The 121,896-nt window shown below is 42.6% G+C and overlaps 1 protein-coding gene across 3 annotated transcripts; it reads left to right on the forward strand.

Annotated features, from left to right (window-relative positions):
• The first annotated feature begins 7,351 nt into the window (after window positions 1-7,351).
• MLLT10 (MLLT10 histone lysine methyltransferase DOT1L cofactor) lies at window positions 7,352-121,257 on the forward strand. Of its 3 annotated transcripts, XM_049777753.1 has the most exons (23): window positions 7,352-7,401; window positions 7,572-7,731; window positions 14,402-14,481; window positions 31,045-31,099; window positions 45,655-45,764; window positions 49,602-49,705; window positions 51,837-51,930; window positions 54,435-54,530; window positions 60,758-60,853; window positions 66,250-66,502; window positions 70,483-71,052; window positions 77,653-77,697; window positions 78,520-78,552; window positions 93,405-93,583; window positions 106,476-106,593; window positions 108,335-108,395; window positions 111,151-111,305; window positions 113,195-113,383; window positions 114,474-114,562; window positions 114,678-115,030; window positions 115,900-115,996; window positions 117,092-117,301; window positions 119,604-121,257. In XM_049777753.1, the coding sequence occupies exons 2-23, from the start codon at window positions 7,572-7,574 to the stop codon at window positions 119,646-119,648; spliced, it is 3,192 nt and encodes a 1,063-aa protein (XP_049633710.1). In that variant the 5' UTR covers window positions 7,352-7,401; the 3' UTR covers window positions 119,649-121,257. The 3 variants fall into 3 exon arrangements, with proteins under 3 accessions (XP_049633710.1, XP_049633712.1, XP_049633711.1); XM_049777755.1 differs by lacking the exon at window positions 54,435-54,530; XM_049777754.1 differs by lacking the exons at window positions 77,653-77,697; window positions 78,520-78,552.
• The last annotated feature ends 639 nt before the right edge of the window (window positions 121,258-121,896 follow it).

Genomic DNA, 121,896 nt, shown 5'->3' on the forward strand with positions numbered 1-121,896 from the left:
AATGCATAATTATACATATAAACTATTATTCTTCCTTCTCATTTTATACATTATAAAATATATTAAATGTCACGCTTCTGAGATATAAGAAAAATTCTATATTAAAGCCAGGGATTTAGTACAATGAGTAAGGCATCTGCTGCTTGTGGTCAACTTACATTTGATTCCTAACACTGCTTATAGTCCCCTGAGCTCCACCAGGAGTAATCCCTAAGCTCAGAGCCAGGAATAAGCCTTAACTACCAATAGATAAGGCTACAAAATAAAAAAATTAGAAAACATTCTAGACTGAGCATATGTGTTAAAACAGAAACTTATTTACATGCTTTTGCTCATGTTTATAACTCACACACTTTTTTTTTTAAGGTTTTTGGGTCACATCTGTCCCCGGTCAGCCATGTGCAAGGCAAATGCCCTACTGCTGAGCTATTGCTGTAGCCCCTCTAACTCAAACTATAATGGAATATAATAATCTGTATTAAATTATTTGACTCATTTTGGAAACAGTTAAAATATACTTATACTAAAATTTGGGGATTGGAGAGATAATACAGTGGTATTATCAGGGATACTACAGTTGCGCTTGCACAGAGCCAACCTGGGTTCAATCTCCAGCATTTCATATGATCCCCTGAGCTTGCCAGAAGTGATTCCTGAGGTCAGAGCTTGGAATAACCCCTGAACATTGCCAGGTGTTGCCCAAAAAACAAAACTAAAAATATTGCAAATATTTTCTATATTTAAAAAATTTCAGTCTAAATTTTATTTTGTTTGGAACTAGCAGTTGCCTCACTTCCTCATTTTCTTTTATCAAGTGTCGTAGGACAAAGTAAGAATCCATACATTTTTACATATAAATTAATTTCAAGAACTAAGCTCCAATGCATTAAAAAGAAAATAAATGTATCTTTAGTATTTTAATTTACATAATATATTCATATATTTATAATATAAATATAACAAATATATATTTATACACAATATAAATTAATATAATACTTTAGTTTCTTTTTTTTTGTTTTTGTTTTTGTTTTTTGGGCCACACCCGGCGTTGCTCAGGGGTTACTCCTGGCTGTCTGCTCAGAAATAGCTCCTGGCAGGCACGGGGGACCATATGGGACACCGGGATTTGAACCAACCACCTTTGGTCCTGGATCGGCTGCTTGCAAGGCAAACGCCACTGTGCTATCTCTCCGGGCCCAATACTTTAGTTTCTTATGGCTTCACTGTAGTGTTTGGGGAGGGAAGTTTCACATTGATTTTAACACAAAGGTACTTTTATTTTATTTTTATTTATTTATTTTTTGGTTTTGGGTTACACCCAGCGGCGCTCAGGGGCTACTACTGGCTCTGTGCTCAGAAATGGCTCCTGGCATGCTTGGGGAACCATATGGAATGCTGGGGATTTGAACCACCGTTCATCCTGTACAAGGCAAATGCCCTACCACAGTTCTATCTCTCTGGACCTCAAAGGTATTCTTTATTAGAAATTTTTGTTTTATTTATTTATTTATTTATTTATTGATTGATTGATTGATTGTTTTTGGGCCACACCCGGCAGTGCTCAGGGGTTACTCCTGGCTGTCTGCTCAGAAATAGCTCCTGGCAGGCACGATGAACCATATGGGACACTGGGATTCGAACCAACCACCTTTGTTCCTGGATCGCTTGCCGCTGTGCTATTTCTCTGGGCCCTTGTTTTATTTTTGGACCACACCTGACCATGCTTAGGACTTACTCCTGGCCCTGCTTTCAGGGATTATTCCAGGCTGAACATAGAGGGACCATGTGATAGAGCATGGGGTACAGGTCATAGAACCCAGGTCAGCTGCATGCATTTGAATTTTAACTCTGGGCAAGAATTGCATATTAAGCTGGCCTCATTTATAACAGGGTAAAGTTGAAAAATTACAATTAAGTGCTTTTTTTGAAGCACATATACTAAAGTTGGGAAAATCAGAGATTAGAATAGCACTCACACAAGCATGACTCACAAAGTTTGCTGCCTTGAATATTTAAAAACAAACAAACATGGGACCCCAGAGATAGCACAGCAGTAGGGCTTTTGCATATCATGTGGCCAACCAGGGCGGACTCCGGTTCAATTTCTGGCATCCCATATGGTCCCCTGAACCTGCCAGGGGCAATTTCTGAGCGCAGAGCCAGGAGTAACCTCTGACCGCCACCGGGTGTGGCCCCTAAACCAAAAACTAACCAAACAAACAACCAATCTTAGCAGGTAAAGTAACAAACATTCTAGGCAGGTAATGTGGCTCAACATAGTACATTTGCCTTGTATGAGTGAGGCCCTGGGTTGAACCCCAGCATTACAAAAACAGAAATTAAAGGAAACAAAATACAAAGCAAGATAGTTTTTTAGTCAGAGAGCTACTATAGTTGGTAATGTGAATGGGTATTATGCAGGGAACTGGATTCACTTCCCAGCACTACATACTGCTCCTGAACTCCATCAGTGACCCCTACATACAGAGAGTATGCCCTGAGCATTGCCTGAGAATGCTGATTTCCAAAACAACAAAATCTGCCCCCAAAGAACAAAAAAATCCAGTTAGTTTTATTTAGTAAAAGGCAGTTTAAAAAAAATCTTTATTGAGTGGCTGGAGAGAGTACAGTGGGGCAGGGAATTTGCCTTGCATGCCAGCAGGTGGTCAGAATTCAATACCTAGCACCCTAGTACTACCAGGAGAGATTCCAGAGCACCTCTAAAACCCCTAAAAAATCAGTTCTATGGACTGACTTTCCAGTTCTGTGGCAAAGCAATTTTAGTTTTATAAATATCAATGATATTTTAACAGCATGATTATTATAAAATTAGAAATTTATTGCACCATACTCCGCTAATAATTTACATTTTATATCTTGCAGTTTACTTTTCTAAATGCATCAAGATAATTTTTGTTTGTTTTTGGGCCATACCCAGTGATGCTCAGGGGTACTCCTGGCTGGGGGAATCATATGGGAAGCCGGGGATTGAACCAAGGTCTGTCCTGAGTCAGTGGCATGCATGGCAAATGTCCTACCACTGTGCTATTACTTTGGCCCCTATATAAACTTTTTGTTTTTGGTCCACACCTAGCGATGATGCTCAGGGGTAACTCCTGGCTCTACATTTAGGAATCACTCCTGGAAGTGCTTAAAGGACTATATGTGATGCTCGGTATTGAGCCCATGTTGGCTTTGTACAAGGCAAATGCCCTACCTGCTGTGCTATTGCTCTGGCCCTCAATAGAGTTTTTTTGTTCTATTTCCTGATCTTTTTTTTTTTTTTTTTTTGGTTTTTGGGCCACACCGGCGTTACTCAGGGGTTACTCCTGGCTGTCTGCTCAGAAATAGCTCCTGGCAGGCACGGGGGACCATATGGGACGCCGGGATTCAAACCAACCACCTTAGGTCCTGGGTCAGCTGCTTGCAAGGCAAACGCCACTGTGTTATCTCTCTGGCCTCTATACACTTAATTTTTCATTTATTTATGTGATTTTTTTGGGGAGTCAGACTTGTTTGTGTTCTTATTCCTGGGTCAGGGCTCAGGGATCTTTCTTGAAGGGATTCACGGGACCTTATGGGAATACTAGAGATCAAACCTAGATCAGGCAAGCACCCTGTCTTCGTTGCTGTGTTTGCAGCCCTTTATTAACTCAGGGATTACTCCTGGCTTTGCACTCAGAGATCAGGCCTTTGCACTCAGGCCCTAGTGGGCCTGCGGACCATATTGGATGTCTAGGATCAAATTCAAGTTGGCCATATACAAGTATGCAAGTACCTGTTGTACTTACTATTGCTCTGGTCCTAAACATGGACATTTTCATCCTTTCATATTCTACAATCGCATTTTCTAGATCTCTTATTCTATTTTTTTTGGGCCACACCCAGTGACACTCAGAGTTTACTTTTGGCTATGTGCTCAGAAATCGTTCCTGGTTTGGGGGTCCATATGGACTCTGGGGGATGAAGCCGAGGTCAGTCCTAGGCTAGCGCCAGTGCCTGCAAGGCAGACGATTTACCACTCTGTGCCACCACTCCAGCCCCTATATTCTAATTCTTGATAGCTAACCTTGCAGAAGCATTAACTTCTCAGTTTAAGTGTACTTGTCATTGTACTCCTATTTCATGTTAACCACTTGTTTACCTTTTGGGCCACATCCCGTGGTACTCAGCGCTTATGCCTAGCAGTACTCAGTGGTCCATACCTTGCTGAGGACACCAATTTCCTCTATGAACAGCATGTACTTGAGCCCATTGAACTTCCTCTTGCCCACATGTCAAATTCTTCTTTTATTTACCTATTTATTTAAGTCTTTCTTTGGCCACAGCTGGAGATAACTCTAGCCTTATTCCTTGCTTTACACTCAGGTATCATTCCTGGTCATTCCTGGCAGGGTAGTATCATATGCACACTAGAGATCCAACCGGGACAAGTGTCCTTTCAACTGTCCTATTTATTATTATTTTTTTGGGGGGGGGTCACACCAGCGCTCAGGGGTTACTCCTGGCTCTACACTCAGAAATGGCTCCTGGCAGGCTCGGGGGACCATATGGGATGCTGGGATTTGAACCACCGACCTTCTGCATGCAAGGCAAACACCCTATCTTCCATGGTATCTCTTTGGCCCCCTATTTATTTTTTTTTTATTTTTTTTGAGACCATTGTGAGTTATAAGTCCTTCATAGTTGTATTTCAGGCATATAGTGACAGTGAATTAGGGCCATTCCCACCATCAGTGTTGACCTTCCTCCCCCAGAGTTCCCAGTATGCATCCCTTACCACCACCACCCTTTGCCCTGGGTCTACTAGTGTAACAGGTCTATTTTGTGTTTAGCTTGTTATAATTTGGGTCTTGGGTCTCTTGATTCTATTGTTGTTGACCATATTTTACCCATCCAATGCACCTGTGGCGCTCAGGGGATACTCCTTGCAGGCTCAGGAGACCGTATTCGACACTGGGGATCGAAGTCAGGTCCGTCCTGGATCAACCCATACAAAGAAATGCCCTATCGCTGTGCTATCACTCCAGCCCCTACATTTTATTATTATTATTATTATTATTATTATTATTATTTTTATTTTTAGTTTTGTTTTTGGGCCACACTCGGTGGTGCTCAGGGTTTACTCCTGGCTATCTGCTCAGAAATAGCTCCTGGCAGGCACGATGAACCATATGGGATACCGGGATTCGAACCAACCACCTTAAGTCCTGGATCGGCTGCTTGCAAGGCAACCGCCACTGTGCCATCTCTCCGGCCCCCATATTATTTTTGATGCAGTCAAACTTCATTTCTTGGACACATCTGGCAGCGTCTAAAAAAACACCTATCTGGGGCCAGAGCAACAGCAAAGCAGCAGGATATTTGCGTTGCCATGTGGCCCACCCGTGATGGACCCGGGTTTGATCCTCAACATCCCATCTGGTCCCAGAGTCTGCCATGTGATTTCTGAGCGAAAGAACCAGGAGTAACCCCTGAGCGCCTCTGGTGTGACCCCCCCAACATGCCTATCTATCATGAATACACAGGGAGGGGACAGATACAGTTCAACACTGTTTAGCCTTCATCTACTTAATCAATTCACATAGGCGTGACCCCATTTCTGAGTGCATTCAAACGTTAAAATTCCCAGAATATATATATTCGGAGTGCAGAAGTAGGTCAGAAATCCTTAATCACAATTGGGTTCTACAGATTGTTCGGTGTCTGGCCAGGTTCCCTCATCCTTCAGGAGAGCTGCATTTTTTCCAGATACATGATCTGACTCATTTCCCATTACGAACTCGGTTTTGCTACTTGGCCGCCCCGAAGTTTAGCTTTCGAGTTCCCAGAGCACTGCTCGAACGAACCCAGACTCTGGCTTGTGACCTTTCGCTTGGGCTGCACTTTCATTTGTCCCTAGGGCCTAGGCGGAGCACTTTGGGGGAAAGGTCTGGATGAAGTGGCTTTCCAGAGAGGCGGGCCCAGAGAATTCGCGCGGCCATCAGCAGGAAGCCCAAGCCATGCTTCGCAGCCCCTTCCAGGAAGCCGGCCCTGAGGCCCAGCCCTGGCTCCCCCTGAGGGCCTGCTTTTCAGGAAAAAAAAATAAAAAAAGAAAGAAAGAAACCGAAAAACTCCTCAGGTGGAGCTCAGGGAAAGAAGAGCTCCGAGGATCCCCTCAGGTACTGACAAAAACAAACAAAATCCCCCAAAAGGAAAAACTCAGGTGGAGCTCAGGGGCTGGAGAGACCCTGAGGATTCCCTCAGGTATTGACAAAAACAAACAAAATCCCTCCCAAACCCCCAAAACACAAAAACTCCTCAGGTGGAGCTCAGGGGCAGGGGAGCCTCGAGGAGAGGATCCCCTCAGATACTGACCAAAACAAAACAAAACAAAACAAAAAACAAACAACAACAAAGTCCCCCAAAACCCCAAAATACAAAAACTCCTCAGGTGGAGCTCAGGGGCTGGAGAGACCCTGTGGATTCCTTCAGGTACTGACAAAAATACCCCCGAAAAAACAACATAAAAGCTCCTCAGGTGGACCTCAGGGGTACTGACAAAACAAAACAAACCCCCCAAAATACAAAAACTTCTCAGGTGGAGCTCAGGGTAAGAAAGGCCCCGTGGATCCCCTTAGGTACTGACAAAAACAAAAACAAAAAAACAAAACCCCAAGGCCCCAAAAAACCAACACAAAAGTTTCTCAGGTGGAGCTCAGGGGGCTGGAGAGGCCCTGCAGAACCCCTCAGGTAGTGACCATAAAATCCCCCCAAACTCCCTAGGTGGAGCTCAGGACCAGCATGAATCCCCTTCACCCCTCAGGTACTGACAAAAAAAAAAAAGAAAAAACACCCGCCGCTTCCCGGGAAACCCGCGCGTCCCTCCCTCAGCGTCCTCGCTCGCTCACTCGCTCGCGCACGCGCACACGCAGCTCTTAGCGCGCGCCGCGCCGCGGCTTCCCATTGGCTCCTCCCACCGCGGCGATGCGATGACGGCTGGCAGCGAGGGGGCGTGGCCTGGCCCGCGTCGGCGTCGTCGTCGTCGGCGGCGCGCACGCCGACTTCCGTCTCCGCGTCTCTCTCTCCCGCGCGGGCGTGCGTGCGCGCACACGCCGAGGGACGCTCGGCGGAGTCGGAAGCGCGGTCCCCTGCGCCCGCCCTCCCTCCCTCCTTCCCTCCCGCCCTCCCTCCGTCAGGCTCGCTCGGGACCCCGGCGGGAGCCCCCTCCTCCCCTAGTGCGCCTGTGCGGCGGAGGCCTCGGCGAGGAGGAGGAGGAGGAGGATGAGCGGCGCGCTCCCGGGGCGCCTGCCTTAGCCGCCGGGTGGAGGTGGAGGTGGAGGTGGAGGTGGGGAGGGCCGAGGCGGCGGCGGCGGGGGGACTCCGGCAAGGACATGGCTCCTGACTCCCGGGAGGAACGTGAGTGCGAGTGAGCGGGCGGGCGGGCGGGCGGGCGATCGGGGGGCCCGGGGGGCTCGGGGCGCGCGTGTGCATGTGCGGGAGCCGCGGCCGGGCCTGGTGGCGATCGCTAATGGTGCATCCCTTCCCCGCCCCCCTCTGCCTCCCCCTCCCCTTCCCCCGCCCCCCAGATGGTCTCTAGCGACCGGCCCGTGTCACTGGAGGACGAGGTCTCCCATAGTATGAAGGAGATGATTGGAGGCTGTTGCGTTTGCTCAGACGAGAGAGGCTGGGCCGAGAACCCGCTGGTGTATTGCGACGGGCACGGCTGCAGCGTCGCGGTGCATCAAGGTAATGCAAAAAAAAAAAAAAAAGACAACCCACCACGACACCCCCCTTCTGGCCCGCGCACCCCAACCGTCGTCACCCCGACCCCGCGCGGGCCTTCTCCACCACCACCCGCCTTGGCGCAGCCCCGGCCACCGCCCCTCCCTCCCTCCCCACGCGCCCCAGCCTCGCTCCACCAGGACAGCAGGGCGCCCCTAAGCCCTGTCTGTCTACAAGCGGGGTGTTGGGGGGCTCTGCTGCTGCTGCTGCGCCTGTGGGAGAAAGTGCGTGTGGCCCAGGGCTGTCATGTGACCGATCTCTCAAGTGTCATTCGGCCGCCCCGCTGCTGCGAGCTGCTAGGGTGTTGCGGGGCAGGTTCCGGAGAGGAGAGCCTTTGGGGGACCCTCCCTCCTTCCCCACCCCCGAGGCTGGTGCCCCCCCAAGAGGGGCTTCTCCACGCCCCGTTGCAACCCCAGCTAGGCGCCTCTGGGATCCGAGATCGTGGGGATCCCCCGCCCCGTCCCCCCCACCCCGCCTGCTGGCGTCTGCCGCAGTGTCTGGAGACTTCCTGTGGCATGGAGTCGGGCTCGGGCATGCCATGCTGCTGCTCGCCTCGTCGGAAGATCTTCCGGGAGGCCCCGGCTGCACGGCCCCGAGCATGTGGATTGCTGGAGGGGGGAAGCCGGGCACGCGCCCTATTACTACTACTGCTGCTGCACCCCGAGTTTAAGGGCATGGAGCGCTGCTTGTGGGGCCCCAAGGGCCCAGGGCTGAAGGGGGCCCCCCCGTTGCAGCTTGCAACCTGGCGCATGCGGGAGTGGCTTAGCCTTGCTGCTGCTGGTTGCAGCATCAGGCCTGCAAGGATGGCTGGGAGCATCTTAGGCTATTGGGTTAGTGTTTTAAAAATTTTTTTAAATAAAAGAAAAAAAAAAGACCAAGACAGCCATGAGATAATTATTTGGCTCTGGAAGTTTCTATGGCTCTGTTTCATAGAGTAAGGAATTGAGGCGGAAACAGCCCACTTTTTTTTTCTTTCTTTCTGGTTGACATGGTCTTTCCCTTTTAATTATCTCAGACTCATTTGTTTGAGTTTGGCACTTATGGAACCAGGGGATAGTACATGTTTGGTGGGAAACCAACCAAGTCTCAAGTGAGGGAAAGAAGGTCTGAAGGGAAGGGGGTCAAGGTGTATTTTTTTATTTTTTTTTTTACCGGATGGGATTTCAGAGCCCATGGTTCCTGAATGTGATCTAGGATCCGGGAGATCTAGGAAATAGTGACTTGAACCCAAGGAGGCACTTAATCCAGTTTCTTTCAGATGTAGTTATAGCACTTTTTTCTTTAGGATTGAAAGCTTTGTTATCAGGGGCGGGAGCTGTGGTACAAGCTGTAAGGCGCTGTTCAAGCCTAGGACAGACTGTGGTTTGATCCCCAGGCATCCCATAGAGTCCCCCAAGCCAGGAATGATTTCTGAGCACATAACCCGGAGTAACCCCGGAGCCTCACCAGGTGTGGCCCAAAAATCAAGAAAAAAAAATAAAAGAAAACTTTGATTTAAAACAAGATACTGGGGGCCGGAGAGATAGTATGGAGGTAAGATAGCATGGAGGTAATGTGTTTGCCTTGCATACAGAAGGTTGGTGGTTCAAATCTTGGCATCCCATATGCTCCCACGAGCCTGCCGGGGGGGATTTCTGAGCATAGAGCCAGGAGTAGCCCCTAAGCACTGACAGGTGTTACCCCAAAACAGCAACAACAAAAAAACAAAACAAAACAAAAAAACCCACTAGATACTGGCATAGTGGGGGAGGGGAATCAATCCAGGCATCAAATTTGTGAATTACATGGTTTGAACTGAGAGACAAGACCCCTAGACCCAGGGTTATTATGTTTTACTTTTGGGCCACAACCAGTCATTTTCAGGGTATTCCTATCTCTGAACAGGAATCTCACTCCTGGTGGTGCTGGGGGACCACACATTGCCAGCTGTACAGTCCCCTGGTGCCCCAAATATTGTTTTCTTCTTTTTTTTTTTTTTTTGGGTTTAGGGCCACATCTCATGATCCTCTGTGATCCTCGTGATCCTCTGAGCTTGTTTGTCCTTGAGCTCAAAGATCACACCTGGTTGGCTGGAGGGACCATATCTGGGTGCCAGGGATTATACTCCAGTTGCTTATATGCAAAGGCAAGCACTTTTCCAGTTGTACCAGCTCTCTAGCTCCTCCTCTTCCAGAAATATTTAAGTGTTTGTTTTTTTTGCCACACCCATTGGTGCTCTGGAGTTAGCCCTAGCTTTGCATTCAGGAATCACTCCTGGGGACCAGAGCGGTGGTACAGCAATAGGGCTTTTGCTTTGCATGGAGCTGACCTAGGATGGACCTTCGTTTGATCTCCAGGTGTCCCATGTGGTCCCCCAAACCAGGAGTGATTTCTGAGCTCATAGCCGAGAGTAACCCCTGAGCCTCACTGGGTGTGGCCCAAAAAAACCAAAACCAAAACAAAATAAAAAAAGAAATCACTTCTGGCAGTGCTTGGGGTGGGGTGGAACCATATGAGATGCTGTTCTGGCCCTTTCAGAATACTTCTGATTAAAATATTTTCAGACAATGCTTTTTTGTTGTTGTTATTTTGGGGTAGTATTCAGCTCTGTTCAGGGCTTACTCCTGGCTCTGATCAGGACAGGGTTCTGGAGACCATGTGGGATGCCAAAAATTGAACCCTGGTCGGCCTTGTGCAAAACAAACACCTTGCCCACTGTGCTATTACTCTAGACCCCTGACACCACCGTTTCTTGATTGATAAAGAACACTTTATTTTGTTTTTACAAATATTTTTGGCCACATGTGATGCTCAGTGGTTGCTTCTGGCTCTGCCCTCAGGGATCACACCTAGCTGTTTACTGGTCCTTTATGGAACCTTTTTTTTTTTTTTTTTTTACAGATTTTAAAAAGATGAGAGCTAAATTTTGCATTTGGTGTTTTAAGATGTACTGATTTTGTATTTAAGTACCTTTTAGCTTTTAAGGTATTTTCAAGTTTGCTGTGAGTAAGCTCTTTGGGAGAGTAACAATTGAATTTATGAGTATTCGGTTTGGGGGGAAATTTTGAATTTCGAGTAAAGACTAATAAAAGTGTTATTAAAATTTTATCTTGTGGGCTGCTGGGATAGTACCTGTATGTAGTACATGTGTCTTGCATGCTGCCAACTCAGGTTTGATCCCCACCATCAAGTATGGTCCTGCAAGCACAAACAGTAGTAACCCTTAAGCATTGCTGGGTGTGCCCCCAATTTATGATATGTGTATACACATGTTGTTGAACATTTGCATGAATGAAAAACATTAATAGTGTTTACTTTTTTTTGTTTTTGGATTTTGGGCCACATCCTGTGATGCTCAGAGGTTACTCCTGACTATGCGCTCCTGTTTTGGGGGACCATATGGGACACCGAGTTTCTTCCTGGGTCAGCCACGTGCAAGGCAAATGCCCTACTGCTACACTATTGCTCCGGCTCCAATAGTGTTTACTTTTTTTTTTGGAGGGTGCCACACCCGTTTGATGCTCAGGGGTTACTCTTGGCTAAGCGCTCAGAAATTGCCCCTGGCTTGGGGGGACCATATGGGACGCCAGGGGATAGAACCGCGGTCTGTCCTATGCTAGCACTTGCAAGGCAGACACCTTACTTATCTCTAGCACCACCTCACAGGCCTCTATAGTGTTTACTTTTAAAATAATGATTTTATGAAGGTTTATTCACAAACTTCAGAATTTGTTCCCTTAAAGTTAAGGGGGTTTGGGAAAGAGCATGGGGATTAAGGTGCTTGTCTTGCATGCAGTAGACTCTGGTTCAGGCCATGGCATCATATAGTCTCTGAGAGTTCCCGAGCTTATTTGGAGTAGCCACCAGCACCTTTAAGTGGCTCCAGAAATTTTTTTTTTTGGTTTTTGGGCTACACCCGGTAACGCTCAAGGGTTACTTCTGGCTATGCGCTCAAAAGTTGTTCCTGGCTTGGGGGACCATATGGGACTCCAGGGGATCGAACTGTGGTCCGTCCAAGGCTAGTGCAGGCAAGGCAGGCACCTTACCTCTAGCGCCACCGCCCGGCCCCAGAAATTTTAAAGTTAGGAATCCGGAAGTTTGCTCATATGGAGCTGTAGGTGCCCTGCCCATGTTTGATATCCTCCATGATCTCTCGAGGATTAAGCAGGGTTTATCTCCTATCACTGCTGGGTGTGGCCTCAAAACTAGCAAACAAAACTATGTTGATGCTGTTTGGTGGTTTTTTGGTAGGCTTGATCAAGTTTTAATCATTCTTGTAGGTAACCTGGACCTTAGCAGTTGATGTTCATTTCTCCCGGACTCCCCCCAGTTCTAGGCATCCAACAGTCCTTCCGATCTCGAGACTTCCTCTTCTGGACTTTATTATTATTTATTTTATTTTTATTTATTTATTTTTGTGTGTGGGATATTTTGGGCCACACCTAGTGATGTTCATAGCTTATTTCTGGCTCGGTGCTCAGAGATCACTCCTGGTGGTTCCATTGCTTATACAATGCCCGTGCTTTCTGTTTTATACTCTCTGCCCACCCTGGCTTGGCTTTTATTAAAATGAAAGCATTTTGCTTTTCTGTTTTTTTTTCCTTTTCGTTTTGTATCCCCTTCTCAGGTTATTCCTAGTTCAATGCTCTGGGCCATTCTAAGTGATGCTGCTAGCAGGACCTTTGCTTTACCAGGGCCTTCTACATGTGCTCTCTCTCCAGTCCTTAATGCTCCTCCACTGTACATTTTTTTTTTTCTTGTTTTGTTTTTTTGGGCCACACCCGGCATTGCTTAGGGGTTACTCCTGGCTGTCTGCTCAGAAATAGCTCCTGGCAGGCACGGGGGACCACATGGGATACTGGGATTCGAACCAACCACCTTTGGTCCTGGATCGGCTGTTTGCAAGGCAAACGCCGCTGTGCTATCTCTCCGGGCCCTCCACTGTACATTTAATATTTTTTTTTGGTTTTGGAGCCACACCTGGCAATACTCAGGACTTACTCCTGTCTCTATGCTCAGTAATTATTCTATTATTTATTTATTTATTTATTTATTTATTTATTTATTGGCCACACCCGGTGCTTCGTAGGGGTTACTCCTGGCTCTGCACTCAGAAATTGCTCCTGGCTTGGGGAATTATATGGGATGCTGGGGATCGAGTTGAGTCGAGGTCCGTCCTGGATGGGCAGTGTGCAAAGCAAACACCCTATCACTGTGCTATTGCTCCGGCCCTCAGTAATTACTCTCTTTGTTTTTGTTTTGGGGTCATACCCACTCAGGGGTTCTTCTTGGCTCTGTGCTTAGGAATCGCCCCTGGCAGGCTTGGGGACCATATGCTGGAATTCGAATCACCGTCCTGCATGCAAGGGAAACGCACTACTGCCATGCTATCTCTCTGGCCCAGTAATTACTCTTAATGGTTCTTGGGAGACCATATTGGATGCCAGGGATTGAACCTGAGTCAGCTGCATGCCAGGCAAATGCCCTACCTGCTTAGCTGTTGCTCCAGTCCTGCCCCATGTTTTGGGAGTGGGGTGGGGGCATACCTGGTCATTCTCAGGGACTATTCCTTGCTCTATTTTTGGGAGTGATCTCTATTTGTTTTGGGGGGGATGCTGGTGGTGGGATTCAAAGCATCATGGGCCTCTTACAAAGCAAGTGCCTTAATTCCTGTATTAAGAGATTGATCATACTTTTTTTATTTTTTGGATGCGGGATACCTGGTGGCACTCAGGTTATTCTGGTTCTGTGCTCAGAAACTGCTTCTGGCAGGCATGGGGGCGGGAAAACCGTATGAGATGCCAGAGATCGAACTTGGGTCTGTCCTGGGATGGTCGCTGTGTTATCGCTCCATCTCCGATTAATCACACTTTCAATGGAATAAATCATACCTGTCAATAATATAAGTATAAAATGCTTAATATTTTCATTTTCATAAAACAGGTGGTTTATGTGTACACGTGGGAGGCAATTAGGTTGATGGGACTTTGGAAAGGTACTTAATTTTCTAAAAATTTGAAGAGATTTTGGGCCCGAAGAGATAGCACAGCAGTGTTTGCCTTGCAAGCAGCCTATCCAGGACCTAAGGTGGTTGGTTCGAATCCTGGTGTCCCCGTGCCTGCCAGGAGCGACTTCTTTTTTTTTTTTTTTTTTTTTTGGTTTTTGGGCCACACCCTGTGACGCTCAGGGGTTACTCCTGGCTATGCACTCAGAAGTTGCTCCTGGCTTCTTGGGGGACCATATGGGACGCCGGGGGATCGAACCGCGGTCCGTCCTAGGCTAGCGCAGGCAAGGCAGGCACCTTACCTCCAGCGCCACCGCCCGGCCCCTGCCAGGAGCGACTTCTAAGCATAGAGCCAGGAGTAACCCCTGAGCACGGCCGGGTGTGACCCAAAAAACAAAGCAAAACAAAACAAACAAACAAAAAAATTTGGAGAGATTTTGTTTCATTTGGGGAGTCATATTTAGCTGTGCTCAGGGCTTATTCCTGAATCTGTGCTCAGGGGTCACTCCTGGTGGTGCTGGGGGACCATATGTGGTCCTAGTGATCACGCCTGGGTTGCCTGTGTGCAAGGCAAGCACCTTACCCGCTGTACTCTCTAGCCCAATTAAAAAAAAATCTTTACACATTTTAAAACATTTTGTTTCCCAACAGCTTGCTATGGCATTGTTCAAGTACCCACTGGACCATGGTTTTGTAGGAAATGTGAATCTCAGGAGAGAGCAGCCAGAGTGGTAAGAACTGTTTATCAAAAATGTTAAAATAACTTCTGACTAGTAGGATACTGTGTATACATGTTACAGATTGACGATTATGAGTATTTTATTCCAATATTAAATTTAGTACACTAAAGTAAACTTATAAAGAGATTTTTTAACATCTGAAAAATATTGAACCAGATAAATATATGTCGGTGGAAACTTTGAATAAGATAAAACATAAAGTTGTATTTGGTCTTTCTAATTCTAATGAATTATTTGAATGTAAATGTGACTCATTATAGTTAGAATATAATGGCAGTAGGTCAGAAGAAAGTATTGACAGGTTTGCTAGATTCTGTTTTATGAATAGGAATAGGAGCTTAAAAAACTCATTCCTTTTACTTCCAGGCATAGTTTAACTTTCAGTGCTCATTGTTTTCAGATTTTCATTCCCTTTGGCACTGCAGTGTAAAAATCTTTGGTTGAATTTTTTTTTTATAAGTCTTGTAAACCTTCCATAGGAATGAGGAAAGTATATTTATTCTTTGTAGCCAAAAGCATTTTTTTGGTTGAATTTCTGGAACTAGTAGAGAAATAAGTTTAATCTTTATTAGTCGTCCAAAAGTATTATCATTTGTAGCCCATCTTTGTGGATATTGACTAGCGAATTTGGTAGAAGGTTGAAAAACAATGTTTTAACGTCATTCTCTACCTGCATTATAGCAGAAATGGAAGATTTTTCCCTAAGGGATGTTTGATCAGGATGGTAATAGTTGAGCTGCCTTTTTAGGACTGAGAAATTCAAATGCAATATTCTGTTGTGATGCTTTGTGCGAGAAATCACTCTAGCAGAAATACAGCTACTACTTTGGTGTTCGATAATGGGAATTTGCAAATTGAAGATGAAATCAATCGTATAAATTTTAGGTCTTAAGTTACATAATAGATCTAGTCATTTTTTTATTCTCCTTTTTCTTTTTTTACTTTTTGGTCCAATACCATTGGTGCACAGTGCTTGTTCCTTGCTGTACAGTCAGGTGGGGTGAGGGTATGGCATACGCAGGGTCAAACCTGGCTCTGCTGGGCACAAGGCAAGCACTCTACCTGATGTACAATTGGTCCAGTCCCCAAAAGGCCAGTGCCTGAAACTCCTGTGTACAATTTTTCTGGCCTTGTTTCACTTTAGCAATTTTTTTGGGGGCTTTTGGGTATTGGATCCAGAAATCCTAACAGGGAAATGTATGTATGTTTGCATTTATTTATTTTTTGGGGTTACTCTGAACAGTGCTTATTTTTGCCTCTGTGTTAGAGATCAAAATTGAGTTGGACATGAGCAAGACAAACTCTTTACTTTTGTACCTTCCTGTAGCTCTGAAGATGTATTTGTGATAATTTTGGAAGGGGATTGTTTATAAGTTTATTTTTTTGTTGGATTGTTTTTTGTTTTTTTTCGGCCACACCCGTGACACTCAGGGGTTACTCCTGGCTACGTGCTCAGAATTGCTCCTGGCTTGGACCATATGGGACACTGGGAGATTGAACCGTGGTCCCTCCAAGGCTAGCACACGCAAGGCAGATGCCTTACTGCTGTGTCACCGCTTCGGCCCCTGTTTTCGTTTTTAGTATTTGTAATGTCCATATCTAGCGTGTAACCTAGGTCTCTCATGAAGGGATAACTCCCTCTCTGGAAATCTTTTTTTTTTTTTTTTTATTTCTGTTTTTGAGTATCTCCCATGGTGCTCAGGGCTTACTCCCAGCTCTGTGCTCTGGGATCCTCCTGGTGGGACTCAGGAGACCATCAAGGTGGCTTAGGGATCAAACCCAGATCTCTTGTGTGCAAAACAAGTGCTTTACCTGCTAGACTATTGCTCTGGCCCCTGGTTAATGTTAATTGAAATATAATTGGGGGCCCAGAGAGATAGCACAGCGGTGTTTGCCTTGCAAGCAGCCGATCCAGGACCAAAGGTGGTTGGTTCGAATCCCGGTGTCCCATATGGTCCCCCGTGCCTACCAGGAGCTATTTCTGAGCAGACAGCCAGGAGTAACCCCTGAGCAACACAGGGTGTGGCCCAAAAACAAAACAAAACAAAAATATATATGTATATATATATAATTGGCATCTCATTGCATGTAAGGCTTATTGCACAATGATCTGTTATATTTGCATATAGATTTTGAAATTACTGCTATAATAACTTAACATCTGTCATCTTGAATTTTCTTTATTATTTGGCTTTAGGTTATACCTGGCCAACTTCTTTGTTTCCTCCTTGCTTTCTCAGTTCAGAGTTCATGGGGAAGTGGGAGAGGGAAGGATGGGAAAGGGATAAGATTTAAAAAAAATTTTTTTTTTTGTCTTTTGTTTTCTGGGTCACACCCGGCAGAACTCAGGGGTTCCTCCTGACTCTATGCTCAAGAATCACTCCTGGAGGGCTCGGGGGACCTTATGGGATGCCGGGATTTGAACCACCGACCTTCTGCATGCAAGGCAAACACCTTACCTCCATACTATCTTTCCCGCCTCCAAAAATAATTTTTTTTTTTTTTTTTTTTTTTTTTTTTGTGGTTTTTGGGTCACACCCGGCAGTGCTCAGGGGTTATTCCTGGCTCCAGGCTCAGAAATTGCTCCTGGCAGGCACGGGAGGACCATATATGGGACGCCGGGATTCGAACCGATGACCTCCTGCATGAGAGGCAAACGCCTTACCTCCATGCTATCTCTCCGGCCCCCAAAAATAATTTTTATTGGGCTGAAGCAATTGGGTGTTTGTCTTGTACATGCCAAACATGGATGGACCCAGTTCAATTCCCGGCATCCCGTATGCGTTCCTCCCTCCCCCACAGCCTTCCAGGAGCAATTTCTGAGTGTAGAGCAGGATTAACCCTGCCCCCCCCCCCCCCCCATTTTCTTTTTTGATAGGTATCTTTGAGTCACATCCAGTGGTACTGGCACTGCTCCTGGTTGTGTTTGGGAGTCTATAGATGCAGGTGGCATGGGGAACTCTGCTGTGTTATGGATTGCATTGGGGTCCAGCTTGGAGGCCAAGTGTCTTTTTTTTGTATGTTTGTTTTTGGGCCACACCCAGTGATGCTCAGGGGTTACTCCTGGCTATGTGCTCAGAAATTGCTCCTGGCTTAGGGGATCTATGAGACGCTGGGGAATTGAACGGTGGTCCGTCCTAGGCTAGTGCGGATAAGGCATCTAGCGCCACCACTCCGACCCCATCTTCTGCCTTCTTTTCCTCTCCCTTGCCCTTGTCTTTTCTTTTTTTTCCCCTCTCTTTGCTATTTGGGCCACACCTGGCAGTGCTTATGGATATTCCTGACTCTGTTTGGGGGTGCTTGGACTGAATCCTGATAGGCTTTGTATAAGACTTAAGTACCCTAGTGTCTCTTGACCACATCCAGTGGCCCTCAGTTATAATTAATAAATATAATTTTTGGTGTGAGTGAGCATACCTGCTTGTGATCAGGGCTGACTTCTGTGCTCAAGGATCACTCTTGGCAGTGCTTGGGGACCATACAGGGTACAGGTATTGAACTTCAGTTGGCTGACTATAAGGCATGTGCGTACGGTACCTGCTGTACTTTGTGCAGCTCATCCACCTAGGATTTCACGTGACTGAAAAATAGTATATGTGTTAGCTTCATCATGTATGCTGCTCACTTTATTTTCTTTTTTGGTTTTTAGATTATACCTAGTGTCTAGGGGCTGCTTCTGCCTCTGCTCAGGAGTTGACCCACCTGGCACTGCTCAAAGTGAACCTGGTCCTCCCACATACAATGGATGTGCTATTGTTCTTTCTTGTTTTCTTTCGGGGGGGGGGGGGGAGGGGGGATGGGGCCACCTACTTGTTTGTGCTCAAACTAATGGTTGTAGTGCCTGTCAGTAGTTGCGTACCTGGGTGTTTTCAGAATGCTTTGCTGTTGTGTGTGTGTGTGTGTGTGTGTGTGTGTGTGTGTGTGTACTTTAGCTATGGGGTTGCACATATCCTGGTTACAGTTTTTATTCTGGTTGCAGTGTTCACACATATTTGCTGGAGATTTTGAAGAACAGAATTGCCAGGTTTGCATTGATGGAAGCTCAGGGAGACAGACTTGCTAGGTCTCCATGCTTTTGAAATTGGGCCACACGCAGTGAGACTCAGGGCTTTATCCTAGCTTTGTACTTGGGAATCACAGCTGGCAGGGTTTAGGGTATGCTTGTGGGATGCCAGGTTAGTAGCATGTGCAAGGCAAGTTCCCTACCTACTTTACAATCATACTACCTACTTTACAATCATACTATTACTCTATTTCATCTTTTTTGTTGTTGTTGTTGATTTTTGGTCACACCCAGCAGCACTCAGGGGTTAATCCTGACTTTATGCTCAGAAATGGCTCCTGGCAGGCTTCAGGGACCATATGGGATGCCGGGATTCGAACCACTGTTCTTCTGCGTCTAAGGCAAACGCCTTACTGCTGTGCTATCTCTCTGGCTCCTCTATCCCATCTTTTAGCATTTTTTTTAAATTTTGGGTCCACACCTAATAATTCTCAGTAGGACCATATGGGATGTTGGGGATCAAACTTGGGTCATGCATGTGCAGTGTAAACACCCTACCTGTGGACCCTCTCCCAGTTTATTACTTATGTTTTGGTGGTACTAGGAATCCATCTCAGGGTCTTATGCATATCAATATGTGTTGTACTGCTGAGCTCTACCTCTGGCCCCTTAAGAATAAAGAAAATAAACATATACACATAATATAGGTTATTTATTATTATTATTTTTTTTGCTTTTTGGGTCACACCCAGTGACTCTCAGGGGTTACTCCTGGCTATGCACTCAGAGATTGCTCCTGGCTTGGGGGACCATATGGGATGCTGAGGATCGAACCGAAATTCCTCCTAGGTCAGCGTGTGTAAGGCAAACGACCTTGCACCACCGCTCCAGCCCCACATAATATAGTTTTTAAGACTAAGCCAAGACTAAGTTTTCTGAAATGTTTCAATCTGTCTCATTTTTTCGTAGTATCTTTATCATTATTCTTATATGTTTATTTTTTATTTTAGACCACACCTGATGGTTCTCTAGGCTTTCTCCTGATTCTACACAGGAATTACTCCTGGTGGGGCTGTGACCTTACGGGGTGCTGAGGATTGAACTCAGATGGATGTATGCAGCACAAATACCCTTCCTGCTGTACTATTGCTACAGCCTCTGATCATCATTATATTAAGATCATATTCTTTCCTTTATATATATATTAACATTTTGTTTTGTTTTTGGCCCATACCGGGCCTACACTCAGGGATCACTTCTGGCTATTCTTGGGCAACCATATAGGGTGCTGGGGATCGAGCTTGCCTCAGCTTCTTACAAGGCTAGTTTTCAGCCTTCTTTACTATTTCACTATCTTTCTCTCTCTGTAAACATTTTTTGTTTTTGTTTTTGGGCCACACCCGGCAGTGCACAGGGGTTATTCCTGGTTCTGAGCTCAAAGTCGCTCCTGGCAGACTCGGCGGACCATATGGGATGCTGTGACTCAAACCCAGGTCCATCCTGGGTCGGCCACTTGCAAGGTGAATGCCCTACCGCTGTGCTATCTCTCCGGCTCCCTCTATTAACATTTTAAATGATTACTTTAGGGCCAGGGAGATAGGTCATAGGACTGGTGCACATGAGCTCTGATTGTGATTTCCGAACAGCTTGCTTTCCTGTCCTCACCCCAGCCCTGGTGACTCCTTGTGTTGCTGGAGCCCCACCACCACATCCCCAGGCCTTTGCACTGCTGGTCAGGTGGACATTTAGTGTTGCCAAAAGTGCTTCTGAGCCCCTGAGCCTCTGAGTACTAACTACAAGGTTCTCTCAAATACTGTTAATTTTTGGGTCTGGGGCCCCACTTGGCAGTTCTTATGCTAGAGGCCACCTTCTTTTGAAGACCATAAGGTATTGGAACTTGAACCCTGGTTGGTGGGATGGAAGACAAGTGCCCCTCACCAACAGCAAAGACAGAAAGGAATTTTAGGACAGGGGAGATGTTCAAGGGCTGGTGATGTTCAAGGATCACTCCTAGGGCGTTCATGGGTTCATCTGGTGTGCCGGGGATGGGAATCTGTGTTGACAATATGCAAGGCAAGTGCCCAAACTGCTATACCACTACTCTATCCCGTAGGAATTGAAATAAGAATTAAAGAAGAATTCAAGTAATTAAAGAATTCAGAAGGCATTACATTTTTTATGACAGCTCTGTCAAGTCATTAAGGATCAGGCTTGTTTTGTTTTCCTCCTAAACACATGGTTTTTATTCTCGGGATTGGCCCAAGCACAGCATGGTACTGTGACTGCAGTTCTGTCATTGTGGAATGAAAGACCAAGGAGAACAGGGAGGGAGACTCCCCCCTCGGAGTTCTGAGCAGTGTTCAGGCGAGTGCGGACAATCGGAACGATTGGCCAGCCAGGCCAGGCAGTTCTGTGCAAGGGTGTGATTGCAGAACTGCTTGGGCCTTGATGTGCCGGGGGGCCTCCTGGATGGTGCTGGACAGTGCCCTGAAATGGTGGGGGTGGAGGAGTATGTGTTGCAGGTTTTTTTTTTTTTTTTTTTTTTTAGTTTTTGGGTCACACCCGACATTGCTCAGGGGTTACTCCTGGCTGTCTGCTCAGAAATAGCTCCTGGCAGGCACGGGGGACCATATGGGACACCGGGATTTGAACCAACCACCTTTGGTCCTGGATCAGCTGCTTGCAAGGCAAACACCGCTGTGCTGTCTCTCCGGGCCCATGTGTTGCGGTTTGAGTGGTTTCCATCCCCACCCCACCTCCCAGACCATCTCACTATTATTTTTCTGTTTTGTTTTTGGGCCATACCTGGTGGTGCTTAGGGGCCTGATACTTACTCTAAGGGGTTGCCACTGACTTGTGGTGCTGGAGATAAACTGGCATCAGCTTCATGCTGCGTTAGTGCCCTAATCTACATACCATCCAGCCCTCTGCAGGCTGTTTTACCTCTAAACTTGAACTAGAGCCTCTAGAGTTAAACATTTGCTAGCTTTTTTTTTTTTTTTTTTTTAATTTTTTTTAATTTTTGTTTTTTGGTCACACCCGTTTGAATTGTTTTCTCCTTTTTTTTTTTTTTTTGGTTTTTGGGCCACACCCGTTTGACGCTCAGGGGTTACTCCTGGCTATGAGCTCAGAAATCGCCCCTGGCTTGGAGGGACCATATGGGGCACCGGGGGATCGAACTGCGGTCCGGTCCATCCTATGCTAGCGCTTCCAAGGCAGACACCTTACCTCTAGTGCCACCTTCCCGGCCCCTAAATTTTTTTTAATTTTGCTTTGGGTTCTACCCTCTGTACTCAGAGCTTACTCCTGGCTCTGCTCAAGGATCACTTTTGGTGGGGTTGGGAGACCATATGGGATTCTGGGGATTGAACCCAGGTTGGCCATGTTTTAGGCAAGCAACTGCCCTACCTACTGTAATATATTGCTCTGGTCCTGAGCACAATGTATCACACATTTTTTTGTTAGCTTTTTCCCTTAAAGTATATTATTACTATTTTTCTCATTTCTGATTGTTTTTATTAATTTTCTTGTGTTTATTTTTAAATATTTTATTAAAACCTTACAGTGTTTTAGGGCCAACCCCACTACCAGTGTCAGCCTTCCACCAGTGTTGTCACAGTGCATCCCAGGTCACCATCCCTGCCCCAAGCCTTCCAGTATAACAGGCCCATTTTATTTTAATTTATTTTATTTTATTTTTAGCAGGCCCATTTTAAGTTTTCGTTGTTACAGTTTGGGTCTCATTATTTCATTGTTGTTGATGTTGACTTGAATATTTAGTTCTCTCCTTTTTTAACACTGTTTATTTTATTTTCTTTATTTTGTTTTTTTTTTTTTTTTGGGCCACACCCGGTGACGCTCAGGGGTTACTCCTGGCTATGCGCTCAGAAGTCACTCCTGGCTTGGGGTGGGGGAACCATATGGGACGCCAGGGGATCCGTCCTAGACTAGGGCTGGCAAGGCAGACACCTTACCTCTAGTGCCACCATGCCGGCCCCTGTTTATTTTTTGTTAATGGGTGCAGGGGCTCTCCCAGGCAGTCATCAGGAACCTGTACCTGGCCATTCCCTGTGGTACCTGGCAGATTGGGTGAGAGTGTCAGGGCCCTTAAGGCCAGAGCCAGGTGATGAGGTGGTACCGGGACCAGTCGGTGATGGGGTGTAACAGGGTCAGACCTGCTAGTGTTGGGAGGGGTATATGTTGGGATTGACTTTGGGACTTTGTCCAGCCAAAGCTGATTCCTGAATGAGCTCACAAACTAATTTTTGTTTTTCATTTCTCCTGGGACTAACATTTTCATTTTGCTTGTGTTCTCTAAGGCTAAATCTTTGGGTACTCTGTAGTTGTACATTTTTGTTTTTTGGGCCACACCCACCTGTGCTTAGTCCTGGTTCTGAACTGTTCGATTACTCCTGGCAGGGCTAGGGGGAACCATATATAGTGTCAGGGTCGATTGCAACCTCCCGTGGGGGACCCCCGACCCAAGGGGGTGTGGAAATGAAGGTTGCTAGTTATTCGTGGGTTTGCCGGAGCAGAACCGACCTGTGAAGAAAGACTTGAGAAGTTAGTAAGAGAAGCCCTCAAGATGACACATGCTGTTCAAAAGGAAAGTTTATTGTCCAGTGATCAGCTTTTAAGGGCTGAAATACGTCAGAGGGTGTTACAGGTTTTTCCACCAATTACAATTACCAGCATTCATTAGCATAAGCTGGGGCAGGTAATAGGGAGGGGCAAAGAGGTAGAGAGCACGTTTTACCTGAAAGCATAAGATTCAGAGTTCTATAAATTATACTTAGCAAGTATAAATAAAACATCAGTTGTAATCCTAATAACCTTTTGCTAACACAAAGGCAAGTTGCTCTATATTTTTCTTTCTGGCTGGATGTATTGGGGTGCTTGAATTACTTTAGTATTTGTCTATTTCCTTTGTTCTCAAGGCATGGGCGCCTTTGGTCACGTGGGTGACAAGATTAGGAATTACAGAGGTGTCCTATGTTCTAGGTTTCATCAGCTAGGCTCCCCACAGTCGATCTGGTTTTGAAATTATCTGCTATACTATCTATCCTATGGCCTCTTCACAGGATCTCTTAATTTAGTCATTTATAAACTAGATTTTCTCCATTCTCTTTGCCTTCCCTTTATTTCCGGTAGCTTGGATTCAAACCATGGCTTCTTGCACAAATATGAAGCTAAGTATCTGGCTTCATTTCTTCTTTTTGTTTTGTTTTTTTGTGTTTTTGGGCCACACCTGGTAGCGCTTAGGGTTTACTCCTGGCTCTGCGCATAGAAATCACTACTGGCTGGGGTCCCATATGGGATGTTGGGGATTGAACCAGCATCTGTCCTAGGTCAGCTACATGCAAGGCAAACACCCTACCATTGTGCTACCACTTTGGCCCTCTTTTATTTATTTATTTATTTATTTATTTATTTATTTATTTATTTATTTATTTATTAAAGGCCATATCTGATGGGCTTGGAGCCATATGTGGTGTTAAGGATCAAATCTAGGGTCAGTTGCATACAAGATATACGTGCTGTACCACCTCCCTGACCCTCATTTCTTGATTTTTAACTTTATAGGGGTTTCCCTAAATGATGTTGGGGGCATACAGGACTACCCAGGTTGTGCTCTGGGGCAACAATGTTCATTCGGAGGCCAGTCAACCACACCAGCTATACTGGGTGCAGGAGAGGATGCCAAGCTATTCTGGTGATTGAAAGTCTAAAAGACTTCGATATTTCTATGATGGATATTTTCCCTTTTTTTGTTTTTGTTTTTCTTTTTCTGTTTTTTCTTTTTTCCTTTTTGTTTTTGGGTCACACCTCGAGATGCTCAAGGGTTACTTCTAGCTCTGAGCTCAGAAATCGTCCCTGACAGGCTCAGGGACCATATGGGATGCCGTGAATGGAACCACTTTTGGTCCTAGGTTGTCTACGTGCAAGGCAAATGCTGTGCCACTGTCCTATGTCTCCAGCCCCTTTGCTTTTCTTTTAGATCCGACTGTCAAGCAGCTCAGAAGTAGATCTGGTCTTTAATTAACTTAGTGGCATTTATTTATTTATTTATTTTTTTAGGGCCACACCTGTTTGCTCAGGGGTTACTACTGGCTAAGAGCTCAGAAATCACCCCTGGCTTGGGGGGGACCATATGGGACGCCGGGGGATTGAACCGCGGTCCTTCCTTGGCTAGTGCTTGCAAGGCAGACATCTTACCTCTAGCGCCACCACGCCCGCCCCTTATTTGGTTTTTCTAATGCTTGTCTCTTTCTCCTGTGGGGTTGAGATTTCACGTCTGGTCTCTTGTTTCTGTGCTTGTTGATTATCATTCTCTCATACTGCAGACTCTTTACCTCATGAGGCTGGAACCATGACTGCAGGCACCTCTTGGCTCTCATCTTCTCAGTCTTTTCTGCCTGAAGAAGGGACTCTCTTGAAGAATCCAGGGAAGGAATCTGATTGGCTGTCTTGGACCATGCCCTCACCATTGCTGTGGCTGGAGTGGGGCGGGTTAGTGAATGGCCAACCCTCACTACAAATGCGTAGTTGGAGTCAGGGGTAAGAGCAGTTTCCTTAATGCAGGGGGTTTTCATCTTCTTGACTTTCAGTGTTTTCTTCACTATTTTTTATTGTGATAATACTGTTTCTTATAGGTTGTCTTTTTTAGAAAATAAACAAAAAAACTCCACCAAAATATTTATTTAAAATAACTTTATTTAAAATAATTTAAAAATAATAAAAAATATACAACAAATTCCTACTTAGTCACTCTTCAGATCATTACATTGAGCTCCTAAGTCAATAACTCAGGATTTTGTTCACTTTAGATGTCCAGTTTCAAAGTGTTCTTTACAGTTTTCATTCTGTTGAACTCCCACTTAACAGCATTTAAAACTGGATCATTCAGGCTTTTGTCTCCACCCATGACTTCTTCTTTCCCATTTACTTTTTCTTTCACTGTAACTATTCATTCATTGCTTCATTCCCTTTTTACATTACTTTTCCTTTCTCCTTTAACATTTGTTACTTCATTGCTTTCTTGACCTGGTTATTGAATTCTCTCACCCTACGTGACTTTCTGCCTTTGTATGGATGCTTCTTGGCATCTCTAAGCATTGCCAACTGCAGGAGTGTTTTCTAGCCTTCAGATCCTTATTTAAAATTGTCTTAGGGGGGACAGAGCAATAGCACAGGTAGGGCGTTTTATTTTGCATGTGATCAACCTGGGTTCATCTCCAGCATTCCATGTGGTCCCCTGAGCACAGAGCCAGAAGTGATCTCTGACTGCCCTTGGGTGTGGGCCTAACACCAACCAACCAAACCAAAAATTGCCTGGGTCTGGTGTGTGTGTGTGTGTGTGTGTGTGTGTGTGTGTGTGTGTGTGTGTGTGTTGGGTGTGGGCCTAACACCAACCAACCAAACCAAAAATTGCCTGGGTCTGGTGTGTATGTGTGTGTCTAACACGTGTGTGTGTGTGTGTGTGTGTGTGTGTGTGTGTGTGTGTGCCTAACACCAACCAACCAAACCAAAAATTGCCTGGGTCTGGTGTGGGTGTGTGTGGTGTGGTGTGTGTGTATGTGTGTGGTGTACCACTGGGTGTGGCCCCTGGGTCTGGTGTGTGTGTGTGTGTGTGTGTGTGTGTGTGTATGTATACCACTGGGTGTGGCCAAAAATTGTCTGGATCTGTGTGTGTCCCATCCATTCGTTCTTTCAGAGGTACTTGGGGCTTACTCTTGCCTTTGTGTTTCAAGTTTATCACCTATAAAGCAGATATGATATTTTCTGATTTCCTGTAATATTTCTGAACTGGAACTCCACATAAAAGTAGTGTTTTAAATTAACCAGTATAATTTCTGCAGTGACGGGCTTGATTCATTTCCTCCTCATCTCCTTCCAACAAAAACTAGTTTCTCATGTGGCCGGAACTGAACTTCATTGTGTGTTGTTCAAAGTTTATAAAATTACAGTTGTCCTAACAATGCAATTGCGCTCAGTTTTTCCCCATCTGTCTTCCTATCTTTCCTGGCCATACCCAACAGTGCTCTGTTTTTACTTATGTCTGATTCTATACTCAGGGATCATTCTTGGAGGCATCTGGGGGACCATATAAAGTGCCAGAATTGCATTGTATCGGGGTCAGCTGCATGCAAGGAAACACCTTACCTCCAGCTCCATTTTATTGAACTTGATTTGTTTCTGCCTTTGTAGTCAGTGATGTTTAATCCCCTAGTTCTGTTGTTTTCGGTCCACATCCAGTAGTGCTGAGCTTGAGGGATCGTATTGGAGGCCAGGGATCAAACCCAGGTGGACTGTGTGCAAGGCTGCTGCCCAGCCTCAGTACTGTGGCCCTGCTGCTATATAATACTAAGTCCTCTTGTTTCTGGTACTGATGGTTTGTGTGGGATTGTTTTCATCAGTTAGCTAAAAGTTGATCACTTTTTTTTTTTTTTTTTTTGGTTTTTCAAGTCACACCCATTTGATGCTCAGGGGTTACTCCTTGCTAAGCACTCAGAAATTGCCCCTGGCTTGGGGGGATCGAACTGCAGTCCTTCCTTGGCTTGCGCTTGCAAGGCAGAGACACCTTACCTCTAGCACCACCTCGTCTGTCCCAAAAGTTGATCACTTTTGTTAATCTTCCCAAAGTTCAGCTTTGGCTTTGTTCTCAGTTTTTTCTGTTCCTTTATTGGGGTTGTGTGTGTGGTGGTTAGGCTACAGTAGTACTGCTCAGGGGCTATTTCTGGAATCCTTGGCAGTGCTGGGTGATACCACACTGGGGTTGGTGGATTGGTGGCCTGTAAGGTAAGAGCCATGTCTGCTGTACTAGTCCAACCCCGCCAGAACACCCTTGTATTTGAACTGTCTGGAACTACATCCACATGACAAAACAACACGTGAGGCATGAGCAGATGATGCAATGACCATGTGCCTGACTTCAGCTGACAATAAAACATGGGACTGAGGGTTTTCACAGGGCAAGACAGGAGACTGAAGGGGCCGAGACTGAGGCAAGCGGGGGAAGGGGGTTGGTGCCTCTTAGAAGCTGGTTGGAAATGACTCCCCTTCCTTGACCCTTTTTCATCCTGAGACATGACTGACCTGTGTCTCATCTGTCTCCTCTGCTGCTGACTCAGCAAGAGTCTGAGGAGATGATGTCTCAGCTTCAACTTTTCCCCAATGATTAGAAAACATGAAACTGTTGTAATGAATGACTTTCTGTTTTCCGTAGGCTTTCTCTCAGCAAGAGTCTGATAGCTAATGTTTGGGGTCGCCAAAAATTACACTTAGTTACTGAAATGATGAAGTTAAGATCTGAAGCACAATTTATCACCTGTGAAAAGATGGAATGCACTTTTTCAGTAGAGTAAAAGTTAAACATTTAAAGTCAGACTATTGAACAGGAATGAGCTTTGGAGTATTTATAAAGCTGGAAAAACATAAAGGCAGTATTTTCCAGAGGGCAGTGAGATAGATGTTAAGAAGAGAAGGTGGTGGGAATTAATATAGGGCCACTTATGCAGGAAAAAAGGTTAGGAGGGCTGTGGAGTCTAAGGATACCTTCTGGAAGATAGAAAGGTTGTATGGAGGGCAGGGATACATCCTGGACTTACTTTTTCTATAGAGTCTCCAGTGTGCTCCTGACATTGCTCACTTTGGTGGTGCTCCCTGCTCCTCCCAGCACCTTGGTGCTGTGTGGGGCATCATACTCAGGGCCTCATAGCTGTGTGCAGGACATGCATTCAGTCTCCTGCAGCAAGTTTCCAGACTGGACTTGCTTGTTTGAAATAAACTATGTAATTTGGTGGAGGTTAGTTGGGGCACAGAGGTGCTCCTGATGTGAAATGGTAGTTACTTGAAGGAGGCTAATAGGAATAGAAGAAGAGAGGTCGTTTACTTTGGCTAATACCTAAGTGCTGGATTTTCCTCTGTATCTAGAAGAAATGTCCAATTTTATGATTGCTAAATTGAGGTTAAGGATTAAATAGTTAAATTATGTCTGGCATTCTGATCATTCTTTTGTAGATAAGTCATTTTATTTTGGCTTTGGGCCACACCCACCTGCACTCAGGAATTTCTCCTGGCAGGCTTGGAGAACCATATCAGATTCTGGGAATTGAACCTGGGTTAGCCACTTGCAAAGGAAATGTTCTACCGTTGTGCGATTGCTTTGGCCCCAAGTCATAACCCGGTGCTCAGGGGTTACTTCTGGCTCTGTGCTCAGAAATCGCTCCTGGCTGGTTTTGGGGGACCATCTGAGATTCTGGGGATCAATCCCCAGTTGGTCCCAGGTTGGCTGCATGCAAGACAAACACCCTACTTCTGTGCTATCACTCCGCCCCTAGCCAAGCCAATCTTTTTATGGAGCTTAGGCTGTGTATTAGGAAGCTTCAGGTCAGATTGAAAGGTGAGATAAGTATGACAGGGATCTGGGAGAGACTTGAAGGCTGTGTTCCTGTTCTGCAGAAGAGGTGGGTTTGCTTCTCACAACTGATGGTCCTGGGCATTGCCAGAGGATGCAGCCCTGAATGTACCTCAGGTTATGACACAAAAGCTGCAGCAGAAATGATAAGTCACTGACCTGTGACTTGTAGGTGTGTGTAGAATGAATAAGTTTGCCTGATGCTTTACATGAAATGAGAAGGCATCTTAAACCCAGCGGGAATAATTAAACCACTGCATGTGAAGGTTTCATAAAATAATCAGAAAGTTGCTGCCAAAGAGGTAAGAGGAAAATATCAGAAAAAAATGGAGGGGCCGGAGAGATAGCATGGAAGTAAAGCATTTGCCTTGCATGCAGAAGGTCGGTGGTTTGAATCCCGGCATCCCATATGGTCCCCTGAGCCTGCCAGGAGCGACTTCTGAGCATAGAGCCAGGAGGAACCTCTGAACGCTGCCGGGTGTGACCCAAAACCCAAACAAACAAACAAACAAACAAAAACAACAACAAAACACCAAAAAATGGAATACTGGAAGGCAAGAAATATAGCATCCTTTAAAAAAAATTATTTTTGGTTTGTGTATCACACTGGTGGTGCTCAGGGATCATTCCTGGCTCTGTGATCAGAGTTCAGGGGCCAGCCACATGTGAGGCAAATGCCTTAACCCTGTACTATCCAACTCCAAGAAACAAAGGATTAAAATTTTTTTTAAACAGATTTACCAAATTTCTTTTACTTCTGGCATTCAGTGTTCCAACACCAATCTTACCACCTGTGTGACCTTTATTTACTTCTCCAATGTCCCCAGACTTCCCCTCTCTCCTCCAAACCTGTCCTTAGCAGGTATTAATAAATTTACTTCACATTGTTTGTTGTAACAAAGTGGCATGTAATGAAATGATCAGAAATAGACGGTTGAGACTGAATTTGTATTAGGTGTTACATCTCACAATGGTGTTACTGAAGTCATTAAGGATTCACTGAGGTGCTGTTTGAGCCTTCTGTGCCATTATTTTCACTCACCGAGCTTGGTAGGTTTCTCTGCAACCCCATCAGAGTAGCTGTGTTTGGGACCAGAGAGAAGTTCAGTAGATCAAGTGCTGGCCTTGATTACAGCTGACCCTGGTGTGATCCTTGGCACCCCTTATGGTCCCTGTTGCCCACCAGGAGTAGTCCCTGAATGCAGAGCCAAGAGTAAGCCCTGAGTACTGCCGGGGATCAAACTTGGGTCCATCTCTGGTCCACCGCATGCAAGGCAAGCACCCTACCTCTGAACTATCGCTCCAGCCCCAGGAATGAAGGATTTTTATATTTATAGCATCAATTTTGTGTCCTTACTTACTCAATATATTGTTTTTTCTTTCCTACTCTTAATTTATCCTTTATGTTTATTCTATAAAACATTGAGAAAAAAGTGTATAAAAAGACTCAGAGGGGGGCATAAAAAAAAAAAGACTCAGAGGATCACATATCCACTTGAAAGTAAGATGGTGCTAATGAAACTTGACTCTTCATATTCTGTACTCTTATCAAAAGCAAAAAGAAATGGTAGTAACAATCTGTTTATTTCTGATTTTAAACCGAGTGTGTGTGAGTGGTTTGGAGGGAGATTTGCAGCAACTTTGCATACCATTATAAGTGAGTGAGAAGTGTAGACAGATAATGAGTAGTTTCTTCCTTTGCAGACAGGAAGCTGGCATGTGTGAGACCATCTCTTCACATTTAAATAAACATTCCAAATCCTTAAATTGGACTTCAGGAGAAAGCAGACTGACTACTAGTCATCTAGCTAATCTTAGACAAAAAGAAAAGGGAATATGGATCCACATACTGCACAGGGAGAATATTTTTGTTATTATAAACATGACATTAATGGAAATCATGGCAGTGATTTAAAGTTGAAGTAAAAATGTACTTTAAAGTTATCTGGTGTTCTGAGGAAGGCCATAGGAAGAACTATTGTTTTGTGAGGAAAAGTTTGAAATGTTCTTGCTGACAGCTTTAGAAATGCTGCTCTTCTATATCAGAAATTGACTTGAATTTACAGGGAAGGTATGATACTTTGGTAATCAGAAATATCTGTTTTCTTTCCTTTTTTTTTTTTTTTTAATATAGAGATGTGAACTGTGTCCTCATAAGGATGGAGCTTTAAAAAGAACAGATAATGGGGGTAAGTGCAGAGATTAATTTTTTTTAACTCAAAATGGGAATGAGTGGATATTTGAAAATAGTAGCAAATATTCTATCAAATGGTATCATCACTCATGTAATATTTTGGGGATAAAGAAAAAGAGCTTACTGTTTTGTTTTACCTTTTTGTTTGGGGGCCATATTGGTGGTGTTCAGTGTTTGCTCCTTGCTCTCTGTGCTCAGGAGTTACTCCTGGCAAGCTTGTAGGGTGAACCCCATGTGCCAAGGATCGAACCGAGGTTAGTCGTGTGCAAGGCAAACGCCCTACCTGTTGTACTATTGCTCTGGCCCTAAAGATGCAGGGTTTATTTTAGTGTGGTGGATGGCATAGAGGGCAGTTTTGGTAGAAGGGGCCAGCCATGAGGCTCTCTGGTCGCTAAAGCATCTTTAACCATGCTGGGTGTGAGTTCTGAGTTCCTAGTTGGTTGAAATAGTTTGACTTTGTTGCCAAGCTCAGGGATTGATTTCAAAACAAACATCTTTTTGGATGTTAAGGAGCATATCTGGAAGTTTTCTAGTGTTCTCTAGGCTCTTGGCTTAGTGGATGGGGTCATTTCTCTTCTTGCTCCAGGAACCCTGGGCTGTTACAGACTGACCTGAGGTGCTCTGAGGTCCTGTATTTCACTCTCCTGCAAAGCCAGAAGTGACTCATTCTTTAAATTGTGTCTTTGCCTGTGATATTGGTTGTTTTTAATTATTAGAGCTAAGTGTTTTATTTACTTACAATTTTTTCCCCCTCCTGCTACACCTGGCTGTGCTCAGGGTTTTACTTCTGGTTCTGAGCTCAGGAGTGACTCATCGTGGTGCTTCGGAACTATAGGGGTGCCAAGGTTGAACCTAAGTCAGCCCTTGACAAGGCAAATACCCTACATGCTGTGCAATCTCTCGGTCCACACCTGGTGATGCTCAGGGGTTACTCCTGGCTATGCGTTCAGAAATTTCTCCCATATGGGTCCGTCCTAGGTCAGCGCATGCAAGGCAAACACCCTACCGCTTGCGCCACTGCTCCGGTCCCCTTCCTATATATTTTTATACATTGGTAGTTAGATATTTTCTATAGAGATGTTCATGTTCATTTTATGCAGGCATGCATGCATATATATATATATATATATATATACGTGTATATATATATATTTGTTTTGTTTTGTTTTGTTTTGCTTTGGGGTCACATCTGGCAGTACTCAGAGATTACTTCTGGCTCTGTGCTCAGAAATTGATTGTTCTTGGCTGGCTCAGGGGACAATATGGAATGCCAGGGATCGAACTCGGGTCCATCCTGGGACAGCCACATGCAAGGCAAATGCCCTACTGCTCTATCACTCCAGCTCCAAAACTAATCTTATTTTGCTTTTATTTTAAAATTTTTTTTTTGTGAAACAAGGTAGTTTTTAAGTTGTTTCAGTCATTAAGTGTTCAGACACAAGTCCTACCACTAGTGTGGTTTTCTCTTTAGCAGTGTTTCAAATTTTTCACCGGCCACTATAGTCTGCCTCCTGTCGGCACAAACAAACTTACTTTCTATTTTTTTGTTACAACACAAGGTAAATAGAGTTATCAAAATTTAGATCAACAGTGGTCAGTTTGAGATAATTGTTCTCTCCATAGTGTTACCAAAGTCATTGTCTAAGGCTTTATTGGGCTGTAGTTGGTGCTAGTTGTGTTACTCTTTAGGCTCACTGAGCTGAGGAGATTTCTAAATAATTCCATCATATCCTGCTCAGTCCAGGATCTGTTTGTTTCAGGATCTGAAACAAATTTGGTGGCTTGGCAGTTCGGTAAGGTTAATATATTAACATAATATGCCTTAGAGGTAGGCCTTTTCTTTTCAAGAATGTCGGGTGTGGTGCTGGGCCCTTGTGATTCTATGGAAAGGGGAAATCTGTCCCCACCCATTCTGAGAATGTTACAGTTATCAGTCCAGGAGCAAGCTTTTATTGAATTAGAAATACAATTCATTTAGAAAATGAATGTTTTTAGACAAATGAGAGGCAAGAATGATGGGTAATGTGTTCTAGAGAGAAAATGGGGCAGAAAAGGAACAGACAAGCATGGGAGATAAGTATACAAGAAAGAATACGGGCTTGAGGAGCAAATTGCAAAATGAACTTTAGAAGTAGTTTATGCTTCCTTTAGGATGCAAATGATTTGGTAATTTTTCCCTCATCCTTCTTTTTTTATTTTGCCATGATTGGGGGTGGCTCTCACATCTATGATTGTTTTTCTCATAGACATAGTTGTGGTGCTTTGTGGGGGGTTATATGGTGCTCATACACTTAGTTGGGTGCTTGCTGGGGGTTCTACATGTGGCTACAGGACTCAAACATCCTTTGGTTGTGGTGTTCACTAAGGGTCATAACCCCCCTTAAAAAATGTGTACGGGGGCCGGAGAGATAGCATGGAGGTAAGGCGTTTGCCTTTCATGCAGGAGGTCATCGGTTTGAATCCCGGCGCCCCATATGGTCCCCTGTGCCTGCCAGGAGCAATTTCTGAGCCTGGAGCCAGGAATAACCTCTGAGCACTGCCGGGTGTGACCCAAAAACCACAAAAAAAAAATGTGTACGGGCCCGGAGAGATAGCACAGCGGCATTTGCCTTGCAAGCAGCCGATCCAGGACCAAAGGTGGTTGGTTCAAATCCTGGTGTCCCATATGGTCCCCCGTGCCTGCCAGGAGCTATTTCTGAGCAGACAGCCAGGAGTAACCCCTGAGCACCGCCGGGTGTGACCCAAAAACCAAAAAAAAAAAAAAAAAAAAAAAAAAAGTGTACACATGCTTGTGAATTTATGCATGTGTTTGACTGTAGGGATTGAACTGAACAACCTTATACTAATAGATCAAGCACTTTAGAGATTCAGGGCTCAAGGAATGCCTGGTGTACTCAGCATTCCTGCTTTGATATTCCCCTTTGCCCAGCACTACTAGGTGTAGTCGATGAGGACCTGGCATAACTGGTTACTGCTCTTCCAGGCAGTCCCAGTTCTGATGTCTGAGCAGCAGATCCCTGGATCTGAGCACACTCACCTGGCCAGTGTGAGCGCGATGAGTGTGTCTGGGGGTGGGCCCTGCACCCACTTGTAGAGGGAGACGAAATTTCTATATCCTGTCATAATGTTATATGTTATTACTATTTGGATGACTTGGCTTCAGAGAGCCTTTTCCTCTTTAATTACTTTGTCAAGGAGAATTCGTGAAGGACAGAATGATTCCTTTTTTCCTGACGCTGTAGCTTAAAACTATCTTTTAAGGGATATAGTAAGACTTTGTCTATTGTCTTTATTAAGTTCTTGGGAACCGACTTGAAATCATTTAATTTGAAAGGAAAGTGGCTCCGCAAAAAATTTTGTTCCATTTTCATTGGCCTTTTCTCATCAAAGTCACAATGGAATAATGCTGAGCAAAATTTGTTATTGAGAGTAGGAGAAATAGTATAGCAAGTGGGCACTTGCCTTGAATGTTGTTGCTCTGAGCTTGATCCCCAGCACCCCATATGGTCCCCTGAGCCCTTTGGTTCTCAGGGGCTCATGAGGTGCTCTCTTGACCCCAGTACTATTCTGCTGGCCTCCTCAGGTTTATTTTGAACAGAGAGATGACTTGATGAAACTAATGCTAAAATTTTTTTGTTTTGTTTTGTTTTGTTTTGTTTTGTTTTGTTTTGTTTTGTTTTTCGGTCATACCTGGCAGCGCTCAGGGGTTACTCCCGGCTCTGTGCTCAGAAATTGCTCCTGGCAGGCTCTGGGGACCATGTGGGATGTCGGGATTTGAACCATCGTCCTTCTCATGCAAGGCAAACGCCTTACCTTGATGCTATCTCTCCAGCCCCTAATGTTAATGTTAATTGTGTTTTGGTTTGCTTTTCATGGACCATCTCGGAGGAGCAGGGGAATGTGGGCCAGAGGTTACTCTTGGTGAAACTTGGCCCAGGTGTGAGTCTGGCTGATAGCCAGTGCTTGCTTGGGCCAGTGCATATTATTATATTACTCTTGGTGGGTTTAAGACCATATGAGGGGTTGGAGATAGAAGAGGTGGCCAGGGTGCTTGTCTCACTTGTGGAGTGACTCTTGAGTGCAGAGTAAGGAGTAAGCCCATAGCACTTCTGGGTGTGGCCCACCCCCCACCCCCCATCCTGCTTCCCAAAAGGAAATATATATATATTTGCTGTGGCACACAGCAACCCTGCTCAAGGGTTACTCCTGTTTCTGCACTCAGAAATTACTCTTTTTTTTTGTTTTGTTTTGGTTTTTGGGTCACACCCGGTGGTGCTCAGGGGTTACTCCTGGCTGTCTGCTCAGAAATAGCTCCTGGCAGGCGGGGGACCATATGGGACACCGGGATTCGAACCAACCACCTTTGGTCCTGGATCGGCTGCTTGCAAGGCAAACGCCGCTGTGCTATCTCTCCAGGCCAGAAATTACTCTTAAATATGAGGGACCATATGGGGTGCTGGAGCTAGGACCTGGTTGTATGAAGGCAAGGGGAACACCCTACCCACTGTGCTCTCTCTCTGGTCTTAAATAGGTGGGTTTTTTTTTTTGTTTGTTTTTGTTTTTGTTTTGGGGCCACACCTGGCAGTGCTCAGGGATTACTCCTGGCTCTGTGCTCAGAAGTTGCTCCTGTCAGGCTCGGGGGACCGTATAGGATCTGGAATTTGAACCACCATCTGTCCTGGATCAGCTGCATACAAGGCAAATACCCTACAGCTGTGCTATCCTTCTAGTCCCCGAAATAGGTGGTTTTTATCACTTATGATGTATAAAGATTGTTGGTGTTTAGTATTCACACAAAAATTTGCTTAAGTACTAGACCCTAAAAAAGTAAGGAATTTAGCCCTGTGGCTTTCCCGTCTCTCTCACAACTTGGCCTTCTATGGCTTTCATTTCCTGTTGTTTCTGAACCAAGTTGGGATCTCCCGAGGACGGGACTGAAGATAACATCCGCTCCTGGATGTACTTGGCTCTCAGAATTACTCAGCAGGTGCAGGCAAAAAAGTCACTTTTCCTCGTAGACTTGGCGCTCTGTTGTATGATCTTTAGGGATGCTCAAGGGTGCTTCGTTGCACTGGGGATTGAACCCTGCTTGGCTGCATGCTTGGCAATCAGTTATATGCTTAAATCAGACCCTTGTATGACACCTGGGAGTTTTGTCTGCCTTATGCTGATTTGAGGAATACCCACCATGTTTCTGCTCTGAAATAGTTTAGGGCTTTGCAAATAATACCAGCTTTGGGGCCGGAGAGATAGCATGGAGGTAAGGCGTTTGCCTTTCATGCAGGAGGTCATCGGTTCGAATCCCGGCGTCCCATATGGTCCCCCGTGCCTAGCAGGAGCAATTTCTGAGCCTGGAGCCAGAATAACCCTTGAGCACTGCTGGGTGTGACCCAAAAAACACACACAAAAAAATAAAAAAAATAATACCAGTTTTGCTCCTGAAACTTAAAAGATCGGGATTTGACACTAGGAAGGATGTGAAGGTGCCACCTTTAAGATCTCCAAATTCAGGGTTAGCATTTCTCAAGTAAAAATAAAAATGTATGTACTTGTGGATATATGTGGTGGTGGTGCAAGTGTTTCTTACCATTTTGTGGGGTCTTTTTGAATAATTCTGATGTTGGAAGCAGTACTTGGGAGGCCCAGAGGTCCTTGTACTCCATTCTCAGTCCCTTGAGCTGGAGGTTCAGTTCTACTTGGGTCACTTCAAGGCTTCAGCCCATCTTAGCTTTTTGTTGAATCAGTGTTTACTTGGTTGATGTAGACCTTTCAGAGTTTTGGCAGTATTGTTTTAATAGTTTCTGCTTGAGTTTTTGATATTTCCTTTTTTGTGGGGGGCACACCCAGTGATGCTCAGGAGTTACTCCTGGATATGCGCTCAGAAATTGCTCCTGGTTTGGGGGACCATATGGGACTCCGGGATTCGAACTACCATTGGTCCTGGGTCGGCCGTTCGCAAGCCAAACACCCTACTACTATGCTATCTCTCCAGACCCTTGATTTTTTTTTTAATGGTAATTTTGGAGCCTTACTTGGCATTGCTCAGTGGGCTACTCCTGGCAACTTTAAGGCATGCATTGAGGAGTTGTAATATAGTCTAGTGGTTGGAAAAGTAGTAAAAGATGGTCATGTTTACCTATTTGAAATTCTCTTTTTTTCCAGTTCCCCTCTCCCCTTTTTTGTCTTTGGACTATGCTCTCAGAAATTGCTCCTGGCTCGGGGGGCCATGTGGGATACCAGGAATTGAATCCAGGTCCATCCTGAGTCATTTGTGTGCAAGGCAAACACCCTACCGCTGTGCTAGCACTTGGCCCCTCCAGTTGTCCTTTATTAATTCTCACCAAGAGGTGAGATTTGATTCCCCACATTTTGAAAGTTAAACACTAATGTTTTATTTTAACTGTTAGATGATAAAAGTTTTTATTAAAAATAAATGGGGGACATTTGGGCCTCAATCAGTGGAATAAGGTTCTGTGCTTACAATGAACATTGTCAGTGCTCTGGGGACTGTATGTTGTGCCAGGGATTAGAACCCAAGTTCTGCTACAGAATCATGTGCATGGCAGGACCCTTATGAACCATTTACACTATCTTGCTGACCCCAGAAATTGAAAAAATTCTTTTGTTTCTTAATCGTATCACTGTGAATTACAATATTACAAAGATATTCACTACTGAATTTTTTATAATTATCTTTATTTAAACACTGTGATTACAAATATGATTATAGTTGTATGATTACAGTCATGTAAAGAACACCCCCCTTCATCAGTGCAACATTTCCACCACCATTTTCCCAGATCTCCCTCCCCACCCCCCACACTTGCACTCAAGACAGGCTTTCTACTTCCCTCATTCATTCACATTGTTATGATAGTTTTCAGTGTAGTCATCTCTCCAACTGCACTCATCACTGTGTGATGAGCTTCATGTCATGAGCTGCACCTACCAGCCCTCATCTCTCTTGTCTCTGAGATACTGTTAAAAATGTCTTTCATATTCTCCCCATTTTTTGATGGGGTTAGATGTTTTTTTCTTGTATAGTTCTGTCAGTACCTTGTAAATTTTGGATATTAGTCCTTTATCTGATGAGTATTGGGTGAATAATTTCTCCCACTCAGTGGGTGGCCTTTGTATTCTGGGCACTATCTCCTTTGAGATGCAGAAGCTTCTCAGCTTAATATAGTCCCATCTGTTTATCTTTGCTTCCACTTGTTTGGAGAGTGCTGTCTCCTCCTTAAAGATGTCTTTAGTCTCAATGTCCTGGAGTGTTTCACCTATATGTTGTTCTATATATCTTATAGTTTTAGATCTGATATCAAGGTCTTTAATCCATTTGGATTTTACCTTTGTACATGGTGTTAGCTGGGGGTCTGAGTTCGCTTTTTTGCAAGTGGCTAACCAGCTGTGTCAACACCACTTGTTGAATAGGCTTTCCTTGCTCCATTTAGGATTTCTTGCTCCTTTATCAAAAACTAGGTGGTTATATGTCTGAGGAACATTGAGTATTCAAGCCTATTCCACTGATCTGAGGGTCTGTCTTTATTCCAATACCATGCTGTTTTTATAACTATTGCTTTGTAATACAGCTTAAAATTGGTGAAAGTAATACCTCCCATATTCCTTTTCCCAAGGAGTGCTTTAGCTATTCGAGGTTGTTTATTGTTCCAAATGAATTTCAGAAGTGTTTGATCCACTTCTTTGAAGAATGTCATGGGTATCTAGAGGAATAGTGTTAAATCTGTACAATGCTTTTGGAAGTATTGCCATTTTAATGATGTTGATCCTGCCAATCCATGAGCAGGGTATGTGTTTCCATTTCCGCGTGTCCTCATTTATTTCTTGGAGCAGTGTTTTATAGTTTTCTTTGTATAGATCCTTTAGATCTTTAGTCAGGTTGACGCCAAGATATTCGAGTTTGTGTGGCACTAATTGTGTGGAACTAATGGGATTGTTCTCTCTTTTTTTTTTGGTTTTTCGGGCCACACCCATCTGATGCTCAGGGGTTACTCCTGGCTAAGGGCTCAGAAATTGCCCCTGGCTTGGGGGGACCATATGGGACGCCGGGGGATCGAACTGCAGTCACGATCTTTCCTTGGCTAGCGCTTGCAAGGCAGACACACCTTACCTCTAGCGCCACCTCGCCGGCCCTGGATTGTTCTCTTAATGCCCATTTCTTCCCTATCATTATTGGTGTATAAAAAGGCCATTGATTTTTGTGTGTTAATTTTGTAGCCTGCCACTTTGCTATATGTTTCTAGAAGCTTTTTGGTAGAGTCTTTAGGGTTTTCTAAGTAGAATATCATGTCATCTGCAAACAGTGAGAGCTTGACTTCTTCCTTTCCTATCTGACTTCCCTTGATATCTTTTTCTTGCCTAATCGCTATAGCAAGTACTTCCAGTACTATATTGAATAGGAGTGGTGAGAGAGGACAGCCTTGTCGTGTACCAGAATTTAGAGGGAAGGCTTTTTTTTTTTTTTTTTGGTTTTTGTGCCACACCCGGCGGTGCTCAGGGGTTACTCCTGGCTGTCTGCTCAGAAATAGCTCCTGGCAGGCACGGGGGACCATATGGGACACCGGGATTCGAACCAACCACCTTTGGTCCAGGATTGGCTGTTTGCAAGGCAAACGCCCGCTGTGCTATCTCTCCGGGCCTGAGGGAAGGCTTTTAGTTTTTCTCTATTGAGGATAATATTTGTCACTGGCTTGTGGTAGATGGCCTTAACTATATTGAGAAAAGTTCCTTTTATTCCAATCTTGCTGAGAGTTTTCTTTTTCTTTTTCTTTTTTCTTTTTTTTGGTTTTTGGGCCACACCCAGCGTTGCTCAGGGGTTACTCCTGCTGTCTGCTCAGAAATAGCTCCTGGCAGGCACAGGGGACATATGGGACACCAGGATTCGAACCAACCACCTTTGGTCCTGGATCGGCTGTTTGCAAGGCAAACACCACTGTGCTATCTCTCCGGGCCCTTGCTGAGAGTTTTCATCAAGAATGGGTGTTGAACCTTATCGAATGCTTTTTCTGCGTCTATTGATATGACCGTGTGATTTTTATTTTTCTTCTTTTTTTTTTTTGGTCACACCCAGCAGTGCTCAGGGGTTACTCCTGGCTGTCTGCTCAGAAATAGCTCCTGGCAGGCACGGGGGACCATATGGGACACCGGGATTTGAACCAACCACCTTTGGTCCTGGATCGGCTGCTTGCAAGGCAAACGCCGCTGTGCTATCTCTCCGGGCCCTTTTATTTTTCTTGTTGTTTATGTTGTGTATTATGTTGATAGATTTATGGATGTTAAACCATCTTTGCATTCCTGGGATGAAACCTACTTGATCAAAGTGAATGATCTCCTTGATGAGACACTGGATCCTGTTCGCCAGGATTTTGTTGAGGATCTTTGCATCTGTGTTCATCAGGGATATTGGTCTGTAATTTTCTTTTTTGGCAGCATCTCTATCTGGTTTTGGTATTGAGGTGATGTTGGCTTCATAAAAGCTATTTGGAAGTGTTCCTGTTTTTTCAACTTCATAAAAGAGCCTGGCCAGGATTGGTAGTAGTTCCTCTTGAAAGGTTTGAAAGAATTCATTCGTGAATCCATCAGGGCCTGGGCTTTTGTTTTTGGGCAAATTTTTGATTACGGTTTTAATTTCCTCAATAGTGATGGGGGTATTTAGATATGCTACATCTTCTTTATTCAACCATGGAAGGTTATATGAGTTCAGAAATTTATCCATTTCGTACAGGTTCTCATTTTTAGTGACGTAGAGTTTCTCAAAGTATTCTCTGAATACCCTTTGAATCTCTGCAGTATCTGTAGTGATCTCCCCCTTTTCATTTCTAATACGCGTTATCAAGTTTCTCTCTCTCTCTTTTGCTTTGTGAGTTTTGCCAATGGTCTATCAATCTTGTTTATTTTTTCAAAGAACCAACTTCTGCTTTCGTTGATCTTTCGGATTGTTTTTTGGGTTTCCATTTCATTGATTTCTGCTCTCAGCTTTGTTATTTCCTTCTGTCTCCCTTTTTTTAGTTTCTTTTGTTGATCATTTTCTAATTCTATAAGCTGTGTCATTAAGCTATTAAGTTATTCATGTATGCTCCTTCTTCCTTCCTGATGTGTGCTTGCAAAGCTATATATTTTCTTCTCAGTACCACTTTTGCTGTATCCCATAGGTTCTGATAGTTTGTGTTTTCATTGTCGTTTATTTTCAGGAATTTTTTGATTTCTTCTTTGATATCATCTCGGACCCACTTGTTGTTTAGTAGTAGACTGTTTAATTTCCAGGTGTTAAATTTTTTCTTATGTGTCCCTTTGTAGTTCACATTTAACTTCAGGGCCTTGTGGTCAGCAAAGGTAGCCTGCAAAATTTCTATCTTCTTGATTTTATGGAGGTATGTTTTATGTGCCAGCATGTGGTCTATCCTGGAGAATGACCTGTGTACATTGGAAAAGAATGTGTATCCAGGTTTCTGAGGATGGAGTGTCCTATATATATCTACTAGGCCTCTTTCTTCCATTTCTCTTTTCAGGTCTAGTATATTTTCGTTGGGTTTTTATTTGGTTGACCTATCAAGTGTTGATAAGCCTGTGTTGAGGTCTCCCACAATTATTGTGTTATTATTGATATCCTTTTTCAGATTTGTCAACAATTGTATTAAATACTTTGCTGGTCCCTCATTGGGTGCGTGTATGTTTAGGAGCGTGATTTCTTTCTACTGTACAAATCCCTTGATTAGTACATAATGCCCATCTTTGTCCCTTACAACTTTTCTGAGTATAAAGTTTGTGTCATCTGATATTAGTATGGCCACCCCTGCTTTTTTAAGGGTGTTGTTTGCTTGAATAATTTTCCTCCAGCCTTTGATTTTGAGTCTATGTTTATTCTGACTATTCAGGTGTGTTTCTTGTAGGCAGCATAAGGTTGGCTTCAGTTTTTGATCCATTTCGCCACTCTGTGCCTCTTTTTTTTTTTTTTTTTTTTTTTTTTTGTGGTTTTTGGGTCACACCCGGCAGTGCTCAGGGGTTATTCCTGGCTCCAGGCTCAGAAATTGCTCCTGGCAGGCACGGGAGGACCATATATGGGACGCCGGGATTCGAACCGATGACCTCCTGCATGAGAGGCAAACGCCTTACCTCCATGCTATCTCTCCGGCCCCCACTCTGTGCCTCTTAACAGGTGCATTTAGTCCATTGACATTGAGAGAAATAATTGTCATGGAATTTATTGCCATCTTTGTGTAGAAGTTTGGTGTGTTTTTTGTTCTGTCTTGTCTTTAGAATAGATCTTTCAGTTTTTAAGGCTGGTTTTGAGTCTGTAAAGTTTTTGAGCTGTTGTTTATCTGTGAAGCCATGCATACTTTCTTCAAACCTGAAAATGAGTTTTGCTGGGTGCAGTATTCTTGGCAAAGCATTTATTTCATTGAGTTTTGTCACTATATCCCACCACTGCCTTCTGGCCTTGAGTGTTTCTGGTGACAGGCCCGCTGTAAATTTCAAGGATGTTCCCTGGAATGTAATTTCCCTTTTTGATCTTGCTGCTTGCAGTATTGTATCTCTATATGTGGGATTCATCATTGTGACTAGGATGTGTCTTGGGTGTTTCTCCTGGGGTCTTTTTTACTGGTACTCTTCGGGCATGCAGGATTTGGTCACATGTTTTTTTTAGCTCTGGTAGTTTCTCTGTGATGATGTTCTTGACTGTTGATTCTTCCTGGAGATTTTCTTCTTTGGTCTCTGGGACTCCAATGATTCTAAAGTTGTTTCTGTTGAGCTTATCAAAGACTTCTATTTTCATCTGCTCATATTCTTTGAGTAATTTTTCCATTGTCTGATCATTTGCTTTAAGGCTTTTTTCCAATCTCTTCTGCTGTGTAAAGTTGTTATGCTTCGCATCTTCCAGTGCTCTAATTCTATCCTCAGCTGCTTTTAACCTGTTGGAAAGCTCATCCATTATGTTCTTCAATTCGTCTACTGAGTTTTTCAGACCTGTTTTTGACCCGATATTTCATTTTGGAGTTTTCTGATTTCTATCTTCATATTCTCTTGATTTTTATTAGTGTTCTGATCTATACTTTCTTTGAGTTCTGTGAGCATCCTCCATATTTCTTCTCTAAACTCCATTTCTGAAAGACTGCTTAGGTGGTTGGCTATTGTTGGATCATCAGAGTTTCCATCTTCATTGTCTATGGCTGATGTTGGTCTGCATAGTTTCGTCACCCACAATGCTGTGGGTTTTTCTACGTGTTGTGGTGGTATTTATTGGCTAGGTGGACTGCGACCCCTTATAGGTAGGCTAAGGGGGCCAGCAGAGTCAGCTTTATCCGCAACTTCGACCTGGAAAGACTCACCTCAGCCGAGGCAAGCTGTCAGGGGATGAATGCCAGAGAAGATCAAAGTCCCAGGTTGAAGCAAGCCGGGGGAAGCCCCAAAATGTCTGCCGAGCTTAAGGGGCCCAGCAGAGTCTGTCTTATCCACAACTCCGTCCCGGAAAGACCTCACTACTGAATTTTAAGCATACATTAAGCTTAAAATTTAATCAAAATGTAGCTTGTTCCAACATCAAGTACTTCATCAGTGTCCACTTTCCTTCACCAATGTCCCTGGTTTCCTTTCCATCCCCTGATCCCTCCATGGGCCTAGTGTTCCCTTCCCTGACTTATCTGTTCCCCTCTTCCCATACTGAAGACCAATTCTGTTTTAGTTTCAATTGCCTTTGGGCCTTTGATATTTCTCTACTAATTGTCTCAGTATTTCACATGTGAGGGAGACCTTTCTGTGTCTGTTTGCCTCTGGATAACTTCCCTGTACCTAATACTCTCCAGATCCATCCATGTTGCAGCCACTTGCTTGATTCTATCTTTGATTTCAGTTGAGTAGGATTTCGTTGTGTAGATGTAGCATAGTTTTTTTAGTTCATATAGATTCTTTATTCATTTGTCTGTTTTGGTTTCCAAAAGTTTGTTTTTAGTTTGTTTCCAGACTTTGCTGTTGTGGATGGTATAGCAGTGAATATAGTGCAGATGTCGTCTGCATTGTGCCTTTGGAGCCTTGGGGTATCTTCCCATGAGTGGAATTGCCAGACTGTAAGGAAGCTCAGTTCTTATTTTTTTGGAGGGATGTCCCTGTTGTCTTCCAAAAAGGTTGGACCACCTGACATTCCCATACCAATACTGATTGTGGTTCTTTACAGTGAGAATCTCTGTGGTGTATGGTGACCTTGTTGTTTGATTTGCAGTTCCCTAAAAAATAAGTAAGTCTTTTTTTTTTTTTTTTTTTGGCCACACCGGGTGATGCTCAGGGGTTACTCCTGGTTATGTGCTCAGAAATCGGTCCTGGCTTGGGGGATCATATGGGACGCTGGGGGATGGAACCCTGGTCTGTCCTAGCCTTGCACGTGCAAGGCAGATGACTTACCGCTTGTGCCATTGTTCCGGCCTCCTAATTTTATTTTTAAATGCAAGTTTTAATGGAAATATAACAGTAAAGCTGAATGTAATAAGTATTAGTGTTGATAGTAATACAAAAGTTTAAAATCTTTAAGAGTACAGCATCAACATTTTTATTTCAGTATTCACTTTTAAAACTTTTTGTATCATTTTGGGGTTTGGGACCAACCAGAATTGGTGGTGCTCAGAGTTTACTCCTGGCTCTGCACTGAGATGGTGCTCTGGGATTGAACTATAGGCATTTTACTCACTGTAATCTCTTGGCCTCAAATATTTTATTTATTTTTTTACAATTATTTTATCAGGTTATTTTTTTTTGTGGGGGAGAGGGTTCTGGTCACACCCAGTGGTGCTCAAAAGTCAGTCCCATCTTTATGCTTAGGAGACTATGTTGTGATGTCTGGGATTGAACTGGTTTTGGCCAGGTTCAAGGCAGGAGCTTGATCCTCTGTCTTATCTTAGAAGTAGGTTTTGTTGTTGATTTTTGGGCTATATCTGCCTGTACTCAGGGATTTCTCCTGGCTCTACATTCATGGGTCACTCTAGGAAGGGGGGAATCGTAGGGGGGATGGGGAGTTGAACACATGTTGGCAGCACACATGGCAAATTTCCTGCCTATTTTTCTGCCTTTTTGGGGATGTGTGTGTGTGTGTGTGTGTGTGTGTGTGTGTGTGTGCGCGCGCGCGCGCGCGTGTGCACACTTGGTAGTACTTAGGGTTTACTCTGATCTCAGAGGACCATGTGGGATGTTGGGGATTGAACCAGAATCGGCCTCATGCAAGGCCTTACCCCACTGTACTAACTTTCCAGGTCAAGCATAGTAATTTTTTTTTTTTTTGAAAGTTGAGGGCCAGAGTGATAGTACAGCAGGAAGGGTGCTTGACTTGCATGAGGCTGACCTAGGTTCTTTTCTCTGGTATCCCATTTGGTTATCCCTTAAGGAGACTGCAGGAGGATTCCTATATGCTGAGCCAGGAGTAAGTCCTGAGCATTGCTGGGTTTGCCCAAGACCCCAAAAAGTCATTAAAAAAATAGAAACATAATTATTTAAATTTAATAATTATTTAATGTATTATGGACAGGAAACTAACCTTGTTTTTGTTTCCAGGTTGGGCTCATGTGGTCTGTGCCCTGTATATTCCCGAGGTACAGTTTGCCAATGTTTCTACAATGGAGCCAATTGTCTTACAGTCTGTTCCACATGATCGCTATAATAAGGTACAGTGTCTAGTTTTTTCTTGCTCTCGGAATATTCATTTGTTGCTTTTTAAACTGGGAAGTGTGAAGAAATTTTTTTGGTATCTGTTTTTTATCATAGGCCTCTTTAAAATTCAAAAGGGGTTTAGAGCAATAGCACAGGGGTTTCCTTGTACGCAGCCCACCTCAGTTTGATAGTTCCTCCTCACCCCCCAGTGCTCAGGAGGGACACCTGAGCAGAAAGGCAGGAGCCCTGCGCATCACATAATGTGGCTCCAAACAGAAAGACAAAAAATATTGGAAGGGAGATAAGAAGATGGGCATATGCCCAACCTGGCTTTGATCCTTGGCACCACACTGTCTCCTGAACTTCACTGGATATTGTCTTGGTGATCCCTGAGCTTTGCTGGGTGGCTCAGGCTTTTCTGGTGCTCTAAATCTTTAAGCTGTATTTTCTGCCTGCCCACCACAGGTAGGGATCACTCCTGGTGGTAATTGGGGGAATGTATGGGATGCTGGGGATCGAACCTGGGTTTGCTGAGTGCAAGACAAGCAAGCACCTTATCTGCGTACTATCTCTTGTCCCCTGTAATGGAGGTTTTTATAATTTAATAGGACAAATTAGGTTCTAACATCTGAGAAAAACACTGTTGCTTGGTGATCTGTCCTCTGAGCCCATTGGGGTATTCAGCCCCTTGGTTTCCCTCTCATGCTTTCTTGTTAAGGTTGGAATCTGGAGTATTTAAGAGGAGGAAGAAGGGGAGGAGAATGGTTTTTGTTTTGTTTTAGGGCCACACGTTTAGGGTTTACTCCTGGCTCTATGCTCAGAAGTTACTCCTGACAGGCTCAGGAGACCATATGGGATGTTGGGGATCAAACCCGGTTTGGCTACTTGCAAGGCAAACCAAATACGCTATCCACTGTGCCTTTGCTCTGGCCCCCACTGGAATTCTTTTAAGTCCATTCCAAAACCTACTTAATATTTCTCATGATTGCTTGTTAACTCAGTTCAAGTGTACAACCCCTAAGCCCCTGGGAGTAGGATGATCTTCCAAGAGCCCATATTTGCTATCTTTCTCTGTTAATCCTTTAGCCTCAGTTTCTAACTCTGTGTGTGTGTGTGTGTGTGTGTGTGTGTGTGTCTGTCTGTCTGTCTGTCTGTCTGTCTGTCTGTCTGTCTGTCTGTCTGTGTACTGATGCATACGAGTACAGTTCATTGCTCAGGGATCACTCCTGGCTCTGCACTCAGGATTTGTTCCTGACAGGATTTAGGGGACCATATTGGTTGTTGGGGATTGAACTCCAGGTTGGCTGTATATAAGGCAGGCAGTCTCCTACCTGATGTACTATCATTTTGACCCCTGTCCTTTTCTTTTTAAATCTTTTAGGTGTTGGTCAAAAATGTAAATTCTTAAATTCATTCATAATTATTTGCTACTTAATTTGAACAGTTTATACTGCCTTTATTTGCTGTCTAAATTAGCTTTTTGATTTTTTTTTTGTTTTGTTTTATTTTTATTTTTTGGACCATACCCTGTGGTGCTCATGGCTTCCTTATGGCTTTGCACTCAAGAATCACTCCTGGTGGGGCTTAGGGGCCTATATGTAGGGTACAGAGATTGAACTGGGGCCAGTTCCGTGCAAGGAAAGTACCCAATCCACTGTACTTTCTCTCTGACACTGGAATTTTACTTTTTAGAGAGAATTAGCTTGGTTCCTCCCCCCCCCTCTTTTTGTGTGTGTGTGTGTGTGTGTGTGTGTGTGTGTGTGTGTGTGTGTGTGTGTGTGTGTGTGTGGGCAAGGGCTGCACTCTTCTATACCCACAGGTTACTCTGTTCAGAAATTAGTCAGGGCAGGCTCTGGGGAACTAGGGGATCCTGGGGATTGAAACTGAGTCAGCGGAGGTTGAGCCCAGGTTGACTGAAGGTAGTGCAATGTTCTATCTGCTGTATTAGTGCTCTGGCCCAAGGTGTCTTTTTTTTTTTTTTTTTTTTTTTTTTCCTTGAGGGGGCTTTAAATTAGTTTCCTAGACACTTTTCCCCTCTCTTTTCCTTATTTTGTAGTCAAAGGATTTGAACCCAGGGACGTATATTGGCAAGGCAATTCCTCTGAATTATTTCTTTTTTTTTCTTTTTTTTCCTTTTTTTTTTTTTGGTTTTTGGTTTTTGGTTTTTGGGCCACACCCGGCGTTGTTCAGGGGTTACTCCTGGCTGTCTGCTCAGAAATAGCTCCTGGCAGGCACTGGGGACCATATGGGACACTGGGATTCGAACCAGCCACCTTTGGTCCTGGATCGGCTGCTTGCAAGGCAAACGCCGTTGAGCTATCTCTCCGGGCCCTGAATTATTTCTTTACCCTAAGCCCCTACCTTTCCTTATTCCTTAAAATAATATGTGCACGCACACGTGTATCTGTGCCTTCTGTACTTAGACATCATTCCTAGTGATGTTCAGGAGAACTCATGTGGTGCTGCAGATCAAATCTAGGCTGACTGCATGCATGGCATGTGACCAAGCCCTTGTACTTTGTTGTGTATTGTTAAAGGCGTAATTTGGAACCAAAGTGCACAATGAAGGAAGTCTTTCTAGGTTTAAGGGCCTATATGGCCATATTAAAGTTAATTAAGTTGTTAGAGCAATACTTTAGAAGTTTTTCTTTCTTTAAAAAAACGTATCTCGGGCCCGGAGAGATAGCACAGCGGCGTTTGCCTCGCAAGCAGCCGATCCAGGACCAAAGGTGGTTGGTTCGAATCCCGGTGTCCCATATGGTCCCCCATGCCTGCCAGGAGCTATTTCTGAGCAAACAGCCAGGAGTAACCCCTGAGCAACGCCGGGTGTGGCCCAAAAACCAAACCCCCCCCCCCCAAAAAAAAACCACAACCGTATCTCAGGGCTGGAGAGATAGCATAAAGGTAGGGTGTTTGCCTTGCATGCAGAAGGACTGTGGTTCAAATTTCAGCATCCCCTATGGTCCCCCTTGCCTGCTAGGAGCAATTTCTGAGCGTAGAGCCAGGAGTAACCCCTGAGCGATGCTGGGTATGACCCAAAAACCAACCCCCCCCCAAAAAAAAAGGTATCTGAATGTATGTAGTTCGACATTAATATATTATTTATTATTTGTTTATTATTTTTTATTCCACTGGAAATTTTATTTACTTTATATTGATCCTTGTAAATTGTTATTCTAGTTTAATCTTTTCATGAAAAGATGATATTGTCAGCACTTTCCCCCAGTGGCAAATATTTCTTTGTTTATTTTGTGTTTTTGGATCACACCTGGCAGCTTGGGGGGACCATATGGGATGCTGGGATTTGAACCACCGTCCTTCTGCATGCAAGGCAAATAAATGCCCTACCTCTATGCTATCTCTCTAGCCCAGTGGCAGATAATTTTTATGTCAGAACTCTTAGAAGACCATATTTCTTTAGATATGTTTTTACTTCTAGTAGAAAACAAAGAATCCTTTTTCGTTGTTTTGGTTTTGGGCCACACCAGGCAGTGCTCAGGGCTTAATTCCTGGCTCTGAGCTCTGTCTGGCTCAGGACAGAATCTGGTCTGGTGGGTATGTCCTAATCTCTTCCTTAGTGTTTGTGAAGAGTCTTCTAGTCTTGAAGGGGTTTTGAGCTTCAGGAAGACAGTTCCTTTGGAATAAATGCCTTTGCATAGCTTTACTTCTATAGTCTTACTTACATTGGTATTTGTTGACATTGAGATTTTTGTGAAAAAGATGGTTTTGGCAAAATATGCTAGATAGGATGCCTGATCCTGATTTTTGAAGATGTAACATTATAAAATTCATACCCATAAATCATAGAAGGATTATCGTTTAGTTCTTGGTTTGTGTTTTTCCCCCCTCAGACTTGCTACATTTGTGATGAACAAGGAAGAGAAAGCAAAGCAGCCACTGGCGCTTGCATGACTTGTAATAAGCATGGATGCCGGCAGGCTTTCCACGTGACGTGGTGAGTGTTTCTGTCACTGCACAGACTGAAACCGGGAATTAGTTTAAGTTAAAGACTTTGTTAGAAAAAAAAGGCTTTGGGGGCTGGTGAGGTGGCGCTAGAGGTAAGGTGTCTGCCTTGCAAGTGATAGCCAAGGAAGGACCGTGGTTCATCCCCCAGCGTCCCATATGGTCCCCCCAAGTCAGGGGCGGTTTCTGAGCGCTTAGCCAGGAGTAACCCCTGAACATCAAGTGGGTGTGGCCGAAAAAAACAAAAAAAAAAAGAAAAGAAAGAAAAAAAGAAAAAAAAGACTTTGTTAGATACCCAAATATTATTTTCAGCAAGTTTTTGTGAGGCATTTTATTTAGAATTTCCTATTTAGATTCAGTAGAATTCTGTTAATTGGTTGTATTCACTAGATTTGGAATTTTCAGCAGGTGAGCCCTGGTTCCAGTGTGTTACTCATGTTCATTTTTTTTTTTTTTTGGTATCAGTTCCCTGCCCTTTGAATTGTTAGTGGGGAAAGAAAGAACTATAGTCATTGATGGGATCTGTTGGGTGTGTCCTGTCCAAGTAAAAGGTAATAATAGTTAGTGTGATTACAATGACGCTAGTACTCTCTTGTTTTTGGTGTTTCAAGGGAAGAAAAAGCGGCATCATGTCAGTGTTCTTTGGTTTTGGCTTTTTGGGCCACACCTAGCGGTGCTCAGAGCTCTCCACTCCGGAAGTAATCCTGGTGGGCTCAGTGGTTCATATAGAATTCAAACTGGGTCAGCTGTGTTCAAGGCTATACTTTTGCTCTGGCCCTTGTCAGTATTATGAGCTCTCTTTTTTGGGGTGTGTATGTGTGTGTGATCACACTTTATAGTACTCAGGGGCCACTACTGGTTGTGGTGTCAGGGATTAAACCAGGGTTTGCCCATGGATTGCAATTGCCTTATTTGGGCTACTCTTGGAGGAGGACCTCACTTCTGGGCTCTGTGCTTGGGGACTGTTCCCATGGTGCTGGGTGCTAAGGGAGCATTATGGTACTAGGGATCTCTGAACCTGGACTGATCGTAGGTGATGTATATTGTTAAAAATAGAAGTAATAGGGCTGGAGAGAAGTTACAGGGCTTCAGGTGCTTGTCTTGCATGAAACATGCAACATAGGATCCCTATAGTACTGTCTGGAGTGACCCCCAGACAGAAATAGACTAGCCCCAAGTCTTGCCAGCTGACTCCCTACCCCATATTTTGGATTGCATTTTTTTAAATTTTATTTTATTTTTGGTTTTTGGGTCACACCGGAAGCACTCAGGGGTTACTCCTGGCTCTACACTCAGAAATCACTCCTGGCAGGCCCGGGGGACCATATGGGACGCCAGAATTCGAACCAGCGACCTGCATGCAAGGCAAACGCCTTACCTCCACACTATCTCTCTGGCCCGAATTGCATTTTTATTATACGAGTTATGATTCTTTTTTTAAGCTCTTTTTTTTTTTGGTCTCCCTTCCCTCTCAGTGCCACAGTACTGTGTTGTATTATCTTGAACCATTTGTCGTTGCCAAATTGTTTTGGCAGGGAGTGAATGACATTTTTTTAGTAGACATAACAAATGCTATTTGTAATGCCATTTCAGTCCCTTAGAAGCATGTGTGGAAATCCTCTTTGTTATATTTACTTATAAGGTGATACAGATTAAAAAAATTAAGATGAAGTAATAGTTATTGGGAGTGATCTTAAAAGAAAGCATGTTTTGATATAGTAGAATGCCTTTGTATTAAAAGATGGAGGAAAAATAATAAATGTAACTCAAAAAAATTAGTTGATGATTGGGAGTGAAATATACTTCAACAGAGTAAAACTTTTATTTCTCCTTTGTCCCAGGGGAAAAAAAAATTATTGGTCCCATTCAGGGGCGCTTACTCCTGGAATGAACCCCGGGTTCATTCCTGGTGGGGCTCAGGGAACCTTATTGGTGCTGGGGATTGAACCCGGGTCGGTGATGTCCAAGGCAAATACCTACGTGACTGTATTATGGCTTCGGCCCTGTTGCAAGAAATTTTCATGCATATATACATGCTTGGAAGTGAATTTTACTTGGGTTATACATGTACACACATACCATATAATTTGAATTTTATTCATATACCTGGCTTTTGTTTTCAGTGCTCAATTTGCTGGACTACTTTGTGAAGAAGAAGGTAATGGTGCAGATAATGTCCAATACTGTGGCTACTGTAAATACCATTTTAGTAAGCTGGTAAGAATTTGTCTTGATTTAATATTTAAACAATAATTAATTTTGAAAATTGAGTTGACATTTCTCAAAAAAGGTATGATAGAACATCCTTCCCCCATGTTTCTTAAGATTGCTTAGCATGTCCTTTAATAAAGAAAATGAAGAGATCTGATAATGTAATTTTAAGGTTAAAATTCTCATATGTGTGACTTCTAAAATAGTCTAATTTAGAACATATATTAACATTTAAAGTACTTCTATACATTTTAAAAAGCAAATAGTAAAGAGCTGTAATTTTGTATTTTTAGTTAAATTGGTTTTTTACATTATGCATTTTCTATTTCTTTTTTTTTTTTTTTTTTTTTGTGGTTTTTGGGTCACACCCGGCAGTGCTCAGGGGTTATTTCTGGCTCCAGGCTCAGAAATTGCTCCTGGCAGGCACGGGGGACCATATGGGGTGCCGGGATTTGAACCGATGACCTCCTGCATGAAAGGCAAACGCCTTACCTCCATGCTATCTCTCCGGCCCCGCATTTTCTATTTCTTACGGCTTGTTTCTTTTCTTGATGTTACTATTTATTTTTGTTCACTAGAAGATAGCAAAACTGAAATAAGAACCTTTTTTCGTTTGTTTGTTTTGTGGCCATACCTGGCCATGTTCAGGGGGTTATTCTTGACTCTGCATTCAGGAATCTCTCCTGGCAGGCTCAGGGGACCATATGGGATGCTGGGGATCAAACCCCGGTCAGCTGTGTGTTCGGCAAGAAACACATCTACTCGCTGTTCTATCCCAGCCCCTGAAGTAAGAACTGTTTCCTGTTATTATTACTTCTTGGTTAAATTTTTTCGGGGGTGGGTGGGGACATCCAATGGTGCTCAGGGTTTACTCCTGACTGCACTCAAGGATCACTTCTGACAGCGCTTGGGGTACCATCTGTGATACCATGAAATGAACCTATGCCAGCCATCTATAGAGTGCAATTTCCCTCCCTGCCTGCTGTATTCTGGCCCCTGGCTACAAATTTTGAGAAATCTTTTTCCTCCCTTCCTGTATTTTTCCTTTGGGGAGATACGCTTGAGGCTTAGGTTCACAATGCTTGAATTTGGTGGTGAGCTGGGAGCTACTGGGGCTACATCTGCTAGTTCCCAGGGTGCCAAGTGTCTTGGGAGTCCCACCAACTCAGGGTATCATCACTCACGTATGACCGGGATGTGCTGTACAACATAAGTGACAACACCTCAAAGAAAATATATTCATATTTCAGTTTTGGGGTATATTATATTTGTCAATGTTTGCTATATAACAGAAAGCAAGGATTATTGAGTTAATATTTAATTTATTCTGTGTCTATGTTCCTTTAAAGGAGCAATAGTTCTTGAATGTCCTAAGTTTGTATTCTTATTTTTTGTATACTTGTATACTGAACGTTTAAGGCTTCTTAATATTCTTTTAGTTTTTGAATTTGTTTTAAAAGTGATAACTGTTTCCTTATATGATCCAGGACTATTTTTATTCATTCATCAAATTAAAAAAATGGCTAATAACATGAGAAGGCCTTTAAAAAAACATGAAATGAGCAGCTTATGTTTCTAATCTGCTTTCTGCATTTAAAATATTAGAGAGAAGAGAGGATTGTTGGAATTTTGGAGACAGTGAAGTGGAAAATTTGATTTCTTGATGTTAAAAGCATTTTGTAATCTTCATTTTCTAAATGATCTATGAAAGAATGAAACTGGGTTTTGAAGTTTGTATGGATAGTTTTCTTGTTGATAGTTACTGGTGGTCATCCTGTTTTCTAGTTAGGAAAAATGTTTATTCAACATCTGCATGAAAGTTGACCATTTTTAATTATATTTGTTTTGTTTAAACTAATTATGTCATCACCAAGTTTTAAACATCTTACCTCTTACAGTATTCTTCAGTATATCATTGCATATTTTAAAATAAATGCCTAATACTTTTAGTAATGCTTTGAAAAAATGCATGGGCCTGACATTTTCTTTAATTTTTTTCTTAACCTGGAGCTATGTTTTTTGAAAACTGTGCCTTAAAACGCAAATTATCAGATTAAAAGGCTTCTTGCTTTTCCCAGTGGCATAAAGTAACTATGGGTTTACTTTTCTTTTCTTCTAGTCTTGGTATCCTTCTTCAATAAAGCATTCTCAATTTTTGTCTTAAATTTTATTTTTCTTTAAAGTAGAAAATTAGCCTTGAAAACATAATTATTTTCTTTAGTGCGGTTTTATGCTAAAGTGACTTGTAAGCCACTGGTCATAGCAAAATTTAATCTACTTTCACATTTAAATAAATTTATAAAAATATGGCATTAATATCAAATTTAGGATTAGATGTTCCTTTATAACCAAAGACAACATATGAGTAGTGTTTACATCAGACTATATATAAAGTCGACTTTTCAAAAGCCTCATTTCAGCATCATTCACACATGACTTAGTTTAAGCCAAAAAGATTATTACAAGTTTTATATACATATACATATATGTATATATATTTTCTTTTGTAGAAAAAGAGCAAACGGGGATCTAATAGGTCATATGATCAAAGTTTAAGTGATTCCTCCTCTCACTCTCAGGATAAACATCATGAGAAAGAGAAAAAAGTAAGTGGATTTGTTGTTGCTAAGTATACGTAGTAAGCACATCTACTGAATAGAATTTTTTCCTTTTTTAGATAAAATTAATTTCTTGATACTTTAATGGACACATTGAAATATAGACCAATTTTGAGTAGCAGAAGAGTCTTGAGTCAAAGAGTAGGTATAAAATAATGCCATATTTGAATTTGATCATATCCATTTCACTGGAAAATTTTATGATTGAAAAGCATAACGGATTTCTTGAATTTGTTATTGTGGTCATCTTGTGAAATCTCTGGGTGACTGCCAATAATAGTTTGTTGCTGTCTGTTATGTAATTATTTCCCATCAACTAAAATTTCACCAATCATTCTCCTTTATTAAAGACTAGTCATAAAATTCTATACTTTCTTCTCTGGTATCCCTCTGTTCTGTCATCCCCAGAGATGCTGGTGATTTATTATTATTATTCTTTTTTGTTTGTTTTGTTTTTGAGTCACACCCTGCATTGCTCAGGGGTTACTCCTGGCTCCATGCTCAGAAGTCTCCTGGCAGGCACGGTGGACTATACGGATATAAGATTCAAACCACCTTCTGTTCGAATCAGCTGTGTGCAAGGCAAACGCCTTGCCACTGTCCTATCTCTCCGGCCCCTGTTATATTCTTTTATGTCTAAATGTAACACTGAAAAATCTTCTCTTTTTATTAAAACACTAAATGCTTGCCTAACACTAATCAGTTTTCTGACTTGCCTGATTTTTCTTATATTTTAGTCATATTAAAGGGTATGAATAATTTTTAATAAGCTAAGTATCTGTATCCTTAGTACAGCCATAGAATCATTCGTAAGTCATATTGCAAATATATGAAAAGGGGATGCATCTCTGGATTTTTTTTTTTTTTAAGATATACTGCAAAAGGTGTCTTTAATCAGAAAAAAAATGAGGGCTGGAGTGATAGAGGGGCGGATAGGGCCCTTGTCTTGCATGCAGCCGATTTAAGTTTGATCTGTGGCATTTCATATGGTGCCCTAGAGCACCAATAGGAGCAATTCCTGAATGCAGAGTATGGTGTGTGGCCCCAAAATTAATTAGCAAGGAGCGATTTCTGAGTGCATAGCCAGGAGAAACTCCTGAGTGTCACCTGGTGTGGCCGGGGAGAAAAAAAGTAGATAATTTAACATTTCACATTTAGGATTTAGTATTTGGGAAGGTGGTTGAAATGTACTGTTAAAAATAATAGAGCTTCGGGCCCGGAGAGATAGCACAGTGGCGTTTGCCTTGCAAGCAGCCAATCCAGGACCAAAGGTGGTTGGTTCGATTCCCGGTGTCCCATATGGTCCCCCGTGCCTGCCAGGAACTATTTCTGAGCAGACAGCCAGGAGTAACCCCTGAGCAATGCCGGGTGTGGCCCAAAAAATCCCAAAAAATAGAAATAAAAATAAAAATAGAGCTTCTAGTGAATTTATTAGAGCTTCTAGTGAATTTATTGTGTCTTATTTCAAGGTGAACATTTCAAAAGCTTAGATGTTTAGTTTTATTTTTACTTGAGTGAGATGATGGTCAATTTTTATATGTACCTTTAGAGCAATTGTGAGGTTTCTGTGTATTTGTGTGTAGTTAGTGTCAATATTGCACTTTTTTGGGGGGCGGGGGCTGCAGTTTTAGTCACACTCAGTGGTGCTCAAGGGTTACTCCTGGCTCTGCACTCAGAAATCGTTCCTGGCTTGGGGGACCATATGGTACACCGGGGGATCGAACTGAGATCCAGGGCCTTTTGCGTCAGCCGCATGCAAGGTAAACGCCCTATTGCTGTGCCATTGCTCTGGCCTCAGGATTTAGTATTTTTAAAATAATGTATACTTTTATCTTTTGACTTCAGACCATAATGGGGGGTGCTCAGGGCACACACTTGGCACTGTGCTTGGTAAGCTCCTTACCTGCTAGAGACTCTAGCTGCGTGCCCTGGTATGTATTTTAAAGGGAACCAAAATTACATATCTTATATGGCACATATAGGAAGAGTTCAATTCCATTCTGCAATTGTTTGAGGATTCCTAATGTTCATTATAAAATAGATTTTTCTTTTTTTTGAAAAAGGACAGTGTGTACTGGCAGAAGGTCTGCTAGTAGGCAGAGGAGACAGAACTGGTTAGGACGGGGCGAGGCACCTCTCAGCTGGCTGGTCTCTTGGTGAAGCTCCCACTTCACAATGGATCTGGCCCAAGACCGAGTTGTAGATCATTATTTAAGATTTTGGGTTTATTTTGTTGTGATGACTCATACTAATTCATTTGATTCCTAGACTCTTCCCTTTCTTAACTAGTGCATACTGTTTTAAAACCAAGTTTACTCTGAATGAAAGTGCTGTCTTCGGAGATGCTTTCAGTACTAACTAGTTATACCAGTTATACTAGTTATAAATCTGTTTGCTCCTTAATTCAGCGACAGGTAGTTACCTTTGCCCTCTTTTATTTTATTTTATTTTTTTTTGGTTTTTGGGCCACACCCGGTGACGCTCATTTTAAAGATCTATTATTTATTGTTGCTTAACAGAAAAGGAGCTGTTGCCAGTGAAAACATTCTTGGGGGGTAATAAATGAAGGTTGAGAGATACTTTACTTTTTTTTTTTTTTAATGGGCCATATTTGTCTTGGCTCAGGGGTTACTCCTGACTCTGTGTTCAGAAATTACTCCTGGCAAGCTCAGAGACCATATGGGACACCAGGGATTGAACCTGTGTGCAAGGCAAATGCCCTACCTGCTGTGCTATTGCTCTGGCCCCAAGAGATGTATTTTATTTCTCGTTTTAGGGTTGGCTATTTTTAGGATTTCTTTTTTTTATTTTTTTTTTATTTTTGGGCCACACCCGGTAATGCTCAGGGGTTACTCCTGGCTATGTGCTCAGAAGTAGCTCCTGGCTTGGGGGACCATATGGGACACTGGGGGATCGAACCGCGGTCCGTCCAAGGCTAGCGCAGGCAAGGCAGGCACCTTACCTTTAGCGCCACCGCCCGGCCCTATTTTTAGGATTTCTTAACTGTGGTAGCCAAGTGTGCTGCTCTGATGCCTCTCATACCAATGGAACATTGTGTTAATAATTTTTTTCTTAGCTGCTTTGTTTTGAGACCATACCTGATGATACCCCCAAAACAGACTAAGCACATGCCCCTGAATTCTCTGGTCTCCAACAAGTTAGTTACCTATATTTTCCATTTTTGGGCCACAGCTGGTGGTGTTTCAGGGGTAACTCCTGGGTCTGTGCTTATAATACACTCCTGGCAGCTCAGAGGACCATATACCAGAGATTGAACCAGGGTCATCTGTGTGCAAAGCAAATGCCCTACCTGCTGTGCTATTACTCTGGCCCCATATTTTAAATTATTTTTAATTTTTTGGTTTTGGGGCTGCACCCAAGCAATGCTCAGGGGTTATTCTTGGATCTACACTCAGGATACACTCCTGGTGGTGCTTAGGGGATCATATGGGATGCTGAGATTTGAGCTTGGGTTGGCTGTATGAAAGCAAGTGCATGCATGCTATGTTATCTCTTCAGCTCCTAGTTGTATTTTTTTTTTTTTTTTTTTTTGGTTTTTGGGCCATACCCGGCGGCGCTCAGGGGTTACTCCTGGCTGTCTGCTCAGAAATAGCTCCTGGCAGGCACGGGGGACCATATGGGACACCGGGATTCGAACCAACCACCTTTGGTCCTGGATCGGCTGCTTGCAAGGCAAACGCCACTGTGCTATATCTCCGGGCCCTCCTAGTTGTATTTTACTTCATTTTTTTTGGCCACACCTGGTATTGCTCAGAGCTTCATTCTGGCTCTACACTCAGGAAATATTCCAGGTAGACTTGGGGAACTTACGGGATTCCAGGGATCAAATAGGGACTGACTGCATGCAAACAAACTACTGTACAGCGGTGATTCTGCTTGGTTTTTGTTTATTTGTAAACTTGAAAGTAAAAGGAAGAGGCCGAGAGTTAGTTCAGTAGGCTTAGGATGTGCTGCTTCATATTTGGTTTTGGTTTTGTTCTGTTCTTAGCTCACTGTTGTCCCTGGGGGTTCTTGGAAGTGCCCCTTGAGTCATAGCAGGAATAGCCCCTGCACCCTCAGGGGAATGGCTCCCAAACAAAAAGTCTGTAAAGGTCTAGAGCTCCAGAGCTATAGCATAGTAGGAGTGTCTTTGCCTTGCACACATCCAAACCAGGCTTTTATTTTTCCATCTCCAGCATCTCACAATGGTCCTCTGAACACTGCTAGGGGTAATTCCTTAGCACAGAGCCAGGAATAACCTTTGAACATCTTTGGGTGTTACTCCAAATTTAAAATAAAAACACTGGGATTGGAGAGAGTGTGCAGTGGGCAAAGTACTTGTTTCGCCTGTGGCCAATCTAGGTTTAACCATATTTGGTCTCCTAAGGACTACTACTAGGTGTGATCACAGCATGGAGTTAGGTAAGCCCTGAGCAGGGCTGGGTATGGGTAATGTGCATGTGCTACTCCATGCCTCCATAGACTAGCCAAGAATGGAATGGGTAAAGAAAAATATATGGGACCTGAGAGATAGCACAGTGGCGTTTGCCTTGCAAGTAGCCGATCCAGGACCTAAGGTGGTTGGTTCGAATCCCGGCATCCCATATGGTCCCCATGCCTGCCAGGAGCTATTTCTGAGCAGATAGCCAGGAGTAACCCCTGAGAGTTGCCAGGTGTGGCCCAAAAACCAAAAAAAAAAAAAAAAAAAAAAAAAAAAAGAAAGAAAGAAAGAAAAATATGTATAATGGAGTTTGCACAACTTCTTCTGCAGGGTGCCTTATCTTGCAAGACTGAAACTGCAGGCGTTAAACAGTGACCCTCTCCTCCTTTCCTACCTGCCCAGGCCCTGGGAAACATTCTTGTGCTGCTCTTTCTAGTAATTTGACTGCTTGACTTTTGGGGGGGGGTGTTGGTTTTTGGGTCACACCCAGCAGCGCTGGCTCTGCGCTCAGAAATGACTCCTGGTAGGCTCCGGGGACCAAATAGGATGCCAGTATTCGAACCACTGTCTGTCCTGAATCAGCTGTGTGCAAGGCAAACGCCCTACTGCTGTGCTATCTCTCCAGCCTAAAGTTGGACTTCTGATGTTTCCATTTAGTTTTAACACTTCAGAGCAAAGTTGTGGTATCAGAACCTGGAATTACTTTTTTTTTTTGGTTTTGAAGTCACACTTGATGACACTCTGATTACTCCTGGCTCTGCACTTAGAAATTATTTCTGGCAGGCTCAGGGGACCATATGGGATGCCAGAGATTGAACCTCGCTCTTTCGCTTGTGAGGCAAATGCCCTGCTCTTTGTGCTACTCCAGCTCCAGAACTTTGAATTATTTCTGTCAGAGATAATGACTTATTCATTTTTCAGTAAATCTGGGAGAACATTTATTCTGAATTTCTGTTCCATCACTTCTAGGTTTGGGGACAGTAGAATTTAACGCTTGGTGAATGATAATCAGACACTTTTCTGCAAAAGTGTGGTGCAGGCTTTAAATTGCCATTTATAAAGTGTACATCAAACTATTTGGTATTTTAGCTTGCTACCTAGGAATGTAACAAACAATATTTTCGGTTGGTAACGGATAAAGGAGCTGAAGTCATTAATGTGACTTAGGGGCTGAAGAGAGTCCAGTGGATAGGGTGCTTGCCCTGCACAGGCTGACCTGGGTTTGTTCCCAGGTTTGTTCTCACCAACAGAGATCCCGAGCACAGAGCCAGGAGTGCAGTTGGGTGTGAGTACAATTGGGAGTGGGGCTGTCACCCCTCCATCTCCCCTGGGCTAGAGAGAAAATGTAGAGGTTTAGGTACCTGCCTTATGTACAGTACAGCCAACCCTGATTTCATCCCTGATGCCTTGAGCGGAGCTAGGAAATAATCCCCGTTACTGCCAGATGTGGTTCTACCTCTCTCTAAGAAACAAAACAACCGAATAACTTCTGCTAGCATTACTACTATTAAATTAATTACTTTGCTATTGGGATCACTCAGTGCTGGAGATGGGTTGGACTCAGCTCGCCGAGCTGTCTCTGCTCCTCCTAGTGTCTGTCCTCGTGTTAGCCTTGGATACACATCACATTGTCTGTGTATAGGGAATGGGCTCCCAGGTGTAAGTATTCATAAACATTTAAAATTACTGAATGTATAAAAAGATTTCCTCTTTACTGTTTGCATATCTGGACTAATTTAAGTTTCAATGGGGTTTTACTTGTATTCATGTTTAGAAATATAAAGAAAAGGACAAACACAAACAAAAACACAAGAAGCAGCCGGAACCAGCACCTGCCTTGGTTCCATCCTTGACCGTTACTACAGAAAAAGTAAGTTTGTTATTCATTATGTGCTAATTTTTGCCTGTAAGAAGGATTTCTACTCCCAGCTTCCTTGTGCTCTAACTTCTTTGTTTTCTTACCCTGTATTAAGCATTTTACAATTTTTGTTCCTTAGTCCTCTTCTGGCTACAGTTCTGAAGAATGTTCAGTAAGAACAATTTGGGGGCAATTGTTCTGAAATCTAAAATTGTGATTAGGATTTTACCCTGGGAGGCCTCCCTATGACTTTGTTGTGGTTGGGAAGCCAGAGTGTCTCAGAAGTGCTCTGAGGACCACTCCTGGCAATATTCAGCCTTGCTGAATGGACTTGGGAGACTGGTGCCAGTCCTGCCTCCTACATCCAAGGCACACACCCCATCCTTTTTAGTTATCTTCCTGGCCCCTCACTGCTAAATAGTTTGAGGTTATTGGCCATGTCTTTAACTTCGTGTTTGGGCATGTGCCTTGAATTCTAGGGTTCTGAGTTCATTCCAAGCACACTGCTTCTTCCTTGCTAAAAGATAATTATCATGTGGTTATCATAAAAATGAACAGCGGTTTGGAGGTGGTTGGAATAAAGGTAGGGGTAAGTACCATAGAAGATGAAGCCAGGCTAAGTCATCATAGGACTTAGTATTTATATTTGTTGATTTGTTTTGGGGCCACACCCAGCAGCCCTCAGGAGTTACTCCTGGCTCTGCTCTCAGAAATCACTCCTGGAAGGCTTGGGGGTGGGGGTGGGGATACTCTATGGAACGTCAAGGATTGAACCTGGCTGGCTGCATGCAAGGCAAACGCCCTACTGCTGTGCTCTTGCTCTGGCCCTATGTTTTTTATTGTTTGAATGAAATCTATTCCTGTGTTCTGAACTAAGAGATGTAAAACAGTATGATTGAGGCTTTGGATAGGCTTCTGACTGCTATGAAATAGCAAAGATAGGGTCAGAAATAAAAGTAGAGGTTTATTAGGTTGTTGGAATAACCAGAGATAGGTTTTAATAGTGTAGGAAGAGGGGAAAGTATAGATTTTGAATGCCTTAAAAGAAGGGCCCAATAAAAAATTGTTATGAAGACAGATAAGAGAGATGATCTAAGTGACTGTAAGATTCTGACCTGTAGATCTAAGAACTGGAGTTACTATTATCAGTAAAAACTGTGGGCATGATATGTTGAGGGAAAGATGCAGAATTAATTCCTTCCTCCTCTTTTTTTTTTTTTTTTTTTTTTTTTGGTTTTTGGGTCACACCCGGCAGTACTCAGGGGTTACTCCTGGCTCTACACTCAGAAATCTCTCCTTGCAGGCTCGGGGACCATATGGGATGCCAGGATTCGAACCGCCATTCTTGTGCATGCAAGGCAAACACTTACCTCCATGCTATCTCTCCTGCCCCTCCTTCCTCCTTCTAAAAATTAAGAAGGTTGATTGGACTAAATTGGTTTCTCTTTTTCCAAACCTAAAACCACATGGTTCTCTCCATCTCCCCCTTCCCTCCCTCTTCTCTTTTCTTCCCCCTTTCTTGTATTTTTTGGGCCACAACCTGTTATACTCAAGGGCTTACCCTGGCTCTGTACTCAGGAATTCTCTTGTGGATTTGGGGACCATATGGAGTCTGGGGATCGACCCATGTGCAAAGCAACCGTCCTCCTCACGGTTGCCCCTAGCCTCCTCTTCTCTCTAGAAGAATCTGCTGATAGTTCATTCTGAGTGCTAAGCCTATGACTGAGATATTCATTTTACTCATTCTCCTTTGTGACTGGCTGGTGACTCTTAGAAGCTGTCTTTGGCTCTTGTCCATGTCTCTTGTCACGGATCATTGGATCCTTTCCATCCTTGGAATCTCTTTGGCTTCTTCTGCAGTATTTCTTTTGTTTGTCTTCTTCTGTCAGGGCCAATCAAAATCCCAATAAGAGAGTGTTAGAAACAGGGAGAGGCAAAGTAGGGAGTCCATGGGCCTTACAGCCCAGCCCCTTAGGCCAGAGAGGGAGGGAGAGAGCCAAGGTTGGGACCAGGGCAAGGAGCCAGGGAAAGGACCAGAGAAAGGCAAACAGTAGGAGAGGCAGCAAAAGGCAGCAGGAGCAGGGAGTTCAATAAACAGTTTCTCCTACAATTTAGCAGCGACCATCCTGGCAGGGAGCCCAGGTCTGATTCTCACTACTGTGTATGGTCTCCCAAAGAACTCTAGGAATGATCCTGAGCATAGAGCTAGGAGTAAGCCCTGAACACTTCTGTGTGTTGCCCATCCGAAACTTGAAATGAAAACACTTAGTATTTACTTATTTTGATTAGCCACTGTTTGTACATATATTATTCTATTAACTGAGTCTTAAAATTGGACAACTTATTGAATTTAACCTGCTAGATTAAAGGGATGATTAAAAATTAAATTTAGGGGGCTGGAGTGATAGTACAGTAGGTAGGGAGCTTGCCTTGCCCACTGTGCAGACCCTGGTTTGATCCCCAGTATCCCATATGTCATCCTGACAGTCATCCCTGAACACTGCAGGGTGTGGTACAAATCTTTAAATATAAGTGTGTGTGGGGCCGGAGAGATAGCATGGAGGTAAGGCGTTTGCCCTTCATGCAGGAGGTCATCGGTTCGAATCCTGGCGCCCCATATGGTCCTCCGTGCCTACCAGGAGCAATATCTGAGCCTGGAGCCAGGAATAACCCCTGAGCACTGCCGGGTGTGACCCAAAAACCACACACACACACACACACACACACACACACACACACACACACACACACACACAAACACACACACACAATAAATATATATATATAAATAAAGTGTGTGTATAAATTTTAATTTAAGGTAGAGTTTCTTATTGGATTTTTGTTTTTGGATCACACCTGGCAGCATTCGACACACACACACACACACACACATATAATTTAAGGTAGAGTTTCTTATTGGATTTTTGTTTTTGTTTTTGGATTACACCTGGCGGCACTCAGGGGTTACTCCTGGCTCTACACTCAGAAATCGCTCCTGGCAGGCTTGGGGGACCATATGGGATGCCAGGATTCAACCACTGTCAGTCCTGGGTCGGCCACTTGCAAGGCAAATGCCCTGCAGCTGTGCTCTCTCCTGCCCTGAGTTCCTCGTTTTTTAAAGTAGGGGTTTATTCTACACAGTGTCAGAGTTCTGCTGTGGGGGAAGGAAGCTCACTGTACTTAGTCTGAGTGTGCTGAGGTGTAGGCCGGACACTTAGTGCTGCTGGGACTGCATAGTCCTGTCCTGCAGAATAAAAACCTCGATCTTGAGAATGTGAGACATGCCTCTACTCCTTTGAACTATTGTCTTGGACCGCAGTTACTAAAGAAAAATTGCATAGCTGTTTTGACTTATTTCTGATGACACTCAGGGATTACTTGTGGTGCTGGCCACCCCAGGCCTGTTTGTGTGTAAGGGAAGTTGTGTACCTGCTGTACAATCTCTCCCACCCCACTTTTTAAAAAATTTTAAGTGAAAATAAATTGTTTCTCCACTTAATTCTTAGCAGGAACGATTTATTTCTGTTTTATTTTTCTTTTAATTATTGCATTCTTTTTTGTTTTGTTTTTGGCCACACTGGGAGTGTTTGGGTTACTCCTGGCAGATTCTGGGGACCATTTGGGATGCCAGGGACCCGTATCCATCCCGGATCAGCTGTGTGCAAGGCAAATGCCCTACTGCTGCGCCATCACTCTGGCCCTTATTTCTGTTTTAAAGACTTAATTGTTCTGATTTGTAAAGCAGCCTTCCCCTGAATATAAATAGTTTTATTGCCCTGTTTTAGGTACTGTTAAATCTGGATTTGGTTCTGTAATGAATTTGCCATCTGTTCTCTAATGGTTGCTTTTCTGTGCTAATCACTAAACAAATTTATTTCATCTGGGAAGGTGTATGTTCTTGTTGAAAATATTGTTGTCTAAAAGACATGTGCTATCAATTAGAAATTGAGCTCCCATATGACCCAGCAATACTGCTCCTAAGAATATACCCTGGGGACCCAAAAACACATGCAGAAAAGCTGTCTGCATTTCTTTCTTCATCACAGCACTATTCTCGATAGCCAAAACCTGGAAACAACCCAAATGCCTGAAAACAGATGAGTGGCTAAAGAAATTGTGGTACATCTACACAATGGAATACTATATAGCTGTTAGGAAAACAAAAAAGTCATGAATTTGATGCATGGATGGATATAGGGAGTATTATGTTGAGTGAAATGAGTCAGAGAGAGAGAGAGAGGCATAGAATGATCACACTCATTTTGTGAGATATAAAAAATTTTAAAAAAGTATGTTATTAATGTCCAAAGACAAATAGAGATGAGGGCCAGGAGGACCCGTCCATGGTAAAAAGTTTGCCACAAAGAGCAGGGGAGTGCAGTTAGGATAGAGAAGAAACTACTAGTGCCTTGCGAATTGAAAATGATTGCTGTGGATAAGAACTGGGTGCTGAAAGGAGATAAAGTGATGTGCATGATACACCTTTAGTGATTTTGCAAACCATAATATGAGAGGGGGGGAGGGATGGAGAGAGGAAGGGAGGAGAGAGCAGGGAAGAGAGGAGAGAGAGGAGAAAAAAATGTTTGCCACAGAGGCAGGCAGTTGGGGAGGGCAGGAGGAAAACTGGGCACTGATATTGGGAAATGTGTACTGGTGAAAGGTGTTGGACATTGTAGGACTAAACTCAATCATGAACAGCCTTGTAACTGTATCTCATGGTGATTAAATTAAAAATTTTATAAAAAAAAAGTGGGGTGAAATTTATATAATATTAAGTGAGAAAGAAAAATGGTTATGTGAAAAATAAATATTAAAAAGACATCAATATTTTGTCAATGAATAAATTTTATGGACTAGTACTAGTTGGCTGCAATTTGAAACTCAACCGTACTAAAATGCAAATGCAGTCTTGTTCATTTTTTATTTATTTTGCTTTTGGATCACACCTGACTGTAAGAGGGTTCTTCAGGCTCTTTCTATACTCAGGGGTCACTCCTGGTGGTCCCTCTCTTCAGTCTTCATTCTTCAGCTCTGGAAAAAGAATGTATTTTAATTGACTTAAAATAATTTTTTCTGGGGCCGGAGAGATAGCAGGGAGGTAAAGCGTTTGTTTGCCTTGCATGCAGAAGGGCAGTGGTTCGAATCCCGGCATCCTATATGGTCCCCTGAGCCTGCCAGGAGCGATTTCTGAGTGTAGAGCCAGGAGTATCCCCTGAGTGCTGCCAGATGTGACCTAAAAACCAAGGGAAAAAAATTTTTTTTCCTATGGTTTTTTTGGTTGAACTGAGATTATCTTAGTTGAAAAATTGATGTCTATCTTAGGAGTCCAGTAATTATTGATAGAATTTCTTTCCCTGGTAGCTAAGCCCCTGTTCTTTTTTTCCTTCTTCCTTAATCAAACTATTAAGACTTACACGAGCACTAGCAACAACTCGATATCTGGAACTTTGAAACGCTTGGAAGATACTGCAGCACGATTCACAAATGCCAACTTCCAGGAAGTGTCTGCCCACACCGCTAGTGGAAAAGATGTTTCTGAGGCCAGAGGGTCAGACAGCAAAGGGAAGAAATCTTCAGCTCACAACTCAGGTCAGAGGGGGAGGAAGCCTGGAGGAAGAAACCCCGGAACGACTGTGTCGGCTGCTAGTCCTTTCCAGCAAGGTCCGTATGCATCGTGGGATCCGGCACTTTTTTTTACTATTAAAAAAAAAGTTTGTTCATATATAGCATGTGCTTTCAAACTTGAAATGCAATTTTAAGTTTCTATAGATGTGAGATACCATTGAAGATTGTAGAAGTAAATGGAAGAAGCCATGATTTCTTTTTCTGCTCTATGGAACCCTCATTTTAGAAATTGTTTTATTTCTTTCCCAATGAAACATTAAAGACAGTTATCAGTAGTAAATCAACAGATATTAGTGGATTTCTTTTTAGGGTTTTAGTTTTTAGTAATTAAATGTTGATCACTGGGCCCGGAGAAATAGCACAGCAGCGTTTGCCTTGCAAGCAGCCGATCCAGGACCAAAGGTGGTTGGTTCGAATCCCGGTGTCCCATATGGTCCCCCGTGTCTGCCAGGAGCTGTTTCTGAGCAGACAGCCAGGAGTAACCCCTGAGCACCGCTGGGTGTGCCCCCCCTAAAAAAAACAACCAAAAAAAAATGTTGATCACTAATACATTTATTATAAATCGGGAAGCCTACTGTAGGTTTTGCTCATACCACATAATTTCCAAAAGACTGCTATTATAATTTATTCTTTAACTGAAATTTGAAATTAATATGCTATCTTTTTTTTTTTTTTTTTTGGTTTTTGGGTCACACCCGGCAGTGCTCAGGGGTTATTCCTGGCTCCAGACTCAGAAATTGCTCCTGGCAGGCACGGGGGACCATATGGGACGCCGGGATTCGAACCGATGACCTCCTGCATGAAAGGCAAACACCTTACCTCCATGCTATCTCTCCGGCCCCTAATATGCTATCTTTTATATAGTAATCCTTAATCATGGAGAGCAGAATTCCACCAACTTTAGAATACATTAGTTTTCTTTTTACTTATTTTTGGGTTTTGGGCCACACTCAGCGACACTCATGAGTTACTTTGGCTCTACGCTCAGAAATCACTCCTGGCAGGCTCGGGGACCAGATGGGATGCTGGACAAATGCCCTATCCACTGTGCTATCGCTTCAGCCCCGAAAAATACATTAGGTTTCTATTTGTGTGTAATATTATTTTAAAATGTATAGTGTTTTTTTTTTGGGGGGGTGGGGAGGCACATTAGGTAGTGACTACCTAGGAATCTAGCAGGGCATCAGATCATACATGTCAGGGATCAAATCCAGGTTGGTCGTGTGCAAGGCAAGTGCCCTACTTGCCATGCTATTGCACTGGCTCCCTTTATGAAAGTTTTTTTTTTTTTTTTTTTTTTTGGGAGGGGGTCACATCCGGTGACGCTCAGGGGTTACTCCTGGCTATGCACTCAGAAATTGCTCTTGGCTTGAAGGACCGTATGGGACGCTGGAGGATTGAACCGTAATCCATCCTGGTTCAGCTGTGTGTAAGGCAAACGCCCTACTGTTTGCGTCACCACTCTGGCCCCTACAATTGATTTTATTATATTTTCTTAGATTATATGTGAGTTTTGAAGATATAAGATATATATTGAATGTTCTGAAATAATCACACTATAGTGAGCGTTCATCACCAGCTGTAAAAATAAAAATGTGTAGAAAAAAAAGGACAGATGGTGATAATCCAAATGAAAATAATAGCTACTTTTTAGCTGCTAATTAAGTGGAAAATTGCAGTTATCCTTAAGTGATTGATGTAATGTAAATGGCTTCTTCATTTATTTATTTTTTTTTTTTTTGTGGTTTTTGGGTCACACCTGGCAGTGCTCAGGGGTTATTCCTGACTCCAGGCTCAGAAATTGCTCCTGGCAGGCACAGGGGACCATATGGGACGCCGGGATTCGAACCGATGACCTCCTGCATGAAAGGCAAATGCCTTACCTCCATGCTATCTTTCCGGCCCCGGCTTCTTCATTTATATGTTTTACTTCATAGACAGCCTGAAAATGCACACTTAGGTATGGAGAACTCTGTAATATAGTAAAACACATTCTTTGAGTTAAAATTCAAACCTGCTAATGTTCTTTTTTCATAGGACATCTCAGAAGTCATTAACATTAAAGATTAAAATCTTTTTTTTTTTTTTTTTTTTTTTTTTTTTAAGCTTTTTGGGTCACACCCAGTGGTGCTCAGGGGTTACTCCTGGCTGTCTGCTCAGAAATAGCTCCTGGCAGGCACGGGGGACCATATGGGACACCGGGATTTGAACCAACCACCTTTGGTCCTGGATAGGCTGCTTGCAAGGCAAACACCGCTGTGCTATCTCTCCGGGCCCAAAGATTAAAATCTTAATATCTTTGTTTAAAATAAATTTTGTGTACGAATGAAGTTTATCTCAATATTTACATGGATATAAGGTGTGCAATAACTTATGAATGTGCTCAGTAATAAAATTTGACATCGCTTGAAATCGTTTTTCTATTTCAGTAAACACTTGAGTTTGAGTTTTCTTATTGGTTTTTGGGCCACACCCGGCTGTGCTCAGGAGTTACTGCTGGCTTTGTGCTCAGAAATCGATCCTAGCAGGCTCAGGACCATATGGTATACTGGGAATCAAACCCCGTTCTGTCCAGGGTTGGCTGTGTGCAAGACAAACGCCTTATTTCTGTGCTATTGCTCTGGCCCCTTTTGTTTTCATTTCTAAATGCATTAGCTAGAACATGATATAGTTTAGGTATTTTTTTTTTTTTTTTAATTTTGGTCCTCATGAGTCTTTATGGAATATTTATGCCCAGGGATCACTCTTTCTTTTTAAACGGTTTTCTCCACTTTATTTAAAGTTTAAAAGTTATTGTTGCTAGTTTACAGTTTTTCTTTAGCAATAAATATTGAGAAACGTTTATCGTCTACTGATTCCTCAATTATCATAATTGTTTTTGGTATATTTCTTTTTTACTTTTTATTTTAATAATTTTTATTCTGACCAAAGTGGTTTACAAATCTTTCGCAGTAATATTTTAGGCACATAGTGGCACAGGGATCACTCTTGATGGGGTTTGGGGATCATATCAGTTTAGTTTTATGAACTATAATACAAGTGTGGCTACATCTTGTTACCTCATTTGGCAAGCATGAAGAGGGTTTTTTGAAATAGGATGATGAGCCGAAACCGTTTTCAGTGGCAATGCATTAGTTTTCTAGTAGGTAAATAAGAATCTCAGTGTTGTATCTCATAATGAAATGTTGGACTAATGTTATGTGGAGAGAGCTAGACTGTTGTAAAACTCATTAATCACAGTTGCATTTCTTCTAATTTTACTTCCATAAATGCAGTAATAATGTCAGTGACTTCTCTCTTTTTATAAACTACTTCTTATGGGAATGGATTGAGAATGTAAGGTATAAATTATGTTATGTGATGAATTAAGTAAAAAGTAACATTTTCTTGAAGTTTCTCAGCATTTAGAACGATTTTTTTTCTTTTTCTTTTTTAATTTATTTTGGGCCATACCCAGCAGCGCTTAGGGGTTACTCCTGGCTCTCTGCTCAAAAATTGGTCCTGGCAGGCAAGGGAGACCATATGGGATGCCCGGATTTGAACCATCGTCAGTCCTGAGTCGGCCGCTTGCAAGGCAAATGTCCTACCATTGTGCTACTCTCCAGCCCAGCATTTAGAACTTAAATGACATTTGTTCTTTATTTTTGGGAAATTTATAAATTTGAACAGTGTTGGAAAAGGGAACTAGCCAGAGTCTAGCTGTAGTTTAAACAGTGTTCTTTTGAGACTTCCACTTTTTCAGTCCTTTCTAGTGTATGCATAATACTATTTGGGAGGCGAATTGAGGAATTCTGTCATGATATAAAGGCTAAGAAAGAGCAATATTTTATTGATTGTATAAATGATTGCTTACATAACTTTAACAATGAATTTTGTAGGTGAAGTTGATTTCAGTAACAATTTGCTAAACTATAATATGTTAATATAGTGCTGTGTGTCATTTTTGCTACTCACAGGGACTTTTGCATCCAATTTTTGCCTTCCCTACTTTTTCATTATTTTCTTCTTTGCCACAGGCAGTTTTTCTGGAACTCCAGGCAGTGTAAAGTCATCTTCCGGAAGTTCAGTTCAGTCGCCCCAGGATTTCTTGAGCTTTACAGACTCAGATCTGCGTAATGACACTTACACTCACTCCCAACAGTCATCGACAACCAAAGATGTACATAAAGGAGAGTCTGGAAGTCAGGAAGGAGGGGTGAACAGTTTCACTTCTTTAATTGGCCTCCCTTCCACCTCCACTGTTATTCCACAGCCTAAAAGCTTTGAAACTTCACCTGGAGATCTGGGTAATCCCAGCCTTCCTATAGCAGGATACAAGCGGGCCGCCCCTTCTGGCTTAGAAGAAGAAGCCATCAAGGAAAAGAAGCGGAAAGGGAATAAGCAGAGTAAGCATGGGCCTGGTAGGCCCAAAGGAAACAAGAGCCAAGAGAATGTGTCCCACCTCTCAGTCTCTTCTGCTTCACCCACCTCGTCTGTCGCCTCGGCGGCAGGAAGTGTGACTAGCTCGAGTCTTCAGAAGTCTCCCACGTTGCTCAGGAATGGAAGTTTACAGAGTCTTAGTGTTGGCTCCTCTCCAGTCGGTTCAGGTAGGTACATGCCAGTTGTTGTCTCCTTATTCACACCATTACTCTGGCAATTACTTTTGAGTTGCTTAAAGTGAGTATACTAAGCATCTTAATTTTTGAAAACATAGACCTTAAAAGCAGTTTGATGTTTGAGGGAAAAGAAGGGTGAGGCTAATCTGAAGTTATTAATTATTAAACTAATCTGGTTAGTTTTTCTTAACAATTTCTTTTTTCATTATTTGTATTTATTTGTATGCTCAGCAGCTTACTCCTGGCTCTGTGTTCAGGCATCACTCTTGTCCGTACTTGAAGGGGACCTTCTGAGGTACAAGGGTTGGCTGTGTGCAGTTACCCACTGAACTATATCTCAGACTCCCCAGTATTTTAAAAATCAGCACAGAAGCTGGATCTGTGGTTTAGTACAGTCACCCATTTGAGGTTCTGGGTTCAGTTTTTCTCACCACAAAACAAACACATTCTTTCCCTCAGTAATCCCTCCTATAAGCAACACGTGATATAACAATAAAAAATTTAAAAAGCCTGTTCTGTTTGCAGGCTGAGGTGGGGAAAAGTGCCATGGATGGACTCTGGGAACATGGGTGGAGGGAAATTGACATTGGTAGTGGGTTTGGTCCTCAAACACTGTATGTCTAAGATCCAATTATATCTTTGTAAATCTCAATGGTTTCAATAAAATATTGAACATCTGGAACATTTTTCAAGGAAAGAAAATTATATAAACTGCTAGCGTAACAGGTCCATTTTGTGTATAGCTAGAAATTATTTTACTTCACCATTAGGTGAAGAGAAACTTTTACACGGCGAAATTTTCATAAATATTATTTTGCAAACAAAAATAAGTTAAGAAACTTGAATTTTTGTAAAGACTTGTAGCCTTTTAAATTTAAAGTTTTTAAAAAATGACCCTAAAGATTGCATTTTTTGTTTGTTTGCTTTTTTGGGCCACACCTATTTGACGCTCAGGGGTTACTCCTGGCTATACACTCAGAAATCACCCTTGGCTTGGGGGGACCATATGGGATGCCTAGGGATCGAACCACGGTCCGTCCTAGGCTAGCACTTGCAAGGCAGACCTCTAGCGCTGCCACTCCAGCCCCAAGATTGTATTTTTAAAGCTGTAATTATGCTTAAACACTTTCTTGAAAATAATATATCTTGGTTTGTTTTTGGTCCTTTTTTTAGGTTTGCTAGGGGCTTCTAGTTTTCTGTTTGAGGGTCTTATCTGGCTGTTTTTAGAAGGATGAGGTGGTTGCATCGGGTCTGTGTTCAGAGTTATTAGTTTTCAGCTCAAGCCCCATTCAGATGTTTCATTTAATCACCTATTTATTTTGGGATTTGGTCATACTCAAGTGTTCTCAGGGTTTCCTTGCACATCTTTGCTCAGAAATCACTCCCAGCAGTGGTCAGGGGATGCCTGACTTATATGGGATGCCTGGGGTCCAAGCCAGGTTGACCTGTTACAAAACAAATACCCTTTTTGTTGTACTATTGCTTCGGGCATCTTAGTTATAGAATTTAATGGATATTTTTTTCCCTCTTCCCCCCACTTTTTTATGGACATTTTTTGATAAAGTCTAGAATTTTGCTTTTGTAGTTTTAGTCGTAGTTTAAGCCATGAGATTATGAATTTAACTTGTAAAATGATATTAAATTGATCTAAAAAGTTGATTTGGAATTACATTAAGAACTCATAAATTCCAGAAACAGAACATTTTATATCTATGTGTGTGTATGTGTGTGTGTGTGTGTGTATATATATATATATATATATATATATATATATATATATAGAGAGAGAGAGAGAGAGAGAGAGAGAGAGAGAGAGAGAGAGAGAGAGAGAGAGAGAGAGGAAGAAGGTGTGCATTGTTTTCAAAAATTGTTGAACTTATTCCCCTTTGAAATATGTTGGTTCGAGGCCAGGGATAGAAAGTAAAGCACTTACTTTTGTGTGTTAGCTTCTTTATGCACCCCTGATACTACATTTTCGTGCCTAAGCACTGCCAGTGGAACTTCATGAGCACAGAGCTAGGAGTAGACCCTGAGCCGGGTCCGGCCCAAAATTCTTCCTCCTCTCTCTATTTGTCTTTAATGACAAGTTGGTAATTTAGTAGCCATGCAGGTGACCTGATAGAAGTACCTTTTGACAAAAATGTAAATGATCACAATAACTACCACTATAACCCTTTGCCCCAGGAGCTTATGGACTTTGTTAATCTCTTCACTGCCTGTCATGACTAAGTGTTAAACATTCTTTTACATCTATATTTTTGTAGGAAGGAGAGAGGTTGGTATTACTTGGGGGGACCAGAGGAGTTGCTGGGGATTGAACTTGGGTTATCCACATGTAAATCAAGTGAGTGCCTTAACCCCCATACTATGTTTTTGTCCCCTAAACATTTTATAAATTATATTATTAGTAATCATTAAGGGTACATCTATATATAGTAGTGTTAGAGTTCTTGCCTTAGAAGTGTTTATAAATGGGTTGTAAGTGAAATTATTATTTTGTTTGGAAATCTTCTCATGTAGTATTGTTTGTAACTTTTGGACTATCTCTCCAGCCCATTTCTTTTATTTATTTATTTATTTATTATTTTATTATTATGTTTTGAGTTTTTGGGCCACACCTGGTGACGCCTCAGGGATTACTCCTGGCTATGTGCTCAGAAATCGCTCCTGGCTTGGGGGACCATATGGGATGCCGTTGGATCAAACCAAAGTCCTGGATCAGTCGTGTACAAGGCAAATGCCCTGTTACTGTGCTATCATACTAGTGTCCCCTTTTTATTTATTTTTATTTTTTTATTTTTTGTTTTTTGGGTCACACCCGGCAGCGCTCAGCAGTTCCTCCTAGCTCTACGCTCAGAAATCGCTCCTGGCAAGCTCAGGGGACCAAAGGGGATGCAAGGATTCGAACCACCGTCTTTCTGCATGTAAGGCAAATGCCTTACCTTCATGCTATCTCTCTGGCCCCCTCCTTTTTATTATTTTTAGTAGCACTGGTTCACATCATTTTTTAGTGGTATAGGGTTATAAAAGGCACTTAAGATAGTAATCTTTTTTTTTTTTTATTTATTTTTTTTTGGATTTTGGGTCACACCCGGCGGTGCTCAGGGGTGACTCCTGGCTGTCTGCTCAGAAATAGCTCCTGGCAGGCACGGGGGACCATATGGGACACCGGGATTCGAACCAACCACCTTAGGTTCTAGATCGGCTGCTTGCAAGGCAAGCACCGCTGTGCTATCTCTCCGGGCCCAGATAGTAATCTTAATTTAGGTTTTCTATTACTTTCTAGTTAGGGCTAGTGGTGAGTTTAAATTGTCATCCACTTTATAACCTGATTTTGAGTTAAAACCAAGTATTGCAAAAAAAAGTCTTCATTTGCATATAGAGTCTCAAATAAATAAATGTCTTCCAATGGTAATATCACTTCCATAGTAACCATACTGATTACCAAAGGTGTGCTTTCATATATACTTCTCACACAGAAAGGTATAGATGACATGCATATCTTTTAAGGCAAATTAAATTGAGAAAATTCTGAAAAATCTACAAAATATTACTAATAGCAGCTCTTTGACATCTGATATTAAAAAGTATGCTTCATTATATACATTTCGGCCATTTTGTGTCAAAATGAGATAGAACAGGAAAGATAAGATTCCCAGATGCAGAGTCCTGGATTAAGAAACCTTATTGAATGTGTCCCTGCTGCCCAGTTGCCTTCTCTGAGCTGATTTCCCAGCCTGATTTCCAGGGACAGTTCCCCGAATACCGTGCTAGCTCTAGCACGATTTGTGTGAGATTGGTTCTCACTAATATTTTTTCTTGTCTGTCTGTCCTGTTTTACCAAGAAAGCAACATTCTTTCTGTTGTAAAAGTTTTTGATGTGGGAACTCCCACCATCCTATTTTCCTTTTCAGCCAGAGCCGGAGGCAGTTGTTCTGCACTTTGCTGTCAGCAGATGTGCATATGCTTGGGACTGTCATAGATGGTCTCTCCTAAAGGGAATGATGCTGAACCTACTGGGCAGTATGTGAAATGGAAGAGGAGACTGGGTACTGCTAAGACAAGATGTCTGTCTGTCTGTCTGTCTGTCTGTCTGTCTGTCTGTCTGTCTGTCTGTCTGTCTGTCTGTCTGTCTGTCTGTCTGTCTGTCTGTCTTTCTTTCTTTCTTTCTTTCTTTCTTTCTTTCTTTCTTTCTTTCTTTCTTTCTTTCTTTCTTTCTTTCTTTCTTTCTTTCTTTCTTTCTTTCTTTCTTTCTTTCTTTCTTTCTTTCTTTCTTTCTTTCTTTCTTTCTCTCTCTTTCTTTCTTTCTTTCTTTCTTCCTTCCTTCCTTTCTTTCTTTCTTTCTCTCTTTCTCCCTTCCTTCCTTCCTTCCTTCCTTCCTTCCTTCCTTCCTTCCTTCCTTCCTTCCTTCCTTCCTTCCTTCCTTCCTTCCTTCCTTCCTTCCTTCCTTCCTTCCTTCCTTCCTTCCTCTCTCTCTCTCTCTCTCTCTCTCTCTCTCTCTTTCTTTCTTTCTTTCTTTCTTTCTTTCTTTCTTTCTTTCTTTCTTTCTTTCTTTCTTTCTTTCTTTCTTCCTTCCTTTCTTTCTTTCTCTCTCTTTCTCCCTTCCTTCCTTCCTTTCTTCCTTCCTTCCTTCCTTCCTTCCTTCCTTCCTTCCTTCCTTCCTTCCTTCCTTCCTTCCTTCCTTCCTTCCTTCCTTCCTTCCTTCCTTCCTTCCTTCCTTCCTTCCTTCCTTCCTTCCTCTTTCTTTCTTTCTTTCTTTCTTTCTTTCTTTCTTTCTTTCTTTCTTTCTTTCTTTCTTTCTTTCTTTCTTTCTTTCTTTCTTTCTTTCTTTCTTTCTTTCTTTCTTTCTTTCTTTCTTTCTTTCTTTCTTTCTTTCTTTCTCTCTCTCTTTCTTTCTCTCTCCCCCTTCCTTCCTTCCTTCCTTCCTTCCTTCCTTCCTTCCTTCCTTCCTTCCTTCCTTCCTTCCTTCCTCCCTCCCTCCCTCCCTCCTTCTTTCTTTTCTTTCTTCTCTCCCTTTCCTTTCCTTTCCTTTCCTTTCCTTTCCTTTCCTTTCCTTTCCTTTCCTTTCCTTTCCTTTCCTTTCCTTTCCTTTCCTTTCCTTTCCTTTCCTTTCCTTTTTCCTTTCCTTTTTCCTTTCCTTTTTCCTTTCCTTTCATTCGTTTTTGGGCCACACTGGTGATGCTCAGGGGTTACACCTAGTTATGTGCTTAGAAATATCTCCTGGCTTGGGGGACTCCAGGATTCAAATCACCATTCATCCTCGATTGGCTGCATGCAAGGCAAATGCCCTACCGCTGTGCTATCGCTCCAACCCCAAGATGCGTCTTTCTTAAGCAAGTATGGCTTTCTGGAGAAATTCCCTCGCATTATTTTGTGTTGGTGTTATTTTGATAATTGCTGCCCCCCCTTTTTTTTCCCCCTCATGAGTGACTTTTCTCACAAGTTAGAGTAGCAATATCTCAAATGTTTTTGTCCTTTAAAAAATACTGTCCTTGGGGGCTGGAATCATCACCACACCCGGTGACACTCCTGGCTTTGCGCTCAGAAATTGCCCTTGACTTGGAGGACCATAGTGTGTGTGTGTGTTTGTGTGTGTGTGTTTCAGTTTAGCACACTGCTCCTAGAGAATGTGTTATTATTTTATTAAGCCATTACTCTTTGTATTTTAAGAAAACATCGACCATCCGTGTTAGCCATAAGGAAATGCCAGTTTCTTTTCTTTTTAATTTTTTTGTTTTGCTTTTGAGTCACAACCAGTGGTATTCAGGGATTACTCCTGGCTCTGTTCTCAGGAATCACTCCTCAAGAGCTCAAGGGACCAACCATATGGGATTCCTGGGATCTTACCTAGATCACTGGTGTGCAAGGCAAGCCTCTTACCTGCTGCACTGTCACCCCGACCCTCCATTCCTCTTTGGGGATGGAGGGATATCTTTTATTTATTTGTTTGCTTGTTTGTTTATTTATTTATTTTGGCTTTTTGGGGCCACACCCAGTGATACTCAGGGATTACTCCTGGCTATGTGCTCAGAAATTTCTCCTGGCTTTGGGGACCATCTGTGATGCTGGGGATCAAACTCAGGTCCCTCCTGGGCAGCCACGTGCCAGGCAAATGCTCTACCTCTGTGCTATTGCTCCGGCCCCAAGATATCTATTTGGAATGTCTTAAAAAATGTAGTTTCCATTTTCTGAGCAACTTTTGGTCTATTTTCTTGTTATGTACATTCTCATACGTGCAAGGCAAATGTCCTATAGCTGTGCTATCTCTTCAGCCCCTATTCTTAGATTTTGTTATGCAGATTAATTCTTAAATTTATTTATTTATTTGTTTATTTATTTATTTATGCTCATCCTTTTCAAACATGTGATGATTCCATCATAGTTTCATTAATCTGCGAAGATTTTGGCATGTTTGTTCCTAGCACTCTGTACCATTCAATTACTGGTTTCTAGATTGGGTCCTGCAGTGGGTTTGCTTGAGTAGGCTTGATTTTCAGGTGAATGTTTGCCTGTTGTTCTGGCCTGTTTCTTTTTCTCCCTTTAAGTCACTGATAACTTCTTTGCTGTTTCCTTTTTCTTCCCTCCCAACAGAAATTTCCATGCAGTATCGGCATGATGGAGCTTGTCCAACAACTAGTAAGTCGTCCGACTGGGTTAATAACCCAGGCCTTTTGACTCCTAATCTGGTGTTTTTCTAGTATATTATGCCACCTCCAAGCCTCTAAATTTTAATTTTTTAAAATGCAGTTGATTCTTACCCAGGCATATCTTACTTAACATGCTGCTTTGCCTAGTGTTCAGGATCCTTACTGTGGTTAAAATGTGATCAAATTTTAATTACTTGATGGCTTTTTAAGGTGGTGCTTATTTCCATTGCGGAATTGTGACTTGTTTCTCAATGATATATTTTCTGAATTTGTTCTTACTAATAATGTAAAGTAAAATTTCATATATTTATTTATTGAGACTGCTTGCTGTCTTGACAATATGTTCTATATGTATATATATGTTGAGTCTGTTTAGTATATACTAAAGTTTAGGATATGGAAATACTTGGTTGAAATACATGATAAAGTGAGTTTTTTCTTTATATTACTGAAGGTGGATTTATACACCTATGTAAATTGTATCAGAGGTTCTTTTAGCCAGAAAGACATTTCTTTTTTTTTTTTCAGAAAGACATTTCATTGACATCTCTTTAAGAGTGATTTTGATGATTACTAAGGAAATTTATCAGAATTATTATAGTATGGCTAACATCATTTAAGTTTAATAAAAATATGTTAGCTAATGGTATACAGTAGAAATTCATTGAGCCAGACTTAGTTTTAATATTTCAAGGGCTAAGCATGCGATACTTATTGAAATTTGTTATACTGATTCAGTCTATGCGTATGTATTTCTTTTGTATGTTTGAGAATGATCTTAACCTGAAGTCCTCTTTTCCTTACTCAAAAGCTTTCTCAGAGTTGCTGAATGCAATACACAATGGTAAGTTTTATTAGACTCTTCTCTGGTGGTTCCTTTATCACAAAGGTTGCCTGTTGTAGACTCCCCATTGAATGCTTGCATGTGCTGTTGAGGAGATGAATTCCAGCTCTGCAGTGAGGCAATTGTTTAGCACCTTAGTAAAAAACTGGTGGTTTGCTGCCAAGAGGAGAACAGGTCAATAGTTCATTAGTTGGCTTTTATTGTCGTGCTGTATGGTAAAATGATAAGAGTGTTGTTTTAACATTACGAACGTCTTTTCTCTTGTGTTTTTTTTGCAAATATTTCTCGTGCTTTTGGAAGTGTAGTAATTGGTACAACATCAGGAATCTGCTGCTTCTACTTTGAATGTGAACTAAAACAATCTTCTTTTTACTAATGTTTAGTCTACTTTTATTATTTTAATCCTATGGTTCGAGAGTCAATAAAGGTAGCTTTTCATATATGCAGTTTGGAAATAATTTTATTTATTTTGGGCATACCCAACAATGCTCAGGAGTTGATCCTGGTTCTGCACTCAGAAATCGCCCCTGGCCCCAGCTCAAGGGACTATGTAGGATTCGGGGAATCAAACCCAGGTCCATTTTGGGTCTGCCACTTGCAGAGTTTTAGAGTGGAGTTGTTACTTTTGTAGAGTTTGGGTTTTGAAATCAGGATATAAATGAAGATGCTGTAATTTTTCATCTTAACAGTGCTTTAATAAGGATGGTCATTTTTATTTTTGATTTTGGGCCACACCCTGTGACGCTCAGGGGTTACTTCTGGCTATGTGCTCAGAAATCACCCCTGGCTTGGGGGACCATATGGGACGCTGGGGGATTGAGCCGTGGTCTGTCCTAGGCTAGCTCTGTCAAGGCAGATTTACCGCTCCGCGCCACTGCTCCGGCCCCAAGAATGGTTATTTTTTTTTTGAAAAACGAGTTCAGTTTTTAAGAATCTTCCATAATCCTTTGAGGTTTTCTTTTTCTCTTATTTGTTTGTTTGTTTGTTTTGGTTCACACCTGATGAAGTGATGATGTTAAGGGATTACTCAAGTTACTTCTGACTCTGTGGTTTGGTGCTTCTGGTGATGCTCAGAGGGTATTATGGGATGCCAGAGATAAAGCTTTAAGGCCTTTACCCTCTGTACTATTTTTCTTGGCCCAGATACTTAAAAATTTGAAATCTGATTGTCATCTTTGATTTTCTTTTTCAGTTATTAACTTACCTTAAGACTGTTCACATGGTGTTAAGATCTAACACCTCTTTGTTTTTGAAGTGTTGCATGCTTTGCTAATGTAGATTAATTTGTGTTTGATTACTGTGTGGTTTATGATGTCAGATATTTATAAATCTATAGTAGCAAGTATAGCAGCAAGTATGCTGGTATGACAAGCATGTATAGATACATAATATTGGTCAATATGGAAAATCTTATCAGCAATTATTTTATTAATCAGTACGTTTAATTATGACCATTTTCTATGCAGTTTAGAACTAGAGAGTCTTATATAATAAATGCTCCATATACTAAAGAAATTTTAATATCTAGTGGAAAGGGGATTAGAAGTTTTCTTGAAAATAAACGAAACATGTTTGTTTGTTTTTTTTTTGGCTGAGAAATATAAAAACTGGAGAAGCCTACCATCTTTCATCTTTTTCAGTGTATGTGGGACAATTTAAATTTTCTAAAATTCTGGGGCCGGGTAGGTGGCGCTGGAGGTAAGGTGTCTGCCTTGCAAGCGCTAGCCAAGGAAGGACCGCGGTTCGATCCCCCGGCGTCCCATATGGTCCCCCCAAGCCAGGGGCGATTTCTGAGCACATAGCCAGGAGTCACCCCTGAGCGTCAAACGGGTGTGGCCCAAAAACCAAAAAAAAAAAAAATTTCTAAAATTCTTAGTATATTAGAATTTGGCAGTATACTACAAGTCTGAGAAAAGTATATGTTTAAATAAAGAGAAGGTCTGGATAGAGAGTACAGCGGTAGTAATGCATTTGACTTGCATGTGGCTGACCCAGGTTTGATCCCCATATGGTTATCCAAGTTGGTTGGGAGTAATGCCTAAGTGCAGAACTGGCAGTAATCCTGAGCACTGCTGGGTGTGCAACCTGCCAAGTAAAACCCCATGGAAAGAATCTAAAAATCAATAATGTGAATCATTAAAAAAAAAAGCCACTGACCTTTTGTTATTAACTGAATATGCGCTTGGAGTGTACTAATTGATGAGTCAGTTGTCATGGTTTTTAATGGATATATGAAATTAATATCGCGGGATTAATAAAACAGATATATTAACATTTTCAGGTGTGCGTGTGTGTGAGTGTGTGTATGTGTGCGCGCGCGCACGTGCATGTGTTTGTGCCAGTGTGTGCCACACCTGGCGGTGCTCAGGGGTTACTTCTGGCTCTGCGCTCAGAAATCAGCTTTTCAGTTTTAAGTTCTCATTGGTAGACTCTGTGTGTTAAGCCCTGCATTCAGTTCCTGGCATTATAAAAAAAAAAAAAAAACTGGTGTAGTGAGACTTTTTATCCTCTTAGTCACTAATACCAAGAAGCAAAAATAAGTATGTTCCTTGCATTTTTATTTTAAGGGCAAGAAATGGATCAGGCAAGAATGAATTATGGAGGGAAGTATCTTAGATTTGGCTAGAAAATTCTATGTCCAAACTTTTTTTTTTTTTTTTTTGGTTTTTGGGTTACACCCGGCTGTGCTCAGGGGTTACTCCTGGCTGTCTGCTCAGAAATAGCTCCTGGCAGGCATGGGGGACCATATGGGACACCGGGATTCTAATCGACCACCTTTGGTCTTGGATTGGCTGCCTGCAAGGCAAATGCCGCTGTGCTGTCTCTCCGGTGCCCAAACTTTTTTTTGTTTTGTTTTGTTTTTGTTTTTTGGGCCACACCCATTTGACGCTCAGGGGTTACTCCTGGCTATGCGCTCAGAAATCGTCCCGGCTTGGGGGGACCATATGGGATGCCGGGGGATCGAACCAAGGTCCGTCCTATGCTAGCGCTTGCAAGGCAGACACCTTACCTCTAGCGCCACCTTCCCGGCCCCCAAACTTTCTTTTGGTATGTTAGCTTTTTAAAAGATCATGGAGAATAAGTACTCTCATATAACCATTTAAAAATGTGTAAGTTTAGTTGTGTTAAGTATAGTCAATGCCATACTACCAGTCTTAGTTTTTCTCTTTCAGAATCGAAACTGTAGTGATTAAACATGTTTTCCATTCTATTTTGTGCATCACACCCCCTGATACCCAACTTTCTACTATTCATTTATTTTCTTTTTCTTATTTTGCACCATACCTGGCTGTGGTCAGGGGTTATCTGCACTCAGAAATAGCTCCTGGCGATTCAGAAGACTAGGGATCAAACTCTGCTCCATTCCAGTTTGGCTGTGTGGAGGGCAAATGCCCTGCTGCTGTGCTATCACTCCAGGCTCTCTATTGTCCTTTTTGTTGATTAGCCTAGATAGTTCTGCAGAAGAGTTGTGTAGAATTTATTTTTCATGCTGGCTTATATCATTTAGCATGTGCTCAAAGTTCATTCCCACTGTGTCCATGTAATTGTGGGAATTATAATGAAATGTTAAAAATTATTTTGAGATCTTTATTATTTATTATCAGTACATTTTTTGGGTTTTTGGGGGCCACACCTGGCAGTGCTTAGGAGTTACTCATGGCTCTATGCTCAGAAGTTACTTCTGGCTTGGGGGTCCATATGGGAACCTGGGGATCGAATTCGGGTCCATTTAGGTCGGCCACATGCAAAGCAAAAGCTCTACCACTGTGCTATCACTCCGGCCCCATCAGTATATATTTGTATATCTGTTAGTGTGGGGAGTACACCAATGGTGCATATTCTTTAGTCAGCATCTGAGGGGTCATTTCGGCGTCATGGAATGCTGGGGATTTAGCCAGAGCACATGCTCCAGCCCTTTTAGTTCTCTCACCGTTGTTATATACCTGCATATCCAGCTCATATAGACATATCATGGGTAACAATGGGTTGCTAGGGAAAGTGTAAGAAGGCCCACCTTTTTGTTTGTTTGTTTGTTTGTTTGTTTGTTTGTTTGTGTCTGTTCTCAGGAATCACTGCTGACTAGCTCAGGGGACCATATGTAATGCTGGGGATTGAACCTGAGCCAGCTGCATTCAAGGCAAATATTCTACTTGCTTTACTATTGCTCTGGCCTTCTGAAGAAGTCTAGCTTTTTAAAGCATATGTTAACTGCTTTCATTTTTTAAAGTATGAATATATTTATAAAATATTTTTTTTAAGTATGGAATTTTTTTATTTTGGGTGTTTGGGTCACACTTGGTGGCGCTAGGGGTTACTCCTGGCTCTGTGCTCAGAAGTCACTCGTGGCAGGCACAGGGGACCATATGGATGCCGGGATTCAATCCTGGGTCCGTCCTGTGTTGACTGCGTACCAGGCAAATGCCTTACTGCTGTGCTATCGCTTTGCCCTAGTATGGAATTTTTTGTTTGTTTGTTTTTGGGTCACACCCGCATAGGTGTTACTACTGACTCTGCACTCAGAAATCGCTCCTGGCAGGCTTGAGGGACCATATAGGATTTCTGGGATTTGAACCACAGTCCTTCTGCATGCAAGGCAAACGCCCTACCTACATGCTATCTCTCCGGCCCAGTATGGAATATTTTTAAAGTACATTGTGTAGATGTACCATCATTTTGTTTACACGTGATTGGCTTTTGAATTTGTCAGTAAGCTGCTTTGAACTTGGGTCTGAATATTTGTTCGAAATCCTATTTTAGGCTGAAATACATTTGCTGATATTAAAATAATGTTTTTCAATATATTTTGATTCATCAAGTAGAATTTGAGTTGTTACAAATTTGGAAGGAAAAAATAACTTGAATCATTTTGTTGTTGTTGTTTTTTCGGCCATACCTGGTAACGCTCAGGGGTTACTCCTGGTTATGTGCACAGAAATTGCTCCTGGCTTGGGGGGACCATATGGGACACGGGATGGTTTGTCCTAGGCTAGTGTGTGCAAGGCAGATGCCTTACCGCTTGCACCACTGCTCTGGCCTCCAAATCATCTAATTTTTGTATATTTATTTGATTGGTATGGTTGCTGCAGTAAATTATCATAGAATTGAAACCTTGCAAATGTATTTGCCTTAGAATTGTGTGAGTCCTAAGTCTCACTTGGACAACCTGGGTTAAAATCAGAGGATTGTCAGGCTTGGCTCGTTCCTTCCTAGGGGCTTTTCTGCTTCCCTGTCTTGAATGTTCCACTTCGCCACACTCCAATCCAGCAATAGCTTTGGGCAGTGCCCCTCTTAAGTGTCTGTCCCTGTACTCAAAGATCCTGAGGACTCTCAGGGTTAGATTGACTCCCTTAAATCATCCAGAATAATTTACCATTTCCGGGTCCTTAATGTGTGAACATTTGTGTTGTGCCTGCCTTTTACCATGCAAAGTAACATTGACAGGTGTTGTGTACATTGAGGCTTGGCCACCATTGATAAATGGAGTCTTTTGTTTGTTTTTGGTTTTGGGGTCATACATGGCGATGTTCAGGGGTTACTCCTGGCTCTACTCTCAGAAATCGCCCCTGGCAGGCTCTGGGGACCATATGGGATGCCGGGATTCGAACCACCATTCGTCCTGAACTGGCTGTATGCAAGGCAAATGCCCTACCGCTGTGCTATCTCTCTGGCCCATCTAGTGTCTTAATATATTTATTTAATTACAGTTCCCCTTTCTTCTTATTAAATGTATAAACTTGTCGCTAGTTAAGGACCAAATTTTATTCAAAGTTCTATTTCATCATTGAGGCCTATCATTTAGTAGTCTCTGGAGATTGGTGAGTGAGTTCAGTGGCTGCAGGGTCCTGAATAAGTTTCACATAGCGTATGGTAATATATTGATTCCTACTGGGAATTAGACTTTGCATTAGGCACTTTTGTTCCCTATCAGAGTTGTGACTTGTTCTTGGCTGTTGTAATAAAGTTGCTTCATTTGTCTTGGCAATTCTCACTTTTAATAAAATTTTGAAATAGTAGATTAAAGAAGCTAAAGAGCTTAGATCTGTTTTCACAGCAGTATATTGCTAATTGATTTTTGTGCCCCATTTACTATGCTTTTAAATTCCCTTTAATTACGGTGCTTATAGTTTACCATGACCATGTTCATTACACAAATCTCATTTGATGGGGGAAACAAAGTCCTCCAATTATTCATAGAGATCTGCTGTAGGATTGAGGACAAATATAATGCTAAGTGTATACATTTTCCTCCAAAAATGGGGATGCTACTTATTTTTGTCAGAATAGTTTGTAGAAAGTGAGATCTTTTTAGTTGCCTCTTCCTTTTCATTTTAGGAATGCACAGGGAAACTAGGGATTAAGAACAGAAGATGAGTAATTCTCAGAATTAATACTTCCATAGTCTATTGATCATTTGTGATTCTCTGTAGTAATTAGATAGTACTGAAGGGAGATGTTGCTGTGAATAGTGTGGATATTTGTGAACCATCAATCTAGATAATTCTGGTCTCATTAAAAAAAATCCAATTGAGACTGGAGTGATAGTACAGTGTTTGGGCACTTGCCTTGCACATGGCCAACTCCCTGAGCACAAAGTGGGTATAAGCCCTGAACACTGCCAGGTTTGCCCCCAAAACAAACCAAACCCCCACAATTGAGCTGTTTATTTTCTTCCCTTGCTAATCAACCATTGATTAGTTGGTATATTGTTGTCATCAATAAATTGTTGCACTTTAAGATACAGATAGAATTGTGTTTTCCCTTTCCTTTGTTTTGTTTTGGGGCTATGCTGGGCAGTATTAAGGGCCAGTGACTCTGAGGTCAGGGTCACTCTAGGTGCTTTGGGGGAGCCATGCACCTCTAGGAATCAAAGCTGCTCTCCTGCATGTATAGCATACTCCAGGTGGGTGAATTGTCTCTACACCAAACATAACTATTTGTTGCCATGTTTATGCCTATGTAGAAAGGATTTACTGTACTGCATTGCAAGGCAGTGCAGTGTAAGGCCTACATGTGTTCATATATGTTCATACATGCATTGAGAGACCATAATGACTGTGCAAGTCAAAGCATCCAATGACATTGTCTCTTAGATCACTCTAGGAGTCCAGAAAATAGCCTTCAAATACTCCTAAGTGATAAACACAGAGGATAATAACATTTGGATGGTGAATCAGCCACTGGGGAGAAGAAGTAATTTTCAGTATGCATATTAACTACTTCACCACAAATTGAATTTATAGGCTTCTTATTGAAATGGAAAGAGACAGAACCTGAAATTTCTATTCAGTGGATGAATCAGCATGAATAGAGATGATTTTTTAAGAATTAGTTTTCAATTAAGTGATGCCAATAATAATCTAGTTAAGTGTTTTGTCTTCTTAATTTTAGTGAAAAATTTATACTGACTTTATTTTCCCATTTTAATTTTATTTTTGGGCTTTGGGTTACACCTAATGGTGCTCAGAGCTTAGTCCTGGCTGACTTCATACCTGAAGCCGTGTTAGCCATGTGCAAGGCATGTGCCCACCTGTTGTAGTATCACTCTGGCCCCTTCTCTTTGTTTTGTTTTGTTTTGTTTCTGGGCCAAACTCAGCTGTGCTTAAGGGTTACTCCTGGCTGGGGCTGGGGATTTAGGAGACCATAGGATATGCTGGGGATTAAACCCAGAGTGGCAGCATGCAAGGCAACTACTACCCACTCTACTATTGCTCCAGTCTCTGTATTAACCTCTTAGCATTTCAGGTTTGGTTTTTTTTTTTTTTTTTGTGCCACACCCAGTGGCGCTCGGGTTATTCCTGACTATGCGCTCAAAAATCGCTCCTGCTTGGGGGACCATATGGGACGCCAGAGATAGAACCCAGGTCTGTCCTGGGTCAGGCACGTGCAAAGCAAACACCCTACTGCTGCGCCACCACTACAGCCCCAGGTTTGGTATTTTTAAACTTTAAATCCTACTGATTTTCTCATCTCAACAGTCTCTAATTTCTTAAGTCCCTGATCTTTAATGATAGGTTTTAGAAACCGATTATTACAAATGGAAAATTATGGAGAGGGAAGGAGGGAGAGAGGATAGGGAGAGACCTGCCTGATGTGCAGTAGATTGTACCTCGGTTTCCCAGGCTGCAGATGGTTTCCTGAGCACCATCGAAGACATGTCTGAACACAGCTAGGAGCAATCCCTGAGGACTGTGAGTACTGGCCTCAAAACCTACTACTTCCTTCACTCTATCTTAGGTTAAACATGATGACAAATATACATTATTACCAAAGCCTGTACTCAAACTTGAGCATGTGCAGAAGGGGGTTAATTTTGAATTAAACCTAATGTAGCTTAGTGAACTTCTCATATGGAAAAGTCACAAAAATATCTGAATTATTCTACATAATCTTCACTAAGATTATGTAGTTAATAATAATAACATTTGGATGGCATACATCATAATCATTCGTAATGTGTAATTACATTATTTGTTTTAGTTGGCCATCTTCTCCCCTACTAAACCTTCCTTTTAAATTCCTTAAGCTTAAAAAAAAAACTCAGGAAGAAAAAGTTCTTATAAGTACACATCATGATGTTTGTCATCTAGGTAGGTTATTGAAGGTCTAGGCTCAGTGAGAGACAAGAGACAATGCAGTAGGCTTGGGTTGACTTTCCAGGACCACATAGGTCCTGATGCACTGCCAGAAGAAGCCCCTTAGCACTGCTGGGCCCCTGAGCACCCCTCCCCTAGGACTTGTCCTCCATCCCAAGAAACAAATAAAAATTGTCATCTTGGGGCTGGAGAGATAGCACAGCAGTAGGGCATTTGCCTTGCAAGCGGCGAACCCAGGACCAACAGTGGTTCAAATCCTGGCATATCCCGTATGGTCCCCAGCGTGATTTCTGAGCACAGAGTCAGGAATAACCCTTGTGCTGCTGAGTGTGACACAAAAACAAAAACAAATTGTCATCAATTTGTTCATAGTGATGTTAGACTGTTAAACAATTAGTTACTTGATTTGCATGTTAGCCAACCCAGGTTTCATCTCCAGCTATACCTATTATTTTTCTGAAAAAGTTTTTATTTGTTTTTGGTTTTTTTCTTGGGGTCCACATCCAATGAAGCTGTTGTTTTTGTTTTACTAGACCATTGTGGTCAGTGAGAAATGACCAGTGGCTAATTAACCAGTGATTAATCCTGGCTCTGCACTCAGGATTCACTCCTTGTGGTGCCTGGGTAACCAAATGAGATGCTGGGGATGGAACCTGGTCATCTACATATAGGGCAAACACCTTCCCTGCTGTACTATCATTTTAGGCTTTGGCCATCGAAATCTGTTTGTGCTGGTATAAGTGACTTTGGAAATCCACTCTCATTGCCTCTCAAGGCATTGTTGGCAATCTTATTTTTCAAATTACATTTTAAAAATGTAATTCTAGGGGCTGGAGATAGCACGGAAGGTAGGGTGCTTGCTTTACACACCACTTTCCTGGTTTTGATCCCTGGCGCTACATGTGTTCCTCTGTGCCTGCCAGGAGCACATCCACTTGTGAATTCCTCCTCACTCTGAAAAAAGGCAGATTGAATCATGTCAGCCTTTGGTTAAAATAGTTTTCATTAGGATAAAAAAGAAGTTCTTTGGGGCACAGCGGTGGTGCAAGCCATTAGGTGCCTGCCTTGCTCATGCTAGCCTAGGACAGACAGAGTCCCATATGGTCCCCAAAGCCAGGGACGATTTCTGAGCACTAGCCAGGAGTAACCCCTATGTGTCACTGGATGTGGCCGGAAAACAAACAAAAAAGTTCTTTGTATCTTTTTTGTCTTTTTTTTTACTTGTTATATCATACTGAATTTATCAATTAGTACATTTTGTGTCCTTACTGGACATTAATTCTGTCAATTTTATGCAAAACAAAAAATTATTATACTGTATTTATTGTACTGTATGTTAGGGAATAAAAACAGAAACTTATTGCAGACCTCTAGGAGAATTAAGATAGTTTTTATAAATGGATACTATAATTCATAGGTGCTCTTATTATTTTCATAAAGTATGACCTTTTTTTACCTGTGTGAGTAAGCTTCGTAAAGATCTAAATAAACAGGGTTTCTACTTTAATTTCATTTAAAAAACTATTTAAAATAATTTTGGGGGCCCACAACCAGAATGAAGAGGGAACATTCACTTTCACACACCGTTTTCTTTCAGCAGAGTATTCCATGTTTTGGGATGTTGGTTAGGGAAAATTGACATGACTTAATAAATAATTTGCTTAATTATATATGGCATTAAGACTTTTCTTTTCTTTTTTCTTCCTTTTTTTTTTTTTTTTTGGTTTTTGGGCCACACCCGGTGGCACTCAGGGGTTACTCCTGGCTATCTGCTCAGAAATAGCTCCTGGCAGGCACAGGGGACCATATGGGACACCGGGATTTGAACCAATCACCTTTGGTCCTGGATCGGCTGCTTGCAAGGCAAACGCCGCTGTGCTATCTCTCCGGGCCCTCATTAAGACTTTTGTAATTTACTTTAGTTCTTTGCTGAAAAATGGTACTGATTTTGGCTTCTGACAACTTTGAAACTGGAAAGTTGGGTTCCTTTTGGTCGACGCTAATATTTCTGTCGTTGAATTGGCATATTTTATCTTACACATGAGTTTAATTCAATTGCATTGCATATGTTGATAAAAAGCTTTGGTTTAAACAAATTTGTTTGGCTATGCTCATACTATACTGTTCTTTGATTTTGCACTCTCTCTCTGTCTCTGTCTCTCCCTCCTCTATCCTTTTCCCTCCTCTATCCTCTATCCTCATTTCATTTCTCAGTTAACACCTGGCAGTGCACTCCAGAATTATACCTGGCAGACCAGGGACCATATGGGATGCTAGAGTTTGAACCCAGTGTAATCTGTAATCTGCCACTTGCAAGACAAACAACATATCCACTGTACTATATTGCTAGCCCATCTTATTTTTAAAGTAATAAAAGTCAAGTATTATTGCTCAATTAATTGCCAATTATTATTAGTAATATTATAATAATTGTTAATCATTATTGCTCCAAATTGTCACTTTGGTATATGACATTTCCCCTTTTGTCATTTGGGGGACACATGCAGCTGTGCCTCAGGGCTTACTCTTTGTTCTGCACATTGATCACCCCTGGTGGGGCTTAGTGGACCATTAGTGCTATCAGGGACAGAACCTGGGCCAGTTGTATAGCAACACAAGTGCCTCTTAACTGTTTCACTGGCCCCTAAATGGTATTTTTACATTCAGGAACCTTGGACTTATTTATAATATGTGACCATCTTTTCTATTAAAAAATTAGCTGCTATTGATCCAAATGTGGAGGTGTGGTTCAGTTGATCCATTCTCCATATTTAAGCTCTGCTGCTTGGTTCTTAGTCCACAGAGATGAGCTTGCCCTACTGGACTGTGGAGTCTCTTTTAAGTGACCTTTGTTTCTCTTCCTCGATTCTTTTGCTCCACACCTCATCTCAGGGATGATCTTGTAGAAAAATAAATCATGCATGGTTGCCTTTGGTGTCTTTCCTCCCATCTTAGCATGACTTTCACATACTTTGGCTTACAGAGTATTATGAAATTTGCTCTTTCGCCTCTATCTGACCTTATTTTCTGCTATTCTTATCTACTATGCTAAAATTTATATTTTTTATTTCTCTTTTACTATCTTTTGGATGAACTTTTCCACTTTATTTTTTGTCTCTCTTAGTACTAAGGACTGTATCCAGGGCCACACCTACAGAGTGTGAGTTTTTTTTCATCCAGCCACATTCCTGGTTGTGACCCCTTAAATTTGTTTTTGGTTGAGCAACATTGCATCTTTTATTTGTCCAGTAAATAGGTCTAAAATAACTCTCCCGGGCCCGGAGAGATAGCACAGCGGCGTTTGCCTTGCAAGCAGCCGATCCAGGACCAAAGGTGGTTGGTTCGAATCCCGGTGTCCCATATGGTCCCCCGTGCCTGCCAGGAGCTATTTCTGAGCAGACAGCCAGGAGTAACCCCTGAGCATTGCCGGGTGTGGCCCAAAAACAAAAAATAAAAAAAAAATAAAATAAAATAACTCTTCCCTTTTAGATGCTTCTTTTTCTTCGTGCTCTTTTTGACTTTCTTTATATCACATGTCACAATTAATAGTTAAGGTAAATTTAAATCCATAAATGCAAATTCCCAGAGAGCAGAGACCTTATCTTTTGTCTCTATGTCTCCACTCAGTTTCTGTTTTCTACCAGCTTTTGGTTTTAGTGGATAGTTAATCTTTGCTGCCTGGATGTCTGTTCCTGCTCCTTTCATGCTGAACTGTTGTTTTCGGTAGTCTTCTGAAAGTTTGTGCGTTACTCATTACAGTTCTGCTCAATTTGGGTGGGTTTGGCTGCTTTTTTGGGGGCTACACTCAGAAGTGCTTCAGGCTTACTCCAGGCTTTGCAGTCAGGAATTATTTCTGGCAGTGTTTGGTGTGTGTGTGTGTGTAGGTGGGGGAGTGGACACTAGGATGCCTGAGTAAGCTTTGTGTAAGGTTCTGGCCTCTTCACTTGGTTTTTAGCACCTTGATTATTCTACTTCCTTTTTTTGTTTGTTTGTTTTTGTTTTTGGCTCACACCCAGTGGCACTCAGGGGTTACTCCTGGCTCTGAGCTCAGAAATCACTCCTGGCAGTTTTGGGGGACCATATGGGATGCCGGGATTTGAACCATATCCTTCCTGGTTCAGCTGCATGCTAGGCAAGCGCCTCACCGCTGTGCTCTCTCTCTGGCCCTGATAATTCTACTTGAATCAGTGTGATGTTGTCAATTCTGATTAAGATCATGTACTTTTCTTGCATGTGACTGACCTGGTTTTCATCCCCTGTGCCTCATTGATCATGTGACACACGCACGCACGCACGCATGCACGGTATGATTCCTGAGCATTGAGTCAGGAGTAAGCCCTGAACAGCACCTCCGGGTGTGTCTTACTTGCTCCTCTCCAGATAAACTAAAACAAAACTTGTACAACATAGAAATAGACTTACACATTTTAATGAGTTCTTCCTTCCTTCCTTCCTTCCTTCCTTCCTTCCTTCCTTCCTTCCTTCCTTCCTTCCTTCCTTCCTTCCTTCCTTCCTTCCTTCCTTCCTTCCTTCCTTCCTTCCTTCCTTCCTCCCTCCCTCCCTCCCTCCCTCCCTCCCTCCCTCCCTCCCTCCCTCCCTCCCTCCCCTCCCCTCCCCTCCCCTCCCCTCCCCCTCCCTCCCTCCCTTCCTTCCTTCCTTCCTGTTTGTTTTTGGTTTTTGAGCTTCACCTGATGGTGCTCAGTCATGGGGGACCATATGGAATGCCAGGAATAAGGGAATAGAACCTAGTCTGTCTCGGGTCGGCCACATGCAAAGCAAATACCCTACTGCTGTGCTATCTCTCCGGCTCCTTGATGAGTTTTCAGTGGGGGTAAAATAAGACTAGGTTTAGGTAAACTTCATTCCATCTGACCTGAGGTCTAGAGAGTTGAAGAGAATTAATGATCCATGTTTCAAAATTATTTTGAGAATTTTAAGCTATTCTGTCCTTACTGGAAGGGGAACTTTATTTGCTTTATTGTGTAGAAATAGCTTCAGTGTGTGCGCGCTGGGACACATCCTGCAGTGCTCAGGGATCACAATGGCGATGCTCAGAATCTGTTGCTGAGGTTTGAATAAGGGTGACAAGGCTGCAGAGCAAGTGCCTAAATCCTTGCCCTGAGGCATTCTTTGAGAGCCCGGGGCCTTCAGGCCTTCGTAATTTCCTTCTTTCCTGCTTTTTCCTCTTGCTATAGTGTCAGTTCTCAGGTTCAACTTCCCTTACCCTTCCAGAACCCTCTTTTGGTCTATGGGCTGCGAATTCTTTGCTGTAATGATGTATCCTGTGTGTAGGCAGGTGTTGAACAGCATCCCTGGCTTTTAACCATGAAAGCCTCAGGCACTGCTTAGTTTTGACAACCCCAAAGTGTCCCCAGCTTATGTCCAGTGTCTCCCGATGAGCTGAAACCATTCTCTGTTGACTGTGGGTTTATTTCCTTGACCTTGAACTCCTGTTCAGCTCCTCTTCCTCTCCGTGCACCCACCCCTCCCACACTCCTGTTTTTTTTTCCTTCCATTTTCTCCCTCTTCCCCAGTTTTCTTTGGTAAAGGACTTCCCTTGACTCTCTTAGTCTCTTTCGGACTTATACCCCACGTGCCACTGAACATGCCTTTACTCTCCTGTTAGCTGATGTGATTTGTTTCTACCACTTGGTAGTGTGTGTCTACTTTCTGTCTCTTTGTCTCCTATGCCCTACCCCCTTATCTCCAGCCCATCATACAGTCCTGAATAAAGGCCTCCTGAGCATCACTGGAATCTGCCTTTACTCTTGATTTTCACAGCATTTTCCCACTCAGTGTTATCATGCCCTTTATTGCCCTCCTAATCTATATGTTCTATAGTCTTTCCCCTATAATTCTCACTTGCAAAGTTCTTGGGTCCCTGTATCTGCATTTTGAAAGGTTTGCCAGGTCTTACTAACTCCATTCCATTCTCTTGGTTAAGAAACAAGACGTGGCTCAGAAAAATTTTCAAAAATCCTTACTTATTTTTTTTTTTCCAAAAATACTCTCTGATGTGTGATGTGTTATTTGCAAATCTTTTTTCATTAACCTAAGTTAACTTTAGCTCTTTTAGACAGTGTTGTGTGAAATTTTAATATTCACTTAGTTACTGATTTAAAAAATAACCAACTGTGAAATCTACTGTGGCTGGGGAGGGAGCAGGAGGAAATGCGGACATCCTAACTTACTAACTGGTGTGTGTGCAGTTGGACTGCGACCGTGTAAAATATTAACCCACGCTCTCTTTTCTTGCAGGTATTTATAACAGCAATGATGTAGCGGTCTCCTTCCCAAATGTAGTGTCTGGCTCAGGCTCTAGCACTCCTGTCTCCAGCTCTCACTTACCTCAGCAGTCTTCCGGCCACTTGCAGCCAGTGGGCGCCCTCTCCCCATCTGCTGCATCTGCCGCAGCCCCTACTGCTGCTACCACTCAGGTAAGGGAACAACAGTTCCAGTGTGATGGGGCTTCCATTAAGACTGGGTGTGATAAATGCCCAAAAGTAAGCGAAGGGAGAATGTGAAAGCTGTTCTTCAGTATGGGCTTGTTAGGGAGTTGAATACAGTCACTTAGGGGGCTGAAATGTAGTCATGAAATGTATTATGAAACCCTGTCAGTTACAGGAATGTAGGCCACAGCTCCTACAATTCACAGGCTAAGCGCCTGTCATAGAGGTCTGGCTGGGGGTAGGAGGGGAACTGGGTATTGGTGGAGGGACACAGGCACTGGTGAAGGGACTGGGACTGTATGTATATTGGATCATTGCGTGCCTGAAATCCAACCCTAAATGACTTTGTAATTCCTAGGGACTAAGTAAAATAAAAGGAAAGTAAGCTTTAGGGCCCAGAGAAGTTTCAGCAGCCTGAACACATTGTTGGCAGGGAGGAGCTCTGGGTTAGCTCAGTCTGATCTGTGATCAGGTCACCAGTGTCACCAGAAGAGACCCCCCAAGCAAGTTGGGAGTAGCCCCAGCAATGCCAAGTGTTGCCTAAATTTCCTCCACAACAAAATCAGCGGTGAAGAAAACAAAGTGGGGTTTCTTCTATAAGAATTTATGAAACATGGGACCAGAGTGGTGGCGCAAGCAGTAGGGCATTTGCCCAGCATGTGTCTGACCTCGGACGATCCTAGGTTCGATCCCCCAGCATCCCATATGGTCCCCCAAGCCAGGGGTGATTTCTGAATGCATAGCCATGAGTAACCCCTGAGCATCACTGGGTGTGGCCTAAAACCCCTTCCCCCAAATTTATGAAACTTATAAAAAATAAGGGACAGGGTAGATTTGGGCTGGAGGTAGAGCATGGTGATGCCCCACCTGGAGTGATCCCTGAGCACCTGCTGTTATGGTCCCCAAACCAGAAAAGGCGCTGAGAGTTAATACCAAGGGTTAAGGCATTTGCTTTGTTGATTGCCTGCCCTGCCCTGTCCTGAGTACCACCTGGTCTCCCAAGCACCAAAAACACAATTAGTAAAAATAATAGGCCTTCTAACATGACATTTATGAGAGGCCAAAGGTGTATATGGTACACTGAGCAGTTATTCTTTTCTGTTTTGGGACCACACTCAGCTGTGCTTAGGAATTACTCTTTGGGATGCCCAGAGGGACCATATGAAGTCCTGACATGGAATTGTAAAACTTTCTGCTGTGTTGGGGATTGAACCTGAGTCTCTTACATTCAAAACATGCACCACACTAGTGCATTAAAAACATGTATCTTGGGCCCAGAGAGATAGCAGCGTTTGCCTTGCAAGCAGCCGATCCAGGACCAAAGGTGGTTGGTTTGAATCCCGGTGTCCCATATGGTCCCCCGTGCCTGCCAGGAGCTATTTCTGAGCAGACAGCCAGGAGTAACCCCTGAGCACAGCCGGGCGTGACCCAAAAACAAAAACAAACAAACAAAAACAACAAAAAAACAAACATGTATCTTGTCACTGCATTCAAAACAATCACAATTCCTCAAGCTAGCAGGATTTGATCCCTCAGCACAGAGCCAAAAGTAAGCACTAAGCATAGCTGGGTGTGGGTCCCCCCAGTGTAGATGCTGAAAAACACAAACTAATTTTGGGCTTTGGTCTGTTTTTAGGGCCACACTTGCTGTTTGGGGCTTGTTCCTGGCATTGTCTGGTGGGCTGTATGGGGATGGGATTCAAATGAGGACGGGCCTCAGTCCAGGCATATGCCTCAGCGCCTGTCCCCCTAGGACTACTCTAAAAGAGGAAAATCAAATTAGGAAAATCATAATTTTGAATTATTTATAGAGACAATAAGTAGGTAAGGCTGTACATAACTCCCAATTGACTCCTCATCTAATCAAAGGAAATAGTTTAAAATTCTTAAAAAGCCTGGGGATGTGGCTCAGTAATGAAAAGCATATGCCTTGCATATATGGGGACCCGGACTTGATCCCCACACTAGAAGAAAGAATACATTTCCAAATCCTTTTGATTTATTTTGAACTCTTTGTAATTTTATTTTGTCCCAAAATAAAAATACTGGTAAGCATCTAATTATAAATTAATTGAGTAGATTAGATTGCTGTAAACTTGTATCTGATCTAATAAGGGCTTTTAAAATGCATATATTTATTATTCTCTTATTTCTGTGAATTGGACACCAAACACAGCTGTAGGTTGTTTATTTTTAATGTATCGAAGCAGTGTAAAGAATCAATAAATAGGTCACATATAGGAATAAACAGGCAGTTTAGCAAAGATAAAGTTATGATTAGTGGTGGTATTATTATTGTTATTATGGTTGTTTTGGGACCATACCTACCAGTGCTTAATCTTTTTCTCCTGGTTTGGCACTCAAGAGTTTACTGTTGGCAATGCTCAGGGTCCTATATGTGGTGCCAGGGATTTAACCCAGGTCTGCCACATGCAAGGCAAGTGCCCTTCCACCTTGTGTAATCTCTTCAACCCTGATGGTATTTTTTTTTTTAATAAAAATTTAACTAATAAGGGCTTCTCAACAGGAATAATGAGAGTTTGGCTTCCTTTTCCTCCCCTCTTTCTTTCCTCACCCACCCCTCCCTTCCCCTTCCCCTTTTTTAAAGCTACAAGTCTGCTTAATTCTAGACTGAATTGAGCAAAAATACCTCATTTCTACTTACTCATTCTGCTTGTGGTTTGCTGGTTTGGCATTAGGGAGGTGGAAGGGGGAAGTAGTGGTGAAGAGAAATTTATAGCTAGAGGGAAGATTCCACTCAACGTATGACTAAACTGAAGAACAAAGACATTTTAGTTGCAAGTAATCCAGGATTCTGTCCAATGAAGATCTGTGCTGTTGATCCTCTTTCGGGTTTCAGTGAGATGGGTCTCTTAGAGATGTGATCGTCCTTCAGACCCCAGCCTGCATACTGAGACAGTCACATCCATCGCATTCTGTTTTAAGTGGAAGCCAATTTCTTTGCCACCTTGAGTGCCACTGGAGCAAACTGCTGCTTCTAGGCAGCTGGGGCCCGAGGGGATTTCCTGTTTGAACCAAATAAGAGCAATCTCACTTTCACTGTCTGAGACTTTTATTATTACTGAATGTACAACATGCAGATTTTATTTTTATAACATGAAAGAAAAGAGATTAAAAAAAAAACACCTTAGAATTAGAACCAGAGTGATAGCACAGCAGGGAGGGCATTTTTCTTGCACACAGCCGACCCTGAATTCTATATGGTTCCCTGAGCCTACCAGGAAGTAATTTCTGAGCACAGAGCCAGGAGTAAGCTCTTGCAACTGAGTATGGCACCTCTTGTCCCCTGGGAAAAAAAAAACCAAAACAAACAAAAAACCTTAGAATCAACTGACTGTTTGGATACAATTCAAAATTAAGTGCATGTAATAATTGAATTTTCTTTTCAAAAGTACTAAAGTTTTTTGGGGGCTTAATTTCTTAGAGGCATAAGTATATTTTAATCATATAATTTGCCATGTTTAGATAGTGACATTCTTGCTTTTTACTGCTTCTATTATGTAGTTTGTTAACATGAAGGGAGAAAAAAGGCAAAATTATAAATGGATAATTAAAATTATTTAGAATTATTTAGAATATAATTATAGAAGTCATTACAATTTAGAAACCATCACATCCAGCAAGTAGTTAGGTAAAAATATAGAAAAGGGAGAATAAAAAAAAAAGGGAGAATAAAAATGTCAATATTTCCTGTTTTTATTCCTTTTCTCTCATGCAGAAAACTTAAGTTTTTGGAGGGATTTGGTGCCAGCAGGATAGAAATCAGGGGAGTTTCATGATCTGGCAAGATCGACTTTTTGGTCTATTTTCTGTATTAAGGATTGTTTCCCAAGGGCTGAAGTGATGGTACAGCAAGGAAGGCATATGCCTTGCATGCTGCCCACCTGGATTTGTTCCCTAGTACTTACTACGTGTGGTCCCCCAAGCATGAGGAGTGATCTGGAACACAGAAACAGGAGTAAGCCTTGAACACTGTTGGGTGTGATTCAAAAAAGGAAGGGGTGGACAAAGCTATAGCAAAGCAGGTAGAGCATTTGCCTGGTACACAGCTGTCTGGGGTTCCATCCCCAGGACCACATAGGCTTCCCTGAGCCCTGCCAGGAGTGATGCCACATCACAAAGCAGAACTAAGCCTAGAGCTTAGGAGTGACCCAAAACATTAAGACAAATTTCTCTTCATTAAATAATCCTGGTTCTTTGCTCCATTATTGTTACAAAAAACTGACTGATTTACAAATAAAATATTTAAGTGTAGGGAATTCTAAGGTTTATTTGTGATATTTAGCAAGTATTTAAATGTTTTATTTATTATTATTTATTTATTTACTTATTTTAAATGTTTTATTTTTAATTCAATTTATTTTTTTTGGTGTTTGAGCCATACCTGGTATGAGTAAGCTCAGGGCTTACTCTTGTCTCTGTGCTTAAGAATCACTCCTTGTGGACCAGGGGGACCAAATGGGGTGCCAGGGATGGAACTGGCATGATACATGTGCAAGGCAAGCACCCTTCTTAGTGTGCTGTCTTTCCAGCCTTCGCTAACGACTTTGTAATTAAATAGTGACCTTAAGGAGATCTTTGAAACATACAAGCATTGTTTTGATTTCTAATTTTCTACTAGGCTTATTTTTATTTCTGGGCCTCACTGACAATGCACAGGGGCGAGTTTTTCCAGGTCAGTACTGCCAGGTAGTGCTCAGTGTCTGTGAGTCCTGAGCTTGAACCAGGATTTGCTGCATGCTGGCACCTTAAACCCTCTACTCTTTCTGGCGAGATTTTTGTGCGTGCGTGCGTGCGTGCGTGTGTGTGTGTGTGTGTGTGTGTGTGTGTGTGTGTGTGTGTTCTTTGATACTTTTTTACTTTTTCACAAATCTTACCAGTATGAGATACACAGTTACAAAGTTGTTCATGATTGAGCTTCAGCCATACATACAATGTCCAACATATTTTTCATCACCAATGTCCCCAGACTTCCCCCCTCCCGCCCTCTTCCCTCTCTTCCCTCTCTTCCCTTGGTGGCATTTTTCACTCTCTCCCTCCCTCCTTCTCCCTCTATTCCCTTTCTTCCCCCTTTCTCTTTCTCCCGCCCCAATTTCCTCTCTTTCCCTCTGCCCCGAGAGAGATATCTCCCTGATTTTTATATTTAACATGTCTTGTCTGCTCTATAGGTATGTTAATCAGTTCTAATGGACTATGTACTTTATACTACATTACAATTATTATAGTACTTTATTGACTTCAACTGTTAAAGTAACAGCCCCATTAGTGAGAAAGCAGGTCCTTTACTAAAAAACATCACAAGGGCCAGAGATACATTGAGTAGAGCACGTTGCACAAGGCTGACCTGGGTTTAAGCCCACATCCTATATCATCCCCCAAGCCCTGCCAGGGGTGATTCCTGAGTACAGAGCCAAGAGTAACTTCTGAATGTCCCAGGGGTGGGCCATTCCACCCCCCACTAGCATTTCAGTTTTCTGTTTAGAATTTATGTCACTATAAGTAAATGGATTTTAGCCACTTTAGGGTCAGCTGTTGACTAAGGTTGCTTTTCAGTTCTTAAATTATTTCAGTACCCCTTCCTTTAATTCTAGGGAGTTAATTTTGCCCTCAAAAGGTGACACATTGATTGACTATTAGTTAGGAAATCTGCTTTGACTTGGTTGGCTATTCTCTGCAGTCCTGCTGTCCAATCGTTGAGTGTTAGAGATGGTTTAACTACAGTTGAATCCCTCCTATCACTTTATAGAAACTCAATTGTGGGGCATTCCAGCTTTAGCCTAAACAATGGTTTTGAATATGTTAAGCTCCTAATAATTAGGTAGCAATTTGGGGCTTTGAGTACTGTGGAATGGTGCAATTGAACCTGACAGCACAGCATGAGGGGGTGTACGGGTGGGGATGGGGGCCTCTGGAAGTTGTTCACACTTGGTTTCATCTCATCATACTCCGATTATGAATTTTTTGCTGGTGGTAGCTGACACCAAAATGGGGTCTGTGATAAGAATATGATTATTCGGAGTGCAAAGTTAGAGTGCAGAGTTAGAGAATGACATTTATGATCTTGGCGTACACAGTTCTCTTTATTCTCAGTATTTTTAGGAAGGAAAATATCATTGGATGGACAAATTGACATCAATTTTATTGCTCTGGCCAAGTTAACTTTTGTTTGCAGTAGATGTAATGATTGTGAAAAGGCTTTATAAATTGCATGTGTAAATCAGCATTTAAAAAAAACAACCTTGGGAGCTGGAGAGATAGCATGGAGGTAAGGCCTTTGCCTTGTATGCAGAAGGACAGTGGTTTGAACCCCTGTATCCCATATGGTTCCTTGAGCCTGCCAGGAGCCATTTCTGAGCCTAGAGTCAGGAGTAACACCTGAGCGATGCCGGGTGTGACCCAAAAACCAAACCAAACCAAACCAAAACAAAACAAAACAACCCCCCCAAACAAAAACAAAAACAAAACAAAACCCCAAAAAACAAAAAGCAACCAAACCTGGGGCTGGAATGGTAGGGTGTGTTTGCCTTGCACTCAGCCAACCTGGGGCGGACCTGGGTAGGATGCCCACCATGCCATCTCTTATGATCCCTTCAGCCTGCCAGTAGCGATTTCTGAGCACAGAGCCAGGAATAACCCCTGAGCACTGCCAAGTTTGGCCCCCAAATGAAAAACAACAACAACAACAACAACAACACCACATTAGGGCCATTTGATATGATTTTGAACTGTTGTTTTTTTTTTTGTCATTCTGGATTTTGGGGCCACATCTGATTGGTTGTAATCGGGTGACACTTGGTGGGAACTGAACCCTGTAGGTCTGTTTGTATCCTCTTGGGCTTTTTTTTTTTTTTTTTTTTTTTTTTTTTTTTTTTTTTTTGTGGTTTTTGGGTCACACCCGGCAGTGCTCAGGGGTTATTCCTGGCTCCAGGCTCAGAAATTGCTCCTGGCAGGCACGGGAGGACCATATATGGGACGCCGGGATTCGAACCGATGACCTCCTGCATGAGAGGCAAACGCCTTACCTCCATGCTATCTCTCCGGCCCTCCTCTTGGGCTTTAAGGAAGCATTGTTCTTGTTTTAAAATATATGTTAGGATCAGAAAGCTTGAAGAAGTATGGTTCATTTGAATTTCAAGGCTTTTATCCTTTGGCAGGTTAATTGTGCATTTTTGAAAATGCTGTAATCTCTTTTTCTCTTGTGTGTGTCTCAGTTGGGTTCTGCATGGGGCCAGAGCTCAACTAACAAACTTTCTGCATGATTAAAGGAGGAAGTTTTCTCTGGAAGGTGGAATTTCGTAGCGCCTTTCTAAATAGTCATTCTGTTTTCTTTGTTCTTTTTTATTACTCTGCCTTTATACATATTAGGGAAGACGGAGCCGTAGAGATAGTAGAACAGGTAGGGCCTTTGCCTTGCACAGTCATCCTGGGTTCGATCCCCAGGTCTCTTTGAATCACCACGAACAATCCCTGATCACCAGTTGTGGACCCAAAACAAGCCAACTCTCTCAAATTTGCTCATGTTACCAAATTTTCTTAATTCATATAGTTTCATATATTAACATTTTTAAGATCTGACTTTATTGGTCAATTTGTATCTATTATTTTATTGGCAGTGCTGTCTTTTTTGCCTTGAGGTGCTTTTGTTAAATTGAGCAAAATATCATATTGTCGGGCCCGGAGAGATAGCACAGCGACCTTTGCCTTGCAATCAGCCGATCCAGGACCTAAGGTGGTTGGTTCGAATCCCGGTGTCCCATATGGTCCCCCGTGCCTGCCAGGAGCTATTTCTGAGCAGACAGCCAGGAGTAACCCCTGAGTACCGCCGGGTGTGCCTCCCCCCCAATCATATTGTCTCTTTAGCATCTTAAAATCAAGAAGTTCTAACATTAATCGAAGATACCTGAGAAAGAAATGCTACCAGTTAAAACTAGAACATCACATGTTGTAGTACTGAGCCCCATCAGATGTGGCCCCTAAACCAAAATAAAATAAATATTTGGAAAGAGAAGTTAATTGGAGCTCTTCAGTGTGTAGGACACTTGCCTTGCATGTGGCTCCCCCAGTTTTGATCCCCAGCATTCCACATGGTCTCCTCCCGGTTACTGCCAGATAATTTCTAAGTTCAGGGTCATGAGTCTTGCAGGGGTGGTGCCTCAAACCTCCTTCACCAATGAATGAATAATCAGAAAGGAAACTTTTAAAAACAATATCTAGTGAGTTGGTTTTTTTTTTTTTTTTTTTTTGGGTGGTGGTAGTAAATTCTCCCCTTATGGTGCTTAAGACTTATTCCTGGCTCTTGGCTAAGGGACCACTCCTGGAGGTGGCCATTTACTTGACAGCTAGAATTCTCTTAAAACAGCAGATAGCTCTTTCTTGAAACATAATAGGTGTGCTATTGACACACAGGAAGTTTTAAGCTGAAAGATAACTTTGGTCTTTTTACTGTTTTAATAGTAAAGGGCAGTCTATTTAGGAAACAATAGTTTTGGGTGTGGGGTGGGTTTTGAGGACTTCACCCAGTGTTGCTTAAGACTGCTCCTGGCTCTGTTTTCCAGAGCACCTTGTGGTGCTGGAGACTGCATCTTGGGTCTCTGGCATACAAAATCTGTACACTGGCCCTGAAGGGCTTGGAGCTGTCTCTCAGGTCCCAGCACAACATTTCTTTTTTTTGTTTTTGTTTTCGTTTTTGGGCCACACCCGGCTGTGCTCAGGGGTTACTCCTGGCTGTCTGCTCAGAAATAGCTCCTGGCAGGCACGGGGGACCATATGGGACACCGGGATTCGAACTAACCACCTTTGGTCCTGGATCGGCTGCTTGCAAGGCAAACGCCGCTGTGCTATCTCTCCGGGCCCAGCACAACATTTCTTACATTTGGTTTTGATGCTGAAGAGACTTCACATCTTTCTAGCTATTTGACTGACTTAATAAGTGAAGTTAAATTGTTTAAGGGCATTCTCTGACTCAGCACCTAATCTACTTGTCTCTGCATCTGTTTTGTGAAAGTTAGACCCTTAGAGAGGTGTTGTGCCTGTTGTGGGAGTAATCATCACAACGCATGTTGGTGCTGGCCGTGAACAAGGGCACATTCTTGATTATGGTGTTGGTGAAAAATAAGTTTCAGTTGTTTCCCTTGGGAGTCACATCCATGGCACAGTTCCTTGGCCATTGTTTCCTAAATGTTACTTGGGTGGGGAGCTGGCATGGGTCTTGAATGTGTGCAAACTGGGTTTTCATCTCCAGCAATGCCAGGAGTGACTGCCGCAGGCGCAGTATGGCATGTGTGTCACCCCCAAACATTCCCAACATAAATGGAGTTTTAATGTAGGCTCTTTTTAAAATTACTTCAGGCTCTTGCTCAGAAATTACTCCTGGGGAGGGACGTAACGATGGCCATATGGGATGTTGGGGATTGAACCCAGGCAAGCTTTGTGGAAGGCAAATGCCGTACCTGCTATGCTATCACTTTAGTCCTCAAAAATCTTTTTTGTGTCTGGGGCCAGAGAGATACCACAGTGATAGGGCATTTGCCTTGCACACAGCTGATCCAGCACAGATGGTGGTTTTAATCCTGGCATCCTATATGGTCCCCGTCCCTGCCAGGATCATTTCTGAGCACAGAGCCAAGAGTAACCCCTGAGTGCCACTAGGTGTGACAGGAAAACTCCCCCCCCCAAAAAAAAAACCAAAATAAAGTAAAATTGCTTAAAAAATATTTTTGTCTGTGTCATTTAAATTCATTCTCCTGTTTCAAAAGATCCAAGAGAGCTCCTAAAACTTACAGGAATAACCCTGAGCATTGTCGGGTGAGGCCTAACCCAACCCCCTCAAAAATAGTCCCACAAAACGTCAGAGAATGGGGTCAAAAGGCTGAGAGTGTTTCCTTCTTTGCAGACACATATCTGTATTCTTGTGAGCTTCCTGGTAGCTCTCTTTAGGTCTTTCACATTTGCTCTTGTATTTATCTTTCTGCTGTCACCTGCTAGTTTTTTTTTATTCTATTTTATTTTTGTGGGGGGCACATCAAGTGACACTTTGGTTTACTCCTGGCTCTGCACTCAGGAATCACTTCTGGCAGGCTTGGGGGACCATACGGGATGCCGGGTATCAAACCCCGGTGCAAGGCAACACCCTACCCACTGTGCTATCACTCCAGCTATCAGCTGTTAGTTTTTACCAACAAAGTGTTTGTTTCAAGTTACTATTTCTTTTCTTTTCTATTGATTTTCCACTCCTGATGAGTTATAAAAATATATATAATTGATCTTTCTAGAATTGTGTTTAGTGTAAGAATAAGTACTTTGTGTAGGGTACTTTTACATACTGCTACCTAAAATTTTGTTACTTGGGACTGGAACTGTCTGGCCTTGCTGTTGGTCTCCTTAGTGATGAAGTCGCTTTCCTCCGGAGCTGGTGGGAGTGATCGAATACAAAACCAGGATGTTTACCCAGTTAGTGTAGGGGATTGCAGCAATAGTACAGTGGGTAGAGAGCTGCCCTTCTATAGCTAACACGGGTTTGATCTTGGCACCCCTTTTGATACCAAGCATCACCAGGAGTGGTCCCTGAACACAGTTGAGTGTGGCCGAGACCACAGAAAGTCTCAGTAGAGGGGCCAGTTCTTGCCCAATGTGCCGTCTCTCCTTCACCCCTGTCAGCTCTTGCTTGCCCTATCTCCTGTTGCCTGCTGTAGATTCTGATGTCCTGGCTCTGTCCCTTGACCTCTCTGCCCATCACTGGTGTCCTTTCACCTGTTCTTGTCTCACCACTATTTTCTGGGTAGTGTACAGGGGGCCCTGCCTCGTGACCTGCTGTTGGCCTCCTACAGTTGTTCCAGCATCTACATGTACCCTCGGTTTTTTTCCCCCCAAGTTATACTTGTTGCCATGATTCCCATATAGTTGACTTCTGGAGAAATGAAAAAATTTTTTTACTATGAGTAATCCATTTATGAATTGTTGAATGATTTCTTCTAAATGTGCTATATTTAGTATGATCGTTAGGTCAAAATTATGACCTGTATGGAGGACAAATTAATGTTAAATAGAACTTTCTAGTAAAAACTTAAAGATAGGTTTTATACACCTAGCTTTAATTAGAGGAACAATGAAATTCATAATTAGACCAGAATTTATTGTCTAAATTGTGGGGCTGGAGCAATAGTACAGCAGGTGGGCAGGTGGCCAATCCAGAATTGGTCTCTGATACACCCCATATGGTCACCTGAGACCCTCCAAGTGTGATCCCCGGAATTGGCTGCAGGTGGTCCCAGAAATGAATGAATGGATGGAATGGGAGGGCAGTGCTTTTGTACCATGGAGACTAAATTGTAAAGTCTAATATTCAGGTTTACTCTTTTGGCTAGAGGACAATTAAAATGTCAAGGTATGAGTCTTCCCTGAAACCATTTGTTCTTTGTGATATTTTGCTTCTTGTAATTGCCGCATCACCTTGGTTCTTGTGTGCAGTTAAATAGGTCAAAATGTCCCTCATCTTTTTTTCTCCCCACTATAGAGCTTCATGATAAATGAAGGGCTTCTTCGATTATTGAAAACTACTTTCCAAAATTTTGTTCTAAAATAATGTAATTTCATGTGACAGAAGTTTAATTTCAGTCATACAAGGAAATTCAAAATTTACTCAAAAATTTGAGATTCTAGTAAAAAAAAGTAGAAAAAGTATTTCATACTAGTACTAGTTGGCTGTAATTGTCTTTTGTATATGAGATTTGCTTCCAAAGTGACACATTTTAAGGTTGTAATATTCTTGGAAAGTGGGAGAAATTCACATCAAAGAAGGCATTTTTATTACATTGGATTACGCAAGCCTTTGGCCAGTCTCAGCTTCATCTGTTCAAGGGTTCATTTTCGCTTGTTTGGCACAAGTCCCAGCAGCGGCCTTGAGAATTGTGGTTAGCAGCGTGAATGAATGATAAACTTTGGACCAGTTCTTCAGTTGGAGCTGGCTTCCTGCCAGAAGACTGTGCCGTGGACGGGGTCAGGGCAAAGCCGTGATTTGTTGAGCCCTGCATTGTATAGAAAACATACTCGTGATGCCTGTTTGCTTTCTTTTAAAAGAAAAACAAAACAAAACAGAAAAAAAGCAGAAGGCTTCCAAGTCTATCAAAATAGGAAGCAACAAAATAGTGTGCAAGTTTGCCTAACAACCGAGTTGAGCAATCCTCATATTGCCTCTGTAGAGTTAAAATACCACAAGTCCGGGCCGGGAAGGTGGCGCTAGAGGTAAAGTGTCTGCCTTACAAGTGCTAGCCAAGGAACGGACCGCGGTTCGATCCCCCGGCGTCCCATATGGTCCCCCCAAGCCAGGGGCGATTTCTGAGCACATAGCCAGGAGTAACCCCTGAGCATCAAACGGGTGTGCCCCAAAAACCAAAAAAAAAAAAAAAAAAAAAAAAAAAAAAAAAAAAAAAATACCACAAGTCCGACCTTTTGACCTCCTTAGCTAGCCTCAGATGTAAGAGACGGGAGCATTTGTGAGACATCTGTTGCCTACCTGCCCTTTTATTAATGGCTTAATAAGATTAAATAGTCAATATGTTTATATGCTTAGCATGTCACTGGGCTTGAGTATCGACACTTTGGAGTTGTTTCTCTGAAGTTAAAACAGAAATAGTTCATTTTGATTATGCCAGTTTCCCTGTTTAAAAAAAAAGGTAGTTAATTAAAGTAACCTCAGAATTTAGTAAAATACCAAGACCAAGAAAGTTAGATTTTTTAGCTTGCATTCTCAGGTCAGAGGAAGTATTTACTAAACCATTAAGGAAAATATTAAGGTGTTTTAAAGTAGAATTCATTTGTGTTTTTTTTTTTTTTGTTGTTGTTGTTGTCATTGTTGTTAAAGGCAACTACCCTCCCTGGATCTTCTCTTAGTCAGGCGCCTTCTCATCTCTACGGCAATAGATTAAATTCAAATTCATCGGTGGCAGCTCTTCTGTCTCAGTCTGAGAACAATCAAACAGGTAAGTTTTCAAGAACATTTAAAATCTAAGCTTCTTCCCCTCCCTGTTCCCATTAGCTCATTTTATTTGGGAAAAAAAAAAAAAGAAATCTAGAGCTATGGTTAGTATAGAATTGTCTTTTATTTTCTTCTCTCACCAAAACAATCACAGTTGGAAGTAAATAGTGTGCTGTGCTGCAAAATAGGGATGTGCTTTTTTACTGTGTGAAATGTAAATGTTTGAGCTGAGCCATCAGCAGGCAGGAATGTGTCCGTGTCTCCGGTGACTTTCCTGATTGATGTGCTCAGTTCTCGGATCCGTGGAATGGAAGTAACATAACACTGCGCTTTCCTGTGACTAGCTGGAACCCTTTATTTGCATAATTCATGGAATTGCATTACACAAACTTGGTTCAAACACAAAAACCAAACAACAGCTCTGTTGGAGAATTTCTACTGTGTTTAGTAATCCTGCAAATTTTGGCCAGTTGACATTTCATAGCATTTGCCTCTTGTACTGTTTTAATGAGCCACAGGATTTGCTTTGTTTCATTCCATCCTTAAGGATTTGTTGACATGTCCAAGCGGTCATGCCTGTTTGGGGGAAGGGAATGGATTTAGCAGTTCCCCGAAAATGGATCATTCCCGTCTTTTCCCTCCAAGGGTCAGAGGTTACCTGCCTCAGAATCTGGGGAGGACAACCTTGAAAGAGACTGAACTGAAAAGGAACTTTAACTGGGGATGAAATACAGGTTCCTTTTCAAGCTAGGATATTTGTGTTACCTAAGGAGGCACCTTTTTTCTTTTTTTCTTTTGTTTTTGGGTGACACCCGGCGGTGCTCAGGGGTTACTCTTGACTGTACCCTCAGAAATCAGTCCTGGCAGGCTCAGGGGATGGAACCATGGTTGGCTGCATGCAAGGCAAACTTCCTACCCACTGTGTGTTGCTCCGGCCTGAAACTAAGAAATCTTTTTTTTTTTTTTTTGGTTTTTGGGTCACACCCGTCAGTGCTCAGGGGTTACTCCTGGCTGTCTGCTCAGAAATAGCTCCTGGCAGGCACGGGGAACCATATGGGACACCAGGATTTGAACCAACCACCTTTGGTCCTGGATCGGCTGCTTGCAAGGCAAACACCGCTGTGCTATCTCTCCGGGCCCCCAACTGAGAAATCTTTTAATAAGATCACCCTCCCTTTCCCCTTTAGAAACAGAATTCCTGCTTGCTTTTTATCAAATTGCTTAGTTGTGTTCTATGTAACTTAGTTTTTGGTGTGACGGTTCATGTAGTCCATGTTGTAGTTCATGTCATTTTAATCAGAGTGCGGGACTTGGTGTCATATATTATGTCATTTATGACTTGGGTACAAAGTGTTAAAACAAATAAATACAAAGTGTAAGGATTTGCTGTGATAAGCATACAGATCAGCTGTCCGCAGCTGTGATTCATTACTTTAACCATAGAAATTAAAAGTGGATGAGGGGAGGGAACTGCAAATGCAAACCACGCTTCCATGCTGTAAAATGGAAAGGAATGAAGGAACAGAACTTAATGGCCTTCTACACCCGCAAAAACGTGTTGGGACAAGGCTGTACACGCCAGAGTTCAGCTGTTCTAAACTAGCCACTTTCTAGACCTCCACTTTCCCTTTGCCGAGAAAGAATCGGCAAAGGTTTGCGTATAGTTGGGGACGAGGCCGGACAAGAACTTCAAACCTTTTACCTAGTGAGGTCCGATGATCAACTATGAAATCTTTACAATGCAGATCAAGATCTGGGAGACAATGGATGCAGAGGAAGCTCTCCCCGTGGAAGTCTGTCCCCACGGTGAGTGTTACTGACTGTAAAGTGCAGGTGGAGGAAACATTTGGGTCCAGAGCCTCAAATGTTTGGAATTGTGTTTTCTTGTAACAGTTTAACCAGTTTTACTGAAAGGCTTGTTTTGTCTGAATACAGTCTGAGTTCAGGAGTTCTGGATATAATGGAGGGAAAAATGTCATGCTTAAAGGACATAATGAAACTTTGAATTGTAGCTGTTTTTTTCTCACTTCTTTCTATTTCTAACTTCCTTTGCTTTCTAGTTTTCCTTTTCTAATTTTGTAAACTCTTGCCTTAATCCTGACACTAGATTGAATGAGTACAGAACTGAAAGAGAAAATTTTAGTCCATTCTGGAGTTTCCCCTTCCGTTTATTTCAGCTTAAAATTTTTTAATTGACCTTTTTCTTGGGGGGGTTTTGGGCCACACTCGGCGGTCTCAGGGTTTATTCCTGGCTATCTGCTCAGAAATAGCTCCTGGCAGGCACAGGGGACCATATGGGACGCTGGGATTCGAACCAACCACCTTAGGTTCTGGGTCGGCTGCTTGCAAGGCAAATGCCGCTGTGCTATCTCTCCAACCCCTTTAATTGACTTTTATTCAATATTAGTCTTGCTGTGATAAATTTGAAAATATCTGTGAATCAAGAAGCTCTTTTATTGTTTTGGTTTTTTTTTTTTTTTTGACCACATCCAGTGGTGCTCTGGGGTTACTCCTGGCTCTGTGCTCAGAAATCGCTCCTGCAAGCTCTGGGGACCATATGGGATATGCTGGGGATAGAATCTGGGTCGGTCCCAAGTCGACAGTGTACAAGGCAAGCGCATACAGCTGTGCTGTCACTCTGGCCCCCCAAGAAGCTTTGTTATCAGAGTCTCACTCAGTAACTTCTGACTTTCCAGTTTTCTAGTGGGATAACTCATTATGCTGTTTTCCTACATAAATCCCATATTAAATAAAAGTAGTATTCTTTATTGAACTCCGCAGAAAAAATTCATTCTTTTGGAACTAGGAATCTGCTATCATCTGAAGAATCTATAGTGTATCCTGTGCTTTTTTTTTTTTCCCCCTTTGGGGGGTTTTTGGTTTTTGGGTCACACCTGGCAGCACTCAGAGGATACTCCTGGCTCTTTGCTTGGAAATCGCTTCTGGCAGGCTCTGGGGACCATATGGGATGCCGGGATTTGAACCACCGAGCTTCTGTATGCCAGGCAAACGCCCTTACCTTCATGCTATCTCTCCGGCCCCTGTGTGCTATTTTTATTCTGGACTTTCTGTACTGTTTCATTTTTTTCAAAGGGAAACCTAATGAATTTGTTTGTATGTTTAGTTAAGGACGTGGTTAGTGTTTTCCTTTTAAACTGAAAATGTCATGTCAACTGCTGAGAAAAACTGCTCAAGATCCCGTAGTGCTATTTTTGCCTAATGTCATTCTTTGTTTTTCATAGCTGAATGGAATTGAACAGAATAGATGACACTAAATTATTGTTGGCATATATTTCTAATCTTATGTTGCTTTTTTTAGAGTGAGCATGAATGTGATAGCCTAAATTATTTTTGCTTAATGTACTATTTTGAGTCGAGTGGGCTACTCCACAGAGCATGCTCGTTTACATAGACAATCAAAGGCTTCATTTGTTGTTTAAAGAGATTTTTGCACAGAAGTGATGAAGCAGCCAGACCACTAGGTTGTTGGAGGCCTAGACTGGAGGCTCTGCTCTGTCCTTCACCAGACATCTGTGGATGGGTCTGTGTCCTTCTTATACTTCTGATAAACCTGGAGCCAGGAAAATGAGTTTTGGTGAGATTATGAGGTGGGAACACTTGGAAACTCGAAGCTCTGTGCTTTTGTATATTTTGTTGGAGGCTGGTTACCAGAGACTGGGCCATAATCACTAATTGGCAAGTTCACGGGATCATCATGTTTTCATCTCAGTACAAGTGACAGGACTGGTTGAAATTCAGGTCTACGGTGTTTAGGAAATAGTTCATGAATGGGCTCAAATAAAATGTTTTGAACTTGGTTTGTGGTAGTCTTGATGTTCTTTTTTTTTTCTGGCCACACCTGTTTAATGCTCAAGGGTTACTCCTGGCTAAGCGCTCAGAAATTGCCCCTGGCTTGGGGGGACCATATGGGACGCCGGGGATCGAACTGCGGTCCTTCCTTGGCTAGCGCTTGCAAGGCAGATACCTTACCTCTAGTGCCACCTCACCGGCCCCATCATTTTAGTTTTTGAATCCTATTCTCTCTCCCCGCTCCCTTAATCTTAATAGAATTTATAGACATTTTATAGCTTGTTTCAGAGATTATTGCTTATGTATTTTATTTTTTAGTAATTTTCTTTTTCGTTTTTTTTTTTTTCCCATTTTTTGTTTTTGGGTCACACCCGGTGACGCTTAGGGGTTACTCCTGACTGTGCACTCAGAAATCGCTCCTGGCTGGGGGACCATATGGGATGCGGGGGATTGAACTGCAGTCCGTTCTAGGCTAGCTCGGGCAAGGCAGACAGACGCCTTACCCCTTGAGCCACGACTCCGGCCCATCTAGTAATTTTCATTACCAAGTATGGCGAGTGACTGCCTTAATTTTGATATTTGAGAGGAAGAATGATGACAATTTGAGGTTCAATTATGGGCTTAAGTTTCTTCAAGCACTGGCAGCCTGGTGCCGGAATAATTGGGCAGGGACGGGTCAGCATAATGTGAATGCACAGTTTCCCTAAAGGTTTTTCCTTCTGTTTAACCTGAGAATTAATGTCTTCAACAGATCCCCCGTCAGCAGCCTGCAGATTCGCTATGACCAACCTGGCAGCAGCAGTTTGGAAAATTTGCCTCCAGTAGCAGCCAGCATAGAGCAGCTCTTGGAGAGGCAGTGGAGTGAAGGACAGCAGTTTTTGCTAGAACAGGGTACCCCTAGTGACAGTAAGTATTCTTGTCTTGTCTTTAAGGAAAGGGAGAAAGGTGATGCAGACGTCACTTCATGCAATGACAGCACATGTTTAATGTGAGGAGAAAACAGTCTGTTTCTCTAGATCAATTGGGCAGGTTTTACTGCCCAAACTTGAACCCTGTCTCTGCCTGTTATTAGTAAATTTTTAAATGGTTAGTTAAGCAGTAGTTTCCCATTGTGGAATGGGAGTGAGAATATACCTTTATATTAGTGTCGGTTTGAGATTTAAAAGAAAAAAACGCTCAAAGGTACTAGAGAGAGAGAGCTCAGACAAGGCAGAGATCCAGGTTTGCTCCCTGATCTACTTTCCCCCCAGGACTGCCGGAAGGGATCCTGGAACCCAGAGCCACCACCAGGTCTGGCTTCAATATTGCACGACCCCCATTTTTTTCCCCCTCATGCAGAGATATGGCCCATCATACTAATTTTCTGCTGGTTTAAATTTGTTGGGAAATCAGTGACTTAAAAATTGTCAAAATATTAGTTCTTTTGCTGTTCCAATCTATTTAGTAATTGTACTAGTTTTTAAAAGTTTTACTAGTATATGAAAGCTATATCTTATAATTCAATGGAAGAAAACTAGTACCTCTGGAGAATTTACTATCTAATGTCTCTCCTATTTAAGTGTTAAAGAGTAGAGTGAAAAACTCTGAAAATTAGCTGAAATGGCCTAGTTCTAAGTAAGCATATGGGCTTTTCTTTTGGGAACGGGATGTTGGAGGAGGAATTGATAGACTTAAAAACCATTTTGGGTAGAAATTTTTGACTGCTACATTTTATTAAGACAGACAACATTTTGCTTATTGTTCGCAGGTAAGTACCATAAGTGGTTATTGTTATGATTGGTATCCTGAGCCCCAAAATGCTAATTGTAAGGAAATGACACTGGGATAATCCTTTAAGCATGGTGGCTGGAGGACAGAGGTAGCTTAGTCTACTTGCATCTCTTTTGGGTACACTCAAGGTTTTCTTTCTTTTCTTTTTTTTTGTGGGATCTTGAAGAGAGGGATAAAAGTCAAATCCTTAGGAAATGACCAGATGCGGCTATGCGGGCAGAGGTGTGTCTTTTGAAGGCCCGAGGCCATGTCAAACACAGACAACTTTTTAATCCATAGAACTCTTAAGTGTCCATCATGGGGCATAAAAGCGGTACTTTGGATTGTCATTAGGGAGATTGAACTTTTCACAGGATCATCAGCCTTGGAGGCTGCCCTGCTGTGGCCCCTGTCATGCTGGGCCTGGGGCTCTGGCTGCTGTGCCCACACTGCTCCCCGCTGGGGCCTGTGGAAAGCAGCGGCAGAGCTTTGGGGCCAGAGGGTTCACTCCCAGGTCGCCTACAAACCCCGAGCTCCACCATGCAGCCCCAAAGCAGAAAAGGATAGGAAAACAAAAGTGTGCTCTTTTGAAGCAAGGTGAGATACTAGCACAGCCCTCTTTGGTTTAAAATATGATCTTCATGAGGCCGGAGAAATAGCATGGAGGTAGGGCATTTGCCTTGCATGCAGATGGACGGTGGTTCAAATCCCAGCATTTCATAAGCTCCCCTGAGCGTTGTGATACGCCTTTTGGATCTTTAAAGATAAAATGCTGCTGACTTTTCTGTGAGAATGGAAATTACCTGAACCAGTGAGTGTTCTGTTATCTATGACAGGTTTTCTGAAGGCGTGTCTTCTTTTAGGCTATTTGTACAAATATGTCATGGCATGCTTATTTCCATGTAAATATTTCAAAATGAATTACATTTAGAAGTCTTCTGTATAGAACCTTCTCCTTCCGCCCCCTGTTTTATTTCTAAAGTTGGAGACAGCCACGCCTGGAAAATACTGAGGTTCTGATTCAAAACCATCTCAATGTGTGCTAGTTTTAGGAATGCTGAAGTCACTGCACCAACTTCAAGTTGAAAATCGAAGATTAGAGGAACAGATTAAAAACCTGACCGCCAAAAAGGAGCGCCTTCAGTTACTGAACGCACAGCTCGCAGTGCCTTTCCCAACAATAACCGCCAACCCGAGCCCTTCCCACCAGATGCACGTGTTTCCGGCACAGCCTGGTGAGTGAGTGTGGGGGTCACAGTCATGACCTCAGGAAAGCGGGCTGGATTTGGAATAGGTTTTCCCATTAACTGCTCACTGGGTATGGATGAAGTGGTCAGGATGAGGACCTACTTTGGTCATCCTCAGGAATCTGTTAACTGTTTGCCACTGTATTTCATTGTGTGATAAAAATATATTTCTATTTACTACATTGATTTAAAGCCTTAAAGTATCGAATAGCAATACAGATTTTTCTTTGGGGAGGGGGCATACCTGGCATACTCAGAGGCTGAGCACAAGGCAAACACCAGGCCACTGTGCTCTCGCACCGGCCCTGCGCATTTTTCTTTCAAGCTGGTCTGAGGTATAGAAAGTCTTACTGTTGTGTTTTTGTTTTGTTTTGATTTGTTATTTTTATTTATTTTTTTAAACTTTATTTTTTTGTTTTTTGGGTCACACCCAGCTGCGCTCAGGGGTTACTCCTGGCTCTACGCTCAGAAATCACTCCTGGGCCCGGAGAGATAGCACAGCGGTGTTTGCCTTGCAAGCAGCCAATCCAGGACCAAAGGTGGTTGGTTCGAATCCCGGTATCCCATATGGTACCCCGTGCCTGCCAGGAGCTATTTCTGAGCAGACAGCCAGGAGTAACCCCTGAGCAATGCCGGGTGTGGCCCAAAAACAAAAAAAACAACAACAACAAAAAAAATCACTCCTGGCCGGCTTGGGGGACCATATGGGATGCCGGGATTAGAACCACTGGTCTTCTGCCTGCAAGGCAAATGTCCTACCTCCATGCTATCTCTCCAGCCCCTAAACTTTATTTATTGACTGATTGGTTGTTGGGCCACACCCAGTGGTGCTGAGGGTTTACTTCTGGCTTTGCAGTCAGAAATCACCCCTGACAGGCTGGGAACCATATGGAATTGAACCTGGTCTTTTCCAGGTCAGCCACATGCAAGGCAAATGTCCTACAGCTGTCCTATCTCTCTGGTCCACTGTTTTGTTATTTTTAAATGGGGACTGCAGGGTAAATGTTTGAGCCTTTATTCTCAAAGTGATGCCATAAACAGAGTAAAGAGATTTCCCTTCTTTCTTTGATCATTCCAGCGCCTACTACAGAATCCTTGAGTAGCAGTAAAAGCCCTCATCTTGGAAACAGCTTTTTACCCGATAATTCTCTGCCTGTGTTAAATCAGGTAATTTTTTGTAAGTGGGTGGTTTCATTTATGAGCATGAAATGGCTTTTATGTAATTTTTGTGTGCGAAGAAAGTGTGTTATTCACAACTTAAGTTGCTGCTCACTCTCTCCAGGACTTGACCTCCAGCGGGCAGAGCACCAGCAGCTCCTCGGCCCTGTCCACACCCCCTCCCGCTGGGCAGAGCCCCGCTCAGCAGGGCCCAGGTGTCCCTGGCGTGCAGCAGGTCAATGGCGTGGCGGTGGGCGCGCTGGCTGGTGGGATGCAGACCGTCCCGCCTGCCCTGCCTGCTGTGGGTGGCATAATTGGCGCTCTGCCAGGTAACCAGCTGGCAATTAATGGCATCGTAGGAGCTTTAAATGGGGTTATTCAGACCCCCGTTACAATCTCCCAGAATCCTACCCCCCTCACCCACACCACTGTACCACCTAACGCAACCCATCCAATGCCAGCCACACTGACGAACAGGTAAGAGACTTCCTTAAAACTACCGGGGCTTGAGTGTATCCATTCTTGATATATTTATTTTTGGAATTGAAGTAATTCAGTTTAAAAAAATGCAATCAACTTGGCCATTAAGACATGAGATCTCTTCTGTGCTAGAATTTTTAGTCTTGATCTGTGATACCAATTTTTAAAAGTTCATTTATCTTATTCCCCTGTATATTGCCTTCATGTATATTATGAATTCTGAAAAAGGTAATATTGTCATGAAGATCGTGTGAACATTGGTTTCTTAAATTTTAGCTGTGTCATTTTGTTAATTTTGTAATCAAAGATTTTGATGAGAGGATGGGGGGGGGTCAGATATTAATCTGACCAGTGTACTAGAATTTTACTGGAATGTGTGTTCAAAAGAAGGAGTCGAAAGCCATGTTGTTATTAAGTATTAGTTCGAGGAATAAATTTAAATGGATTTGCAGTGAACACTAGCGAACTTTCCTTTGGTGCTCTGTTGGTTGGTTGGTTGGTTGGTGCTTAAGTTTACTATGTGAATCATTTCAAAACAATTAGTTGTATGTTTAAATTCTTTGTCTTAAACTATGGTACTTAGTGCAGGTTAAATTGCCCTAGCATAATTAAGTCATTCCACGGGCATGTTATGACCTTGCCACTTATTATCTCCCAAAACATCTTAGCGTCTGCTTGATTTGCAATAAAAAAGAGAAATCTTTCCTGACAATGTGAATTCTTGTCCAGCTGCACACGCACACACAGATGAGATTTACACATCACTGTATTTGGTGTCACAACGAAAATTTCTTAACTAATTAAATGTGAAACTAAAAACCATGAAAAGGATCCAGTAAAAAGTAAGAATTTTAATCGTTTTTCAGTGCCTCGGGACTAGGATTACTTTCTGACCAGCAAAGACAAATATTTCTACATCAACAGCAATTTCAACAGTTGCTAAATTCTCAACAGCTCACACCAGTAAGTTCTTTTTTTTTTTTTTTTGATAGTACTTTATTTTTACTAAAAATAGGTCACCTAAACCCTAGTTTTTTTTTCAGTTTCCTATTTTATTTCATTTCATTTCATTTATTTTGGGGGAGAGAAGGGACCTGCGTCTATCCTGCTATGCTTCAAGCCTTGCTCCTGACACCGTGCTCAGGGGTGTCTCCTGGCAGTGAAATGGCTGGGACTGAGCCCTGCAGGTTGATGTGTATGTGTGAAGGTGTATTTATGCTTGGCAACTGCATGTGGGCTCCTGCTGATTGAGGACTGCTAACACTTTTTGCAACAGTAAAAGGCTGACACAGTGATCACAACTTAGCTCAAAGTTAACTGCATAACGAGACGAGTATTTTCTGGCAGCCCTGCACTGTATTTTATTTCTCAGGTTTGTGTGTGGAAAAATAAAGAAGGCCTGAGCAACTCAATATAGCAGCCACTGTTGCAATCTTGTCCGCTGCCCTGAAATAGTTGCTCCCCATTTACTATAGTGTGTGACGTTTGTAACTGCCATTTCTGATGATTTATAGACACTGGTCATCTCTGGCATCTGTTTGCAGAAGGGACAATAGATGGGCATTGTGTATAGTGATAGGTGTGGAGAAGTCAACTAGACAGCAGTGGGGCCCATCAACGTAGGCCATCAGGCCAAGGTGCCAGGCGCACCACCGATTGGCGTGGCCCCTGGCCCCCATCCTCTCTCACTTCTTACCTTTAGAACCAGGACTTAGCTGGTGGTTGCTTAAAGTGCCCCACTGTGTCTGGACCCAGTTGCCTACTAGTGTTTCTAGTTCTGTTTTGTGGCTGCACCTGGTGGTGCTGAGGCTTTTGTCTTGGCTTTGTGTGCCTGGCCATGCTTAGCAGACCATATGGATTGCTGGGGCTCGAACCCAAATCAGCTGCGTGCAAGGCAAACATCCTCCTTGCTGTACTATTTCTCCATCTTTAGATATTTGTTTCCTGTCCTAGAAGTATGCCACATGTGTGGTATTTGTAAAAAAGGGAAATAGTTGTTGGGCTTTTCTCAGTCCGGAAACCATTTAAGTTACCTTCTCCTGCCTGTTCTTCCCTCAGGAGCAGCACCAGGCACTTCTGTATCAGTTAATGCAGCACCATCACCACCAGCAGCACCACCAGCCTGAGCTCCAGCAGCTACAAATTCCCGGACCAACGCAAATCCCCATAAACAACCTGCTGGCAGGTACTCAGGCACCGCCTCTGCACCCGGCCACCACCAACCCCTTCCTCACCATCCACAGCGAGAATGCAAGTCAGAAGGTTACGGTGAGTAGGAGCAGTACAAAAACGGCATCCGTTTGCCAGAAATGATCCTCCACCCCCATCCCCCCGGGGTTACTTCTGGCTGTCTTGGGGGACCATATAGAATGTCAGATATTGAACCCAGGTTGACTGTATGTAAAGCAAGTGCCCTGCCCACTGCACTATCTCTCTGGCCTTTTTTTCCCTTCTTCTCCCCTCTAATTCTTTTTTGGGAGCCACACCCAGCAGTGCTATCTATGGACTATTCCTGTCTCAGGACTGAGGGATCACTTCTGGTGGTACTTGGGGGAACCATGTAGGATGCTGGGGGTTGAACCTGGTTTGAGTGTGTGTAAGGCAAGCCCTGTACCTGCTGTGCTATCTCTCTGGCCCCTGATTTACTTCTTAAATATATTTTCTTAATAATTTATTCTTAGAACCAGTTGTTTTAGAAGCTGGATATGTAAATATAAAGGACTCAAGGCTTGGGCAGTCCAACCACAGCATAGTTGTTGCTTTTTTTTTTTTTTTTTAAGAATCTTTAATTAGTAGGTTTTATTTGTTTGTTATTTGGCAGTGCTCAGATCTTACTCCTGGCTGTTCACTCAGAAATTACTCAGGGCCACATGGGGTGCCAGGATCAAACCTCAGTGAGTTATGCAGAAGGAAAGGGCCCTATCTGCTGTGATATCTCCCCTGTTCCAAAATAATTTGATTTATTGTAGAAACACTCAATATAATTTTTAATATACAGCATGGAATGATATATATATATATATATATATATATATAATAAATGTAATAGATAAACTTAAAGGCAATCCAATCATTTTATTGGGTTATTTTTCAAAAGAAAGTAATGCTTAATCACATTTGAAATGGACTTTAAATTTACTAATTTTTCTAAGTCATAACATGTTACCCTTTCAATGTACAAGTTAACATAGTTTAAGCTATGGATGGGTACAGCAATAGTATACTACTAGTAACACACATTTTTAAAAATGTTTAAAGATCCTCAATTATATAGTTGACTTAGTTGATCATAGAAACATTTGTTTCTAGGTAAGTGGGAGCAAAATTATTAAAAAGAGGAGGGTGGAGAGATAGCAGAGCGGTAGGACATTTGCTTTTAAAGTGGCCAACCCAGGACGAATGGTGGTTTGAATGAATCCCAGCATCCCGTACGGTCACCCAAGACTGCCAAGAGTGAATTCTGAGGAGAGAGTCAGGAGTAACCCCTGTGTGCCACCAGGTATGGCCCAAAAACCAAAAAAAAAAAGGGAAAAAAAAGAAAGGGGGGTCTGAATTATAGCACAATGGGTTGGATGCTTGTCTTGTATGTGGCCAACCTGGGTTTAATCCCTGTTATCCCATATGGTCCCTGAGCCTTCCTGGAGTGATTTTTGAGCACAGAGCCAGGAGTAACTACTGAGTACCGCTGGGTATAGCCCAAAAACATAAAAAGAAAGGAAGGAAGAGTACAGCAGCAAGAAAATTTGTGAAAGTTACTGTATCTCACAATGAGGTCATTAAGTAATTGTCAGAAGATTTAGTGAGCTCTTATTGATAGCTGCCCATTTTGTTACTTCTTTTGTTTCTGAATATAAAATAGTTTCAGATAGACATTGGCGTCTAAATTGGTGTGTTTCTACAGAGATGGTATTTTTAAAGAAAAATTAGGGATGCAAAAGTGGCTACCTGATCCAGGAATTCCAAGCACTGATGCTGATAACTTGGGTTTTGTGGGGTGTCTTTGGTTGCCGGAGCTTTTGGAAGTATTAGAAAGCAGAGGTGGGGATTGGGTGTGGTGGGTGGGGAGGGTGCCCACACTCACTCCAAAAAAATTCCTGATGGTACTGATCTCATCAGTATCCCTGAATACTGTTTCTGGAGGTGAAGCCAGGCCACTGGTGAAGTGACAGTTGCGGATGATGGGTGCAACAGGCATGGCTTTGGCAGGGCAAGGACCTGGCCTTCCCTCTTCTCCCAAGATTGCCAGTGTGCCTATAATTTCTCACTCCTTGGTTTTCATCTCTTTCAAAAACAGTGAGTCTGTGGAGCTGGATGAGTGCAGACAGCAACATTCTTAGCTGTTCTGTCCCTCCAGTGCACACGTCCTTGTGTTTGCTGTTGAAGTTTTCAAAGTGACTTGTAATCCTTGGTGGTGTGTTTATGAGAAGTTAAAAGTAACCCAGCAGACTTACTGATGCAAAGAAAGAACCTTTCAAATCATATTTTATTCGGCTGTAATTTAAGAGGATATTATCTTGACATGAGTCCCAAACTAATTTCGTTAAAGCATCTGATTTTGTTTTAATTGCAGAGACTTAGTGATAAAACGGGGCCCGCAGCTCAGGAGAAGAGTTGACACTTGAGAACCGTCTAGCAAAGGCTCCTCCTGCTGCTGTCGCCACAGTGCTCGGACCACACCCCTGAAGAGACTAACTGCACAACAAAAGATTCATGGCCACGAGGACAGTCTTGTGTGGCTTGGATTAGTTTTTTTGTTGCTTCGTTGCACTGAAATGAAATTCCCACACCCCCAAGCCCCTACCCGTATTTTTTTGAACTTTAAAAAGAAAATTTAATAACTAACTTTTGTCAATGAAATAATTACATGCAATGAGTTTATTAACCTAAGAGAAATTTAATGTAGTTGGTGCACAGCTAAATTCATTCTGAATTGGAGAGATGAGTAGCAAACTGAAGTCTTACTCCACTTATCAACTATTGGGTTTATTGTGCAAGTTGGACTATGAGATATGTGATCTTTCGTTTGGGTTATAAGGTATAAAATTATAAATGCTTGCTCCGAGAGTCAAATCTTGCATTGCAAGGAATTGCCCGATCCTACTGGGATTTTAGGGATTAAATCTTGCAAATAAATAGGTCGTTAACTGGGACCCGGCAATTTTCGTTGTAAAATTTCCTTTCTAATGGGATTTGGCCTATATTGGTAATCAAGGTAGGATGGCAATGTCTGCTTATGCTAAACGTAATTTTTTTTTGGGGGGGGGAGTGTTAATGACCTACCCATATTTGAAGAAACCTTGAGTTAAGTGAGTTCTAAGGGCTGCTGGGAAGCGTAGATCAGTTCAAAGCGGAAGACTTCTTTCAGAAAGGGAGGCCACTCTGGCATCTGGGCGGGTCTGGCCTTCATCAAGTGCCTGTTAGTGCTTCCATTGTGTTGAAATGGCTCTGGACGCTGAGCTTGCACTCGCGGACTAGGCGGTGCGGGCACCAGCAGCCTCCCCAGGGTGTTCTGCCTTCAGTCAAAACTTTCTATGCCACTGTAGATAGCTCAGGCAAACCTATTACCTGGGTGTTTATCCACTAATGAGTCACAGAGAAATAAGTTTATAGACGTGGTGAGAATTGACAGAGCAAATCAGTGTGTTAAAGACAAAGGAAGAGCTCCGGAAACAGGTGAAATCCAGGGTCCAGCCACACCCCCAGCGGACACAGTGGCCGAGTAGACGCAAAACAATCGGGTGCAATGGTTGAACTGTTCTGAGGTGTGTGAATTATTAGTGGAAAAGACCCAGATGTGATTAGACCTCCACTGTGTACTTAGCTGGAAGAGCATGTTAATTCTGCAATATGTCTCTTGGTTAAACATTGCACAGTTCTTACCTCATTTCTGTAAATAAGGTTTGTGAATCTGTTTTGTATTGTGAAAAATTCCTAAATAACATTGATATTTTGATTTGTAATATTTCTAATTGGTAGATTTAATGGAAAAGTAAAAATTAATTTATTTTTATATGTTCAGGGGAATTTTAAAGACAGTCAGATCTTTTGTAGATAATTAAATCAGTGTGGTTTATTTTACTTATTAACCCACTGGTGTTATTCTGTAACAATTTGTACAAATGGTAAATTTTGAATGTGTTGTTATTTTACTTAGATGTAAAATTCCACATGTATTAAAGAAAATGTACAAAGATTTTGTTAATAAAATTTAATAATGTTTATAACTCGGTGCCACTCTCCCATCCACCCATTTTATTGAGATCTAATGGCCGTACAGCAATATGTAGCATATGGCGTTCGGATAATTGCACTTTCCTGAAGCTACGGTTGTGGGTTTGGTTTGCTTCCATCGTGTCGTCCACCAGGCCGGGAGACGAGAGTTTCTCTGATGCGGATTCTTGAGTCTCTACTTTCTTGTCTTAAGTCACACAGCAGGGCCTGTGCAATTCTGCTGCCCCTTTGTCCCTGGCACTTGATCTTAAAATGGGGAATTCCTTCCTTTGGTCCCTTTATCTGGGCCTCTTCCACAGACCCCACATGCTGTCTCTAGCCACACATTTGATCTTGTTTGACTTTGTAGACTCCATAAATAGTGAAATCCGACAAGAATTGTCTTTCTCTGACTTACTTCCTTAGCAAGAATGCTCTCAAGGTCTTTTTGTGTGACCACACGCCTGGATTTCCGTAAGTGTTTTTTAGTAGTTTTGTTTTGCCACACCCAGCAGAGCTTCAGGGCTTACTCCTGGCTCTGTGTTCAGGGTCCCAGTCCTCATGGGGTTCAAGGGTCCCTATGAGGTATGGAGGTTGAACCCGGGCTGGCCACAGGCAGGACAGGAGCATCCCACCCTGTGCTCTCTCTAGCC

This window comes from Suncus etruscus, chromosome 7 (genome assembly GCF_024139225.1).
Source record: "Suncus etruscus isolate mSunEtr1 chromosome 7, mSunEtr1.pri.cur, whole genome shotgun sequence".
NCBI lineage: Eukaryota > Metazoa > Chordata > Mammalia > Eulipotyphla > Soricidae > Suncus > Suncus etruscus.

Excerpts from the sequence above, each read along its gene's own strand:
- MLLT10 (XM_049777753.1), top strand. The coding sequence starts at position 7,572 with ATGGTCTCTAGCGACCGGCCCGTGTCACTGGAGGACGAGGTCTCCCAT. Across the intron at positions 45,765-49,601 it reads CACATGATCGCTATAATAAG|ACTTGCTACATTTGTGATGA; the intron begins GTACAGTGTCTA and ends TTCCCCCCTCAG. Across the intron at positions 114,563-114,677 it reads CTCTGCCTGTGTTAAATCAG|GACTTGACCTCCAGCGGGCA; the intron begins GTAATTTTTTGT and ends CACTCTCTCCAG.